The sequence below is a fragment of the Phyllostomus hastatus genome, unplaced genomic scaffold (genome assembly GCF_019186645.2).
Source record: "Phyllostomus hastatus isolate PE091 unplaced genomic scaffold, TTU_PhHast_1.1 phas_contig_329, whole genome shotgun sequence".
In the NCBI taxonomy this organism is placed as follows: Eukaryota; Metazoa; Chordata; class Mammalia; order Chiroptera; family Phyllostomidae; genus Phyllostomus; species Phyllostomus hastatus.
Window position 1 is genome coordinate 1087692 of NW_025333854.1, and position 104922 is coordinate 1192613.

The 104922-nt window shown below is 62.0% G+C and overlaps 2 protein-coding genes and 1 long non-coding RNA gene across 3 annotated transcripts; 1 reads left to right on the plus strand and 2 right to left on the minus strand.

Moving 5' to 3' along the window:
• Positions 1-15361: 15361 nt before the first annotated feature.
• On the minus strand, positions 15362-58046 carry DDX4 (DEAD-box helicase 4). The gene is made up of 21 exons (XM_045839886.1): positions 57975-58046; positions 49500-49610; positions 47415-47469; positions 44655-44732; positions 42500-42550; positions 41480-41539; positions 35337-35438; positions 34345-34425; positions 33321-33362; positions 32539-32586; positions 32393-32440; positions 32031-32173; positions 31271-31423; positions 29774-29928; positions 27574-27703; positions 26104-26270; positions 23169-23314; positions 17431-17530; positions 16398-16668; positions 16133-16243; positions 15362-15570 (listed from the first exon to the last, which is right to left on the minus strand). The coding sequence occupies exons 1-21, from the start codon at positions 58044-58046 to the stop codon at positions 15484-15486; spliced, it is 2211 nt and encodes a 736-aa protein (XP_045695842.1). The 3' UTR covers positions 15362-15483.
• A 6411-nt stretch (positions 58047-64457) lies between these two features.
• Positions 64458-99341, plus strand: SLC38A9 (solute carrier family 38 member 9). The gene is made up of 15 exons (XM_045839859.1): positions 64458-64613; positions 68905-69071; positions 76560-76692; positions 78722-78843; positions 78991-79054; positions 79524-79617; positions 80889-81059; positions 82748-82807; positions 83905-84096; positions 84766-84873; positions 88369-88475; positions 93301-93414; positions 94808-94956; positions 97248-97337; positions 98516-99341. Exons 2-15 carry the CDS (start codon positions 68968-68970, stop codon positions 98679-98681), a joined length of 1674 nt encoding a protein of 557 aa, XP_045695815.1. The 5' UTR covers positions 64458-64613; positions 68905-68967; the 3' UTR covers positions 98682-99341.
• On the minus strand, positions 71427-100568 carry LOC123819492. The gene is made up of 3 exons (XR_006785817.1): positions 100439-100568; positions 72072-72181; positions 71427-71995 (listed from the first exon to the last, which is right to left on the minus strand). It is a non-coding gene; the product is annotated as an uncharacterized LOC123819492 (long non-coding RNA).
• Between the last annotated feature and the right edge of the window lie 4354 nt (positions 100569-104922).

Genomic DNA, 104922 nt, shown 5'->3' on the forward strand with positions numbered 1-104922 from the left:
GCGCTGCGCCCCGGGCCTCGGGGATCCGAGTTGGGGGGGGGGGGTGGAGAGGCACTGACCCACCTGCAGAGACACACACGCCCAGAGGGGGCCCCGAGCGCCCAAGGGGACGGAGGACCCGGCCAGCGATGCTGAGAGTCTTGGCGTGCTGTCCCTGCCTCCCACGTCCTGTCTCAGGAGGCCGAGGCGCGAGAACGGAGTGCGGCTGTGGTGCTCGCCAGCCAGGCCCGGTCACACCCCCGCCCCCGACCTCCCCGCCCCCCGCGGCTGTCCTTCGAGGTTCAGGAATTCCCACCCAGCACTGCGTCCTGGACGCCAAGGAGTTCCATCTGCCGTCACTTGCACAGAGCCGTGCCACGGGGCGGGGCTCCCCTCGGGCGGGCCCTGCGTTCCCCCACACACGCCGGCGCTCACTGCGCTCCTGTGTGCTGGCGGCCTGTGGGCCGGGAACCAGCCGCCCAGCCGCCCGCGGCTCGCAGACCAGGGGGAGCCGGTCCCGAGCCCCACGCCCGTCGACCCGGCCCAGGGGGCCCGGGTCACACTCTCCTTCAAGGGCAGAGCCGTGACGACGGCAGCGGCCTGCTGTCCGCCGAGCACTTCCATGCCTGCGTGAGCCGCGTCGCCGCCGAGACCAGCGAGGCAGGTTTTCAGGGGACCTCCCGGCGTTGCCGCTCTTACGTGGAGAACAGCCCAGCGCCGGCCAGGTCGGCCCAGGGACGGACGGCCTCGCTCTTTCCGGACGAGGCGGCGGATGGCGTGCCCAGCCCCAGGGGACACTCGGGGCCGTCGCCCAGCGACCAGCGCTACCGAGACCGCGCCGTGTGCCTGACAGCCGCCGAGCGTGGGCCTCAGGAGCCCCCCCCCCCTTAGGAGAAACCCCGGAGCCACGGTGCTGGTCCGTCTGAGACGCACGCGGACCCTGAGGGACTGCGGGGCACTCCCGATGCCGGCAGAACGCTCTGTGGCCAGCACGTCCCAGGCATCTTTAAAAGCCGCCGTCAGCTACGTTCGGTCTCGGAGCCTGTGCCCCTGGGAGGCGCGGGCTGCCCCGCGCGGAGACCGCTGGGAGATGGCCGGCGGCGGGGCCGGCAAAACGCAGTCCCGAGTCTACAGGACGCCAGTGACATCACACAAATCGTTCCTGTCCTTCCAAAAACCCTGAAGTGTTTGTTGGCTCAGCAGTGGTATGTGCAGCCAGTCCAGAAACCATATAGGTTTCACGTGGTGGAGCTGGGATTTGAACCCCTGACTGTCTTATCCCAGAGCCTGGACTCTGCCCACCCAAATCAAGCAGTAGCTGTGAGTGGTTTTCCGCCCCTCAGCCCCCCGACACCAAACTCCAGGACACACGCAGGTTCTCCTCGGACTCTCCTGGGTCTAATTTTCTCCAGCCTCCAGTGTCCAGGCAGAACAAATGCACTTTGTTCATGTGCCCCAGCCCCTCGCCTCTGTCCCCTGTGAGCCCCCAGCCCGACCCCGGCACTTTGAAACACCAGAGCCTGGGTGCCTGGGAGCCTGGCTACCCAAAGCCTGGGTGCCTCGTGGCCGCCCCCACCCGTCTGCCCGGGCCTAGCTCGTGCGGTGAGTTCCCACCCCCGCTCGCCTGCGAGGAGCAGGAAAGACACCCGCGACGTCGGAGGAGGAGGAGAGGCCTCACCCACGGGGTTGCGCCCTCGGACTCCCGTGCGTGGCTGAGTGTGGCGCTCACCTGCTCACCGGCCCCAGGTGTCCCGCCGGTGCCCAGGTGCTGCGTCCCCTACCGCAGGAGCCAGCCCCGGAGGGTCATCTGGAGTCCTGTGCGCGGGCAGACAAGTGTGAGTCTCTCCTCGCCGGCTGCCCCGGGATTTTCCATCGCTTTTAAGCCCAGCCCAGGCCCGACGCCACTGCACCCACTCATGCCGGGAAGTGCAGGGCATTGCGGTCAGCGTGAAAAGCCCGGCGCTGCCCTGGGACCACTCCAGCGCCCGGGGCGAGGCCGCCCGGCAGCGGCGTAAGTGATGGAAGGGAGGCACCCCTTCCGGAAGCCCTCGCAGATGGGGGGCAGGGGGGGCTCGGACAGCGCGTCCCCTCACCTCGAGAAAGGAGCCACGTGATCTCGTGATTGTCTTTACCAAAGGAGAAGCCGAGGAAAGGACTTAATAGCAGCTGACTCAGAAAAGAGCTTTATAATTCTTATTTACGTCCACGGGGAAGCACGCTGCACCCAGAGGCGGGGGCCCCAGCTCAGCCACCGAGGCAGCAGGTTACGCTGACCGTTCACAACAGCGAGGGACGCTGGCAGCCCTTACCGTGAGTCCGGCGGAGCGCTAGGTCCTCGCGATGAGACCATCCGGTCTTCACAGCGGTCCCCCGGGAACACACTTACCTACAGGCGAATAGTTCCCACATCCGCAGGTAACATGTTCATCCCCACTCTACAGACGGGGAAACCGAGGCCACGCCGCGGAGCAAGTCGTCCGCCGCACAGGGAACGGAACCCAGGCGGCCTGGCCCTCGGTTTCGGCTGCGCAAACATCTAAGGCTTCGATCAGACCGTCTCCGGGACGGCTTCGAGCACGGCGGCTCTACGCCCTTCTGTTACTGACGGAGCCACAGTCGAGAGACCGAGGACGAGACTGGGGCAGGAAAGAAACCCAGCCTAACCCTGAGCCTCCCCAGCCTCCTGCGTCTCGTCGGCGACACGGGGCAGCCACTGCAGGAAGGAGCCGCCTCCTCGCGCCAAGGAGACGCGCAAGGAGGACTCGGGAAGGGCCGCGGCCGGGGGTCCGGCGTGGGGAAGTGGGGAAGGGCTGCGGCCGGCTCAGCCCAGGCCAACGCTCGTCTGTCTGCTGCGCCAGAAGAAAGTGCTGGGCCCGACCGACTGGGGTGCCGGGTGTGCTTCTAGCTCTGGGCAGCCGAGTGAGCCAAGAGTCATAACTCAGCGCGCCACATGGCAGGGGCTGCGGGTGCTGACGTGCAGGCAGCCGGAGAATCTCGGGGAACTCTGGCTGCCGAGGCAACCTCCCGGGTCTGGAAACGGGGAGGACTTCCCCCAGCAGGGAGCCGAGTCAGTGCCAGGTGGCGGGGCTGCCCGGGCCAGGGGAGCAGTCTTGCCTGGGGCAAGGCCAAGGCCACACAGGGGACCCTCTGTGGGGGCGCAGTGGGGCCCCCAGCTGTGTCCCTGCACCCCATCCTCAGAAGCCACGGGAAGCCAGGCTGACCCAGCTCCTCTTCCAGGAGGCCCCCCACGACCTGTGCCCCTGGGGGGCGCAGCGGGGCTCCTTAGAAAACAACACACGCCCCACCCGGCCGACTGCTGACCCGCCCTGTCTCCGCGATCTCGGTCCCCAGTCACAGCTGCACTGCCCCCTTCAAAGGCCACCGCCGTGGTCCACCCAGGGGGTCCAGGGGTTCCGGCAGCTTTCCAGGCCCGGCCTGCCTCCTGAGCAGGGCCTGTGCCCAGCTGCCACCGCCTCCGGGAGGACACCGTGATTCCGGGAGGACCTGACCGACTGTGTCCGCCTTGGTGACCTGGCCGCCTGGGCTCCAAGTGAGGCCCCCCGGCGGGTGGCGTCCAGGAGACGACGTTTAAGGGGCGAGTGCGGGACTTTAGGGGCTTTGCCGAGGGCGCGGAGGCCGCAGAAGTCAGCAAGCCCTCCGACGAGACAACGGACGGACGGCTTTCCGGGTGGGGGGGGCAGCGAGAGGGGGCTACCAAGGAGCCCCCAGAGGGGGCGCCCGGGGAACCGACACTCCAGGGCTTGGAACTGGAACGGGGACGCGAGGCTGAGGAAGAGGCGCGAGGAAAGGAAACCGGAAGGCAGGAGAAAGCAGCAGCACCCCAAGAAAATTCAGCGCAGGGTTTCGCAGACGCGTGGGCCGGCCTCGGCCGGGAGCCCAGCCCCGGGAGGTTCCCACACACAGGGAGACACGTCCGCTCCCCACTCACGACGGGGAAGGGGAGCGAGCCACGCCGACCCGCCGGACACGCTCCTCAGAGGGGTGAGGCCCCCGGGGGGGACGAGCCCCGGGCCGGCCCTGGTGGGGGGGGCCTTCCGGAAGGCGACAGCTCCCCGAGTGTGGGGGCCCCCCGAGCCCCTCCCAGCGGGACAGGATGTGGAGGCGGGGACCATGGCCCCGGTGGTCCCCACGACCGGTGGGCCTCGGCTGCTGTGTGCATCTGTGTCTCCGTTTCTAACACAAAGAAGTTTAAAAAGTAAAAAAAAAAAAAAATTACAGAGTAAGAATATAAAGAAAGAAGATACTTTTGTGCAGCTGTCCAAGGTTTTGAGTTTTAAGCCCTGTTACTGCAGGAGACTCAAAGAGCGTCAGTGACTGCACAAAGTAAGAAGCGCATGGGAAGCTGAGGCGGGGGCGTCGCTGAGGGAAGAGGAAGGGGGTCTTCTCTCGGGTGAGTCCCGAGCGGACAGGGTCCCCGGGGTCTGCGTCGTGAGCGGCCCCGTCCTCCGCCCTCGGCCCCTCGGGCCTCAGCCCCGACGCCCCAGAGCCGCCGGCAGCCCCCCGCGAGGGCACACCAGGCCCGTCTTCCCGACCGAGTTCTCGCTGGGAAGAACCTTTTCCCTAAAGGGTTGTATCCCTGTCCATCCAGTGCTAGAGAGGCGGGGAGGGAGGGAGGGAGGGGGAGGGAGGGGAGAGACGTCGGTTGATGCGAGAGAGACACGTCTGCTGGCAGCCTCCCACAGGCACCCCGACGGGGACAGACCAGCCACCCGGGCACCAGACCGGGGACTGGACCTTGGCTCCAGGGGACGACGCCCCACCCCCCCACGAGCCACACCCCTCAGGGCTCCACGGCCCCTTCCCTACGTCCAGACCCACGAACCCTCCCCCGCCCCATGGGGAAGGGGCCCCCAGCGCTGGGCACAGAAGGTGCCTCGGGCGGGGGGGGGGGGCTGCGGCCCGGAGCGACAGGCCGGACCACAGGGCCCGGTGGGGGGCAGGCTGCCCGCCGTGGTCTGCGGCGTTGGCTCAGTGACGAAACTGTCTGCGGGGGCATCTCTCCAGTCGTGCCCCCGCGGGTGACAGCACACTCGAACAGAGCGACACTGAGGCCGGAGGGAAGAGACCCACCAACACAGACGGGAGTCAGGCCTGCGCTCTGCTCTGCGGGAACAGGGCGGGGGCGGCGGGGGCCCGTCCAGGGGGCGTGCGTGCGTGCGGGGCCCGGGGTGTGTGCTGACGGGGAGAGGCGAGCAGAGGCGTCGGGGAACCGGAGGAGCCGCTGGCCCCGCCCTGGGCGGGGACGTGACTAAGACACGTCTCAGCAGGGCACAAGCGCATTGTCCCAGGGAGAGGGGACGACGTTCCTCGTAGAAGCCTGTCAGAGCCCGACACCCCGGGCCTGGCGGCTGGTTGCGCCAGGTCGGACACCGGGGAAGAAAGGAGGGGAACGAGCCAGCGACTGAGCTAAGAACAGCGCAGAGCCGAGGGGACAGTCCACGTGACGGCAGGCAGGTCGGTCCCCACCCCCACCGGTGCCGCGGGGACGAGGGGCCCCTGGTGCGCCCCCCACGGCGGGTGTGTGGACCCCCACGAACGTCTCTCTGCGGCACCCACTGTGGCTGTGGCTGCATCTGCTCCAGGCCACCAAACGGGCCCAGGGCCGACACAGGAGCTCGGGAGGGACCGGTTTCGGGACAATGCGACAGGTGTGAACACAGTGGAAACCACGGACCATGAGTCATCTCTGCGTGTACGCTGACCAGGACACGGGCAGTGACTGCTGGGAAAGTTTGGCAACACAAAGGCTTTCTGGCCCTGGCGGGTGTGGCTCAGTGGGTTGAGTGCGGGCCTGCAAACCACAGGGTCACCAGTTCAATTCCCAGTCAGGGCACAGGCCTGGGTCGCGGGCCAGGCCCCCAGTAGGGGGCGTGCGAGAGGCAGCCACACATGGCTGTTTCTCTCCCTCTTTCTATCTCCCTCTCCTTCTCTAAAAAATAAAATAAATAAAATCTTTAAAAAACAAACAAAAAAGCTTTCAGAATAAAAAGCAAACCATGTTCTTTTACCATCGAGCATGTCGAGGGTTTCAGCCCCGGGTGGTTTTCCAGTCGTGGGAGGGAACGGAAACGGAGAGAGTGGGGGGCGGTGGAGACAGGATGGCCCCGCCCCCTGAGCGCCCCCGGGGGCGGGGCCGGTCTCGGGGTCCCACATGCCCGCTCGGCGGGACCCCTGCGGTCTCTGCGCATCCGCAGCGCCCCCTCCGTGCCGGCATGGCGAGAGGCCCTGCGCTGTGACCGTGACGGTGACCGTGACCGTGGCGGTCTCGGTCGTGCCGGCTCTGGGCTCACCGCGGGGCGGATGGAGAAGTGGACCGCCACGCCCCCAGGAGACACGCGGGAGGGAGGGCCGCAGGGGCGCCGCCCCGCGCCCAGGACCTCGGGAGACGGCTGCACGCGGCGGGAGCACGCAGAGTTGCCGCCGCCGCCGCAGCAGCAGCAGCAGCAGCGCCGTCCCACGCCCCCAGCCCAGCCCCCACTCCCTTCCAGCCCGCGGGGCCCAGGTATCTGCAGGCGCCTTGTGCTCAGGGCTCCCTCCAGCTCCACGGGGAGACACCCCCACCTGGGGTGACCACTGACCCCGCAGCAGGTGGCCCATTCCTGGGGGCGGGGAGGGGGCAGCGTCTCTGGGGAGCTCGGCTCGGACTCCGCACAGTCCACGGTGGCAGCCGGCGAGGGAAGGCCCCACCGCCGCCCCCACCCGGCCGCCCTGCCGCCAACAGGGGGCGCCCGGCCGAGCTGCTGCGCGGACTCACACCCCACCAGGCCGTCTGCACTCGCCCGGGGACGCGGGGCGTCTGAGCAGTGCGTCCGCGGGCCCTCCCACGCGCGTGCTGGGGGGGGGGGGCGGGGGCAGCGGAGGCAGCGCCGGCTGCTCCGCACTGAGCCCTGTGGGGGGGCCTCGCCAGCCCCGGGGACGGCGCAGCGCACCGACCGCTCAGCGCACCGCAACCCCGCGTCGGCTGGGGACACGCGGGGCCCCAACGAGAAAGGGTTCGGGGGAGGAGGCCCCGGGCGGCCCCGGGGCTGCGGAAGGCTTTGTGCCCGGGCCTGCCCTGACCTGGCAACGCCCCCGGGTGGTGAGCGGAGAACGTTCCCGTTCTGGGGGGGAGGGGGGACCAGGGGTCCTTGTCCCGCACCGAGAACTTTCTGCAGGTGACGGTTTTGGTAAGCCAGGTGTGAGTGCCCCTGCAGCAGCAAAGTGCTTCCTCTTCAGAGAGACCTGCACTGGGATGCAGGGTTTGTCCGTGACTGCGACCTTGATTGCGTTCACTTCAGTTTGTTCCATCAGATCCAAACCCACGGATTCCGGAAAGGGCGGCCTGAACACAACAAAGGTTTCACTCTGCCCAGCTGTTCACTTGAACCAGCTCATTTATGAACCTCTCCCCCAACTCTGCACCCTTGAAAATGGGCGGGCTGCGCTGAGGCCCTCCTTGTTTCTTGAGCGTTTTCAGGGGGCTGGGGCGGAAGTCCCTGCCCTCCTCCGGGGACTTGACCACCCACCACAGCGCCCACTCGCCTCCCCTGCCCGTCAGCAGCCTCGGCCCCTGCGGCCACTGGGCCGGTGACACGCGGCCAGTGCACCTGAGCACCTTGGTTTGTTATTTCATGCAATTTCACCCGTCCAAACTTAAATGCAGAAGCTGAGCCTTGATCCAGCCATCGGAAAGCTTCCAAGCGAGTTCAGAACAGCCTGGGCATGGGGATGTCCCCCGGGGGTGTGAGCCGTAACTGGGGACACTCGCGTCTGTTTTGTACGCTGTAAACACCGACCCAGTGTCTCCAACGACAACGGCATCCTGTCCGAGACGCGAGGGGACTGTGAAACGGGCATGGGACCCTGAAGACCTGGCACAAGACCTGAGCGTGTTCTCACCCTGCATCCACGCTGAGGTGACATTCAGGACTCGCTGGTGACAGGTGGGCCGCACTCGGGCCGCAGGGATGCCTGCTCCCGCAGGGACCCCGGGGCTCCGCCCCTCAGCTCACAGCGCCCACCCGTCCTTCCCTCGTCCTGGCACCCCAGGGCGGACACCGCTCTGGGCCTCCTCTCTCTTGCTGCTTGAGGGTCTGGGCGTGACAAGTCCATTATCTCGGGAGTGTCTCCTCCGTAGCTACAGGGAAAAGGTGGGGGGGAAACAGCTTTGCATTTCCCCACGGGCTGGGCCGTCGTAGAGGTCATTTCCTGATAAATCACTAAAAACTACTTATGCACTTTTTTAAGTTTTAAAGTCACAAAGTCCTGAAATATTAATGAAAGGCAAAGTGGCCTTATTACCTTTTCCCAAATTTCATTTATTTCACAAATACCCGCTCTTGGACAAAGCCATGCTGGGAAAAGCTTCCATGGAGCACTTTGAGCGGTGGCAGGGCGGGCCTGCACCGTCGTCACTGCCGGCACCTCCAGGGTCACTCTCCGAACCCCGGGGTGTGGCGCTGTCACGGGGAAGACGTCCTAGGACCCTCTGGGCGTGTCCCACGGACTGCGGGCTACTGGCGGGTGAGGACACGACCCTCAGCGTAACGAGGAAGCCCCCGGCCGGCCCTGGGAGGCCCGCTCCATCGCAGTGGCAGGGGCTGACCCCGGGGGCAGGGGCTGCAGCTTCTGGGGACCGTGGGGCCGCATATGACGGAGTCGCCCACAGTGGTGCGGGGCCCGTAGACGTCCCCACGGCCTCTCCTGCTCCCCCGCCCCCTTCCCTCCCTCTGTCCTGACGAAGAGAAGCGCAGAGACTTCGTGAGCCACGCGCCAGACTGCAGGGCCCCGCGCAGGAGAAGCCTGGAGTCCTGTGTCCTCCCGACCCGAGAGGCCGCCCGCCCACCAGCAACCCCCTCCCTGGACAGTCAGGCGAGCGAAAGACACGCTCCTAGCTCGCTGCTCAGCCACCGACGTGTGAAAGCGGCCGGTGCCACCCCGATAAGTAGAATCGGGGACCCAAAGGACTGTAATCTCACCCGAGGACAAACCCTTACATAACACTTGGTGTCGAGCTGTCCCCCCATTCCCCTGCTCTCCCTCTGGTCACCCCCCCCCCCACGGGCACTGTTTGCCAGACTGAGGCTGGGCAGATGTGGGAACAGGCTGAGAAAGAGAGAAACGGCCAATGGGCACGCAGAAAGACACGGGTTCAAAACACGGGTGATGAGGATGCTCTGAGGACTCGCTGGGCGCGGCAACAACACACAGGAGGACATGAAGGTCACGCTGAGAGAAACAAAGAAGAGTCTACAGGGAACCAGCAGTGGTGAAGATAAAGCCAAGATTCAAGTCAATGATTCGGAACACAAGGAAGGGAAAAGCATTCAGTCAGAACAGCAGGGAGAAAAAAGAATTTTTTTAAAAACGAGGAGAGGCTTAGGAACCCCTGGGACAACTTTAAATGTGCCAACATCCTAATCATAGGGGGGCCAGATGGAGAAGAGGAAGAGGAAGAGATTGAAAACTTAATTGAAAAAAATAATGAAAGAAATTTCCCTAATTTGGTGATGAAAATGGACATACAAGTCCAGGAAGCACAGAGAGTCCCAAACAAGTTGGACCCAAAGAGGACCACACTAACATACATCATAATTAATATGCTAAAGGTCAAAGATAAAGAGAATCTTAAAAGCAGCAAGAGAAAAGGAGACAGTCACCTACAAAAGAGTTCCCATAGGACTCTCAGCTGATTTCTCAAAAGAGACCTTGCAGGCAAGAAGGGGCTGGAAAGAAGTATTCCAGGTCATGGAAGGCAAGGACCTACATCCAAGATTGCTCTATCCAGCAAAGCTGTCATTTAGAAAGGGAGAGCAGATAAAGTGCTTCTCAGATAAGGTCAAGTTAAAGGGGTTCATCATCACCAAGCCCTGATTATGTGAAATGTTAAAGGGACTTACTAAGAAAAAGAAAATAAAAACTATGAACATTAAAAAGGCAATAAATTCACAACTATCAACAACTGACTCTAAAAAACAAACTAAGCAGACAACTAGGACAGGAACAGAATCACAGAAACACAGATCACACGGAGGGTTATCAGCAGGGGAGGGAATTGAATGGGGGGAGAGGTACAGGAAATAAGCAGCATAGATGGTAGGTGCAAAACAGACAGGGGAGGGTAAGAACAGTGTAGGAAACAGAGAAGCCAAAGAACTTATATGTACAACCCATGGGCGTGAACTAAAGAGGGTACGGCTGGAGAAGGCGGGTACTGGGCAGAGGGGGCAAAGAGGGAAAAATTGGGACAACTGCAATAGCACGATCAATAAAATATATTTTTAAAGAGCAATACGCAGCCCTGGCTGGTGTGGCTCAGTTGGTTGAGTGCTGGCCTGTGAACCGAAAGGGCACAGGTTCGATTCCCGGTCAGGGCACACGCCTGGGTTGCAGACTCTCTCCCGGGCTGGGGGCGTGCGAGAGGCAACCAATCGATGTTTCTCTCCCACATCAATGTTTCTTCCCCTCTCCTTCTCCTTCCCTCCCCTCTCCCTAAAAAGCAAAATCTTGAAAAGGAAAGCCACACAGGAAGGAGGGCCTGCCCTAGGACCCCGAGGACACAGAGCTCTGGCGCGGGCACGTGGCAGCGACCTGCGGCGGCACAACCTGGACTGTGGGCACTCTCGGAGCACGGGGGGCCGGCTGGGGAGCGGACGCGGAGGTCACAGACCTGGTGGTGGTGAGGGGTGCCCGCAGGTGAACTTGCTAAAGGGATCCCTTAAGGTCTGAGCCTTTCATTGGGGGCAAGTTTTATTTTAAAGGGGAAAATCGCACCGTCGGCCCTCCCAGAGCACAGCGCGAGGAAGAGGTGGGGCCGGGACCCCCGCGTAGGCCGGCCGAGCCTTCCCACCGCAGCAGAGCACGTCCGCCTCCTGGACACGCCCCCGCACCCCCCACCCCCCGAGAGGTCTCTCTGTTCCTGCCGGCTCACCCACACGCACTCCCCCTGCGTGTCATGCACGCCCCCCACGCCGCGATAAACCGCCACCGTTCCGGCCCCGAGCCACCCACGGCCCTGCTGCCCACGCCGGCGCCCACGCTGAGGCGCTGCAGCAGGGCCCGGCTGTTCCCAGGACGGACACGCAGCCGGGGAGGCACGCTGCCCGCCGCCGCCCGAGGCACTGGCCGCCCAGCGGACGTGGAGCTGGGGGGGGCCCATGGGCCCCCTCCCGGGCAGAGCGGGGCTGGGCAGCGCGGCCTCGGAACCGTGAGACCGCTGGACGCGGAGCCCAGTCAGACGCCGACGCGGTCAACACTCACAAGTGGTGACGACGACGCACGTGACGACCCCGCCGTGCGAGTGCCACCTCCGACGTGCTTCTCCGCCCGACGGCCGCGGGGAGAAAGCTCCACTCGGGCGACACCGGCCAGCGAGCCGGCGCCCAGCACTGCACGCGTGACACCTGCCCCGGTTGCGGGCGGACACGGGGAAAACCCGGTGGTCGTCTCCGGGGTTGGAGGTGAGCGGAGAGATCGCCGCCAGTCTGGCACCCCCCACGCCGACAGCGCAGCCCCTGCTGGGGGGGCGCACCGCCCGCCGCTCACGGAAAGGACCCCCCTCCTTACTCAGGGGCGTCTCCGCCTGCCCGCAGGGGCTCTTGAGCATTGTGGAGCGTGGTGGCTGCTGTAGGGTTTTAGTCTCCCCCCCCCCCGCCCAGGGAACCGCTTCCCGACCCTAAGACAAAGGTCACATTAAAACAGATACGTCCACCCCTTCGGGGTGAGTAGTGAGTTCATACACTCAGAAAGGGAAAAAAGGTGCTTTGTTCTGCATGGCGAAAGAGAGTCTCAAGGACAGGAGACTCCCAAGACCACCCCAGCGGGCGGAGGCGGATCTTCCCAGGAATTCTCGCTTGCAAAACCCCCATGGAGAGGGGGGGTGCCAGTACCTGCTCTGAAGGGGTGACAGTCTCCCCAGATGGCAGCGGAAGGGCAGGGACCCCCCCCCAGAGAGAGGATGGAGGCACTCACCTGGCCCCCTAGCCCCAGACCCAGTCCCCAGCGTGCCGGGGTCTGGGGCGCCGGTCTGCTTCCGCGTCCTCTCCGGCCAGACTCCAGGAGACCCAACCTTCTGCAGAGCTGGCTCCGTGGTCCGGGCTGGGCGGTGGGTCCGGGCTGGGGTCCAGAGATGCTGGTAAGTCCCGGGGGCTCTAGGTGAGCTGGAGTCTGTGACCGGTGGGACCCGAAGGGGGCAGGCACTGAGATTCTGACGGGGAGCCCAGGGCAGCCGGGTGCCTCACCTGGACGCCACCCACCTGGACGCCAACTGCGCAGCCCCAGCGGGCAGGGTCCTGGCCCCGGTCCCGGCTCCTGGCCGGCCAACCTCCCACCCGGTAGGGAGGGCTCCGCCGGGGCCCTGGTGGCTGTCGCTCAGCTGCAGCGGCTGCAACACGCGGTGGCAGGCGGGTCGGGGCGCGGGAACCAGCGGGCAGGGCCAGAAGCCGCCTCGGCGAGCCTCTCCCAGTGCTGGCGGCTCCCCGGGCACGGCCTGCGGCCAGCTGGCGCCCTCCTCGCTCCCTCCTGGCTGGCTGGGGAGAGGCGCTCGGGAGGAGGTTCCAGGCTGACTCCGAGGTGGCGGCGCTGGGCGGGGACCCGCCGCTCCCGTGCGCTCAGCTGCTGGCCGTGGTTCGCAGCCTCACGCTCGGGCCGGGGCTGACCTCCTCAACACGGGGCCCTCGACAGGTGCCCTCGACGGGTGCCCCTTGTGAGGAGCGCACAGCCGGTCTGCTCTGAGGCTGGGGAGCAGTGGACACGTCTGTGCGGGCAGGGCAGCGGGGAGGCTGAGGGATGGGCCCCGTGTGCGCGTCAGGGCCCGCCCCCACACCAGTCCCCCGCACACGCTCTGCCCCGCGTGGGACTCACGCTGGGCAACACGCAAGAGGAGCTCCCTCCTTCAACCCAGGCCAGGGCCTTTGACTCACTGGAATGTGAGGAATTTGGGGAAAGAACGCCCAGTTTTATTAGTCACTTCTCAGCCTGGGACTGCTTCTCGGGGGCAGGCCCCGGCGACCTTGGGGAGGGCAGCAGGAGCCGGGGCAGAGGGCACAGAAAGGGGACGGCCATTCAAGCTGGACTTGACCGCAGCCAGAGCCGGGCGCACACAGCACTTGCGTATCGAAGGCTGAGGCTTCCGACGCCACGCGGTGTGAACGAGTGGTTGCACAGGTTAAGTTCCAGGGACTAAATACAGTACCAGCGAAGCAGAAGACGCGCTATTAAGCAACCTTGAGGAAAAGAGGAAATAAGGCCAGTGTAAGCGCTAAAGACAGTAGGCGTGGGAGGTAAAAGTCCTACCAGAACACAAGCAAAGAGGCGGAAACAGAGGAACCGACGATGCAGACTGACTCTGCGGTTCTGCCACCTCACTGACAGTGGGGGGCCGAGACACCCGCTCAGGATGAAGCCTCAGACCTCTGCCGCCACCTGTGGGGACGAGGCTTCCGGGGCGCCCACCTGGAACCTGCGTGGGCCCCGCGGTGAAAAGGGCAGGTCTCCCCCTGGCGAGGAGAAAGGGCAGACGGGGCAGACAGACCCCAGGAAACACACTGCTCAGGAGGAGGACGGCCCGAGTGACACCGTCATCCCCCCCGGGAGCCGGGGGCGAGGCCGCGGCCTGGGGAGCGCGGTGAGGAAGGGGCGCTGGAGCGCCCGCCGGCCCCCCGGAGGGTCTCCGGGCTGGACGGGACCGTGGGCAGCACCGGCGGCCGCGGGCTCTGGGAGGGAGCGCACACGTGACCTCCGGGAACGGAGACGGGCCGCTGACAGCGTCGCAGTGACAGGACAGAAACCGGGGGAGGGTGGGGTGGGGTGGGGTGGGGTGGCTGTGGGCTCCCCTCCCCGCGCACACGCCCAACCGTGTCCTTGGACGCGACCAGTTGTCTCCAGGGCCTTGTCTTCCTCCCCGTCTGTGACCGTGCAGGGCGGCGGGCGCTGGCCGAGTCCACCGCAGGGACCACCCCAGGCTCACGCTGAGCGCCGCCCACTCCCACCGCGGACGTGTGTCGGCTACGTCTCCGTGAAGCCGGGGGGACGGAGCTCTCCGCCAGCCGGTGTGCGTTCTACCACCCGAGCCTCCCCTCGGGCGGTCCGTCCGCCCGTCCCCGTGCGCGTGTCTGTCGGTGCCCCCGCACGCCCGCACGCGTGAGCGGCACGCCGGCGCCCACGGTGGGCAGAGGCTGTGTGCGGTGTCTGCCGTCGACGCCTCGCTCTGTGAGACGACCACCCTTTCGTGACAGAACGACAAACCTGCTGTTTCCTTCGTGATTTCTGTCCTTTCAAGTTCACAAGCAGCTCTCACTCCCGGTTCACGGGTTCGACACGTAACCGTATTTTCTGCAGTTCCGTTTCACCTTATTGTAACCGGCACGGGGTTGCCTCTGACTGGGGTGCGAGGCAGGCGTCTAACCGGTCACCCAACAGCGTCTCCTGCGCACCCCACTGTCCGTGGGCGGCCGCCCCTCCCTGACCAGCCCCCGCGACGAGATGCGTCCGGGGGGCTTGCCGCTTTGGGTTTCCTTCTCAGCGAACAAGGACACGAACTCAGAACCGGCCGTTTCCGTCTCCCCAAGGCTCGCACCGCGCTGCTGCTGCTGCTGCGTCTGCGTCTGCAGGCCTGGGGTCACTGACCGAGCGGTCCACGGGCTCCACACGTCCCAGACGCGGTGAGTGTGAGACACAGACCGGTACGTGAGGGGGGCGCTGTCCTCACGCACCCCGGAAGGTGGGACGACGGACGGGGCACAGGGGGCGACGCTGCTCTCTGGGGGCGTGGCTGAGCGCAGAGACCAGTGTCCACCGTTCCGTGTGCGCACCGACGCGTGTTACTCACTACCCTCTGGTTCTCGCGAGACCGGTGCCCGCGCCGGTTCCGCAAACGGAACTCCAGGACGGACGGCTGGCCACTGGACGTGGAGCGGAGACGGCGAGCGGGCTGCGGCAGCGTGTGGGGGCGGGGCCCCCCCTCCAGGTGCGAGGGGAGCGGCGCCGGGTCAACGCAAACCTGCGTCGGCCGCCGAGTTCCGAGCCCCCGCTGCAGGCGCCGGCCACAGCCACCGCACGTCTGAGGGTCCGAAGCCGTGTCACCTGAGCGGCGAGCCTCCCGCGGTCCGCCTCAGGAGACCCCGCCCTCACGTCTCAGCGACCCGCCGCCACCTCGGGACCCTCCTCTCGAGTGCAAACGCGCCCACCCCGCCGCCCGCCCGCCCGCCGGAGGGCCGACACACACCGCACGCAGCATGGCCATGGCCGCGGCCGTGCCCGGAGCACGCAGTGGACACGTGGACACGAGACGCTTGGAAGGCTTTAATCCGCTCGGTCACCGCCGTCAGCACGGCGACCGCAACGCTGCAAGGTCGGCGTTTCACACAGCCGGTGGGCGGGGTCTGCACGGGTGGGGGTGGGAGCGGGACGCGGGGAGACGCGAGGCCGCAGGCTTCCCCTGGAACTCGGGGTCAGAGCCGCTTCCTCCTCCGTCGCCGAAGCTGCAGCGCCGGGCGGGCGTCCACGTCAGTCCCAGGACTCCTCCTCGGCCGGCGCGGGGGCTTGCGGGGGCGAGAAGCCCGCTGCGCCCAGGCCGCTCCTGCCCTGGTAACTCTGCGGGGGGCGGGGGGGGTGTAGGGAGAGAGGCCTTCGGTCAGCACCGACCGCCTGGAGCAAGGCCCAGAGCGGCCGGCAGAGTCCCAACAGCACAAAACATGCCCCAAAACCCACTTAGGCCACCAGTTCTGGCACACGGAGACGCGTCAAGCCCTGCGTGCCCACGGACGCGCACACGGGTGACTCGTGTGCTCGCGGTCCCCGCTCCCCGCACGCTGACGGCACAGGAGACAGACGTGCCGCTCGTCTCGCTGGTCCCCGGCCTCCGGCAGCAGTGCGGGCCGGAGGCCAAAACCAAGAACCCCTCCCGAGAGGGCAGAGGTTCCCGGGACAGGACTCCAAGTGGCAGCACGGAGGGGAAGAGAGGTCGTCTCAGCACTAATCCTGACGTTCACTCCTCCCCTTCACGGCCGAGAACAGGTGTGCACAGAGTGAAGTCACCTCCCAGGTGTGAAAGGACAGGCTCAGGTCAATGCTGAGGTTCCAGTTCCTCCCCAGTGCCGGGCGCACTCCCAAAGGGTGGCCAGCAGCCGAGTCCGGGACAGCCCGCCCCACCGACCTTTCTCGTGTCCACGGACGCGAACAGGCTTCCCCTGGGGCTCCCGCTGAAGCCGGGCACACAGCTGCTGTAGGCGATCTCCTCCAGCCACGCGGGGACGTCCTGCTGCGCCTGGGGACAGAGGGACGTCGGGTCGACCGCGCCGGACGGCCGCCCCGCCGGGACAGAGCGCTCTCCGGAACGCCCTCACGCGGGGCGCGTCCGCCTTCCGGGTGAAGAGCACCCCCCTTCGGTGGCACACACGCACGGACACGCGCCCACTCACGTCGGACAGCACTTTCACCAGCGGCTGCGCCAGGAGCCGGTCGGCCTCGGGGTCGAAGAAGGAGAGCGCCCGGCCGGTGTTGCCGCAGCGGCCGGTGCGCCCGATGCGGTGCACGTACTCGTCGATGGCCGACGGCAGGTCGAAGTTGATGACGTGCTGGACGTTCTCGATGTCCAGCCCCCGGGCGGCCACCGAAGTGGCGACGAGAACCGGGCACTTGCCGCAGCGGAAGTCTCCGAGCGCCTGCTCCCGCTCCCTCTGCTCCCGGTCCCTGCGCGGCGGGAGACTCGGGGTCGAGGACGCTCTTCGGGACCGTGAGGAGAAGCTCCGCGGCTCGACACGGACGTGCGATGACGCCGGCAAAAACAGCCACGGTTCGCACCAACGTCACCCTCCCAGACCGTGCAGGACACCAGTCCCCTGCAAGCCATCGTTGTATGTGACCCTCGGGACATGCTGAGCCGGAACCGCTGTCCCCGCTGGCACCTGAGGTGGCAGCCGACACACGCAGCCAATACACGAACTCAAGAGTGACAGGTGCCCCAGCTCACCTGTTAATGATCCGTGCAGTTCTGAGAAACACGACTGCTGGATTAGAAGGCTTTCTTAAACATACAGGTTTTTTTAAAGTATAATCTCTGAATTCTACATATTCACTGGTTAATATTTTGTATCTACTTAGGAAAGTACCAACAAAGTTGGGTTAACTGGATGCTTCTGAGCGCCCCAATGAAGTAGCTCCAGTCATCACAGAGGTCGGATTCGGCAAAGGAAAACCTCCGGCCCGAGGACCGGAGAACCCTCGGGGGGCTCGGCCGAGACGCCGGCCCTGCTCACGAGGAGGAGGAGGAGTTCGGGGCAGCACTTTGACTCGCCCGCCCCTGAGACACTGGTGGAGAACAGCAGTCTAGACGCTGAGAGCCCCGAGTTCCAATCCCAGGACGGCGTCGCGTCAGTCACACACGCCCGGGCTTCTGAACCAACGACAAGGAGGGGTCGCCGCTCTGCCGGAAAGTGAGAGGGGTCCACTCACCCGTGGATACTTGTCGTTGGTATTTTTTCTTGGCAAAGAAAAGTGGCAATGAAATCTGCTTTCTTCTTAGTTTCAACAAAGACCATCGTTCTCTCGTCGCCTGCGGGACAACGGAACGGCAATGAGCACTGGCACTGGAGCCAGAGGAGGGAGCAGTGGCGCAGGGGCAGGAGAGCGGCCCCACCCCCCGCACGCGGCCGGGCCGGCAGCTCTGGGGGCTCCCGCACTAGCTCCCCGGCGGAGGGGTGCCGGCCTTACAGAACAGAGAGAACCACTGGCTCCGTGCTCGAGGGGGTCAGGACACCAGCTCGCCCCTCGCCCGCGCCAGGCCCACACGGACGGGGGGACTCGGGGAAGCTAAGGGGCACCGCCTGCCCCTGCCCCCGCCCCCACAGTTCCAGACCGGCCTCGGGGTCCCTGCCCGCCCCCACCCCCCCCCCGTCTGTACATAAACCCCTCCTTGCTCTGCCTCCCCAGCTGGTCCGTTTGTTCACTCTGACCGGGCCGCCCGGGGCGTCTGTAACAGCAGCATCCGACCCAGGGCCCACGAACTCTGGGACGACAACTCTGGGGCACCTCCTAGTCCCGCTTTGTCTTAATTCACACCCTGTGTCCCCAGAGCACCTTACAGAGGGGGCAACGAGAGTTAAGTGGTGGCTGGTGGCCTCCTCCCGGACTCCTACTTAACGTGCTAACGATTATCTACTTGCTGACTGCAAAGCGTTCAGCTGGCGGCACCTCACGCAAGAGCCGGAGTGTCCCACGGGGGGGGGGGTGGGGGACACGCCCTGCAGAACGCTGAGAGGGGCAGTCATGGGCCCAGCGCAGGAGGCAGGGGACCCCGCTCCCCACCCACCCCCACCGCCCTGTCGTCGGCTTCCTCTACTCAGCAAACACGGGGGGGGGGGGGGAGGGCGGCGATCCCGTCCCAGGGGCGGGAAGTCCAGTGACGGTGCCAGGCCCCTGCCGGCCCTCCCGCGGGCACCCGGTCCTGCACCGGACAAGGGCAGCGGGGGGGGGGTCCCGGAGGGCCACTGGGGGCTGCGCAGGGACAGCAGCAGGAAGACCCGACAGCGAATCGCTCAGATGATGCCCGGGCGGAGGTCGTCTGCCAAGGCCCCAAGAGGCGGCGGGTGGGAAACTGCAGGGGCCCCGTGGGGCTCCCCCGCTCTGGGAGGGGGCGGGAGGGGGCGAGCAAGTGCGTCGGCTGCCGCAAGGCAGGGGCGGGCCTGGCGTGCGGGGACGGTGGCAGCACGGTGCGGCGGGAGCGGGGCGGGTGGGCACGGCGCGAGAGCGAGGCCAGGCCGGGGCCGGCGGCCACACTGCGTGCCATCGGCGCGGGCTCCGTCCCCCACTGCGTGTGGCCACTACGTTGGCACCCCCTGCAGACGACGAACAGACTAAATTATCAAGTGTCTTAAATTAAAGGGCTCAATTCTGACTACTTTGCAGAGATAAAACGGAGAAATAACTTACTGAGATACATACTCCTAAAATTCCAAGAAAATAAAGAAACTAAACACTTTGTACTAAAGTTATTTAAAAAATCCTTCCTACAGGAACTCAATTAGAAACATGTAAGGGTCCCAAGTCCACGTAACTTATTTTTAATCCTCGCCCGAGGACGCACGCACCGACATGCGAGACAGAGCGGCACACGTGCCGACCAGCTGCCTCCCGCACGTGCCCCAGCCGGGGGCTGAGCGCACAGCGCAGGCACACGCCCTGACCGGGCACCGAACCCGCGACCTTTCGGTGCAGGGACGACGCTCCAGCCCACCCAGCCGCCACCGCCAGGGCCCGAGTCCACGGAGTGGGTGAAACCTGATGAACAGGCTCGCTGAACGGCTTCGGCCGAGGAAACCCTGTGTCTCTTCTGCAGCCCGTCAGCGTTCAGTGCTCTACAAACACGTGCCCTGTTTCACTCGGGCTGGCTTTTCTCGACACATGGCAGCACGCCAGCCGGCAAGCCCGTGTTCCCCGTGACGCCTCAGGCCGCGAAAACGCCCCTCTGCCCGACAGATCTGCTCGCTGTGCAGCCGTGTTTCTCAGGACGGCGTCTGGCTGATTCCCGAGACCTTCAGCGAGCTCCAGCAATGTGACGCCGCTGACCGCCGGAGCTCATCAGCGGGCAGGGGCGACCGCGTGCGGGACGGGGCCCACGGACACTGGTGACCGAACACAGGCCTGCCCTGGGCGGCCTGCCCTGGGTTTCCCGCCCTGGGCTTCCCGCCCTGGGCTTCCCGTTCCCCACACCCTGCCGGGAGGCGGCTCACAAGGCACGTTCGTCAGACGTCACTTGTGCCACGCGAGCCGTGTGACGCGGGAACGTGGGCGCAGGAGGCCGTGTGGGAAGCCCACGCGCCTGGCGCCACGGGGTGTGCGGCGCCTCCCAACTGTCCGCCCGGCCTCCCGTTTCCGCCGCGAAGTATGAGTCACGATGCTCAAAAGTTATAATTAACGTCAGCGGCTGAGGTTGTGCCAAGGTTAGTAATGACAGAGAAATGGAAATGCTTTTGCTTTTCAAGAAAAAAATGGCCGTTTTCCCTAAACCGGTGCCTCTCAGTCCCCTGGCCTGCGGCCTGTCCGAAGTCTCCCAGAGATCGCCGGCAACCCCGCAGGGCCGACGGCGATCAGGGTCAGGACCGCTGGCGCTGGCCCGCCGAGTCGCGGCCGAGGCCGAGGCCCAGGAAGACGTGCCGCCCTGAGCAGGCACACCCCTTCGTGCACCTGGGGCACCCGCTGTCACCCCGCCCCGCCCGCAGGGCCCACCCGCCCCGGGTGTGGGGAGCGCAAGGAGGGTCGGCACTTAGAAACCGGACTTTCCTTGGGGTCACTTGTGATGTGCGAGTCTCCAAAGAAGCCATGAGACAGATGTGCCAAAAGTTCAGCAAAATGCCATCGTTCGGGATGGAAGCGTTCCTTGGTTTACTGTTCAACGCCTCTGTTTCCAGTGAGGAAGGTTATTCTGCGTGTGCATATGCGTGTGTGTGCGTGTGCGCGTGCGTGATCAGCCTACGTTGCACAGACTCTGTTGACGTCTCTGACGACTGGAAGAAGAGGAAGAGCCGCCGTCGCCCCTCACAATCACACCACGGCCCACGCTCACAATCACACCACGGCCCACGCTCACCCCAATGCTCTCTCGTCACCAGCGCGGTGACCAGGCGTCACCTCGCCGACACCGGCCGCAGTAATGGATGCTTGACTCTCCCCTGACAGCCTCCTGATTTTTGCCTTTTTAAGACTAGAAAATAATTTTTACCTAAACTACCTTCGAGACTTGCTAATGTTAATATGCTTGGAGAACGTGTACTTTGGGGAAATGCCTGGAAACGGGGCCATTTCCTCGCTGTCCACAGAGTGCTTTCATCTTTGGGAGGAACACTGACCCCCCGGAAGTCCAGCCCCGGCCTGGCCCCACACTTGGTTGCTACGACACCGCTGACCGTGTCCCCCGTGCTGTCCCTCCCTCCCTCTGCCTGTGCTGCGACCTCCAGCCCGCACCCCTCAACCCCTCCACGGTTTTCGGGGCGCCACTCGGCACGTCACGTCACTGTCTGAAACTAAGGTAAAGTAAGACTGAATGTCAACTGTAGCTGCAAAGCCCCACGATGCCTGTGTCCGTGGAGAACGCACGTTTCAGGGCAGAGCGCAGCTCCCCCGTGCCTGTCCGAGGTCTGGGGACCCAGCGGACACAGCAGTGCGCCGTCATCCGGCGCGGCTGCACTCGCGGCTGCAGGAGCTCACAGGCTCCCTTCCTCCGTGAGCTGCAGCCAGCATCGGCTGGGCTGCGCTCTTACCCGGGGACGCACCCTGGACAAACACACGGAGCCCCGCAAACACGAGCCACGCCTCCCGGTCTGCCTGCACGGACCCACGCCCTCGAGACCCTCGGTCCAGAGTCTGTGCCCACCCGCGGCGGCGGAGGTTCACGCTGGCACACACAGATTCGAGACCGGCCCCGTCGCCCTCGGAGCGCCCCGCCTGCCGTCTGGGGCAACGGCTCTGCCACCCCTGCTATGCGGCCACGGGAACCACCAGTCTCCCTGCGTGGGAGCACCACTCCCAGGAAGCCCCCCCTCAGCCTCCCACCCGTCACGGTGTCAGTGGTGAAGTGGCCGCAGCACCCAGGGCTGCTCTTCCGAGGCCTGCCCGGAGCCCTGCCTCGGGCTTTGGGGCGTCCGTCTCCCAGGAGGACGGGCCGACCCCGAGCTCGGGGGGGGGGGGGGCAGAGCCGGAGCGGCCGCAGCCAGCCACCGCGCTGCCACTGCAGGGACCGTCCCGGGGCCGAGGCCCTGAGCTGAGACGGCCGGCACCGTCGGTGACCGGCCCTGCTGCACGTGCACGGACGAGCCCCATCTGGTGAGGCCAGCAGCCTCCCTGGCGCTCGGGAGCGGCCTCTGCGCTCACGAGGGGCGAGCGGACCGTGGGGAGAAGCGTCCCGCCCGAGCGAGAGGGCGTGCTCTGGCGCCCCCTCCAGGGCTGTGTGCGCCGTCCAAGGCCTGTGTCTGCCCCTCCTGCCGGCTGCGGCTGCCAGCAGGCCCAGGGCCGGAGCAGCAGGGGTGCACACACGCCCCTCGCGTGCAACCGCTGCTGTGCACACACCAGCCAGTTTGTAAATTCGCTCCAGCCCTCCTGACACGCGTGTTCTTTCAATTCCCCATGGAGTGGCTGTAACATCTCACTGGTGCCCTGGGCAACTAAACTCACAGTCTTTGACCTTTATTTAAAATTAAAATTATGAAAAAGACAGCTATACCGCCATGAAATAAACTGAATTTCAAAGGTAGAAGGGGAAAATCTAGCAGATTTTAAGTTAAAAATAGAACAGGACGTAAACTGCATGAACAAAAACACGTGGGATTGGAGGGTGTGCTGGATGGGCATTCTCTCTCTCCCTCCCTCCCCTCTCTAAAAATAAATAAAATCTTTAGAAAAAAATTTTAAAAAGCTTTTTAATATAAAGACTAGAAACCTTCAGTACTTTCTAAATGCACTTTCCGTCTTTCCTTCTTTTGCTCGTTTTTGGAAATGAGATGGTTTCCAGCCTTCTCGTCCCCCACTCCCCAACCTCGAACTGATGGACCCAGAATCACTGCCGTGGGGGGGGGGGGTATGTGAGGAGCGGCCAGCCTGCAACGCACTCGGCCCGGGAGGTGACGAGAAGTCACCGCAAGGGCCCTCGTCAGAACCTGTGCTTCTGGGTTCAAACCACGGCCACCTCGGTCAAAGAAATGGATGAATCTCCGTAAAAACTGGTTTTCAGGGGGAGGGGGGCTAGATTTCTCACTGGGGCTGTGAAGAATCAGAATTAGATCCTTGCAGTCCCCTCCAGCTTGAAAATGCTTTGAATCTACTCACACAGGAGGCCTTCGAAAGCAAAAACTGGGAACTACACACACAGCAAAAACTCACTTTTGGTGGAGTAGCGTTTGATGTAAAGATACATTATTAAGCCTTTCTATCTTCTAAAACAAAAAAAAAAAACCCTGCTGAAACCTTTTTAGTAAAATACTATCAAGCGAAGTCTCAGATCCTCCCTATTTCTAAACTTTGTGAAGGAGAAAGGACTGTACTACTGCACCGCTTACGGAGAAAACGGAATCACAAAAACAGCTCTACGAGAGGAGGAAAGGATGAGAACAGACTTATTAAATAAACCCACACCCAACCACCGCCGCGGCAATCTCCGCAGACAAATTCGCCGGCAGCCGCGCCGACGCCAGCGGGGGTACCTGTGCTGCGCAGAACCTCGACGAGCTTCTCCCTCTTCGCGTACTGGCCCACCTGCAGGACCGTCTGCTGCACGTCTGTACAGGCGCCGCCCACTTGTCCGACGGCCACGAACAGGTAGTTCGGCTTCAGAAACTCCCCGGCGAGCCTCGAGAGACAGAGATTCTTCCTTAGCTCACCCGCTCCCGTCGGTGCCCGGGACGTCTGCTGACCCCTGCCAGCGCCACTGCAGGGCCCATCGGGCAGGTGCCGGCGCCACTGCAGGGCCAACCGGACAGGCGTGACACCCACAACACGGCAGGCGGGGCGCCAGCTGAGCACTACGCCCCACGATCAGAGCAGACGCCCCGTTTCTGCAAGACACGCGATCACCAGTGAAAAAGCTTGTGTCGAGCAGCGGGCACAGCAGTGCCGGCTGGATGCGCTGACCATGCACAGCTGCACATGATGTGGACACGAGAGTGGCAAGTTTGCACAACAGCATACAATGGTGTAACGACGTAAGTATGCACAACCACATCAAGTGTGCGTACGACAACGATAAAAACCACGCTGAACCATCTACAGTGTATATATATAACCAAAAATAAGAAGTTGGCTGAACTAAAGTGAATCTCGGACTACAACAAGCAGGACTGTTCACTGGAGACCAAAACGCAAGTTCACGGGAGAAATTCCGCTCCTCACTCCGGCGTTTCCAAGGGGCAGAGCGGTCTGCCGGTCACTGAACCGCCAGGGGACCATCGTGAGCGAACCAGACCTCCGCGTGGCGCCCCTCCTGCCGCAGCGCAGACAGAAACCCGCGTTCGAGGAGCAGAACTGGGCCAGAGGGAGAGCCAGGAAGCGAAGGGCCCAGAGGCAGGGAGGCTCGGGCGGGCTGTGGGCGCTCCCCCCGTGGCTGGGGGTGTCTGTATCCGGACACGCACAAGGTCACCCAGAGCCCTGGAGAGGGAGAAGGGGGGCTGCCCGCTACAACGCTGAGTTTGGAGGGCCAAAGGGCAGACCCAAGTACACCCTGGGCCTCCGCTCTCCTGTGCAGCTATGTCCCCTGTTTGCGGGCTGCCTCCCAGGGCAGCAGGAGGCCAGGGCGCACGCGGCACGCCCGGAGTGGTCACAAACCACTGCTCTCTCTCTCTCCCCTCGCCTCTTCCCCCCGCAGGGAAAACAGAACAAATCCCTTCCCACCTGCCTTCCTCCCGAGTCCGGCCGCCCTCCCCGGGCACACGCCCTGCAGTCGTCCTCGACGCTTCACTCCCATCACCCCTTGCGCTCGCCAAGCAGCTGGCGAGGGCCCCGCATCGGGCACCCACAGCGCAAGGTGCTGGGGGGCAAAGGTGCACGGACGGCCGTTGCCCCTGGGGGCGCACTTCAAGCAGGAAGTGTGTACACACTTGTACCAAAATGCTCACTACACTTCTCGAAACACAGCTGAACGGCTGTGTGCTTTGATTATGTGCTAAAGACTTTGATGTTTAATAGTGTTACTGTGAACTCTGGGGTCACAACAGGTAGCATCTCCTGAACACTCAGGTGTTCCCACAAACAGTGTACACTGAGGTCTGTGGAGAAGGGTCTTCGAGGGTGAAGCTGACCTAGGCGGCAGCGGGTCAGAGTGCGGGGCGGGAGGGGCGGGAGGGGCGGGAGGGGCGGCAGAGGCACCCCGCGCACCAGCGGAGCGGGAGCAGGAGCGAGAGCGAGGAACCAGCAACGAGGAGGGACCGGATCGGCCCTGCCCAGCCCGCAGGAAGCCGTCTGTCTCTGAACCCTCGCCAAGGACACGGTTACTGGTTTCGGACGGCGGGGCACACGGCCATCTGGGCTGGCGGTGGCCCCGATCCTTTCCTGTTTCAGGGCGAACCGGAGGGCAGACGGGCAGCCCGAACACGACTCACTAGTTAAGGGGTCATCAGTGATCGCAGCAGTCCCCAGGGACGGGGGTGCAGATGTGGGCACGCCACTCCAGGCTCGGGGTGCCGTCGAAGGGTGAGAGCCCCTGCTCTGTGTAACACTGAGAAACAAGCGCTGCCAGCCCACCGGAGGCTCCCGCAGGCGCCCCAGGCCCCCCCAGCACGGGGCTCCAGCTCCACGCGCCGACTTCCGAGCCCGCGGCGGCTACAGTGCACCTCGGCCAGCTCTGAGCTCGGGGCCTGGTGCCCGCGGCCCCACACAGCTCCCCGTGGGACTGGGGCCACCTCAGAGCGACGTGGTCGGGGCCGCGCCGCGCCGCCACCCCCGGAAGCTGGAACCTCCCCACGGAAGCTGGAACTGCCCACTGAACAGGCAGCTCGCGGCCAGCCTGAAGCGCCCCTCCGTGAGGCTGGCCCGTCGTCCGACTGACAGGCACGGGAGCCCTGCGACTCGAGCAAGCATCCCCCAGTCCGCACTCCCCGCCCCCCCGCGGCGCCCAGTCCCGCGACCCGGCCTGGAGGCCTGGGCTCCCGAACAGAGAACCACCCCGCCTCTGCCGCGGTCTGTGCCCCTCAGGCTCCTCGCGGCCGCGGACCGGGGGGCAGCAGGAAGAGTGACCGCACCCGCAGAGATGGGATGTGGCCCCCGCCCTCAGAGCACACCAGACCACACGGGTCAGGGCTGGTGTGCCAGCCCCACACCGGGGGCCCAGTGCGCCCCAGCTCTGTCATTTCCATGTGAAGGAAAAACAGTTACAACAGTGCCTTCCTTCAGTGAGCCCTCAGTAAACCCTAGCTAGAGGCTGAGCCACAACACACACGTGCACATTTTATTAAAATGTGACGCTGATGCAAGGCCCGGAACAAAGGCAGGAAACAACGCAAAGCGTGGTAAACTTGTTAGGAACACACCCACTTTTCAAACTATTTTAAAATCTTAAAAAACCGTCAGCTCTCCCAAACCCAGGCCAGCCCACTGCGCCCGAGTGGGCGCTCACGCGCACGCCCCACGCCCCGCGGAGGAAACTACCTCTGGATCTCCTCCGGGAAGGTGGCGCTGAACATGAGGGTCTGGCGCTGCTCCTTGGGCGGCATCCCCGGGCAGGAGATCAGCTTCTTCATCTCCGGCCCGAAGCCCATGTCCAGCATGCGGTCGGCTTCATCCAGGACGAGGTATCTGACTTGCCGAAGACCGATCTTGAGGGCAGTTTGAAAGGTCAGACGGCACACGACAGTTAACATCAGAACACTCTGCACAGTTCCAGCTACGAGCACGTCCGTGAGGATGAAGGTGAGAGACAGTGTGTGGGACGAGAGCTGCCCTGCCCGGTGGTGACACTGTCACTGCTCCTGCCGGCTCTCCCCTCTCTGCGCGTGTGACCCATTCTGCCCGTGAGGACCGCAGGGCACAGAACCCTCCGGATCAACCCCGCAGCAGATACCAGCAGATACCAGATGGAGTTCTGGATTACTCAGAACTCCGGCACCTTCACGGACTCCCCTGCCAGCTGCCGGCTGCTGGCCCCCAGCCCACGCAGCTCTTAAGCACTGGCCGTGGGCCGGCGCGCCTGGGAGCCTTCCGGTCTCCGGCCTGTTCTGAGGCGGAGGAGCCACACGGGGCCGGCGAGCGCTGCCTGGACGGCCGGGTCTGGACCGAGCCCTCTGACCAGGTCAGACTCCTCAAGCAGCGAGAACCCTTGAGTGGACGTCAGATGCAAACGGCTCACAGAACGCAGATCTGTTCTGACCGCTCCGCAGTCTCGCTAACGCCTCCCCTCTCCCCTCTCTCCTCTCTCGGGAACGGCGGGGACGTGCCGCCCATCCCCTGAGAGCGGGCACCGCCGTGGGAAGCAGCGCAGGCCCGCGGCGAGGGAGGCGTGCCCGTGGCGCGAGCACAGGGAACACTGAGAGGGGGCGGGGGGTCCCCTCAGGGAGTGTCCAGCGGCAGCGCCCGGGCGCACGGGCAGCTGTGAGCGGCCCCGTTACAGGAGAACTGCAGACAGCGTATCTCGTTCACGCAAGGGAACTTAAAGTATGACTTAAAGTCTTAAAAAATTAACAATCCTGGTTCGGATCACTCCCACACTCAAAAAGGAGGCAAAATGACTGGTGTCAAAGGCTTTCCTCCAGGAGAAAAGAAGATTCATCGAGACAGACACGGAACTAGACGAAAGCACTCGCTGCCTTTCCCTCCCACTGTGGCTGGGAGTCATGCGGATTCTGGAATCAGGTCCAGGTTCGAATCCAGCCCCGCTGCTGACCAAGTTAACTGGGGGACTTTTTAAAGATAAATTGCACAGTCACCCCGAGTCTGTGTTTCCCGAGCATGAACCGAGACGACTGTGCACCTCCTGCTGAAATCACCGAGAATCACACGAGAACGCGACGGGGCCTGGCGCCCGGACGCCCAGGGCGGCACCGGGACAGAGGCCCTGCCCCGACCCCACTGCCCCGTTCCCCATCTGCCAGCCTCACGCGCCCTCGGCGGCCCCGGGCCCACCTTCTCTTTGCTGATGACGTCCATCAGCCTCCCCGGCGTGGCGCACAGCACGTTGCAGCCCTGGACGATCTGCCGGACCGAGTGCCCGAACTGGGTGCCCCCGTATATAACCACGGCTCTCACGCAGGTGCTGCGGCCAGAAAGACGGAGGTCACTTGCTAGTCACTCCAAAATTACGTATTTGTTTCTAGCAAGATGTAAAACCAAATCCATAAAGAAAAAAAATGGATACATTCAACAATCTTTAAATAAATTCTTCCCAGGAAGAAGTTGATAAACAAATGAAAACCTATGAGAAAAATGCTTTGTTACTTATCTGATGACGGGCTCTTCAGAAACAAGGACGGACACCCCCACCCCACGAAGACAGGACAGAGACAGGACAGAGACGTGAGCGGGGGGCTTGTTAAGCGCACACACGGCGTCCAGACGTTTTTACGCTGGACGGTGCTCTGAGCAGGGAGAGGACAGCACCGGCTGACCGGCAGGACATCCGCCCTCAAGCGCGAGGACCCCTGGGAGCAGGGCAGGGGAGGGGCGCTGGTGGGGGGGGCCTCTGACGTCCGCCCCAGCAGAGTCACACGTGGGGTCCGCCCTTCGGCTCCATGCCCACATCGGGCAAAGGTCACGGAGAGCACAACTCACTGCCAACGTTGTTTCTAGTATCGGGAGTCTGAAAACCATCTACGTGTCTAACAGCAGAAGACTTAAAATTACAGTCTCATTTCAAACAAACTGATCTACACAAAATAGAAGGCTAACAGCTCCCACACCGGAAATTCTGAAAACATCGAGAAGAAAAACACTAAGATCCCAGCAGATAAACTGGTTAGATAACAGATGGATAATTCCCACAAGAAAATGATCAAGCGTTTAAAAGAGCAGTTCCACCTCCTCACTACTAAACGAAGTGCAAAAACGAAGATGCCTGCGGTGGTTTGAAGCATGCACCCAAGTCCTTCAATGTGCCTTCTTCCTGTCCAATGTGGGCCCCGCGCCCCTCCCCCACGGCTGCAAGGCGGGCTTCGCAGGCGGCCGGCCGGCGCGGGCACAGCGGGGCCCCAGCCTAGAGGGGCCCGAGCTCCGGCTGAGGCTCTGCCCCTCGCCGCCCTGGCCCTGGCCCTGGCCCTGGTCCAGTCGGCGGGGGTTCTGAACGAAGAGCCCGCGTCTGCACTGGGCCCGCGAGCCGCACAGCCGGTCGGAGCAGGGACTGGGGCTCGGTGACCTCGCAGTGACACACAGAACGTGGCGAACGGGGCTGCGACCGTCCTACAGCACAGCCGCCTGTTCAGTCCCCCCTGCTCCTCCTCTGCGCTGGCCCTCCGTCTGCGGGAGCCCCGCCCCGTGCCCGGGACGCGCGAGTGTCCGTCCGCCCGCAGGGGCCCGGCCGAGCCTCCGGAGGGCCGCAGTCCCGGGCCACCTCGTGTCTGCGGCCTCCCAGGAGGCCCGGGCCAGAAGCACCCGGCTGGGCTGCGCCCGGCGCCCGGCCCCAGCACCTGCGAGGTCGCAGCAGCTGCCGCTGGAGCAGCCCGGTTCTGGGGAGCGTGCGAAGGCGCACATCACCCACACGGCACCAAGCGCCGGCGAGGTGTGCGGGGAAACGAGCGTCCCCAACCTGCTGGTGGAGGTGCGTGCCGGCGCAAGCTCTGGAGTGAGTTCGTGCCCTCCAACGTTCAACTTATCAGCACACGCTGTAAGGACACACTTAACACGGAAGGTGGAAAAGCACCGGGCAGCTGTTCATCACACGGTTCTTCACAGCAGCCCAAGCTAGAAACAATGTAAATGCCCCAAAGTAGGGAAATAAAGTATACACACACGGACAACCTTAAAGCCATTACAAATTAGGTCTGATTATGACATAAGCAGCTTTCCAAATTTATGTGTGAAAACACCACGTTTTTATTAGGAACGCCCAAGGTCATTTTGTAAGTTGAGATCCACCAGATGATACGCCAACATGTTCACTACTTTCTTACCATCTCCCTCTGTCATCTAACTTTTTAACAAGCACGCTTGTCTTCACGGTTAAAATAAGCAGGGGCTCCGTAAGCACGAGGATGAAAAAGAACATTTCGACCAAGTGGCACCGAGTCCACGGTCGCCCCTTCACTGAGCTGTTCCCTCCGAGCGGGGACAGCCGGCGCAGTGGCCCCGGCGCGGGCACGGCCCCCCCTGCCCCTGGCCGGCAGGCACTCACCCGAAGGAGAACTTCCGGGCCTCGAGGAAGATCTGGTTGACCAGCTCCCGGGTGGGCGCCACCACCAGGCACTGGGGCTCCTGCAGCTCCCGGAAGCGGCTGGCGGTCACGCCGTCCCGCATCATGTGCGCCAGGATGGGCAGGAGGAAAGCTGCCTGCGGGCGAAACGGCACGGCCCCCGCTGGTGAGGCGCCGCCCGCCCGCCCGCCCGCGCCTGCAGGGACCTGCCTCCCTCAGGGCCTGCCCCCGTCTCGCTGGTCAACTTAGACGAGGGAGGAAACCGATCCATTCCCATGAGGCTTTAACACCGAGGTCTTTGCGCTCATACCACCCAATGTGAAACGTCTGGTAACGTCACCCCGCCCTGCCAAAGCATTTCCAGCTCTCTTCCAGAAGCAGAGCACGGATCCCACCCCGTCAAGGAACCGTCGCTCACTCGCGGGGGGGCACAGGTGTGACTTGGGGGAACGGCCTCGTTTGGCAGCTGCTCTGAGTCCTCTGGGGCAGCGGTGACACTGCCGCCAGAATGCGGGGCGCAAGCAGCCCACAAGCGGAGCGAAGCCTGGGGAATCACACATCTGGGCCCCCACACGCGTCACCCTCGGGGGTGGGGGGGGAGAGCAAAGCGGCGATGGAAGGGGCTGGACCTGGGGTGGGGAGCACGCAAGACGGCGTGCAGGTGGCGTGCTGCAGAACCGGACACGCGAGACCTGAACAACCTCACCAACCACTGTCGCCTCGACGACAAATCCAGCAAAACTACAGACAAAATGAACAGCACCACTACAGAAACTGCATCCGGCAAAACAAACTTTTTTTATTGCTATAGTGCTTCCACTGAGCAGAGGAGACACCAAAATCCACCCCCGGAACCACGCCGGGGCCCCGCCTGGGCTGCTCCGCCACTCGCCTCCCCCGCCCCCTCCGACCCCGCCGCCTCGGCCGGGACTCACGCACCGTGACCCGGGACCGGGGTCCTGGGAGTGACCGTCTCAGACTCACGCCTCACGGGACGGCTTCCTCAGCCAAGGCCACAGCGAGCCCCGAGGCCGGGGCAGCCGCACCAGCGCTCCCCGAGTCAGCACAGCCTGCGGTCGCTTCCCAGGACGCACGAGGCTATTTCCCACGCTCTCGACCCCCAGGCTGCTTGGGCGCGACACACACACGGCCCCGGTCCCTCCCGCCCCACCGTTTGCTTCAGGGACTGCCCCGTTCTAGAGGGAGCTGAACACACCTAGAAAAACTAAACGTCTACTAACGGCAACCTGCTCTAAAAACAGCCCGGAGTCCCTTCTTCGGAAGCATGAGACCCAGCAGAACTGGGAGTCAGAAGCAAACGTAAATGTTGGTGACAGTTCCCTGAATCACCTTCGAACCCTCGACCCAGCAAGGGAGACCCAAGCTGCTCGGGAGAACCGACGCTCGGGACCACGGTGACAACGGGCGCACGGGTGGGAGCTGTGCGCGCGGGGGCGGGGACGCGCGGGGGCCACTCACGGTCTTCCCGGACCCCGTCTGGGCGCAGGCCATCAGGTCCCGCCCCGCGAGGACGATGGGGATGCTGTGCTTCTGCACGGGCGTCAGCTTGGTGTAGCCGGCCTTGGCGATGTTGCTGGTCAGGGTCTGGCAGAGGTTGGCTTCCTCGAAAGTCTGAGGAGGGGCGGCGGCTCAGCCCGCGCACCAGGGCAGACCACCCCGCGCACGAGGCTGCCCCCGACCTGGACCCGTGTCAGCCCCGCACGTGTGCAGAAAGAAAGCCCCGCTCCCAGGGGCGGCGGACCCGTGGGCAGCACCGACAGGACAGACGGACGCGTCCCTGCGGACGGCGGTTCCAAAGACACCTCTCTGCCCGTTCAAGCCTCTCCGCAGCGCCAGGAGCGCCCCCCGATCCCCCGGGACCGTGAGCCGCTCCCACCCGACGCCCTAGAAACCTTCTCCCCTGAGACACTCTGTCTCGCATATGGGGGGGCCAGCATCTCGAACCTCCAGAGAAAGGGCCCTTTTCAGTGGATCCAAGTGAAGCTCTCACCGGGTGGGGAGGGGTGGCGTGGGGCAGGGCAGCCTCTCCGCCGCCACAGCGGTCCACTCTGCTGTGCGTGGCGGACGGGGCTGACCGTCCGGCCCTCACCCCAGGCACCACAGACGGGGGGTCTGGGTTCTCCGACACCCACCCACAGGAACGCACCCTGTACTACGAAACCCAGGTCGGCCCCACGGCCGCCACGGGAGGGACGCGAGGCAGGGACCCGACACTGACCAAGATCGCCGGGGGCGCGCTGTGCCCGGACACCTCCACCAGGATGCTGTCGTACTTGTCGAAGTTGATGCCCGTCTGGTAGTGGGCGAAGATGGAGCCCTCGTCCTCGGGCGGCGGCGGGGGGATGTAGGTCACCTTGGGGCCTGGGGTGTGAACGGTCAACAGAGTCTGCCTTACGGGCCCAGAAGAACCGCAAGAAGGAAACAGACAGGACTGACACCACCAACCGGGAACCCCGCAGCGTCCCCGATGTTCACCGTTCGAGCCGCCACCTCACACACTCGCACACTCGCACACTCACACACGTGCGGGCGTGCTGAGCGCCGGCCCGCGTGCTGGGAGCCGCCCAGGGCTGCACATACCTGGGGTGTCGCCGCCATCCGCTCCCTCCGCTGCCGACTTCCAGGGACCTTGAGGGGTCAGACCCAGAGAGGGGGCGGCTTCAAAAACTGGGGGCAACGGAACTCTCACGGCAAGAACCGAATGCTTCGTCTGAAGCGGGACTTACTCTTTCCCGAGCTCGTTACCACCTCCTCGTTCAAACCCTTGTATCCACCTACGAAAGACCACAGCCGACCATCAGCCGCGACCCAGGCTGGGCACCCCTGGGCACCCCTCCGTTTTCGCCGTGCCCCGCAGAGAGAACCAGCCCCAGAGACGGACGGACGGACGGACGGACGGCTCTCAGGTCCGTGTGCACAGACGACACCCGAGACGACTCAGGGGAGCAAACCCCGAACACCTGAGGTTTCCCGAGCACTCAGAACGCCGACCCGACGCAGCGGGCTGTTACGCAGCCACTGATTCCTTCGTGAGCCGTTACGTTCATACCCTGACTCCCGTGTCCCTCAGCAGAGGAGCTCACCTGCTTGAAGGAACAGGACATCCGTCCGTCCGTCCGTCTGTGGGGCGGCGCTCCCACAGCCCCGGGGGCCCACGGGGCGGACTCATCGCAGGGAGGCACGGGGGAGGCAGCCAGGCCCACGCTGCCAGGTCCCCGCCCACGGGTGTCGCCCAGGGACAGCCCCGTGCACCCTCCCCCCCGGTGTGTCACACGACTCCCCAGAGCAGGCCGTGCACACGTGCGCCCCTCAGAGCACACAGGGGTGGCACCAGCGACCTTTGTCCGAGTGTGGAAATGAAGCCTGGCTCGCACTCACGCTGACTGCCCTCGGGCGGCTGACCAGTCACAGGCGGCTGACCAGTCACAGGCAGCTGACCAGTCACAGGCGGCTGACCGCCCTCGGGCGGCTGACCGCTCGCTCTCAGGGGAGCCAAGTGAAAACCCACCTCGTCCGCTTCCACCTCGGCTTTGGAAGACGTCGCCACTGCCTGCAAGACATCGACGGGCAGAACGTCCAGAGGGATCTCGGCGTCCGCTCCAGTGCGTGAGCCACGGAGTGGCTTCCGTGCAGACACCGAGCTCTGTGCTCGGGATACCCAGTCCCTCAGTCCACCCACCTCCTCAATCCACACGTCACTTAACCCTTTTTCTCATGTGAACGTTCCGTTTGGAGACTTCGCATCTCGGAGCAGTTCCGGGCTCGCAGCCAAGCTGCGGGGCAGACACGAAGGTCTCCTCCCCCGCCCTCGGCACCCCGCCGGGGGCACCTGTCACCGCTGACCCACCCACACGACGCGTCTCCCCCAGATCCCCCAGTTTGCACGAGCTTCGTGCGTCCAGGGTGCCGGGCGTGCTAAGTGACACCCCTCTGGGAGCCGTGCAGAGGTGGGCCCCCGCCCCCCAGTTCCTCGGCGTCCCACCTCCCCACCCCCCCGCCGGCCCAGGAGACCGTGGCCCTCCGGGCCTCCTCCTGCCGCTGCCCTCTGAGCACGTCCGAGCTGGAGGTGGACGGTGTGGCGCCCCCCGGCCGGCTTCTCTCCCTCAGCAGTGCGCACGCGAGGCCCCCCGCCCCGCACCTCCCCGGAGCCCGGCAGCGCCTCCCTGGCCAGTGCTGCCCGACCCCCCGCCTGGGTGCCCCAGCTCACCCACCCCCACTTGACCCCCTTCACCACGACCGCGCCCCTGGCTCGTTCTCTCCTCCGAGCCCCGGCTCGGAGCCCCTCCTCTGAGGTGTGCGTCTGGCCAACCTCACTCTCCTCCCTCCCACCGAGAGCACACGGCACACCCCGCACTCCCGGGCAGGCAAGGGGCAGCTCAGCGCCCCGAGTCCGTAAGGCAGACGATGCTGGCTGTGCCGCGGTTCTGCCCGCAGCCCTCGAGAGCAGAGGAAGGCCGGGGCCGGGGCCGCGGGCCTAGGGCTCGGGGCCGCGAGGACGACGGGGCTCCTCGGCCGCGGGGTCTGCTCCTCACCTGCGCCGCTCAACGCCGGTCGCCTGGACCCAAAAAGGCCGCCCGTGCGCTGCGTCCCCTCGTCCTGATCGTACTCACTGTCTAGGTGTGTGGAGGACAGAACCGGAGTGTTACTTTGCAGACGTTTTTAAGTCCGGAGTAAAAAGGAAAAATCAAGCTACAGTGGCAGAAGCTACAAGACGTGGCGTCAGTTCACGTTTCACAGGGATCGTGCGCGTTTCCACACACCACGCGCCGGGTTTCTCACAGTCGCGGTGACTTGCTCAGACTTCACTCACTGAAGTCGCTCTACGAGAGAAGTCCAGGCCCACGCACGCCACGACGCGGCACGGTGTGTCTGGAGGTGCTGGGGCGCCCCCAGAGGCAGCGCTGCGTCGGCCCCCGAGCTGCCCTGCGGCAGCGGCTTCTCTGGGCAGCCCCCTGCGCTCCCGCCGCTGCCCCCCCCCGCCCAGGGCAGCCCCCCCAGGCCCTGCACCTGGTAAAAAGTGACGGCTCACTGGTCTGCCGCACGGCCAGTGGGTCGTCATTGCAAACTTGTGTCTTCAGCTCCCACAACCGCCGGTCCGCCCCCACGGTCAGGAGAGACGTGCAGCCCGAGAGTGTGAAGGCGGCGCCTCAGCCCCACGGGGTGGTGGCTGGAAGCCTTTCGGGGGCGGCCTCACTGGCCAACGCAGGCCCACGGGGGCAGAGCCGCAGGGAAGGCCGTGTACGAGGTCAGCCCCACCAGCCAGGCCCAGCGACACTCGGCAGCACGGCGCAGCGGAGCGCTGCCTCCCGCCACCTGCTGAAGGGTCCCCGACTCCGCCTTACGCAGGACGCGTGGACCACGTCTGAATGACACGTGTCCAACACGGGTGCCCGTGTGTCTGCACCCCGTGTGTCCATGCCGTGCTGAGCTGTCCGCACGTGACCCTCCCAACGACCCCATGTGACAGGCATCGCTTTGTGTCACCTCCCCCGCACTGACCGCGCCGCCTGTGGCCGCCACTCACTTGGACTTCCGGGGCCGAACGCTGCCCGGCAGCCTCGGAAGCTCCCTCTTCCGCCTCTCCTGGACGGGCCCGGGGCGTCCAGGTCGTTCCCGTCCGGACAGCCTGGAGCAGCGACACACACACGGGCCACAGGGAACAAAGACATTTTGGGGACACGGTGGCCCCGTTTAACTTACACTTTGATAATTCAGTTACTTACATAAATAGTTTAAGGCATTAACAAGTAATCACCAAAAAGAAACGCCACATTTGACTACACATATTTAACTTTACTACTATAGACAGACATAGCTACAATAAAAAAAAACTGCTTGCTCTGGGAATCAAAACTAAAAACGACTAGAAGGAAAAGTTGCCACAAAACACTGAAAGTTGCCACAATTGCATCGTTAACAGGATTTCCGCAGACCCCAGGGGGGCTGAATACATCTGGGCACAGATTAAACACACCCAGTGGCTCCGTGGCCCCGCGCCGCCTGCCCCAGGCCACTCGGCTGGCGGGCGCGGAGCGGGGGCGCGGAGCGGGGACGCAGCCTGGAGCCCGGATCCCCGGGAGCACTGCACTGCACAGGTTCCCGGCGCCGTTCCCGACAGAGGCGGCACAGAACCACCAGACCCTGCAGAAAGCGGTGAACTTATCAGACTCAAAATGCAGACAGGCAGGCACACACGAAGTCCGGTTTCCTGGTATGAACAACACACTTTCAACTCAACTGAACACCGACAAAATCGGTGCACACGGTTCAAGTGAAACAGGGTCCCACCTACGGCAGAACAAGATGAATTCCAGGCTGAGATGCCAACTTAGTGGAAATCGTAAGTTTGAGATTCACTTTATGAACCCGGAACTATCCGCACCCAGAGAAGCTGATCAGTAGCGATTCTACGGAAGACACGTCTCGACTGGGCCGCGTGTGTCTTAAAGCCTGTGCACAGAGGGGGGCGGGACCAACTCGGAGCAGCTCCCGAGCTCCGCGCCCACGACCTGAGCCCCCCGGGGCGCCCCCAGCCGAGCCACAGTTTAGCAGGGCTCCCGCCCACGCCACTCTCCTCAACTGTCTGCGCCCCTTGGTCTTCCACGGAACCCCGTCCGAATCTCTCTCCCCACAAAACCTCTCTGATCTGCGAGTCTTCTTCAGGCCTAAGTTAGTGTCTGGTTTGTGTGCATGGACAGAAGCACACACAAAACACACGCACACTTAAAACACAATAAAGTAAACACCAGCCCCACCTCGCAGTTTGGGACTAAAACGTCCCCGACACCTCCCCCCTCCCCCGCCCCCGTGTGTCTTCGCCCGGGGAGCCCCCGCCCACCCAGTGTCCGAGTTGCTCTGCACGTCCCTGCCTCACCTGAAGCTCACGGGTCACGTGCTCGTCCCACTGAGGGCAGCGTGGAGCTCGGCCTCTGAGCCTGAGACGATGATGCCCTCGCACGGACCGTCTCCGCCCCGCGCCCGGCGCCCCGCGCTCGCCGGCTTCTGCCGCGGCGGGACACCGCGCCCCCAGGGACTGCCCCGGGACACTCCCCGCGTGTCCCCGCCTCCCGCACGTCCACTAGCTCTCGAACTTCCTCTAGGGAGCCGTCGTCTTCTCCGAGTCGGACTCTCGTTCCTTTTCCAACGGACGCATTCAAGCCCGCAACCCTTCCCCCAAGAGCTGGCTTGTGGCAGCGACACCCGGCGAGTCCGGACGGACCCCGTGTCAGGCTGGACGGACGCTGTCGTTCCGCTCCAAGTGTCCCCGCGGGAGCTGCTCTTCGTGAGCCGAGAGGTCCAGTCCCCGGCCCCAGGGCGAGGCTTCCGACACTGGTTTCCGCTGTCGCCGCTCTCCAACGAGAGGACGTGGTCTCGACGGAACCTCTGTGGCGCTGGGACACTCCTTCCTGGCCCTCACAGGTGGTCAACCTGCGTGTGCTCTTCCACATACTGGGCAGAGTGCGCAGTTTACATTCCGGGGTGTGTTCTTCCACACAGAAACGTCACACCGAGGCTAGCAGCTGGGACCCGAGTCTTCCACGGTCTCAGTCATCTTCACTCTGCCGTCGTCAGTTTCTTGAGTAAAACGGACTGCAATCTAGAATTAAGGGTTTAACTAGGGTTTGCACATTTTTCTCACGTTCATTTTTGCTTTATGTAAGGAACGTGGTGTCAGAGTCGAGCCCCCTCAGACTGTGACGTCCTCCCAGTGCGTGTGCCTGTGTCACTGATGAGCTGCGCCGTGGCCGGGGCGCCCGCCGCGAGCCCGCTGCCGCGCCTGTGTCCGCGGGGGCTGAGCTTCCTGTGGTCCGGGACGGGCCGGCACGGACTCCCTCTCCGTCCGCGCTGACGTACGTTTACGTGAACCGTGGTTACCGGCACACGGGTTTGGATTTCCTCCATCTCGTTTTGTGTTTTCATCTCACTGTGTTTCTCAATGTTTTCTGTGACCCCTTCTGTCCTGCGGGGCTCCCCCAGCAGCTGTATTTCACTTTACGCTTGTACTGATACCCTTCCGTTTCACCACACATACTTAAGAAATATCTACATTATCTCCGGCCGAGACTCCTCCCTCCAGAGCCCTGCCTGTCCTTCTGCTGGATTCCCCCCCAGTGAGTTCCACAGTTTACGTTATCCTTTTTCTGGTCGCCCTTCCGTTCTGCCGGATTTAAGAAATCGTTAAATTATTTCCAACTTATTCTCCTTGCTTCTGAGCTGGCAAAAAAAAGTAAGTCTTTTCCTTACTGGTATTTTAGTTCTTCCTTGTTTGTAAAACCCCTAAATCCATCATCATTAGTATCAGCTTATACATCCGTCACTCATTTGGGTCCACCGACATGTTCACAACTTTAGAGCTTTTACTCACTTACGAGGCCTACCGCTGCTCTCTACCCCTTTCCCCCATTCGGGCTCCTTCTCACCAGCCTGGGTCACTCAGCACTTCCCCCTCGGGGGCCTGGGGGCACCACCTGCGTCTGAAGGGTGTCATGGCGGCTCCCGGAGCCAGGTCTGCCTCCAGCCTTCCTGCATCTGCCCTCGGGGTCCTGTTAACACCCCCCCCCGGCCCCCGCACCTGCTCCACAGCAGCACCTCCGCTCTGCACCTGCGGCTCCTCCCCTGGCGAAGGTTTGTGTACCTTTGTAACACTGTAATTTCCACACACGCACGGGGTGTGAATGTTTTTATTTAATTTGCTCAAGGTCACATGCCTCTCTGAACTCCCCCCACCCCCCACCCCCCTCGGATGGTCTCCCCCGCCCCGTTCCCCGCTCGGGGCGCAGACACAGGCTGGGACAGCAGGGCTGCCCCCGGGGCTGCCGGCAGCGCTGCCGTCCCCAGCTCAGAGAGCCTCCTCCTCAGGTCTGTTACGCTGGCCAGCCCGCCACCACGGCCTCTTTGCCCTCTGCTCTGCTCTGCAGGCTCAGCGTGGTGCCCTCACACCCGCCTTCTCCGCTGAGCCCACGACCGTCCGCTGCGCACTGACCGCACGCGCAGCAGAAGCCCCGACACGCACGACGCCGGTCCCACGTCACGCGAGGAGCCTCCTGACCGGGGGTGGGAGGGGCACGGGCGTCTGTGCGACTCCAGTTCCGCGCAGTCCCCCCGTCTGAGGGTGGCGCAAGTGCCACGCGCCCTACGTGGCCTTTGTCTTAAAGATTTTATTTATTTGGGGGGAAGGAGGGAGGAAGAGAGGGAGAGAAACGTCAACGTGTGGCTGCCTCTCATGCGCCCCCTGCTGGGGACCTGGCCCACAGCCCAGGCCTCTGCCCCGACGGGGAGTCCAGCCGGTGACCCTGTGGTTCTCAGGCCGGCGCTCCATCCACTGAGCCACACCCGCCAAGGTTCTACGTGGTCTTAACAATAGTCATTTATGTTAAAATAAACACATTGCAAGATAAAACAAGATAGAAGTCACACTGTATGAACTAGATCTACACTTTCAATACACACATCTTTCCAAATGTTGAAGAAAAAAGTCACTAAAAGGTATAAGACTTTTCTGGAAAGGCGAACACCAATGCCAAGGTGAGCCCCGCGGGAAGGGGGATGTCAGATGCACTGCGGCGTCACTCACGCCGGCCTGCAGGAGCGCCGGGGCCCAGTGCGGGTCCCCTGGGAGGCAGACGAGCGAAGCGTGACGCACGCACAGCGGGCTGCCGGCCACGCACCAGCAGAAGGCGGCCCTGACGCCGACCCCGGCCTGCAGGGCCACGGCCGCCGGGGTGCAACACAGACGGAGCCCGGCACGGAAGGCAGGTGTCGCAGGTCCCACGCAGTGACATGCGCAGGGGAGACGAGCTCCCGGAGCCTGGGGGGAAGGAGGCGCGGGCGCTGCTGCCCGGTGGACGCAGGCCCCTGCGCGGGGACCGAGCGGGTCTGGCGGGCGCGGCGGTCACCGGTGCACAGACAGCGCTGTGAACGGACTGGACGCGGCCGACTCACACGTTGAGAGAGAGAGAGCAAATGGCAAACTGTTTGTTATGGTTATTTTACCACAATAAGGAAAGGAAAATCCCAAGTTTGATGAAAATTATTAGTCTGCACCTGCAACGAGCTTCCATTCCAAGCAGAACAGGCGTGCGGAGACGTACGCCTGCCTGCACACGCCAGCACACAGCACGGGCGAGTGGCGCTGAGACGGCTGGAGCTCCGCAGGCGGGAGGATCGGGGGGCCCGCCCCCCACCGCAGGCCCGAACAAACTGGAAGGGGTCAGAGACCTCGATGTCAGAGCAAAACCAGTGGAGTTCTTCGGGGGAAACATGGAAACCGCATGACCTGGAGCAGGCACCGGCGCTCTGGACGCGACCCCAGAGGCACAAGCAGCGGTGGAGGAAACAGACGAGCCGGATCGGACTGCGCCGGACGACGACCTCTGCTCTGAGAAGGGCCCATCGGGGCAGCGGAGACGCCCGCGAAAGGCGGGCGGTGCTCGTGTCCCCAGGGCACGAGGACCCGTCGCTCAGCTGGAGGACGACCCCGCTTGTGGAACGGCCTGAGCAGACAGTCCCCCGAAGACACGCACGGCCAACAGACACCCCGGGAAGCACGGCTCGACCACCCAGCGACAGGCAGGTGCCGACCACCACCACCACCACCACCACCACCACCCGGACGGCGGCCGGGGCAAGGACGGGCCAGGCTGCTGCCCGCGAGTGTCCCCGTGCGGAGAGCAGGCCTCGGGAGGCCCGGCCAGTCCTCCCTGCGGCCCGCGAGCCGGAACCCAGTGGAGAGCCGCAGCCGGCTTCGGGCACCCTCACTCACACATGAACTAAACTGACCGAACAAAAACATCATGGTGAGGAGGAAGGATACTCACTGCTCTGCAAAAAACAACTAAAATGTGTCAAATAAAAGCCATGCTTTACAAACATCAAGAGTCAAAACCTGCTTGTTGGGGGGAGGAGAGAAACGCTGAGTCCCCTGCACCTTCCTCCCCGCATGCACAACGGCCCCCCACTGTGTGACACTGACAGCCGTCCCCCGCGCACGGCTCCAAGGCTCCAAGGAAACCCACGGCACCTCCGGCCTGGCCAGGCCGCCCGGCTGACCGGCTGCTGAGCGAGGGGGACGGAGGTCCTGCAGCTGCAGCAACCACACCGGTGCAGGTGCACCTGACCACCTGTACCCGACTGCCAGGCGGTCCCAAACAACAGACTCCTTCGTTAGACGCAGCTCTGCTGCGTGGCTGCAGCCACGCTAACGTGTCTGCTTGCGGCAACCAAGAACCCAGAACCACAGTCTTCACGCCGTCCCACGTCGGGTTAGTGACAGGCAGGCTCAGTAGGCTCAGCAGGCCAGGGTGGAGCCCCGCCAGACAGGGACGAACAGGAGTTTGCCTGTGCCCCCTCCCCCACGGCTCCGGGGGCCCCGCCCGGAGGCAGAGGCTGGGGCTGAGGGGCTCGCACGGCCCCTCCCGCCGAGGTCCCGTGCTGGGGCGCTGGGGGGGGGGGGGCAGTGGCAGCAGGGAGCAGGAAGAGGGACGCCCCCAGACGTCCACCCCCCCACCCACGTGCTGACAGCACAGCCCCCACGCCGCAGGGCTCCTCTTCAGAGGTCTCCCCACGAGAGCGCCCCTCTCCTCCTCCCCCCAGAACCGGCGCTGCACCCGCAGGACGCGCACACACACACACACACACACACACACACGGCCCCAGAGCCGGCCTCACCTCCTCTCCTGGGGAACCCCCTGCTCCGTGCCTGGCCGCCTTCCCCGTCGCTGCTGGGCTCTGGAACGGAAACGGGGCGTGTGGGTAGGATCTGAACCACTAGCTTCAGAGACAGAGCACAACCATCGGCACTGCCGTCGCAGCAGCACACGCCTGAAATTACTGGGAGACTGTATGCGTCTGCCGTGGTGAAACAATGAGTTGTGTGTAAATTACCTGGAAACAAATTTAAAAGTACCACTGTCACAAGGTAGATTAGTAAGAAAACATTTTCATAAGTTAAAATATGAACAATTCTTGAAATAATTTCAACAACAGAAACATAAGAACATCATTCAGTCAATCCCCTACACAGATCACCGAATACACCTAAATATCTAATGGTAAGCGTGTCACTGAGAATCCGCTGTTTGCCAAGTGCTGGGCACACGCCAAAAATTAAGACTTTCGTAAACGTCAATTTTACCAAAAATGTTGGCCGGCTCTCGACACCCCCCCCCACCTCGACCGGGTCAGGTTTGCCCCCGAAAGTGCGGCCCAGCCCGGAGGGCCGCTCTGGACCCAGGACGCCCGCCATCCCCTGCGCCCCCCCAGGCCCGGGGCAGCGCCTCGGGCGGAGCTGCCGTGGGCTTCAGCAGCGTCTGCCCGCCCCCACCCCCCCCCCGCCCCTTTCCAACTGCTGAGACTTCCTGGGATTCGGAACAGGCGCCCGCGTGCCCCAAACTGCTTATGCTCGGAGATGCAGTCTCCACTCGTGACCTGCTGTCTCCGATGCCCCCCCTTCTCTCACGGCGGCACGGCACTCCCCAGGTGCCCGCTGCAGGCCGGCCGAGGCACGCGGCGGCAGGCCCCACCGGGAGCCCCGAGCTCTTGGTTGAGGCTCCGGCGACAGGCAGCAGCTTCCCAACCTGGTTTGGGGAAACTGGAGTGGGGACAGACTAACACGCTGAGCCTTAGCTGCGCTTCAGCGCGCCCTGCAGACAGGCAACCTCACAGTCCCCGCGCGGCCCGCCGCCTCACCTCTCCAGAAGCCGCAGCTGTCGCCTTCCTCCAGCCGGCTACTTGAGAAACCTGCACAGAACAGAGAGTTAGGCTGGCCAAGTTTCTGGACACGACCCTTGCCTTACCTCTGCGGCATAAAGCACAGGGCGTCCAGGGGCCCCTGTTACACCGCCCCTCTAAAGCAGGGTGAGCCGCACACAGCTCTCCGCTCGCACCCCAGGTGAGAGCTCACGCAGGCTGTGCTACAGCCGCCACCTCGTGTCAGTCTGCGAAGGCCACGAGGCCACGCCGCCTCTGAGGCCACACCCCCCACACACGTGCGCGGGCAGAGCAAGGGGGTGTGCCAGTATCACCATCACGTGCTTTCTGTTCAAAGTACCACAGCTTTTAACATCTTACCAATTAACTCGTAATTTCTTCATCTGTCAGAGAACAGTGTGACTAAATTCTAATCCAATTTTCAGTAATTTTTCCCTTCTCAGTAACAAGAAAATTCTGCCAACTTACGTTTTATTTAAAAAAAAAAAAAAAAGTTTGAAGCCCTGGCCGGGTGGCTCAGTTGGTTGCAGTGCTGACCCAGACAATGGGTTCGACCCCCCATCAGGGCACACACCCAGGCTGCGAGTTCGATCCCCGGGAGGGCCGTATGGGAGGCAACGATCCATGTTTCCATCCCACATGGCTGCTTCTTTCTCTCCCCCGCCCCCCTGCTCTCTTTCTGTCTCCCAAATCAATAAAAACATGTCCCCAGGTAAGGATTAAGTAAAATGATTTTTACAAAATTTTAATCTTTCACCAAGTTCTGCTTTAAATTTTCTTATTTAATAAAAACCTGTGTCTAGATTTATGCATCTGTGGAGCATACAGACATGTTTCTAAAATTCAGTTTAAAAACATCCATCAGTAATAGTTTTTTAACACTTTTAAATGTTGAACGTTAAGAATCTTTAGCGCAAAGGTATTCAAGAAATAATATGCTTTAAAATTGTCGAGATAATGCCTACCAGTGAGTATGTAACCTGAATTACAAAACACTGCAGTCCCTGTAATTCGGAGACTAATCAACGACTGTTGCACAGATGTTCAACGTATATGGAAAACGTACACATGTCAAGTCACTGAGCGTCTCAGGTTCAACCAGAATCTACATCCCCTCCAGCACCAGACTCCACGGAAAGTAAACACACAGTTACCACACAGAGCTAAGTACCCTAGAGCAGGGGTCCCCCAACGCCTAGCCCTCCTACCTGCCCCGCCCCCACCCTCCGGCCCCCAACACCAGGGCCAGGACTGACCTCAGCCCACGGCCGGTGGGGAGGAGCCAGGATGCACAGCAGGAGGCGAGTGACAGGCCACCGGGGAAGCTTCATTGGAACTACCTCGAGCTCCGCCTCCTGCCCCGCCTCCTGCCCCGCCTCCTGCCCCATCCAAGGAAAACTGTCTTCCACACACACACAAAAAAACGGTCCCTGGGGCCTGGGAACCACTGCCCTACAGCCTTGCTATGTGGCTGGGTGACAAACAAGTTTCTCCTTGGCCAGACACGTCATTTCAGAACAAAGACGGCCCCTCCAGAAGGAGTACGTCCCCACAAACCTCGGTTCCCAGATACTCACGCACCGAGCCCGGCAATCTCGAAGCTGCTTCCGAAAAGGACTGCCTGCTCCTGCCCTTTGCCACGCCCCTTCCCTCCCTCTCCCACCCCGGAAGACTCGTGCGCTGGGCTGCCAAAGTGCCTGGGAAAGGCGTCCACCTACACCTTACTGGCCTTGAACTTAACTCCACTTCTGACCTACGGTTTTTAAGGGTTGTAGGGGAAATGCTTAATTTCAAAACTCCAAATGGGTCTTTGCTCAACTCAGGATAGGGATGGAGACAAGTTCACCGTGGAAGCTAACAGGGTCTCCTGTGTGGTAGGGGCAGGGTCTCGAGGACAGGACAGAGGGACAGAACGGGGTTTGCCTGCGGGGAGGCGGCGCGGAGAGAGGCCGCGCAAAGCTCCACAGAGCGGCAGGCACGCCGCGGCGGCAGGGACTGCCACTCTGACACCGCCAGCCAAGCCAGGTGTGCGGGACCCCACGAGACCGAGCGTGTCTCGAAGGGGATACAGGGAGTCCATGGCAGAGAAGGGGTGGCCGCCCGAGTTCATGGTGAGACACCGCACGCAGGTTACCTCTGCTCCCGAAGCCCTTTCCAACGGCAAAGCCGCCCGCTGCGGAGGGCGTCTCCCGCCTGCCGCTCTCGCCAGCATCTGGAAAGGTTCAGACAGAGTTAGCGCTCCTCGACACGGAGCGCGACGCATGTCACACACCAGGGGCTGGAAGACTCTCGGGGACGTCCGAGGGCAGGGAGAGAGCAGCACAGGAATGCACAAAGCAGCCGTTGTCACGCCCAGCTCCTCCTCTTAAAGAAGCCCGGAGCCCCGGCAGCACGGGGGGGCTGGCAGGGGGGGCGGCGACCGCTGAAGGAAGCTCGGCCTCAGCCAAGCCGCCGTCCCCCTGCGCCGCCACAACACCCGCTCTGGGTTTCCGCGCGCGCCTCGCCTGAGCGCAGTCCACACGCCTCCGAGGGCAGGCCATCGCCCCAACGAGCACCCCCCCCCCGCCCACTGTCCCTCATGCTGCCTTCCAGCGCTGGCGTCCTCGCCTCTCTCTGCCTCTGACCTGAACCAGGGTGGCCCGTGGGCTGCGGAGAGGAGCTGAGAGCCACTGCCCCTCGAGTGCCCTCCGGCCGCGCGCGTCCCCACAGTGGCCTTGCTCGCTCCGCCCCCACCAGGCCCAACACCCCTGTCCCACGGCGCGGGCTCCTGTACTTGCGGCCCTTCCGCGCTGCCTCCCCCAGGCGGGCCCCACGTCCTGCGTCTCCCCCACTGCCCCCCACACCCCCACAGCCGCACCCAGAGGCCCCTCTGCTGGGGAGTCTCCGGGGTCCCCCGTCGCGAGCGACCCCTCCCCGCACTCCCAGCACTCCGTCCGCAGCCCCCTCCAATAACGCTCCTTCCCACGTGGTTCCGCCCCACCGCACTACGAGTTCGGAGGGCAGACCGCTCTGGCAACTAGCAGGGTCGTTTGAAACAAAACATGGTAGCAGCAGATGTCCAAACCGGCGACGGGACACATTCGAGCCCTGCCCTGCGCCCTCGTGGCCTGCCCTGGCTGTCTCTGGGACACCCCGACACAGGGCAGAGGCTCCATGGGACCCTCTGGAGGTGCGTGGGGGGGGTGGGGACCGGAAGCGAGGCCGGCTGGCCGCCATCCTTCCCCGGGCGGCAGGCTGCTCTGGGGTGTGCCTGAAGCGGTGACGGGTCGGTTTCAAAACCACGGTGCTGGCCACGCGAGCTCAGGGAGAGAGAGAACACCGCGGAGACCGACACCAGCCAAAACGTCCGACGGCCGGTGAGGGGGAGCGGCACTCACGGGCCTGGGCACCCCCAGACCTACGTGCACGTGCAGCGTGAGGACGGCGGTCCCAGCGTCAACGCCCCCCAGAGCACTCCTGCCAGACACGCACTGTGTGCTTCCCCCGAAACACGCGGGCCCGGCCACCCGCGGTCCGGCCCGCCTCAGCTTCCGCCTTCCCACTGAAAACGGCTTTATTCAACAACGTTCACAACTCACCATCCAAACACCATGTAACCTGTTCTAAAACAGAAGTTTAAAGTATACCTAAATATTAAATATTCCCCCAAGTGTGGCATTAAGATATTATTTCTAATGTTATTAACAGCAAACAGAACCCACACCTGAACTTCTTTGCAGAATTACATGGCCCAAATCATCAATGCCCCTTACTAAACGTACAAGCTGAGAAAACAGAATATGTATGTATATACTCAAAGAATAAATGATTTCCATTAGTAGCAGGAACATGTCAAAACATAAAATTCACATTTGTGTTAATTGTATCTAAACAAAGTTTTCCAACTATCAAATGAAATATCACACACATCAACCTTTAGTTTCCAGTGAATGAAACCGTCCAGAAATAGCAATAGTTGTTCAAAGGACAGTGTAAGATACACTCAACAGTAAGTGTTATGTGTTGGCCCTAGCTCGTGACAGTCCGTAGAAAATAAACGGTCATCTGCATGTTTAAATGCATCGAACCCGAGGGTCTGACAACCGCGCAGCAAGGACAGCGCGGTAAAACGGCGCGGGGTGTCTCCCGCGTTCTGCGGCCCGGTCCAAAGACGGCCGGCCGGAGCGTCTCTGGCGGCATCCTCCTCTGCCGGAGCAAGCGGCGGCTGCTCTGGCGGCAACGACGCGGAACCCCAGGCCCGGAGAAGCGGCCCCCCGGCCCGACACGGATGAGACCACAGCAGTGGTTCCCACGCGCCCTCCCCTGGGAGACGCCAACCCCAGCCCCGCGGCTCCGGGCCCCTCCCGCGCCCCCTGCTGGACGTCGGTGGTCGCAGCACACGCCGCAGGCCGCAGCCGCGGCCGTCCCGGTCCTGAACCGGCTGTCCGAGCAGTTCAGTTCGGTTCGGTTCAGCCCGGCGGCGCCCGCTGTGCTGTCCCCCAAAAGGACGACGGCAGCAGGACAAGGGCACTCGAAAAAAGGGCGAGCTGATGACCCCAAGGAAACCTACGGCGCACCGAGTTCCGGCAGACCCGGCCCACCCCCCACCCCACCCCCCGCGGCGTGAGCGCCTCTCCCCACCCCCACCCCAGCCCACCCCCCGCGGCGTGAGCGCCTCTCCCCACCCCCACCCCAGCCCACCTCGCCCCACCCCCCCACCCCACCCCCGCGGCGTGAGCGCCTCTCCCCACCCCCACCCCAGCCCACCTCGCCCCACCCCCCCCCCACCCCCCACCCCCCCCCCGCGGCGTGAGCACCTCTCCCCACCCCCCACCCCCCCCACCCCCCCACCCCCCCCACCCCCCACCCGCCCCCACGGCCGCGAGGCCTGCGCACAGGCGGCGGCGCTCCTTACCTCGGTTTCCCCAGCTCCTCCCAGGGGCGAGTCCCCGCGTCACGAAACGGTCTCGCTGGGAAGGCCCCGCGTCTGAGTCTAAAGCGAACGACACGACACGGGCAGCGAGTCAGGCTCGCCGGCGCCGTGGCAGGCGGACCGCGTCGCTCCTCCCGGTGTGTGGACCGCGCAGCGGGGGCTGCGTCCGGCAGCCAGGAGGGCGGGCGCACCGAAGATCGGGTCGTCCCCCAGGCAGAACGGACCGGGGGCGACGTGTCACCCCCACGCAAAGAAACCGGACGTCGGGAGGAGGCGGAGTGCGCCCGCGCGGAACGCAGTCCAGGGAGACCAGCAAACGCCGGCCGGCCGGAGCCGCGAACTCCCCACGTGGTGCGGATTAGAAACCCGTGTCTGAGAGCGCGCTGGCTGGCGTGGACTGCCCCCCGCACGCACGGACACCGAGCTCACACACACGGAGACGTCTTTGCACGCACCGGGCGTGCTGGCCACAGCGAGCAAAGCGGCTGGAAGGAGCCTGGACGTGCGAGCGAGCGAGAGCCGCCCCGCCCCCCGCAGCAGGGGGCGTGCTCCCGAGCACCGACCGTGCCCACCGCGCGCTCGGGGAGGCGCTGCTGCACAGAACCAAGCTTGCTTAAAATCCCCTCACGCTTGGAAAGGTAGTTTTAAAACACGTCTATGTGGCCCAGCTCACAGAAAAAACTGATGATGGAACCTTAAAACTACTTAGAACTGTACGATAAAAACGTTACTTATCAGTACCTAAGTTTTTATGCTCCAAAATAAGAAGTCAAAATTAATGAGCTAAACAGCCATCTCAACTAGAACGTTCGAAAAAAACAAAACCGCACAAAACGAGAGAAAAGGCGCAGCAATCAATAAAACAGGCAACAGACAACAGAGTGGTTCCCCAAGGCCAAAGCCAGGTTCTTCGGAGAGACCTCCGGAACCCTGCCGGAGTGACCGAGCCCAGAAGGCTGCTGGGGGCGCAGGGGCGGAGGGGGGACAAGGCTGCTGGGGGGCCGGGGCGGAGGGGGACACAGACGAGTAGTGACGTGATGCCACGGAGGTGGCGAGGGCCTCGCAAACAGCGGGGCTGCTGTTCCAGGGGGACGCGGCTCCTGCCACGCCGGACGGGAAGCTCCAGGGCCCACGGCCGGCGCCGCGCCCCCACCCGACACCGACACGGCCCTGCACGCTCGGGCGCTCCTTAGGAGGACACACCCCACGTGACGTGCTTTGCAGCACAAACAATTTACAGGGAATCAACACTAGAGTGGATGAAGTCAAGAATCAAAACAGTGATTTGGAACATAAGGAAGCAAAAAACTACCAATCAGAAGAGCACGAGAAAAAAGCAGCCAAAAAAATTAGGATAATGTAAGAAGTCTCTGGGACAATTTCAAGCATGGAAATTTCAAGCATGGAAATTTGCATCATGAGGGTGCCAGAGGAGAAGAGAGAAAGCAAGGAATTGGAAACCTATTTGAAAAAATAATGAAAGAAAACGTCCCTAATTTGGTGAAGGAAATAGACAAGTCCAGGGAGCGCAGAGAGTCCCAAACAAGATGGATGCAAAGAGGCCCACCCCAAGACACATAATTAAAATGCCAAAGGTTAAAGGTAAAGAGAGAATCTTAAAAGCAGCAAGAGAAAAGCAGTTAATCACCTACAGGGGAGTTCCCATAAGACTGTCAGCTGACTTCTCAAAAGGAACTTTGCAGGCCAGAAGGGATGGGCAAGAAGTATTCAAAGTGATGAAAAACAGGGACCTACAGCCAAGACGACTCTACCCAGCAAAGCCATCATTTAGAATGGAAGGGCAGATGAAGAGCTTCTCAGTTGATCATCACCAAGCCCTTACCATATGAAATCCTTACCATATGAAATGTTAAGGGGTCTTATTTTACGAAGACCAGAACTATGAACAGTAAAATGACAATAGGTATCTATCAATAATTGAATCTAAAAAACAAAACAAACAAGCAGAACAGAAACGGAAGCACGGATACAGAGAACACTCTGACGGCCGCCAGATGGGAGGGGGGCTGGGGGACGGGTAAAAAAGGGGAAGGGGCCAGGAGGTACGAACTGGTAGCTGCAGAACAGCCGTGGGGATGTCAGGTCCAGCACAGGGAACAGAGCAGCCCAGGGGCACACGCGCATGACCATGGACACGGACACCGGTGTGGGGAGGGCCTGCGGGAGTGGGGGGGTGAGTGGAGGGGGCGAAGGAAGAAAAACTGGACAACTGTAATAGCACAGTCAATAAAGTGTAACTTTCCTAAAAAACAAGGCTGAATAACAAGGGAAATGTAACCGCCACACATTGACGGCATGGCCCACAGGGGACGGCAAGCACACAGACTTGCAGGCACGCGGAGTGGTAACTGACAGAGCGGGGGAGGAAGGGCGTGGGCCTGCTGGGGCAGGGGGGGAGGCAGGCATCACGCTGCACCCCGGAGGCCGAGTGAGGGCGGCCGGGGCCAGACGGCATCCCTGACAAGCGGCCACGTCAGCACTTCACGTCTGAGACCCAGAGAACGGGGGCTTTCTGGCTGAACCGGGACAGAGCCGGAGTACACCCCGATGACTCAGACAGCTCCTGACTGTCGCCACGGAGTGTCACAGCGCTGCCTGTCTGTGAGAGCAGCGGTGCAGAGGAGGACGCCTGAAGGCCACTCTGAGGCCACGAGAAGGGTGTGGGGGGTGGGGGGTGAGAGCCGGCGAGCGAGGGAAACGCAGGGCTCTGCGCGCGGGGCCCGTGCGGAGACCCAAACCGTCGGCGTCGGCACGCTGTCCGCGGGGGCCCAGCTGAGGGCCAGGACCTCAGATTCTCTCATTTCTTTTCACCTCTGTACTTCTAAGTTTGGGGGTTTTTTGGTTTTGGGGAGGTTGCAAGAGGATATTTAGGTACTGGTTCAGCATACAGTCATTGGCCTAGTGCGTATCCCTGTGATTAAGAAAACGTGGTTGATGAACGGAGCTACGCAAGTGGCCGCTCTCAGGAGAAGGCAAGCGGGGAGTCCGCCTGACTCGGCGGCGGCGGCCGCAACGCCGGAGACACAATGCCGCAACAGGTCCTGGGTCTTGGTTGGGGGCTCTCCCAGTCTAGCTTCTTGAAGATCCCACACAAAACAATGCTACGCTCTGATATTCAGAAGAAGTAAACCTTCACCCCCCACAAAACCTGGCTTCTCTCCGGCACCTGGAGAACGAGCTTCCTCCCGCCCGCACCGCGGCCGCTGCGGACGGACGTGCTGTGACACGCACCGGCCGCCTCTGCCCACCTGCCCTTTGACCGCTGCGAGCGCACACACGCACGCACAGCTCGTACGGCGGAGGCAGTCAGCCTCTCTCGGCAGCGACCCCACGGAACGCTCCCCACGGAGCACGGCACTGGACGCCGATGATGAGCGGTGGGTGCGGCCTGACAGCAGCCGAGGGGACTCCACGGCACTGCGCCGCTCGTGAGAACGGCTCTCCGCTTCCCGCGACCACGGGACGACGTCCGCTCTAACCCTCCGGCCCCCAGCACCCCCCAGACTTCCCCACTGGGGGGCGGGCTGCCCGGCCCTGCTCCCCTGGCTGTGAGGGTCTCAGTGGGCCCTCCCACCTCTGATGGCGCCCCCAGCCCTCGCCCTTGCTGCGGTTGGTGACTCCGGTTCACAGAAGGCAGCCGCGGGCCGCCAGGGGCCAGCGTTTCGTGGGCATGAAGCGTCAGCGTGGGGAGATGAGACGCTTCCAGAGGTGAATGGCGGTGACCGCCGCCCAGCAGCGGGGGCGTGTGCATCCCCAGCGAGGCTGGGAGTCCCAGATGCGCACGGCGGACCGCGCACACTGCTCCGCGCTGTTCCACGTGAGGGCCCTGAGCGCCCACGGACTCTGACCACGCGGGGTCAGTGCCCCCATCTCCCGCCTCGCTTAAGAGTCAGCTGGACTTAATGCCACTGGCTTGTACTCTTTAAAAAATGGTTGAAATGGCCAATTTCATGTTACAATTTTTTAATGCAGCAGAAATAGCATTTCAGCCTGCTTTGGACTTCAGCAAAATGCAAGGCCACCAGCACAGGGGTGGCCTCGCAGGAACCTTCTGAGCTGAGCCCTGCCGCTCCCACCCATCCCGCCGTCTGTGTCGACACCACGCACACCCAGGTCAGCCAGCAGAGCCAGTGGCGGGGGGGGGACCGCAGCTGCCTCCCCGATTGCGTGTCTCTTCCTCTCTCAGACCTTCCCCCCACGCAGGGTCAGGTGCCAGAGACACCGCTGGCACCAAGCAGGAGCAGCAGGTCCGGCAGAGACAGCGGCTGCCCGGTCGCCACCACTGCGTCGGCCCCCTCCAGCGCACCCCCCCCCCCCGCAGTCCAAAGGCCTGCCCTCTCGCCAGGGCCCCGCGGCCTGCCAGCCGAACGCATGGTGTCCAGGCTGGGCCAAGGCCTTAGGCCAACCCTCCCGGCCAAACAGAACCACCCACAGCGCTGGACGCCCTCCTCTCTCCCTTCTCTGGCCGGGAGTGGCCCCCACCCCGTGCTCTCCGAGGAAGACGGACTCCCCCAGGACGTTTTAAAGATGCCCTCCGAGATGCCCGCAAGGCAGCTCTCGCTCGTGCAACAACACCCTCCACCTGCAAGGGCCCCGCCTCCCGCCTCGACACCCACCTGCCGACGAGCCCGGGCTCCTGTGGAAAGTGTCTCCGTTCGCTCCCGAAGCACACCTGTCCTGTGAGGAGGGAGAGAAGACGGGTTTTCTACCTGGAATGACGAGAATGCGTCGACTGCTCCACAGACACTAGCAAACCTTAATCGGTGGGCTTTGCTCAGAACAAGACGATGGCGGACTAATCCGCCTGGGTCACTGGGTGCTCCCTTATCAGCTGCCCCCAAATCTTCACACCAACTTGGGTGGAGAGCGTATTAACACACCCCTCAGCACCGAGGTGGGCACACTGCAGCCGGGAGCCGGGGCTGGAGGCCCCACCCTCCTCCCTCTGGGCGTGTCTGCGGCTGCTTCCGCTGGGCTCACAGAGCTGTGACCGGGCTGGACGGTCTGCAGAGCCCACAGTACTCGCCGCCCAGCTTTTTCGGGAAAGGGTTTGCTGACCACTGAAGTGGAGGCCTGGCCACCCGTGAACTTGAGAAGTATAACCAAACACTGTGCTGTAAGCGAACGCTGGCCAAGGGACACGTGGACAAAGTGACGCCCGCCAACGCGCAGCCCAGCTTAGGGAGGTGGCGCGCGCACCCAGTCGTTGGCGGGGGCGGGGAGCAGTGCGGAGCAGCTTCTACCTGTGAGACTCCCCTCGCGTTCCCGCGTGCTCCAGCCCGCAGAAAGGAACCCACGCCCGAGGAAACTCCTCCCGTCTGCCCCCGGGAGCCCCCTCGTGAATCCAGTCCGTGGCTTCCTCTCACAGGAGCTTCCCCAGGGAGCCATGCTCTGAAACTCCCCCATGCAGCAGCAGCCGGAATCAGCGTGGCCACACGGGGGGGCCTGCAGGGCCTGCCTCCACAGCACCCCCTCCAGCACAGACCCAGAGCTGCCGCCGGGAGGGAGGGAGGGCACCACGTCAGGTGGCCCCAGGCGATTTTCTAAAGGGTCTTTCCCAAGAGACCCTGAATGGCTTTCATGAGGCTTGAGTGTCTTCCAGTCACTTTCCCTAGGAGCCTCCGGTATTCGGGGGTGCAGGGCACCGCAGAGAGCTGCAATGTCTGCCGTCACCGACATCAGAGCCAACCGGGGACCCCCTTTCCCTTCTCAAGGGGGACCCCTAGAGGCCTTTTTCCTCCTCAGGGGCCAGCGCAGGACGGGGCGGGGAGAGCACCAGAACGGGCTGGTTGGGCAGCAGCTGCAGAGCCGGCAGAAGGCAGGGAGAGACTCCGGCACAAAGACCTGGACGCCTGTTACCAGATGATCTTCAGGCCTGGAGTTCAATATCCCACATACATGGAACTTACCAATCTCAAGGCAAGTTTTGAAACATCAAAAAATGTGTTCGATATAATCAGTTCAGCATAAAATTCTCAACCCTTTTCATCACCCTAGAAAGAACGGACGTCTAGTCCCCTCCAGCTACCGCCCCCTTCCCCAGCCCCCCCGCCCCCCAAGTGGAGCCCCCGCCCTTCCTCTGCGGGGAAAGGTGGGCGACCCGGAAAGGAGGAATGGGGTTGCTGCGGGCAGTGCGTCCTGCAAGGGAGGGGGGGTTGGAACCCCACTTGGTCTCCGGAGCACACTCCATCCGGTCCCGCCCACCCCTGGCTGCTGCCCGCTCTGCCCGCCCCTCGGGCCCCTCGCTGGGCCCTGACACTGGGCTGCCCCAGGGCCCACGGCTCAGCCATCCCAGTGTCCCTCTGCCCAGCTCTGCTTCACCCAGTCTCAGGCCTCCGAGTCCCACTGATGCACAGAACACGCCCCCACGACCCCTCCCCTGAGCAGCAGCCCCACGGCCCGACCGACGAGCACCCTCCCCGACGCGGGGCCACACCAGCATCACACCCTGACCACCACACGCGGAGAGCCCTCACCACCCTCCCCCACCCGTCCTCTCCCGTGGAGTCCCTCCCTCCCAGGGCGCGGCCGGCACCCGTCTGGTGGCTGGAACCGAAAGGCCAAGCCAGCACCCTGGGGTCCTCTTCCTCCCACGACCAGCCCGGCCGCTCAACTCTGCCCGCAGCTCCGCCGCCAGGACCCGCCCCCGCTCCCTTTTCCTCCCTCTTCCACCTGCCCGGCCTCCTGGGCGTTGGCCAGGCCGGCGGGGGAGGCTGAGCGAGGGCCCCCCAGAGACCAAGCCCTCTCTGCGGAAAGGGCTCGCCCGCGGAATTCCGGACGGCGGGTTTCCTGGGTGGGCCTCCCCGACCTCACAAGTGACCTGGTGAGAGAAAGGCGGAGGCCGTCCGCGAGGACGCAGAGGGGACCGCAGGAAGATGCAGCCACAGAAGCGAGGGGCAGCTGCCGCCCCCGAGCTGCGGGGTCACGGACTGGCTCCGGGCGCCTCCAGGAGGACCGCAGCCCTGCGCGCGCCTGCGCAGTGGACGGCGGGCCCGCACGCCCTCCCTCCCCCCGCCCCCCAGGACCCACCTCTGCTGCCGCGAGCCGCCCACTCTGCGGGCACTCGCCACAGCAGCCCCGGGACACCGCTCCTCCTGCGGCCCTGGGCCCCGAGTCTGCGCCCTCCCCGGGGCCTCGGCACCGGGTGCTCTGTTGTCCCAGGGAGGCGAACCCTCGCCACCCGACCTCAGTTCGGCCACCTCTGTCCGTCTGCCTGTGCGTGCCTCTGTCACACACACACACACACACCTCTCTCTCGCACACACACTTTCCCCAATTTTTTCCATGGCACTGCTCACTGTTGATAGTTACTTGGCTCTCGAATGCACCTGTCCTGCCCCCGCCCGGAGGACACGGGGTCCGTGAGAGCGAGCCCCTCGCCCGCTGCGCTCAGCGCCGCCCCCGCCCCCGGCGGGCCCCAGGCCTTCTCATCAGCTCACCCGTAAGAGCATATGCAACGACAAGCACTCCTCACACGCAGCTGCAAATCATCTACTTGTTACGATAAACAAATTTCTTCTCCCTTGTAAGCACCCTCATTATCTTCCATTACGGAACATCATGCTGTTGTAAGTCTTTTGTCTTTTCCAAGCAAATGAGTGCTTCCATTCACAAGCTGAGTTGTTTTTCTTTCTAAACACAGGGGTCTGCTACTCAAACGAACTTCCAGCAGGACGACGTGTTAGCCTTGAAGACACCCTCCCCCGCCCCCCTGAAGGTCCAGCCCCCACGGCTCTGTGTTTTCCGGCCCAGCCCCGCAAGGGCCTCTGCAGACACCCCTCGCACTTTAGGCCCAGAACCCCCTGGAAGGCATCGGGGCCGCACAGCAGCTTGTGCCGAACACCAGGATCTCACCTCCTGCTCCAGGCCCCGCACCAAAGAGAGCTCAGGAAGGCTGCCCACATACCCTGGACAGACGGGCCACACCCGCCGGCATGCCCCACACGTGTAAACTCTGAACAAACAGTGAGTGCAGCTCTCCTCCCTCCGTCTCGCACACGCTAAAGCCCCACGGTGTGGACACTGCCGCCCTCCACCCCTTCTTCTGACCCGTCAGTGCAGGCAGGGCAGCACAGCCCATTCAGGCCCCAGGTGAGGTCCAGCCCCTCCCCCCGCCCCTCCGTCAGCTGCCGGTGCTGTTAACGCCACTCCTCTGGCCCGGGCAGAGCCGGGCCTCGCCGAGTCTCAGGTGTCGCTCGCAGACCTGAAGTTCCAGGGGGCTATCCGGTCACACAGGAAAGAGCAAAGCACCTCGAAATTTAGAAGTAACCACCAAGGCCCAGAAATACATGTGATTGTTGCAAGAGCTTATAATCCAGGCCCTCATTTCTGCGTGGAAGCATTTTCCAAGTAATAGCCATTTCCCCAGACAAAAACGTGCAGCAATCAAAAACCTCACGCTGAGGCCATCCACTCCAGGCTGCAGCGGCAGAACCTACTGCAAGCACCGGCAGGGGCAGGCCGAGAGGAGGGGCAAGGACCAGCGGCTCAGCACCCCCTGCTCCCGGGGGCCAGCCGGACCCACCTCCAACCAGACTCTGCGGCCTGGTTTCTGCCCGTCCTCCTCCAAAAACGTCCACTTTTCACGGTCTCTGGACCAGCTCCACCAGCCTCTCCACCACCTCTTCAGCCTCCTCGGGCCCTGTGGCCCTCTGCCCTTGCCACCCTCCTCTAAGACTCAAGGAGGAGCACCCTGTCCATCCCCCACAGCTGGCCCTACTCGGCACGCGTGATCTTCCGTGCCCTCCATGAAGAGAGACACTATTCTCCCGCACCCCGGTGATGACTAGACTCAGAAACTGCTAGAAATCTTCCCCAGGCGCCGGCACTTCAACTCCCTTAGGCCTGCCAACTCAACGATGTCCAAGGACCACATTTTTTTCTGCTGCTTCAGTAGTGTTGTGCACGGAGAAGATGCAAACTTGCTTATCTCAATGATTATTACAAACTTTGCTTGTGGACGGACCAATTCTTTCAAGCTGTTTCCACTTTAATCGTTAGAATACGTGCCTGCTGAGACGTGCCACGGGAAGCCCCTGAGGTCAGAGAGAAGTGACCCCTGCGAGGTCTCAGAACAGGAGGCACCGCGGCCAGGAAGCAGGCCCCACCCTGCCCAGCTGGCCACGCCCTCGAGCACACCCCCCCCCCACACACACTCACCCCAGCAAGCTCCCGGGCGGCGGGCCAACCCCTGCGTGCTCAGTCGTCCGCACTGAACACCTGTTAGGTTGTCAGGTGTGTCCCCACCTCACACCTTTCGCTGCTGACCACCCTCAGGCGGCACACTCGCCTCGAAACCTAGAACCGGCACAGGCTAACCGCCACCAGAAGAACAGTGTCCAATTGCTCAAAATGATACAGTCATGTGTCCACATTAGATCTCCAGGTGAAACCCTGAGGAGCACTCGGAAAAGGCCGATCACAGACATGAAGGTGAAGTCAATCCAAGGCGGTCTCAGAGCTGCTGCAAGTTTAACGAAACGGAACACATTCAGGAAAAAAAAAAAATCAAAACTGTGCCTCTGAAAGACACTAGCTGAATAAAACTGGGCTCAGATTTCCCCTCCATATAAATGTCATTTAAAAAAGTTGCAGACCCTTCCCTAGCTTTGGCCCTTTATATTCAGCCAGGGCAGGCAAAAAGGCTGTTAACTGCGCCATGTTCCTCCAAGTCAAACAGGCCAAATAGCTACCGCAAAACCCAGCACCAGGCGTCATGTCTGCAGACATGGAGAAATCCGCTACAAATCAGACCCACACACGTATGTATAAAGAATCATAAGGTAGATTTGTTAACAGAAGTTATATTCAAGTGAGTATTCCCAGTATCATGAAACGAGGTAGGTTAGTGAATAGCACTGAAAGTTCTAAAAAGGTACATCTGAGAGATGTGAGTCAGCCGTACAGAATTTCAGACACCTTATGCAACAAACACACACGACACGCTACAGTGCAGTGCGTTGTCTGGAGAACACTTGACGAAGACAAAATCTTAGACAAAGAAAAAATAAACATCAGACAGCTGCCTACTGAAGTCCACTGGAGAAAGTGTACCTGTAAATTAAACTTTATATTATAACAACTCCATTGAGAACCAAGAGAAAATAGAACCGTAAAATATTCTTTGATCAAGTCATTCCATTTTTTAAAAAGCTCCCAGATTAAAACAAATAAGCCATAGATATTTGTGACACTATTACAGTGAAAAGCTAACGACATCCAAATTCACACCACCAGCAAATCAATTATATTATGGCAGAGCCTTTCCATGAAATGTTAAATAACCACAAGAAATTGTTTTTAGGAAACCAATATGGAATGGTGAAAAACGAAAAGGCTAGAATCAAAAATTGCAACTGTAATTTTCCTATCATTACCACCTATATAAAAACATGTTTGGAAAAAACAGAAGGAAATTAACTAAAACTAATAAGAGTTCACCCAAAACCTTCCCACCACATGATTTTTCCACTTTGATCAAATCCGTGGCATTTACGAACTGTAAACTTTAAATTGTACTACCTTCTCAAACACGGGAACGTAGGAAGACAGGTGGGGCGTGATGATTTCTGCTTCCCAGTCTTCGTCTCCCATGGTGGATTTCTGTTCTGTTTTCGTGAAAACACAGACACATTTGGCCTCAGTTACACCAGCACCGTGTCTCCAGAAGCATCAGCGATCATCGCCTCGCAGACACGTGAAACTTCTCAGCTAGGGGGTCATCTCCCCGCCAGTGTTTTTGGAAAAAAGGGGACTAAGTTTGGTTTCTTACGGGGAGGTGGCATGTAGAGCCACCCTTGTCGTCTTTGCAAGTCGGTTCGACCACTTGTGTAACCAATGACCCGGGCAACCCCCCTGACGCTCCGGAAGCTCCAGCTACGCCCCAAAAGCTGGTCGCCAGGTTTACCTCCTCCTGCGACGGGGCCCCAAGCGACGGGGAGGGGACGACTTCAGGTCCCTTAAAAGGTAGATAAGGCGCTGGGCTCGGGATTTTGACAACTGTCTTAGGGAAGCAGGCCTAGAGACCAACGAACGCCTTGGAGTTGGTGGGCAAGGCGACGAGGGTCCCGAAGGAAGGCCTAGGCCCCAACAGAGGTCCGAGGGTTCCGAAGCTGCTTCTGCGCAGACCGGACCGCCCCGCCCCTCGGCCTCCCCACGACGGGGCTCGCCCCGCAGGCGGCCGCTGGAACCCCGGGCAGGAGGTGCCCCCCGCAGGCGTCCACCTCCCGTCTCACCAGCCCGCGCCACGGGCCACGGCCGCCGCTCACCCCTTGGCTGCGACCTCGTCCCCGGTCCTCGCAGAAAACCCCTAAACGGCCGCACGTGCAGGACGCCGAGCCTGCGTCAGCTGCGTGCGGCAGCCATAAATGGCCCCGACGGCTCGCGCCGTCAACCAATCAGCGCCCCAACGGCGCGAGGCCCCGCCCACCTACTCTGCCCCCACCTCCACCATGGCCCCGCCCACCAGCGGCTGGGAAGTCCCAGACTCTGCGGCCCGTTAGGCCTAAGGGGGCAGGGCTGGGCTGTGGCCACTCGTCCCTCCAGCCTTGGGGAGGAGGGTCCTCGGTGTGCAGAGCCCCTGTATTTCCCTGTGCGAGCGCCACCGGACACACACGCGCCCCCCACCCTTTTCCTAGCACTGAACGCGACAGGGGACAGGGCCCGAGCTCGCTCCTACCCTGTCGCGGGCCCAGCACCACCCCACCCCCACCCCCACCCCCGCCACAGCGCGGCAGTTGGCCCCTCGGGTGATGGCTCCTGTCTCTTCTCCGGGGACCCCAGGGTCTGGTGGCAGGGTGACACTGCCCGCCGATGTGCCAGGAGGCTTCGTCCTACCAAGCCAGGGACCACGTCTTGGCAAAGGAGCTGCCCTCGGACGCAGAGGAAGTTGTGCTGCGTGGGTGGCTCATCCAGGCTTGGACGAGTGACCCCCCCTGACCCCAGGGGCACAGGTCGAACCAGAGTGGCCGGGGGCCCTGCCGAGCCTCCTGCTCCCATCGGTCACGTCGTGTGTAAGTGACGTCCAGCAGCTTTGGCCATCGTTCCAGGAAGCGTGGTGCTGGGGACATAGCTAAGGGAGGAAGTCAGCGGAGCCGGGGTTCAGTACACCAGCGGGCTCGGGGATGCGGCGCCTCTGGAGCTCTTCCAGCGACAGCTAAGGCGACAGTTACCAAAGGGGGTACGCATGCCACTGATTTTAGCAATCCATGGACAATTTTCACTTTGATAGTTATTTTTAGTGTTTACACTTAATATTTAACGTGTATGAGAAAACTATAGCCCGTCAAAACTGTGATTTCAGAAAATAATTGCTCCTTATGAAGCTAAAATAAATATTTTTTAATTAATTAAATAAAAGCTTCATCGCATTCATTGATCCAGGGATGGCAAAAAGCACGAAGGCTGTGTTGAAAAGACTGCAGTGTGGTGGCCATGGGTGTGGAGGGGAGAGACTCAGGTCTGGGGACGGTCGCTGGAGCCAGCAGCGGTCAGGCGGAGCCGTGTCCTCTGCACCTCTCCTGATGGCACGCTCACTCAGCCCCTTCCTGGTTAGCACCGCTCAGCTCCCCTGGGGCACTCTGACGGTGAGAAAGCAGACCCGGCAGACAAGACTCATTTGCTCCCCACTGAGAACTAACACATCGAGGTTCTGGGTTAGGAAGTAGTCCGGCTGGAATTGAACTGGTGTTCCTGGAGACCCCGCTTGTAGTCAGCCGGGCCTCCTAACTGACACCCCTCCAGTGGTCCCTAAGCACTCCTACAAGACTATTTGTGAGAGCTTGAAACGAGTGCAGGGTAAAAGGTCAAATGCTGGGTTAGGGCGCCTCGGACGATCCTTTCCTCAGGGGAATTCTCGGCCCTTGGCGGCACAAGTGTTTCGTCAGTGAGTTCTGGAGTTGGTTGAACGGTCACTAGGAAAGCGTAGCATCCCGAGGTCTAGCCCTGTCCATTCCCACTACATGTTGGCCATTCCTAAGAAAGGTAGCTGGCTTTTCTGTACCGCCCGGCAAAGGAGGAGGGATTTGTGAAGGTCGTCACCTTCAGTCAGGGTACGGAAAGAGGACGAATTCGCCCTGAGAAGCAGGGACCAGGCCCCATCAAGGAACAGCGAGGTATCTCTTCTCGTCCCCGTCTCCGAAGATGGAAGAGTCGGGGCTGCCAGACAGGGATGGAGGAAGCAACCACCAGCAGCCGGCTGGAAAGCTGGCCCTGGTTGTCCACTCGTTAACCACATGAACCTGGGCAGGCTACCTGGACAGCAAGGCCACCAGACACGGTTCTGGGTGTCAGGCCCTGCTCCGGGCCGAAAGACATCGCCCATGGTGTTGCAGGGTAAAACAACGTTCCTTTGCTCTAGGTTGTCTGACTGAGATAAGAGAACTAAATTGACATAAGACAGATTAACAGGAGAGAAACTGAACTTTGTACGTGCAGGAGCCCCATACAAGTATGAGACTTAAAAAGTGACCAAAGCAGGACATTTTTAAATGTTTTACATAGAGAAACCATAAATTCATGAAGAATTGACAAAACAAAAGGGTTCCGTCTTGAGTTGCTACAGTGGTGAAGAAGTAGCAATGTCTGTCCATACAGCCTTCTGAGCCCTGAATCCCCTGTCTGGTGACCAGGATGCCTGCCACCCTCTCGGTATCGGGGGCAGGGTGGGGGCTACCGCTCACACGGGAGACTTGCCTCATGATTTCCGGGGGACAGAGGAGGGGGTCCTTGCACCGGCCGTTTCTCAAGCACCTTTAATTCCCACACTGTGCCGGAGTGGCTTGGGCTACTCCCCTTCGGCTTCCGGAGCAGCTGTGCAAAGGCGCGAGGACTGTCTCAGGTGCTGGTCTGGGGCGAGCACGAGGAATCGGTGCTGGGAAACAGGTGCAGAGTCGCATGTCCAGTACTCTAGCTCACATTTGCTTATTACGTATTTTTAAATAGAAGGATAACCCAATGTGTATACAACGCCCATCTGGGAGAAAGGAAAGCGGGAACAGGCTGAGATGGGGAAGAACGTGCACCAGACTCCTCTGAGTGAGTGGATTTGATTGTAAACCCACGTGATTGTTACGCAAAATCACCAAACAAAATGAAATCAAAATCTAAAAAGCAACCTTAAAATTTAAAGCAAAAAATAAAGACACATCGGTAAATATGTATTAAATTCATGGATTAACCACACAGAGAAGAGTTATTTCAAGTGATTTAAAATACAGCATTTTGACCATAGGTTCCCAGTGGGATATATCATAAAAAGAACTACAAAAAATAAATGAATTGTATTGTTAGCAATAAAATAGTATATAGTTAATGCTTTTGTGAGAGAAAAGAGATTGAAACAGAAAATCAAAGAGGTCAAGAAACAACCCTATATTCCTAAATTTGAATTGGAAACATCAATATGACTAATGACGTATTGCCTTCAAAAAAAACACAAGAGGGTTCCCCAACTGTGCCCACTGAGGAAAGCCTAGGAACAAGGACCCACCCATAGGCGATGGGCACGCCGGCACCCAGACTGGGGTCTCCGAACCCCATCTGCCACTACGAGAAACCAGCGCTCTTGGGGGGAAGACAGATGCCATGCGGTCGGGGGCCAGGAATACACAGGACCAGCCCGAAACATCAGCTCGTATAAAATAAGCAAGAAAGCTTCCAAAAATGATCGAAGCACCAAGGAACCAACTGGATGGGCTGCTCCTAGCCAATCGGGGACACTTTAAACATCAAAGTAAACGATGATACTAACGGATTATAACCCATTGAATAAAATAGAACCCATGTAGCAGTGGGCATTGGAACAGTGGGGAACTGTCACCCGCCCCACCACTCCTTTGGCGTGGTTTCTGGGAGCGAGGACCTGCCGAACATCATGGCTGAGCCTGGCCTGCCTCACACGTGTTCAGAACGCCTACGGTAACCCATGGGTGGGCAAACCCAGCTAACAGGATGGGTGTGCTGTAGCGTATTGGTGGTTCACCCCCGTGGTTGCATTGTGGCATGGGAGTGTACTGCACCCCGTGTCCTTAGCCTGGAAAAGATCAAAATTCAAAATGCAAAGTATAGTTTCCACTGAAAGTGTATCACTTTCATATCAGTGCAAAGTCAAAAAGTCGTAGCTCAAACCATGGGAAGTCTGGACCGTTTGCATTCCTTATGAGGCAGGAGAATGGGAAGCTGGGGAGGTTCCTGGGCGAGGGGAACAGGGAGACTGAGACGGGAACGGGAAACACGGCCAAACCGCTCGCACGGCTCAGGGCCACTGGTGAACCGCAGACCTCCCCGCCCCTCACCCTCTGACCCCCTGACCCCTGACCCCCCGACCGAGGGCACTGGAGAGCAGGTGCTTTACCCCCTCCTCCCCGACCAGAGAGCACTCAGCCTCCCCGGCCGTGACCCACAGGTGCCGAGAGGGGAGGGGGTGCTGAGGCAAACAGAGATTCTCGACACAGAACAAAGGGGGCGAGCTGGGGGAGGGGCTGCAGCGTCCCCTGTCAGCCCCCTCCCCCTCCCCCCAAGAGAAACAGCAGGTCCTTGCTCCCCCAGGAAACCCCCTCCCAAACCCCACCTTTCCCCAATGTAAACTTGCCTCTGAGAGCTCAGGGGAAGGTGGGTGTCGGGGTTTGAACCTGCCACCTTCTCAGACTGCCGTCCTCTGACAGTAATAAAAGCGCAGTTACAGTCCGATCCCTGTCTCTGCTCCGCGGCTGAGCGGTGACCGGCAGCACGAGCCCCAGACTCGGTGGCCCTCCGTTTCCATTGTACCACTGGCCACGCGTCCGCCACGCCTTCGGTCACTGTGGCAATGTCAAGCGTTGCTGGACAGCACGACTTCGGACCTCAGTTTGAATTCCAGCTCACCGGCCTCCTACTAGCTGTTTGGCCTCGGGGCAAATCACTTAAAGTCTCCAGGACTGTTTCCTCCTCTGCGAAACAGGGGTAAAAGACGCTTCTAGAATCACGGTGAAGACTAAATGATGTATATAAAACGCTTGGCACTCAACATTAGCTGCTTCATTTGGACGTGTTGGCTCGAGTTCTTTATCACACTACAGGATATTGTCGGGGTTTTTCTGGTGGTTTTGTTAAAAAACAAAACAAAACAAAAAAAGGACCACCGGCATCCTATGGACGATGGACGTGGGTAAGCTTCCATGCGCTCTTCACAGGACCCACCTTGAGCTGACTTTTTATGACAAGCACGCTGATCTTACTTCGATTGTGTGTCTATCTGAGGTAGCTTTGTAGAAATGCCTGGGGTTGGGAGGAGGTGCCCAAACCCTCCCGAACGCCTCTTTCAGCCTAGAGCGGAGATTTTTCAACCCTCCTGCCGTGCCACAAGCATTTTTAAAACACGCAATACCGAGCTATTTGGCCAGGGGACACTGACTTTCCCCTTACATTGTCAGATAAAAAATGCCAACAGCTAACACAACTACAGCCTGTTGGGTGTGAATGAATCAAAATTATACCTATTTTTTCTGTCGGATGGACCTAAAATATATTTTTGGCGTGCTGCAGAATTTTAGAAGTTTACGCGTGCCATGAGATAGAAAAGGTTGAACGTGTCCGGTGTAGAGATGAAGTTGGCCATGCATTTAAAGGGGGAAAAAGGACACAGCGTCTGGCGGGGAGGAGTGCTGACCTAACACTTTTCTGCAAACCGGCTTTCCTCCCGTGCAGAGTTCAAGCGGAACGTGCCGGAGCCCAGAATGTCACCCGGAATGCTTGGGCCACACAGCACGGGAGTCACGTGGCCTGCGGGCTGTAAGGACTGCCGGCGCTGGCGTCCTTCCTTCGAGAAGCCTTGGAGCCCCAGGGGCAGGAATGTGACAAGCGACACGGGGGCGGGGGGGGCGGGACAGTGCGCGGCTGACGCCGAGACCCGCGAGCACCGGTCCCGCGGTCCCGGCCGGAACCGGGGGCGGGGGCTCCGCGGCCGGGGGCGTGCTGCCGTCGCAGGGTCTTCTGGGAGTTGTAGTCCGCAGCGGGGCCCGGCACTCTCCTACTTTGATCCCCCGACGGCCCCCGCGGCCGGGCCGTGGCCACTTCCTGCTCGCGGGACGCGAAGCCGGGCTCCCCCCACCCCGGTTCCCAGGACCTGGGAGGGGTTCCCAACCTCCTGCCTCGCTCTGGAGGCTGAGGGCTTGGCCCGATCAGGTACAGCATATTCCCCGGTGTTGCAACCCGCGTCTCGGGAGGGAGCGCGGCGGGGGGGGCGGCGGAAGAGCGGAGCCGGCGGAACGGCAGGGCGGGCGGAACCGCTGAGCCGGTAGGGCCGCCGGCTGTCACGGGGAAGTTCTGGGGACGCGCGTGGAACATTGGCTTCTTGGGGGAGCGATGAGGCCAGAGCCGGGCGGAGATCGCTGCGGAGGGGGGCGCGCGCGCGGCTCCCGGAGCGCGGGTGCGAGCACGTCTGGGAGACGCAGTGCGAGTGGGTGTCCGCCAGAGTCTCGGGGAGGGCGGGGTTACCTTAGCTGCACACCTGGCCGAGACGGGGTGCTGCAGGAGATCTGGGGTGCGGGAGTAGGAGCGTCCTTCTCTGTCCCAGCAGAGTGGGAAGGGAGGAAGCTCCTTGGGGCCCGAGCTAGGGCTGCAGGTGGGCTGAGGCCAGACGAGTACGCCCACCCCAGGCTTGGCTGGACTCGGGGCCGGGGAGACCGAGTGTCCCCATAGGTGGGCGGCTTGGCCTCTTCGCCTGAGAATGCCGGCAGACCCTGGGGTCCCGAGGAAGACCACCGCGGTAAAGCGGGCCGCTTGACTTCTTTGGTTTCCCTGTGCGTAGTTATGTCGACGCCATTCTGTAGCCTACTGAGTGTGTTGTGGCCTTACGTCTAACAGTGGACGGATCCTCGTTGAAGATGCTTTAGTGCTAAAAGTTGCTAACCGTCCTCTGAGCCCTCAGCGGATGATGTCTTTTTGCTTCCACGCTGACAGCTCTGGGTAGTGGTGGCTCCAGGTGGGGGTGGCTGTGACACTTCTTAAAACAACACCTGTGTTTGCCACACAGATTGACTGCTTTCACACACAATAAAAAACTTCTCTGTAGTATGCGATGCTGTTGTTTTTGGTTTTGTTTTGTTTTAAGCATTTTACCCACAATAGAACTTCTTTGATCATTGGAGCCAGCCTTGTCAGACTCTGCTGCGGCTTCCTGGGCTGAGTGCACGTGACATCCTAAGTCCTTCGTTGTCATCTCAACAGTCTTCACAGCGTCATCACCAGGAGCAGATTCCATCTCGAGAAACCACTGTCTCTGCCCCTCCATACAAAGCAGCTCCTCCCCCATTAACGTTTTGTCGGGAGCCTGCTGCCGTTGGTCCCGGCTTCAGGCCCCCCTGACTCTGGGTCTCTTTGCCCTCCCCACCGCGTCTGCAGCTGCCCCTTCCGGTGAGGTCGCGCGCCCCTCGGAGAGAATCCTTCCCGAGCGCCGGAATCCCCGTCTCCCAAACTCCTGTTCGCGCTGATCTTTTCACCTCTTCCCAGGGATCACAGATGTTGCTCGTGGCGTGTGGGACGGTGAATTCTTTCTAGAAGGTTCCGATTTACTCTGCCTGGGTCCATCAGAGGCGTCACGGCCTAGAGCCTTTGTAAGGCTCTAGCCCTTACAAAACGTGTTTCTCGAATAGTAAGACTTGGAAGTGGGAATTGCGCCTTGACCCTCGGGCTGCGGAATGGATGCTGTGTCAGCGTGAAAACGGCGCTGGTCTGCTTGCCCGTCTCCGCCAGGGCTCTCGGGTGACCAGGCGCCTCACCGACCAACAGTCGTTCTGAAAGGACCCTTTCTTTCTGAGTAGGAGGTCTCAGGAGTGGGCTTGAAATATTCAGTACACTGTGCCGCGAACTGACGTGCTGTCGGCACGCCTTGCTGTTCCATTCGTAAAGCACAGGCAGAGCCGACCGGGCATGTTGTTCAGGGCCCAGGGGCTTTTAGAATGGAAAGTGAGTGCTGGCTTCATGAACGTCGACGTCAGCAGCTGCGTGAGCCCCTCGCAGGAGAGTCTGCCTGCTTGTCTTCCGAAGCTTTGAGGCCAGGCCCTGCCTCTCCTCTGTGGCCAGAAGGTCCCGGAGGGTAACTTCCTCCAGCAGAAGGCTGAAGCATCCACACAGAAAGTCTGCTGTGTAGCCACCTCCGTGGGCCGTCATCTCAGCTGGATCTCCTGCAGGACCTGCTGCTGCGTCTGCGTCAGCACCTGCCGCTTCGCCTTGTGCTCCTGTGTTAGGGAGACGGCTCGTGTCCCTAAACCTCGTGAACCCACCTCCGCCAGCCTCAGGCCTTTCTCCGGCAGCGCCCTCACCTCTCTCAGCCTTCACAGAATCGAGTAGGGCCAGGGCCCCGCTCTGGGTTAGGCTCTGGCTTAAGGGAATGCTGGGGCTGGTTTGGTTCTGTCCAGAGCGCTGAAACTCCCTCTGTAGCAGCAAATGCGGTGGGTAGAGGACCAGGACAGAGCTGTGGGACTCTGCCATTACAAGAAGTCTGGGAGACAAGGCGCAAAGAGCGAGAGAGACAGAGGAGGAGGAGGAGGAGGGACCAGAGAGGTGTGGAGACGGCCCGGAGCCCTGGTGAATCCAGTCTGTTGAGGAGGGGAGTGATCCACTGTGGCAGGTGTTTCCGATCGGGCCAGTACGTTAAAGCAGGAGCACCGGCCCGGCCCGGGTGCCGGGGGCTCGCCCATCTGGAGGCCGCTGGAGACCCCGCAAGAGCAGCCTCTGTGGGTGCCGAGGAAGGCAGCCCGATCAGCCGGCCTAGGAAAGAATGGAGGGTCTCACCTGTTCTGTGCTTTCCGTTTGATGTCCTACCTCTGTTACCTTTTCTTTCTCTCCTTTCTTGCCCCTTTTTAGGCCAGTTAATTTTTACCATTCTCCTTTCCCCCGGCTAGACTTTCCGTCATCGGCTGTTTTCTTCGGTGGTGGTGGTGGTGGCCTTTAGAACCGCAGCCACATGCTGCTATCGTTTGGACAACACCAGGACCCCGGACACCTTCATATTCAAGGGCCTGCACGTCCCTGCTTTTCTCTCTGGTCGGGAATTTTAATTCCTCTCCCCCCAACCCTATAACGTATTGCTCATTAATTCCGCGTGGACTCATTGAGTCTGCAGATTATCTTTCACGAGTTCTAGAAATTTCTCAGCCGCTATCTCCCCCAGCATCGCCTCCGCTGGCTGCTCTCCGGTTCTCCGGTCATGTGCACGTCAGACCCTCTCACCGCGTCCCCACGTCTCCCAGCCGCTGCCACGCTCGCTGCCCCCCCCCCCCACTCCTGGATCGTTCCTTCTGATGTGATCTTGCAGGTCCCTTCGCTTTCTGGTCGACCTTTAAAACCACGTGTTGCTGAGCTTTACATTCTGGCTGTGTCCTTTTCTAAATCTTGGCCTCACGATTCCCCCGGGTCCCTTTCCAACACGCCAAGTTACTTTGTGGAAGTGCCCCCGTTTTGTCTGTTTGTTTAGCCACGGCAGGCGTGTCGTTCTATAGTTCTGCTCTGAGGACCCCACAGCCCCGGCCCTCGGGGGTCACTCTCCGCGCTGTCGTTCCTTCCCGGTCTCGCCGGCGGGACCTGTTTCTCTGCGTTACTGCTGACTGTGCGTGCTGACTGTGCGCTGCTCGCTGTCCTTGAGGGTGGTCCGCCAGTCTTCTCTGGGCCTGGGTGGAGGTGTGTCCTCCCAGAAGGGGCTCACGTTCTGCCGGTCACCTAGAAGCCTCCAGGTGTCCTTTGGGCACCTGCGCACACACTCGGAGCACAGTTCCCAGCGTGTACTGCCCCCCGCCACGTGTGCGCAGGCCGTGCCCGCTCACGCACACGCTGCACGCTGTGCTCTGTGTCAGGGAAGCGTGTCTGCGGGTCCCTCGTGGGGAAGAGAAGCAGCGTGTCTTCTCGTCGGCCCCCGTGGGACGACGAAGCTGGACGAGGGCGTGTGGCGGCCCAGCCCCGTCATGGCGGGGACGGCGAGGGGGCGACTTCCCGCCGCAGTCACGCCTCCCTCCGAGCGCGTCCGGGCTCTGCCTCGAGCCTCCTCGTGCGCACGAGGCCTGGAGACCTCAGCCCCGTTACCCCCGGGACAGCAGACACCCCCGTCCCCCAGCAGGAGCCGCCCCCTAAGCTGTGCACCCACCTGGGCCCCTTGACCTGTCCTGCAATCGGCCCGATTGTTCTCGCTGGTTTTGACGCTTCCCCAAAAAAATGTTTTTAGTATTGTACCCAGTATTTGGGGGTTTTTATCCTGCAGAAAAAGGGGTCCAAATGGCCTTGTCTGTTTTCCTGCTGGAAATGGATTGGCCCACTTTTTTGTTGAGGTGAAAATAAGCAGTGACTTTGTTTCAACTTATGAGTTTCTGGTGAAGTAAGGGTTTGGGGCACAGGCTGCGTGGAGGTATCTTCAGCGAATCCCTGTATTTTCCCAGTGTCTCACGCGCGTGGATGTATCCTCTGTCTCCTCCGACTCACACAGGACCGGCGGCGGCGGCGGCGGCGGCGGCGGCGGCGGCGCCCGAGTGTGAGCAGCGTGCCGGGCATGGAAGGCGACGCCGCGCACCTCCTCGGCCCCGAGGCCGACCTGGAAGTGAACCCCGGACCCGGGAACATCCAGTTCGACTCGGCGGATCTGAGGTCCAAAAGGCGAGTTTAAAACAGAACGCTTGTTTCCTAATTAGGGTTTTTCATTACTAAAGGAGAACTAATTTTAACCAAACATGTATAGCTTTAATTATAAAATATCCAGTTTCCTATGGGATCTGTGTGTTTGTAGTGGGAGGGGATAAATACGAATACTGTTTCCTCATTTGTATTTGACTTTTTCGACGAAACCGAACATCTCTGTTGGGGGGGGTTAGTTTTATGAAGTCGGATGCATTTGTATAGTTCGTGTAACAAATATGTACTGATCACCGGCCTCATGCAAGGTGATGTGCTCGATGCTGAGGATGGAACAGTGAAAGTAATACCTAGTCCCGACCTGCGTGGAGCTCAAATGCCAGCACACAGCTTAAGATCTGAGTGTAAAATTCGCCTCATTGCATACGTGGAAAACCCAAAAGCATCCACTGAAAAATTGTTGTCAATAGTCAGAAAATTCAGTAGGGTGACTATTTACAAAACAGGCAAAAATAAGTAGCATCCCGGTGAGAAAGTATAGTGAAGGACAGAAAAAACTCAGAGGGTGGCCTTCAGGATGTGCCAACTCTGTACGAGAGAAGCTCTGAAATACCCCTGAGGGGCCTGACGTGAGGTTGGAGCGTGTCCTCAAACCCGAGACGCCGCCCGTGAGTGCCGCTGCACGCAGACGCCGCTCTCGGGGAGCCTGCCCCCAGGGCGGCCGATGCCGTGTTCTCTCGGGCTCAGTTTTCTGCTGTTAGTTTTTTGTTTACTGAGGAACTCTTGGACGGACTCGGCGTTTTATTCCGTGTCGTTTATCTCTTGTGCAAGTCTAAAAGTGGAAATAGAAACAGTGTATCAGTGGAGATATTAATTACTACTGTGATTCTTCCGAATCACTTTTCGGGGTCATGAAAATCCGTGTTTTTCCGTCATACAGAATTGCCCTTTGTCCCATGAAGAGCACTGATAATGTAGCATTTCTGGAAAGAATTTTCTTCCAAGTCACTGATGCTTTTGGAGTGTCGATGCTTGCACTTTCCCGGTCCCACCAGAAGGTGTCACCGGAGGCCACCTAACGACACCGCGGCTCCTCTTTCTCTCCCAAACGGTCAGCCAGTGTCCTGACCCCAGACTGGAGCAGGGGTGGCGTTTCCCCGCTGCCCCGCCGCCCCGCCCCCGGGAGTGGTCCCCTGCTCCCAGGGGTGAGAAGGTGTCCAGGGCCGTGTGATGCGTCCGTCTCTGAGAGGTGTTCCGGATGTGTGCACGGTGCCAGAGTTAGTAACATGTGAGTGTGGCAAAAAGGCGTGTTCTGCTCGCAGTGGGGCGGCGAGAGCAAAGCGCCTGTTGTTTGGTGGGACCCCCCCCCCCACGTGCCTGCAGCCAGCTCCGGAGTTCAGGCGGCCCAGCAGTCTCTCTCCAGAGCGTCAACCCCAGTGTCAAACAGTGCACGTGCAGGCTGTCGAACGCAGTGTTTTTAATACTAGAAAAGGTCGGAAGAACTGTCTTTCCCCACAGGACTAGGTAAGCAAAGCATGGCCTGTGGCTACAGTGGGGCGGGGCAGTCTCACCCACTGCAGAGCAGGGAGCGGCTGTAACGCACATCGGAGTGGAACAAGAGTCTTCAGTGTCCGTTGCTCAGCGGGAAAGCCAAGGGCGGGGAAAGACCCGCAGACTCAGTGCGGGGGGGGCAGGGGCAGAGGGTCCACGGGAGCGAGCGGGAGCCTGCGGGAGTGGCGGCCCCTCAGGGAGAAGCCTCAGGCCCCGGTGGCAGGGGCAGGGACCCTGCAGGCAGGTAAATGCCGGCAGGCAGTCAGAAAACCCCCCATTCCTGGCCCCAGAGCCCCGACTCCGTTAAGGGCCGCGGGCAGCCCCGTCTGGGAGGTGAAGGGGGACTGGGTGAAGCCGGTTTCAAGGGCCCTCTTTCCGTTTCCCAGACACAGGCAGGCGTCGCTGACTGATGGGGCCGCCTGCCAAGAAGCCCGTCGCCAGGTGTCCCCTCAGTGCAGATGTGCCAGGTGCCCATACCCAGACCTCGGCCCCCCAGCCTCCTGCTCCCCCTGCCCCATCCCCGGGCTGGATGGCCCGGCCTGTCCCCCCCAGACCGGCCGCCTGTGCAGCGTGCCGCTCCGCACCACGGGGCGGTGGCCACCGGGCTGTGCTGGGGGACAGGAATCATTTGGCGGCGTCATGGTCCCTCGGGACCACCGTCGTACGGGTGGTCGGTCGGGCACCCGAATGTAGCCGCGCGGCGCTGACTGTGCCCCAGTCTCAGTCTCCCACGCAGCCGGGGTGGCCGTGCGCAGTTCGTCACAGGCAGGGGGGGGGGGGGGAATCTGCCATCGTCCTGCACGGTGGCCGTGCGAACGACCACCTGTGTGCTCCAACCCCGCGACCCCGCGAGCTGGTGAAGGCCGACGGGCGCTCAGGGTTTCTGGGCAGCCTCTGGGTTCCATGATAAATAGTCGGCCCCGGTGACAGCGGAACCGAGGCCGGCGCGGGGCATTCCACTGCGGGCGGGCGGCAGGAGCTCGGACGGTGCTCGGAGAGCTCGTCAGACCGCGGAGAGAGAGCGGAGACACGTTTCACACGATGAAACTTGTCGAAAGGAGCGGGGATCGGCCGTTTGCAGCCGCGGGGTAACAGCCCGGGTAAGGCATCTGGAAGGAGACAGATGCTCGTACAGGCTCAGCAGGTGTCCAGTGCTGGTTTGTCTGTGAAGTAGTTCATGCCGAGAACAGAAACTGTTACTTGGTAAGGGAAAAAGGAGCATCCGAAACATTCTTACCTCTGGTGAAATTGGAGTTACTTCCCTTTGCATGTGTGAGTCAAGGCCAGACACACTGGGGAGAGTTTGTCTGCGCTGGAAGCACCAGCTGAGAGGAAAACTCCGGTTGCTTCAGAGTGACCCTGTGACTTTGGTGACAGCCCTCAGCTGCCTGTAAAATCTACATTTTAATGTGTTTTAGTTACTGACTTTTAGAAATCCGGGTTAATGGAGCCTCATCCCCCCCTCGTTCGTACCTGGGTCTCAGGTCCCCGCCCCGGTCTCAGCGTGGCTGCTGGCAGGCACGTCTGTCCAGGGCCCTGTGTCAGGGGGGCCGTCCTTGACCAGCTGGTGGCTCCTTCTGGCTCTGGGAGAGGCAGAGGAGGGAGGCAAAGCGAGTTTGTTGTTAGTGTGGGAGGGGACTCGGGCCCCCTGGAGCGACTGGAAGAGCCTGCCAGGCCTTGTGGTGTCGTGCCTGGGACTCAGGGGTCCGCGGCAGAGACAGGAGGGTCCTTTCTCCAGGGGCCAGTTCCAGAGCGGCAAGGGTCGCATTTTGAGGAACTTGTTGTCCGTGTCAGGTGGAAGGGCCGAGGGCCTTGACCGTGATCCGTGCCCTGGGGCTGCCGGCCCCCTGCGCCCCTCCCTCTCCTCCTGCTCCCCCTCTTCAGGCCTCTGCTCTCGCCTCTCCGCTCCCCACTTTCCACTGGTGCTTTTCCCGGTGTGACCCTTATTCTAAACACGCGAAGAAGCCAGCCCCAGCCCCGGAGTTGCAGACGCCGTGAACCGTGTGCAGCTCACGTCTGGGTGCCCGCGCCAGGGTGGGTCTGACTCCCGGTCCCGGCAGGACCCTGCACGACCCCTGCACGACCCCTGCACTCTCTCCAGGTCGCAGTCCTTGCGTGGATTCCTCCTCGCTCTCTCCCCAGGCGCCTGGTTGCCCCCCCTCACCCCCCCGGTCCTCTCGTACTGGGTCTGCCGGCCTGCTGCCTGTGTTCTGTCTTCGGTTCCGTCGTCGTCTGCCGCTTGTTCCTGTAGCCTGCGCTCCGGCTGTGCCTTATTTTCGTCCCTCCCTCCCTCCCTCCCTCTGAAGACATAGGGGCCCCAGTGAATCTGTGGGCGCTCCTCAGGGCCGAGTCGGAGCCTGTTTTGCCGGAGGAAGAGCTGTGAGGAGTCCGCTGTGGCGGGCGGGGGAGCAGGGGAGAACCTCCCTCTCACCCTTCTAGTTCCCGCCGGCCGACCCGGTAAGTGAGTCTGCACCGGAGAGACTGACCGGAGCAAATGAGCGAACTTAATTACACACGTATGTACGGGAACTCCCGCGTACCTGGGAGTGTCGCAGCCCCACACACGTGACGCAGAACGGTGAAATGAGGTCCACGGGACGTCCGGAGCGAGGGCCGAGCTCAGGGCCCTGGGGCGTCGGGCGGGAGGAGGGCCGTTCCCAGGATGACGAGGACGGCAGGTGTTCCGTGATCAGCTGTTTTCTGGGCGGTGAAAAGGGAGCTCTGGCACTGGCTGAGGGGCCAGGCCCCTCATTTGAATCCTTCTGGGTCGCTCCGGGGACAGGAGTTTCCCTGCAGCCCGGCAGGGTCTCCGCTACCGTCAGCCCCAGGCAGTGCAGGTGCCGAAGCAGCGCACCTGCGAGGCCTGCCCCGAGCCCTGCCCTGAGCTCTTTCGGGAGCCCGGAGCGCTGCCGGAGGACAGAGGAGGGTGAGGAGATCGCACACACATCCCTAGTCTCCGTTGACTGACCCTCGGCCTGTCCCATCGGGGCGGCTTTTCCTGGCGAGGTGACAGCTGTGGGGAGGTGGTGGGGGACCGTTTCTGTCGACCCAGGGAAAAACTGCGGGCCTGTTAGTTCCTGTTTGCGGAAGGTGCTTCTGGAATCTCAGTCCAGGGAACTGTCCCTGGTGTTCCCATGATGCTTTTAGTAGAAACGAAACAACTGCTGCATTTCTTGCATTTCTGTCGCTGGTCCTTCTGTAGCCGTAAAGGTGGAGATGATTTGTTTTCGTGACGGTAGCATTAAAACAATTTACAGATTTTTTTTTTTCAAAACAAAATTTGAAAGCATGAATTGCATTAAAAGAATTTGAAATTCGTTCTTAGCAAAAATCTGTGTTTAATTAAGATATATGGGCCTGAGAATTAACACTCACGTCAAGTTCTTTGTCCATGTGTTGTTGGTGAAGGTGCTTATTAGCAACTGAGGAACAGCTCAGCGCTGTGCCACGAGAACCCGGAGTCCTGAACCAGGTGTTCGTGGGCACTCACTGTTCCCGTCGGCCGCTCTTACCAGTTAAAAATAATAGTAGCAGTCTTGAAGTCCTGCGCCCACGTGTGTGTGTGGGTATGTATTTGCACATTATGTCCACGACCTTCTGTACTTCTGTGCAGTATAAGACACGAAATGGGAATTTTAGAATTACAGGATGCAAAATCAATCTTGATAAAATTACCTTTGACTTACTAGTTGTACATTACAACTTCCGCTTTCACTTTATAATGCTGTCGGTGACAATTGCACATGCTTTGTTTATTTTTTAAAATCGTGCAGCAGCTTGCCACACAGTAATCCAAACTGCTTTGGATCACGTCGGTCTCATGCAACAATTGGGGCAGAGTTTGTGTTGGGACTGCCTGGTAAATTTCCACCTCCCTGGTGCCCCTCAGCCCTCACGGTTAGTGACTGCAGTGCAGGTTTAGTGACTGCAGTGCAGGCGCGTGTATTCGGGTGCCCACCCTGTGCTGGTTCGAAAGCACAGAACCCTGGCGTTTTTGTCTAATGCTGCAGACTTGGAAATGACCAGTAGCATTGTTCACCTTTCATTCTCCTCCTCTGCGTTCCTGTCATCTTCCTAGACTGACCTCACTGCCCAGTTCCAGCGGTTACTCTGGCGGGAGGGTGGGCACACCCCCCAACCCCCCCCCCCCCCCGAAGGAAAGCTCCAGCACTGGTTCGGAGAGCACCTTCGGAAGGTGGCTGACCTCTCTGCTGGGGGAGGGGAGGGGTCCGGGGATAGCACCGCCCTGCCTTCCGCCCTGCCTTCCCGGTTACCTGGGTTAACTGGGCAACAAGTCACGGCAGCTCTGGGAGAGCTGCCCTGGCGGGGGAGGGGGGCCACCAGCGTTTCCCCAAGGGGCAAGGCCTTGCTAACTGCCCCTCTTCCTGGCCCAGTCCCTTCAGAGGGGCCCGTCAGCAGGGTCCCCTGGGCAGAAGGATGCGTGGGCGGGGCAGGGGGGAGCATTACAGGTAGTCATACCTAGTAATTTACATTAGAATTACAACCTTTATGTTTGTACAAATTAATGTTTCATTTGATGCTATGTAATGCTTGCAGATTTCCATATTTGAAATACGTGGAATGTTTAATTTCACTGATCGTGAAACATTTTTTACAGAAAATACTGCGATTAGTCCTTGTGTTACATGGAATGAACAGCAGGACACTAGTGTTGTCATGTGCTCAGTATTGCAGTGATTACTTTGGCTGTTTTATGTTTAACAACAGGCCTCAAGGCCATTGTTTACATTCTACGTTTGCAAGTTCTCCTGTGGCAGGGAAATTTTAATCCACGTGTATCAGATTGCAGATGAGCTTTCGTTAAGGACAGATGTCACTTTCAGCCGTCAAATTGTGTCCCAGCGGAAACGCTTCTCAGCCTCCTCCCTCTCTCCCTCTCTCCCCTTCTCCCTCGATTGGAACTGCGCCTCCAGCAGATTAGACTCCTGCCCTCATCCCGTGTTTAGGGCCGCGCTTCCTCCCTGGCTGGTGCCCAGGGGATCTGAGTGCTCCTGGAGCCTAAGGACCCCCGAGGGGAGGAGGGGGGCCTGGGCCGGGCGGTCCGCAGGCCGGGAGTCCCATGCCGAGAGGGTGTGCTGTGGATATCGGGCGGGGGCCCAGAGCCGGGCTGTGAGGCTGGGTCACCGGTGGGTGGTTCTCCTGCAGCGAGCAGAGTCCGGTGCGATGGCTCGGCTACCTTCTCCTCCGGCGTCCGTGCTGAACGCCACCGCAGGCGCGCACCGCGCTCCCTCCGGAGTGGGCACCGTCAGGCACAGCGGGTTCGTTCATGTGAATGGTCGCTCGCGTGACATTTTCCGAGTGCCCGATTCCCTTCTCATTCTTTTGTTTTTAACGAACTGCCCAGTCTGGCGGGTGTCTGGGCGCCTTGGCCCTCGGGTGTGTCAAGAGGAGAGCAGGTCTGAGCCGAGGGTCTTCGTGCGGGCGTGAGCCCTCGTGAGCTGAGCGCGGGGAGCTGTACTGAGCTTCAGAGCAGACGGGCGCAGCTGGGCTGGGGGGGCGGGGACAGACGGGAGGGCCAGGAACGTGGAGGGATTCACGCAGTGGGACCTAGGGACGGCTTTGGGTGGGAGTAAGGTTTCCTTGTTTATAAGCACGCTCACTGAAAATACGGGGTTTTTGAATCACGTTTTAAAGCATTTTAAAAATTTTGCTGAACGTTAAAAGTGTTTTCTCTGCAGCGTGCCCGTACACCTTTACACTGTGAGACAAACAGAACTCCTCCACGAAGGGCTGTGCTTGATTGTCAGTGCGGCGGGGGGGGGGGGTGGCCACGCATCGCCGGGCAGCCCTTTTCTTTCCCGCGTGCGTGCGGGGTGGGTGTTGTCTCCCGTGGGCGTCCGTCTGGCGGGGGGGACAAGGGGTGCCTTTCCTCGGCGGCTGACCCCAGCACTCCCGGCCGAGTGTCCTGGGTCAAGCGTGTGTCCCCCCCGCCCCCCCCAGGCCCTTCTGCATCGAGCCCACGAACATCGTCCGTGCGGATGACGTCACCCCGAGGGTCAGCGACGAGGCCTCCGCCATGAACAAGAGGATCCAGTACTACAGCCGGCTCACCGCCCCCGCAGACAAGGCTCTGGTGAGGGGACGGGCACCGCCCGTGGTCTGGGGCTCTGGGGCTCGGTCGACAGGGCAGCGGAGGACAGAGGCCGGGGCCCCTCCCAGGGGCCAGGGGTGGGACTTCCGCTGGTCCCGCTCTCCCCCCACCCCGCCCCGCTGGAGGGCATCGGGGAAGGTCGGAGACAGTGATGAGCCAGTGCGCGTCCCACAGCCGAGGCCAGCTCGAGCCCGCGCAGCCTGGTGTCGGGAACGGCCCTAAGGTGTGGACGCCGCCCGGGAGGACGGCGGGGTTGACTTCCCCTGACCCCCGATGCCGGACGGTGGGAGGGGGGCGGCTGCCCCTGAAGTAGTTCAGTGGCTGGTTCGTGTCAACGATGAAAGGGTCTGGTTAGCCTGCACAACCCTCACGTGTGAAGCCGCAGGGAGAGGTGCCTGCAGAGGCCTCCCCCAGGAGGGGGCGCTGAAATGTGTCCCCGTGTGTGTGTGTGTGTGTGACGCCCTCCCAGACGAGAACCCGGGTCAGGGGGCAGACGCCAGGCGTCCCGGGCTCTGCGGGCCACACGCCGCCACGCGTGCGCAGTCCTGCTCCCGTCGTCACACGTGCGAGCACCGGGCTCAGCAAGGGGCTGTGAGAAGGTCAGGCGAAGGCCAGATCCACGGGCCGGAGTGCGTCAACCCTTGGTCTTCAAAAGTCTGTGTTACTGTTTTAGGGTCAAAAGCATTTACCATAGTTAATCTGGTTGCTCATAGGAAGTACCACTGTGAGGCATTCAAATGGAAACATTCTGTGAGAAGAGAGAATGGCTCTCTCAGAGGTCAGGATAACAAGGGGGAAGGGGGCAAGGGTCGGGCCAGTCACCTGGTCTCTAGTGTCTCCCAGTCCGAGCACCGTGCAGCAGTCGGAGCCCCTCTTGTGCATGCAGCCAGACGGGGACCCCCCAGTACTCTGGATGGGGTGGCGCCTCCCCAGTGCTCCCACCCTCTCCCCCCTGGGCCTGTGCATTGGCAGTTGTGGTGAGGCCCTCGCTCCATCCCAGAGTTGGCTGAGCCCTCTGGGGAGCAGGGAGTAATCCGGCACCTCCAGATCCGGCCCAGCCCCCCACGGCCTGCGCTCACCCCGGAGCTCATCTGCACCACGCCGGCTGGGCCGGATGGCGCGGCGAGTGCCTGAGAGCTCAGCCCCCGTGGGCAGCGAGCGGAGCCCCCTCTGTGAGCGGGCCGGGAGGTGACACCACAGCTGCAGGCGGGGACCTGCCCAGCCCTGTGCCCTGGCCCAGTTCCGGGACACGTGTGCATGTCCCCACCATTCCTGGGAGCCCCAGGCTTTCAAAAGCCTTCTCTGAGGGAGGCGGCAGAATTCCGGCAGGAAGCTGCTTTCCCCCCACCCAAAGCGGGAAGGCGGAGCCGGAGCCTGAGATGCGCGCCAGCCCCCCCCTCCCCCTCCCGTGTCTGTGCCTCTCTGTCCGCTCCTCCCCCAGTCTCCGTCCTCCGTGTCCCCCGTCCCTCTCTGGGACCCCTGCACTGCCTCTTCCTCACGTCCCTGCAGCTCGCCTGTGCCCGCAGCTGCTGAAGCGTCTGAGCGGCCTCCCTGCCCTTCTCCTGCCCTCCCTCGGTCGGCCGCTCCTTCCTGCCCGGCCGGCCGCCTGCACCGGCCCGCCCACGGTGGTCCAGTGACCCAGGGGCCGCTGGGTCCTGGAACTGGCCCTCGGCCGAGGCCCAGGCCTCTCCACCCGGGACCCCCGGCCCGTCTTCGCCGGCCCTCCTGCCTCCTCCCCCTGAACCTGGAGGGGAAACTGACCCGACAGACGCACATTCCGGGCGTGTGTTCTCACTTCGCAGGAGCGGTCCCTCGCACAGGGCCCTCACAGTCTTGCTCCTCAGGCCTCTGCCACGTTTAGCGGGGGCTGCGTTCGTGTCTCAGGGACGCGGGCTGTTGTTCGCTCGTGACGTTCAGACGTGTGTCTGCCGCCAGGGGCCCCGGGGCGCAGACGACACCCCGTCGTGCGTGCGCCGCCCCGGCCCTCACGCTCCTGTCTCTGTCCCGCCAGCTCGCGCCGGACCATGTGGTCCCGGGCCCGGAGGAGTGCTACGTGTACAGCCCCCTGGGCTCCGCCTACAGACTGCAGAGCTACACGGAGGGGCACGGGAAGAACACCAGTGTGGTGACCATGTGAGTGGGTCGCTGGGGGGCGGGGGGGGCGCAGCTTCACCTCGCGCGCGTGGAAGTCCCCGACCGTTTTAACTCGCGTCGCGACGAGGCCGCGCGAGGAGCGAGCCCCCGCGACCCGCTGCCGGGACGCTGTGTTTTCATTTTCAGCTTCATGATCTGGAACACCATGCTGGGCACGTCCATCCTGAGCGTCCCGTGGGGCATCAAGCAGGTAAGGAAGCGGTTCCGCACGCCGCGACCCTGAGTCTCTTCCCCTTTGTGTTGCGAGGTTTACAACAGAGGCGGGTTTTCGGTGCCTTCGAAGTCAGTCTGTTTTCAGGGGCACCCAGTGTCCCGGGGTGGCCTGGGTTCAGAGAGAGGGTCGCGTGGGTTTCGAGCGGGCCTTTCCGTGATAGGAGGTCTGTGTGCTGCCCTGCGGGCCCGCCCCCCGAATTCAGACCTCCGATGCCACTCCCGCGTGGGGTGTAAAGCTGACACCCGTGGGCACACGCATCGCACAGCAGAGGCGTTAGAGTAAACCCACCTACCTTTTTAAATAAAGAGAACAGACGACCGTGTCTGATTCCACACGGAATGCAATGGTGCCCCCGTGACTGCGTGTCAGGCCGCACCGCAGGACGGCGCCGGTGTGCTGCGCCGCACCGACCCGTGCCGTCCCGTGTCCGACCCCCCCCCCCCAGGCCGGATTCACCACGGGCGTGTGCGTCATCCTGCTCATGGGCCTCCTGACGCTGTACTGCTGCTACCGCGTGGTGGAGTCGCGCGCCCTGATCGGTGAGCTGGCCGCGGGCACGCGCTCGGGGCCGCCCCCCGCGCGGGGGCGGGGGCGGGGGCGGGGCGCCGTGGGGCGCCTGATGCGCATGCGCCGGCTGTTCCCTGCCCCGGGACGTGCTGCCCGGTCCCCAGCGCCGCGCTGGCCGGATCGGGCCGCCCGAACGTCCCGGGAGGCTGGAGTGCTTTGCGGAATGCACTCCCTCTCCTGCGCACCGCCTTATAAGAACACTTTAAAAGTCATGTTTTAAAAACAAGTTCTCTGCCAGAGCTAAGTTAAGAAGTCTGTGATTCTCGGTCAGTTAACGGTGATTGTTCGACCCCCCCCCCACTGAGAGGCCTCAACGCTGGACCCTCCTACATGTAGAAGTCGCACCGAGAGGAACAGGACAGTGGGGGCGATAGTCCCTGGTAGCGAGGTCTCGGAGTTGCACCAGCACAGTTCCCCCGCTCGCCTCTGGCAGTCCTGGGGCAGGGGCCGCCCTCTCCGGTGGCTTTAAAGGACCCTGGGGCCTACACGGACGGGCGTTAGTGAGTGGATGCTCAGCCAGTGGGAGTCCCCAGACCAGGCTGTGTCCCCCCAGTTCCTGCTGTCCCCCCAGCCCCGGTCAGTCCCTGGTGCCCCCGCGGGTCTGTCTGCTGAGCTCTCCGTGCAGCTCTCGGGGTGAGCCCCTGTCCGCCGGCCCTGGTCGGGGCTCCCCGTTGGGCGTGTGAGCGGCCGCTGTGTGGCGCGAGCTTGCTCGTCTGCGCCCGCCCCTGCCCTGCCGCTGTGATCGGCCAGTGGGGGGCGGATGGACGCTCAGGTTCTGTTCCTGCAGGCTTCCACCCCTCCCGCTCCCTGGTTTGTAAGCCCGGCTGCGGGAAGCCTGCACCGGCATGTATGGTGGCCAGTGTCACTCGGGAAAACTGCTCCCGTGTCGTTAGCCAATGTCCCCAGGCGTTCTCGGGGCCCAGCTTCTGGCCCTCCGCGGGCATCTCGCCCGGCCTGGGCTCCCCGCCGGCTCCCGCCGGCTGCCACGCTGTACTGTACTGCCCTGGGGTCCGTTTCTCGGGCGCTCTGTCCTCCTCCGCTGACCTGCATGTCTTCTCACGCGTGTGTGTGTGTGTGTGTGTGTGTGTGTGCTCTGTCGGGTCTTCGCTTCCCTTGTCTCGTCACACGGTCTCATGCCTGTTGGCGGGGCACCGCCCTCTCGGACCGAGTTCGGGTCACTCTGGGGAGGGCGAACTGCGGCAGCGGAGTGTGTGACCGACGTCTAATCCGACTCTCCCCCCAGCGTCGGTGGACACGGCGGCCTGGGAGTACCCCGACGTCTGCCGGCACTACTTCGGCTCCTTCGGCCAGTGGTCCAGCCTGCTCTTCTCCCTGGTGTCCCTCGTCGGAGCCATGGTCGTGTACTGGGTCCTCATGTCCAACTTCCTCTTCAACACCGGGGAGTTCGTCTTCAGTGAGTGTCCGCGTCGGGCGGTGCTGCGCGGGTGCGTCCGGGCACAGCCGCCGCTGCGGTGGTGGTGGTGGTGTCTCCGTTCCGGCTCCCATTCCGGCGTGGGAGGAGCGCAGCTAAAAGTACCGGTGGCGATTCTGAAAGAGACGCCTGATTCCGTTTGTTTTCTACGGTTCCAATCTCAGGTTTATGGGTGTGTTTACTTCCAAAAATTTCATTTCATCCCCCAAATTTAATTTGGGATTAAGTAACATTCCTTCAACTTCTCTAATTCATAGAAAACATTTCTACGTTCCAGCAGATATCTTAAGCATTGTTTCGACCGTAACCACAACATTTTAGTGTAACGGAGCTCACGGGGGTCACTGGCGTTTGTCACTGGAGACTTTGCTGCGCTGGCCTCGCCTTCCCCTTCCTCGCACTGTCCTGGCTGAGCCCCGCGGAGCCAGGCACCCGCTCGGCCCGTCACAGGGGAACGGCTCCCTCCCCCGGTCCGGAGACCAGACGTGCAAAGTGGAAGTGACCGGGGGCTCTGCTCCCCGAGAAGCCTCTTCCGGCGCCGGTGGCCAGCGCTGGCGGGGCCGTCCTTGGCCGTCGGCTCCGTCTTCGCGGGACCATCTTCCCTCCACACGTCGGTGTCCAAACTCCCGAGTCCTCTCCGAGGACGCCGGGCACTGAGCTCGGGGCCCGCCCTCACCCAGTCCGACCCCGTCCCACCTGGGCGGTACCTGCGGAGCCTCTGCTTCCAAATGAGGTCACAGTCTAGGCCCCCCGTGGACGCGGACCTGGGGAGGCCTGTTTGACCTAGCGCACGTGACGCCCGGACGTTCCCGTTTGCCGGCCTGAGGCAAGTCCTGGCATCAGGAGCTGCAGAATGATTCCGAGCTTCTGACCGTACACCACCAGTAGCCGCTGGAGACGCCGTGAGAACCGGAGCCTGAACCACTTCTCCCCTCTGGCCTGACCAGCGCACCCTGGGGAGGAGGTTCACCCGTTCACCGATGTATGACCTCACAGTCTAGCCCGCCGTCTTCACGTCTCGTCTGGGTTTCCATCGGACACTGTTACTGATTGTCACCAAGGTCGTGAAGGGCAAGGTCGAACAGAGTGAAGGGGGGCGCTCTCAGGCCGCAGGAGATACGTCCTTCACCCGCCCTCCCTCGCCGGCGAACCGTCCATGTCCCGGCGTCCCCCGGGCCGCTCTCTCTCTGCCTCTTGCGGAGCCACTGAGTGTGCACGCCTCGGTCTGCAGAAGCGTCACTCTGCTTTGTACAAACTTCAGTGACTTTCCAGCTAAATTCGGCCGTCGCCGGTGTTGGTTTCCCCCTTTACAGACTCAGAAGTTGGTCTGAGGTGTGACTGTACTGATGTAAATCAGTGAGAGTGTAGGGGGAAATGCACACAACATCTTTATTCTGGTGCTTTGAACTAAATTCCGTCTCTGCGCAGGTTTTAAAAATCCCCGCCGGGCCCGAATGCCCAGAGTGGGGGGCGCAGCTGATGGCTGCGCCCCCGTGAGTGCAGGGGGCTGCCGCGGGGGAACCGCACTAACGGGGGCGGAGTCTGGGCTCGGGCCCACGCCGACGATGCCCCACGTGACCTGAAACTGTTGTCACAGACGAAACGCTGCGGCAGTGGCCAGTGTGGCACCTCCCGTTCAGTGTTAACCTGTGTTTCCCCTTGATTTTCAGACTTCGTCCATCACATCAACGACACGGATGCCGCTCTGAGCACCAATGACAGCAGCCCCCGTGAGTAGTTGGGAGTTCAAGGTTCCACCTGTGTCTCACTCCCCACCTTGCCTCAGAAGGGGTGTAAGGTAGGGCCCCTGACTTTGTTTTAGGTCAGCGGTCAGCACAAAATCGTTATCGCCACGTTCCCCGGGCCGCGATGAAATGGTTGGTAATCAGTGCCTTTAAAAAAAATAAAAGAAAAAGAACAACTCCACCAAAGGCTGCACTGACGTGAGCGAGACAATATTTAGTTCACGTTAGACGGTCACCGCGGTGGCCCACGTCGGTGAGAAGCTCGCTCACCTGGGAATAGTCCGCCCACGTTCCAGGAGCCTCCGCCGCTGCAGGGTGTTTCGGCCCAGAAGCAGAGCCCTCGGTCTCAGACACTCACTGTTTTCGTTGCCAGGGTGTGCGGGACACACACATCCGTATCCTCGGGATAATTAGTGTCCTAGTAACGAACAGACGTCAATAAATGTGGACAAACAAGTTGAAGATTTGGCAGAAAGAATCTTAACTTTCTAGGAAAGTCTCTGTAACGACTAAACATGAGCGTCAGTGGCGCAGGGGTCTGCCCAGCGAGGCAGGCGCGGGGAGAGGGCGTGAGGGGTCACTGCGACCCCGTTCCGGCCGGGCCGGCGGGGGAAGCTCCGCTCAGCAACTCGGTTTCCGCGATGCCGTGGCCGCTGCGTCCGCTCCACATTCCAGGGCCAGAGGCTCAGTTTGTCGTTTCACGAAGCCTGCTCTTTGGCCGTGGTGCGGGTTGTCATCCCAGCGAGCGGCGATCCTCACGTCACCGTGGACGGCCGGGCGATCCCGGCCGGCCCCGTGTGTTTCCTCTCCGGCGAGGGAGCCGGAGGGCCTGGTGGTGGGGTGGTGTGACAGTTTCCGTAGAAATGAAGGGTGTGCCTCGGGGTTTTCTAACGCTCTTCCCCCCTAAGTGGCTGTCGGTGAGAGATTCCCGATGCATCTGACTGTGAGCCTCAGTTCTTCCCAGAACGGACAGGCCGAGGGTCCGGGCTGAAGGCTGGGGTCGGGGAGCGGGCGTCCGGGAGCTGCTCACTCGTGTCCCCGTCCCCTGCCCCCTGCCCTGACCGGACGGTCTCCCGTTGCAGTGATCTGCCCAGGGCGGGGGAGCGGCCGCCCGGACAACGGCTCGGGGGCCGTCCACGCCAACAGCACGGAGCTGCAGCTGTTCGACACGTGGTGGGACAAGTCCAGGACGGTGCCCTTCTACCTGGTGGGGCTGCTGCTGCCGCTGCTCAACTTCCGGTCGCCCTCCTTCTTCTCCAAGTTCAACGTCCTAGGTGAGCCCGGCCACGGGTCCGAGGTGCGGCCGGCGGCGGGGAGGGCCGGGGCGGGGAAGGCTCGTGGACCACCGGGACGCTCAGCACGCCCCCTCTGCCCTGCGCACTGTGCCCGAGAGCGGAGCCTGGGATCCGCCCGCCCAGCAGGTGCCCCGGCGGCCAGAACCTCGCCCACGCGAGAGCAGACGGCTCCGGGCCGTCGGGCTCACCGCCTTCTCCGACGGGCCTGCCACCCGCACCCACGACCTGACTTTCTGCCTGTCGCGCACCACGCGTCCTGACGGGCTCTTCCAGCCTGCCGGCCCCCTCCGAGGCTCCCGTGCAAATAGTGGTCGGTTTCACGTCGTCTGTGTTCTCCCACGTAACGGCGCCGCCGTGGGGGCCTCGGCGCGCACCCTCCGCTGAGCTCGGCCACTCGGGGGGGCCTCAGCTTCTGGCCGCACTCGAGCTGCCTTCCCCTGGGCCCGTGGGGCCTGCCCCATGGTCTCTGCTGTGTTTCCCAGTGACGCAAGGAGCCTGTCTCCGTCCTCGGATCCCGCCTGGGTCACCGTGGGCGTCACCAGCGACAGGACCGGGTTCCGGGCTTGCCGGAGAGGCAGGAGCAGAGGCGGACCTTAAACGGCCTGTAAAGATGAGAAGGTGACAATGGTCTCTGCCTCTCCCCCACAGGCACAGTGTCGGTCCTCTACCTGGTGTTCCTCGTCACCCTGAAGGCGGCTCATCTGGGGTTCCACCTGGAATTTCACTGGTTCACGCCGACAGAGTTTTTTGTGCCAGGTGAGCTGCTTTAGCCCAATAAACAGTTAGGAAATGGCAACAATGTGACCTTTAAGTTGGCTACCTTTGACTGCTGGGATTCTAAATCCAGCGAGGGCAGAGAGCATTCTTCGTGATGGGGATTTTTATTAATGCCGTTTGGCTGAAACCAGAGTCCAGCTGAAATCGCTCTGGTCGCCTTGCCGTCGGGGGTGGCAGCCCCTTGTCATTTCTGCCTGGGGGCAGGAGTTCATGCGAGTCACAAGTGCCCCTGAGATACCAGGAACGCATCTTCGACGCCGGGGTGTCCAGCCCGCGGCCCAGGGTGGCTGTGCGTGCGGCCCGACACGGAATTGCAAACCTGCCTGAAACACGATGAGCTGTTTTTGTGATGGCCTGTCGCAGTGCACTGAACGCGGGGCCTGAACCCTTCTCCCCAGCATGGCCCAGCCATGCCCCAAGGCTGGACGCCCCCGGTGACTTTCCGAGCAGACGTGCCCCGGGGTTCCAGAGGCTGAGCCCGGTCGGCGATTGGTGCGGGCGGGCAGGCTTGCCCCCCAAGGCTGTTGCTGCCCTTTGGGTTTTCCTTTAAAATCGCCATTTTTCGGGCTAATGGCGATTACTACATGTTCCCTCCCGTCTTATTTTCTCACGGTTGTGACTTGGCAATTCCTCAAGTTTCCTCCGAGTCTAGAGGACTCGCACACGCTGAGAGCCCGAGAAAGAGTGAGTGGACGGTGCTGACCGAGCAGCCGGGTCAGAGAAAGGAGGTGGCCGTCCCCCCGGTGTTGGGGACGTGAGCAGGGGATGGTGGCACGAGGTTCCCGCGCTGGTTCAGAAGGCAGCTGTGTTTTCGTCTTCACCCATGGGTGCAGGCCGTGTGGGGTCTGTGGTCGTCACCGTCCGGTGGGGACCGGGGTCACCCTCCAACGACAGCAGTCCCGTCGCCTGCCACCCTCTGCGCTTGCGGCGGCGGCGTCCCTGCGGGTTCCCGGCGGACTGACCGGTGCTCACAGGAAGGAGGTGCTCGTGTCAGTTGCCGTGGCTGCCCGTGTCCACGGCGCCCAGCTGCGTCAGCTTTGCTTTTGCTGGGGGTTTTGTGTATTCTTTCTATTGGCAGCCTGCAAAGACTAAAATAAAAGTCCGTGCAGATTGAGGACAAAGGAGGCGCCGGGGCTCCATCCCCCCTCCCCCCACAGCGCGCTGCGCGCTGGGTGCGGGCGAGCGTGGAGACTCGGAGCTGGTTCTTCCGCCGCCGGTTAAAAATAGTCTTGGGCGTCCCTTCTAAACTTGGGTCCGCGCTGGTTTATTCTTGGAGGCTCAGTGATAAAAGTTTCTGCTGATGGTGGGACACGGGAGGTCAACACGAGGGGGAGGGGAGCATAAACAGTTCCTCGGGAGATGGAAGAGCCTGTTTAACTAGTTGCCAGGCCGTTCGCTTCGCTGCACTTCTGAGTGACAGGAAGGGCAGGACCGTGAGGGCTGGAGGTTGTGTCAGTGCCCTCGCGAGGTCACCACGTCCTTGTCACAGGGGCCGCTCAGGAGTGGAGGCTGGCTGAGACCCGGGGAGCTCTGGGGGTGCCCGTCCTCACCGCCCTGACGAGGGGTTCGCGTCACCTCCTGGTGCCGACGGAGTCTCTGTTGCTGTTCTCGTTCCTAGAAATCTCCCTCCCGGTGGTGCTGTGGGCCGTGTGGCCCCGCAGGGAGCTGGGGAACGAGGAGAGTGTGCGTCCCCACGTCCTCGTGGGCAGCAGCCCAGGAGCGGGTTTGCTGGGCCCGAGGAGGGTGTGCGTGTCTCTGCCGCATGAGAATGGCAAGAAGGGCGGGGCCGGCCCCGCCCCTGCAGCAGCGTCCCAGCGTCCTGCGGACAGGCCTTCGCCACACCGGTCTGCCCTGTCTCCGCCCTCCAGCCTGGCCGCTGGGCCGGGGGCGGGGGGGCGTGTGGTTCCCACCTGCACTGTGTGTTCACCCCCAGTTTGGATGGCCTCCTTTGTCCAGTGCCTCCTCAAGTCTCTTGCCCAATTTTCTACTTTTTAAGTTGATTTCCAGGCATTCTTTATACGATCTACACACGCGTTCTTTGTCAGACCCAAGTACCACAACGGTCTCCCCGCTCCCCCACCCACGCCTCCCTCTTCCTCGGCGTGCCCGCTGAAGGGCCTGGGGGGCGGCTGGGAACCGGCGCAGGCGGGGGCTCCTCGAAGACCCCAGTGTCGAGGGGTCCGAGTGCCCCCGCTCCCTGCGCCCTGGGGCGTCGGCCTCCACGGGTGTGGACGGTCCCACCCTCACGCCCGCTCCCGCGGCCCTGGTCGGCGGTGGCTAGCAGGGCCCCGTTTGGGGCCTCTCCTTCTTTGCTGTTTTGTTTTTCTCAGTTCGGCCGCTCCGTGTCCGTTGTGCAGAGAACTTAGTCTGTGTACCTTTGAACCGATCCTTGGTAGGTACGGACTCGTCCTTGACTTCTGGTGGTCTCGTGCCACATTCCTCTCTTTCCATTTGTGATCTGATGACTTTGAGTTCTTACGGAAGAGTCTTTCCGTCGCTTCTCTAAAAAGAATGTCTGCGAGTCGTGTCCCATGCGAACAGTAACTTCGCCGTCTGTCCAAAGCCGGTGCCTGTATCGTGATTCTGGGAGTGTGACGCTGACCCCTAGACGCCGCCGCCTTTACTGCTCGCGTGTCACAGCGACTCCGCGCCTATCGCAGCTCGCGGAGAGACTGCAGGTGCGGGGATGCCGGGAAAGGAGCGCCGTGAGCCGGGGAGCCGACCCTTCGACCCCTCGCCCCCCTGTCTCCCCTGCGCACTCGCGGTTTGTGCGCCGGATCGCGGGTTCTCACGCCCCGCCCTCCCCGAGCGGCCCCGCCCACCGCCGCTTCCCTCCCTGCGGAGGACGGGAGCTTCCAGCGCCCCCCCGCGGTGCTCTTGGCCTCGGCGGCTGAAAATGTCACGTGACCGACGCTTCCCGCCCTGAGTCCTGCCCTAAAGGCGCTTTCCCGGCAGGTTCGAGTATTGGGAGAGGAGGCTCTGCAGAGCCCCACGGGCCCTGGACCTGAGCGCTGCCGCGCCGCTGTGCGCCGGCTCGGGGCCGCGGACGGGGGCCCTGGGGGGGCAGAAGCAGTCCCGCTGTTGGTGGGGAAGCCGCTGCGGTGGTTCGTACAGGACGACTCGGGAACGGACTCCGTGCCCCGCGAACTCACCGCTGCGATGTGAGCGCTGCGGCGCCGCGCGCCGGCTCAGGGGCTGTGCGGGGACGGGCGTGACCGCAGACCGGCGCGACCGCTGCCAAGCCCCCCCCCGCCCCCCCCCAGGCGCAGAGAGGCTGCTTCCTGGCTCCTCCCCGCCCCGTCCCCACCCGCTGTGGCTGAGCGGCGCGCTGGCCGTGCGCAGCTGCGGGAGATGCGCCGGTGTTCTTGTCCCTGGACAGACAGACGCCCGGCGTCGAGCGGTCAGCTGTGGCGGCGTGTGCTCGAGTTCTGGCTGCCGGTGTTAATGTGGTTTCCCCTTCTCTTTCTCTCCTAGAGATAAGATTTGAGTTCCCACAGTTGACCGGAATACTCACCCTTGCTTTCTTTATTCATAACTGTGTTATCACACTCTTAAAGAACAACAAGAACCAAGAGAACAATGTGAGTAACCACGCGAGGAACTGATCTTTGTTACTGCAACTTAACTTGTCAACCTCAGCCACAGGGCAGTGGCCGGCACACCTTTTCTGGAAAGGTCCGGACGGTGCACTTTGGAGCCTCGCGGGACACGCGGTCCCCGGGACAGCGGCCCGGCCCCCGCGGCAGCACTCTGCAGCCGCAGACAACGGGCAGACACGCGGGGGGGTGGCTGTGTTTCCAGAGAATTCTATTCCCCGCAACGAAGAGTGGGCCAGGTTTCACCAGTGGGCCATGGTCCCCAACTCCCACTCGAGCGATCACTGAGAAATGGCGGGGGGGGTGGCCAGTCGCCCACCGGGGTGACAAAGTCTTCAGAAATGCCCCCGAGACCTCAAAGACAGGAAGAGGAAACCAGGTGTAGACGGGACAGACAGGAAACAAACGGTAAGACGGTCGATTTAGGCCAAACGAGTGTTGATAATCACCTTAGATAAAATGGTCCAAACACTGAAATTAAAAGACACAGATTGTCAGGCTGAGTTAGAGAGCGAACCCTAACTGCCACACGCGCCGTCTGCAGCAAACCCACCGCGAGTGCAGAGCTGTCCGTGAGGGCACTGGGCAGAGGGGGGCGGGGTGGCCGTTCTAACGCCGAGGTCGGCCTCAGAGTGAGGAGTGCTGCCGAGGCGGAGGGGCACGCTCCAGCTCATGGTCTCTCGGGACCGGTTCATGAGGAAGACACGCTGATCCTGGATTTGTGTGCGCCCAGCGAAAGGGTTTCCAAATCCCTGTCAGAACCGAAAGGGGGAGTAGACAAACCCACCATCATAATCGGAGATCGCGATCCCTCCCCTAGTAACGGATAGGACAAACAGGACATGAGAACGGACACAGAAAATGTGAAAACACGACCAACCCGCTTCACCTGGTTGGCATTTGTAAAAGTCTTCCCTCCAACACCCGCTGCGGGAGGGACGTTTGTTTCAGACGCACAGAAACACCCACCAGGATCAACCACGTGCTGGACCCTATACATCTCAATACATTCACAAGGTTTGAATCCGTATCACGTATTTCTTTTACCGCAGTGAGTTAAACATCAATAAGAGAAAGAAATTTTGGAACTTGACACATATGTGGGAATTAATCAATGTATTCTTAAATAGCTAATGGGGAAAGAAGAAATTACAAGGGAAAAAAAGGAAATACTTTGAGATTATTAGAAATGAAGACCAAGCACATCAGGATGTGTAGGGTACAGCTAAAGCAGTGCTTAGAGGGAAATTCACGGCTGTAAACACCCACATCGAGAAAGGTTCAGATCAATGCCCTTCCACCTTACGACAGTGGGGAAGGAGGAGCAAACTAACCCTAACCCCGAGCAGGCCGACATCCCCCGCTCCCTGGGGCCTGTGTGCAGGTGTCGGCCTTCATCTGACAGTTGACAGCCGCGCAGGCGAAGGCCGCAGTGAAGCTCTCACCGAGAGGCCTGCCGGGGTCGGTGACGCGCTGGGCACGGAAAGGCCTGGTGCGCGGGGGACGCCGGGGGTTTCCTGTGACATGCGGCAGAGCCACTGAGAAGGCGAAACAAATCTTACCAGGTAGCAGGAAGCTAGCTCTCACCTTAGGCCACAGAGGTACGTCGTGTCTCGCACCTGGTGACATCTGTATGGCCAGTCACCTCTGAGTGGAGCTGGAGCTGAGCAGATCTGGGTCTCCCAAATTCCCTGACTGGGTGACCTTCACATTTCATTCTCTTCCCGTGACGCCGTCAGGCTCAGAACCTTCGGCCCGAGCACTGGTTCTCCCGGTGCCTCCAGGGGCGGGTCCTTTCTCTGGGGAGACGAGCTGAGCCCGTGGGCTCTGTGACTCTGGTCACGTCAGCACGCAGCGGCAGGCGCGAACAGCCGGTGGTGGCGGGGGCAGAGCCCGAGCCGAGCTCCACGCAGCTGCGGCCACAGCTTCCTCGGGGGTCCCGGCGCCGTCACTGTCCCATAGTCCGGCCACCACGCGGAGAAGACCGCTCGCCCCCAAAGTTCTGAAACGGAACCCCTTTTCTGGCAGGAGGGGAGCCGGGTCGGACCCACCCCGAGGCAGAAGCAGTAGCAGAAGCTGCTCGGTGCCTGTTTTGCTCTGTTCTCCGTTTAGCCTCAGAGCCCGTTTGTTCCTGAGAAGCACGTTGCAGAGCCTCACGCCGTGCCTGTCCTGGCTGCTTCTCGCCGAGCAGCTGTGCAGCTCGGGTCCCCGCCCATCGTGTCTGGGGTGGGTCAGGGCGGTCGGCCGCCTCGCTGCTGCGAGTCCGGTGTCTGCCGGGGAGCGTTTCCACTGTGGCTGGGAGGCGGGGACGTGGGGCAGACGAGAACCCACAGCCGAGACGCGGGACGCGCCCCGACCCTGTGCGCCGGTGGCTCTGAGCGGACGCTCCTGCCGCTCTCCGGGACCAGCCCCGCGGGCCCGCGGCGCTCACGCCAGACGCGGGGCACAGACCCGCACAGCGGGGCTCTCGGCGCATCCCTCTCCAGACTGTCGCTGTGCCTCTTCTCAAGTACGTGTTTCTACTTGGAGCCTCGAGTTCTAAAACACAGCCTTTCCCACCGTTTTCCACGACGAGGGGCTTTGCAGAGGCTGCACGCCCTGGCCGGGCACAGGGCCGGCTGGCGGTCCGGCCGGAGAGCAGCCAAGTGTGCGTGTGCGTGTGTGTGCGTGTGCGTGTGGGCGGTGCATGGCCCGGGCCCTCCCCCGGGAAACGAGGGACGCCGCCGCCCCCACAGGCGGCGGGTAACGCATGCAGCGAGTGTGCTCACGAGCGCGGAGCCGAGCGCCTGGACGCGCCTCAGACCGCAGCCGACGCGGTTTGGTGGTGGTTTACCGACACCCGCCCTACTGTGGTGAGCGAGCCCCTGCTGTGCGCCAGAGTCCCGGAGACGTGATGGTGGGGAGGCACAGCGGGTCCCGCCGCCAGGGTCTCCCGGCCTGGTGGTGCGGCCCAGCTCGAGGCCGGGGGGATGGAGATGGGACGCGGCCTGAGGACCGCCGTGACCCCGGCTGCTTGGTGGACGTCGGGGGCGTTCTCTTTCCTCTGGAGACGCATCACGTGAGCGTGCGTCACCTGGACAGTGAAGGCGACTGACCGGTCACCGTCCCTGTGCCGTAGCTGAGACGGGTGCACAGCACTGCGAGAACGGGGAGCAGGGGAGAGCCCCCCGCTGGGCAGCCTCGCACACCCGCCTTCCTGTGCATCAGCCGCCCCCCAGGTTCGCTGTGGGGGGGGAGGGGTGTGCCTCGGCAGGAAGCCTGGCCCAGACCGTGCGGTGACCGGGGCGCACGGGGCAGGGACCGCCCGTCGGGCGGCAGCAGTGCTCCCCTCTCTGCGGAGCTCGCTCTGGCGCAGCCGCGTGGCCCCGGGGTCTGCGCACTAGGAGACCGCCCTGGTGCACGGTCTGGCGCAGAGCAGGCGGCGGGGGGCGGGGGCAGGGGGTGGGGGGGTGACTTCGAAGCCTCGTGATCTGAGGACGGGAGAAGGAGAGTCGTGCGGTTCCTCTCTGTGTGTCCACACAAGCCCTCGAGGCAAAGTCGGGGTGGGTGGGCAAAGTCTGTCGGCGGTGATGACCCCAGAGCTTCGCGAGTATGGAGCCCCTGGGGGCGGGGGCGGCCTCTCCTTCCTCAGCCCCGAGTGACTGGAAGCTCTCGGAGGAGACTGTACCCCCCCCCCGCCTAACCCGGGCTCCCAGGGCGCCCCACTAGGGCCGCATCATCTGATCCGGAGGGACCCCTGGTTCGTGGCCCAGCTGGATGGCAGCTCAGGCCTGACCGTGGGCCTTCTCCCAGCGTGTCCCTTGGTCTTGAACTGCTTCACCAGCACCCAAGTGGGCAACTCTCTGCTGCTGCTTTAGCTCGTTTAAGGGGGGAAGTCGTCCAACAGTCGCCAACACTCGTCCAGGCACCGCGTTACTGAACCCAAGTAAAACCGTGTGCAGTTTCTCCCGTCTGTTTCCTTAGCGGGCAAAGCAGTCTGTGTTTGCGCTGAGGACGTTCAGCAGTTCAGCCGTGCTGCCCTGTGTGGCCACCACTTGAGCTCGGGGAGCTGCGGGCCTGCCGGGCGGGGCCCCGACAGCCGGCCGGCCGCCCTCAGTATCTCGGAGCTTTGGACTTCACTTGGGAGCGGGAGGCCGGGAGGGCGGAGCTGACCCCGGGCGGGGGGCAGGGGGAGGTGGCCGGCTGCCCCGGACGCCTGCCCACGCTCGCTGCCCCGGCTGCGGGCAGCTGTCCTCTTGCCCCCTTCTGTGCGCTGCTCGCTCCTGACGCGAGTCTTCAGTGCCTGCACCCCCCCCCCCGCCCCCGTCTGCTCCGCAGCCGGCCGTTCTTTATTTGCTACCTTTCATTGGGTAGCCGTTTCTTTCGGTCCGGGCGTGCTTTGAAGAGTTAACTCACTAAAAGAAAAAAATGTAATGCCACAGGTCACAGGGGGCTTAGCCTTGCTTCCTTGTTGTCCCTCAGCTCTACTGTTTTAGTAAATATTTTGTGATTCGGTAAATAAACCAGGTCTTGGCGCGAAGCCAGCGTTGCTGTCTCGGGAAGCCGCTGCGTGTGCTGCTAGCTCTCGGAGTCGGGCAGGAGGCAGGCGGGCCGCTCCAGGGCAGCGGACACACGGTCAGGCTGGCTGGCTCGCGGGCCGTGAGGTTGTTTCCATGGGGCCCCGAGAGCAGTGGGCCCCAGAAGGTCTGTGTGCCCTCGGCACGCACGCGGCCAGAGAGGAGTGTCGTGGGTGTCCACCCCCCCATCGCCCTGCTCGGACAGACCCACTGCAGGGGTCCCCGTGCCGTGAGCTGCCGCTCTCTCCCCCCAGGTGAGGGACCTGTCCATCGCCTACCTGCTGGTGACGCTCACCTACCTCTACATCGGAGTCCTGGTTTTCGCCTCGTTTCCTTCGCCGCCGCTCCCCAAAGACTGCATCGAACAGGTGAGCTCTGCCCTCCGCGTGGCCGCCCGGGCGACGCCACCACAGGGCTGCCCTCGCTGCCGCCCCCTCACCCGGGGGCTCCCAGCCCCGCCCCGGCCTCTCTGAGCTTCCCTGTGCTCTCCCGCGGAGCGCGGGCACGCCCGTGCCAGAGGTTCTCCGGTGGGCCATCTGAGGAGGCCCTGTCCTGCCGGCACCTGTGGCCCAGATAAATGGCCTTGATCTTTCTGGGAAAGGTCACAGCAGCGGTCGAGGGCTCACAGCACCTCCACCGCGAGCACGTCCAGCTCCCGCGGGCTCGGAGCCCAGGCCCCAGGATGCCCCGGGTGAGCCGGCCCGGAGGTCAGCGTGTCCTGCTGACGGGCAGCAGAACAGACAGAGGGACAGACAGACAGAGCCCAGGAGACATGTTTTTACTAAGAGGCTGCCACAAGTGAGATTTTGTCCGGCTTGGCCCTCCGTGGACTTAGGTGTGGTGTCGTCTGGAGTTTAACGTGACGGTAGAACTTCCCACAAAAACCCAGCAGCCTCCCACGGGGGCCCGACTCCCGGTCAGAAGGGGGCTCGTCTGGGGGAGCGTGGTGCAGGGGACGGCGTGCCTGGCCCCGGAGGAGCGGCACTGGGCGCCGGGCTCTGGCTCGGGCTCTGGCTCTGCGGGGAGGCCGGTGAGCGCTCCGGCTGCCATGACGGCCTGGGGTGGCCACCCCCGCCTCCCGGCCTCCAGACGCGCTCGGCAGCCGCGCATGTGCCGACCGCCCCCCCCCAGATGGGAGCCGACCGCCCCCCCCAGATGGGAGCCGCCACGCCAGGCCAAGGCCCCCTTGGGGGTGGGAATAGCTGCGGGGTTTCGGCTCGAAAGGGAGAGTGAGCGCTGAGCCGGTTTCCCAGATGCCAAGCCCAAGTGGAGAACAGAGCCCTGAGAGGGAGCAGACACAAACCCCTTTCCCCTCGGGGACGGACGGTAAGAGGTGCTGTTCCTGGAGATGGAGGCGCTCTGTGGCCTCGACTCCAGAAGGCTCCGGGGTGCAGAGCCCCTGCGGGCCCAGCGGGCAGCCGGGCGAGCACACGGCACGTTGCGGCGGGCTGTCGCCGGGCCCGCCACACAGAGCTGCTCCGCTGTCCCCGGCGGAGGACGAGGCCTTTGCCGCGTGACTGCCCGATCAGCTGCAGCCTGGCTCTTCCCCCGCACGGACCAGAAGAAAAACGTGCCAACATCGCCCGTCTGGAGACGTCGCGAAACCCCGTCGGCCTCTGAACTCCGCACCCCGAAGGGGCCGCCCGGCCGCAGCTCAGCGACCTGGGCCCCGGGCTCCCGCCGGGCAGCGGCAGCCCCTCCCCCCCGTGTGCAGGCACGGAATCCGAGCGTTCACGCGACTCCGTTTCTCTCCCGGGCCAGAACTTCTTGGACAACTTCCCCAGCAGCGACATCCTGTCGTTCATCGCGAGGATCTTCCTGCTGTTCCAGATGATGACCGTGTACCCGCTCCTGGGCTACCTGGCGCGCGTCCAGCTGCTGGGCCACGTGTTCGGGGACGTTTACCCCAGGTAAGGGCTCCTGTCTGGGCCAGCAGGTGTGCCGCGCCGCCAGCAACGGCGCACACGGGTCGTCCGGAAACGTGACTCGTCCTTTCGCTGTAAAAACCGGCCTCGCGAACGTGGTTACGAGGGTAGGTCGTTGCTGTCGTTTCCCCTGAAGACTTTAAAAATAGGAGACGCTTCCTTGTCCAGAGTCATTCACAGTTCATCCGGTCGAGTTGTGTTAGGTCTGATGCCAGTTACATCTGCCTTACGATTTGGTTGCTGTTAACCTACACATCGCCAATAAGCTAATGATACAAAGAACCTGCGTTCACTGATGAGAAGCAGCAGCTCTTTAACTGGAACTAGTGGCGATTTGACTGATTGGTTACCAGTGTGTTCATGAACATCCGTCCGTTTTCACGTAAATGAGAGTCGATCACGGAAGGTGGGATGGGTAACGGGAGTCAAGTCTCCGCCTTTGTGACCCCGGCTGCGATGCCCTGCCCCTTCCTGGCGACGGCGGAGTCGTGAGTCCCCCTCCTCCAGGAGAGGTGTCCACCTGCCCGGCCGGGCTCCCCGGGACTCCCCTGGGCGGCCCTGACCGACTCCGACTCTCGCCACTGGTTTCATCCGAGATTCATCCGAGTGGGAAGTGCCTACCCCTCACCTGTTTCACTGGGAATACGTGATCACAGGCGAAGAAAACTTGGATAAAGTTTGAAGAAAACGTTACATTTACAGTAACCAACGCACACACGGTCTTAACCAGCACCTCCTGGAGGGAACAGGTGTGGTCTGTCCCCCGTTAGATGAATCATGAGCTACAGAGGTGTCGGCTCAGAAGCCGTGAGCCGTTCAAAGGAGGGTCCAGAGTCACCAGGCCCCGAGCGCTGAGCGCAGCAGCAGCCCCGGTGCTGCCGACACTCGGCTGGAAGGCCAGACGTGGGCGAACAGCTCGCATGTCTGCGCCTGTGCTGCGCCCTCACTTGGCAAGGCCGGGCCGCAAGCGGCGAGTGCACGGACGAGAGCTCACAGTCAAGACCAGAGCGCACAGACACAGGCGAGAGCACACAGACCAGAGCGCACAGGCAAGAGCGCACAGGCGAGAGCACAGACAGGCGAGAGCGCACGGACCAGAGCGTGCTGGGAGGAGGCGTGGCTCCTGCTGTCTGCCCTGGTTTGCACAATGGGGGCTGCTGGGGCGTTTCTTCTTCCGGGAGAACCTGGACTCTCCCCGGCCACCAAGAGCACACCACCGCCCCCCTCCCGCCACAAGCCGCCCACAGGCTGTGCCCGTCGGGCGCCCTGTTTGGTCGTGGGCCCCGTTTCGCTCTCAGAGCCTTTTCAGGGCCCCAGGAACCTCGGTTTATATCTGTCGCCGTCTAACGTAGAAGTGTTAGCACCGTGAATTTTAAAAATGTTAATTTTTTAAAGGGCAGTGATGAAACCATTACTTATTAGCATAAATCACATTTATGAATAACTATTTCCAAAATAACATGTTTTATATTTTCAGAACTCGTTAATGTCTGATTTACGATAATTGGATCCTTTTATGTTGTGCAATCAAACTGCTGTAATACGTTGTTTTCCTTTAATGTATGAACAAAACCCCTTCTCACGGACGCCCACGGGGCAAGGGAGCACCAGAGTAGCCCTTGCAGATCGCCGTGGGTTTCCCCTGTGCGACTCGGCCGAACGCTGTCTGGCCCTGGTTCCCCTGAGAACCAGCTGACTCTGAAACGCAGTCACATTGACGCCCACTGGTCTGTCCCACACTCGGGATTCCCCCACCCCCCACGCCTGCTTTTGCAACGCCGTGTTTGGTCATCGGGGGCCCACTGGCCGCCGGTCCTGAGACCCTCCCAGATGCCGACACGCCTCACCGTGCGGGGCCAATCACGCGGATGTCCACGTCCCGTCGGTTTCGTCGTGTCTCTGAGTGTCGGGAAACCGCCAGGCTCAGGGCAGCAGTTACACGGTCTCCGAAATTCTCTCCGAAAGCCCCAGTCTCACCACTGGCCACATGCACCACCATTTGTTTTCCCTGGGAAAGCAGGTGTCTCCCATGTTCTGGGACAGGCCACGGGGCGGACCCCACAAAGCAGCCCGTGTGCGGCAGCACCCAGAGGGCCGAGTGCCCGTCCCCAGCCCTGGCCGGGGTCGCCTTCTCTCTCTGCTGTAGTGTCACTGTCAAGTGGAAGACTTTCTGGTGTTAAAGGTGTTCACAAAGAATTGCGTCTTCATGTCGAGGGTTGTCATTTGCCCGCATTCACATTTTTTTCTTTCCTCCAAACTCTCTCGTCACCTTCCAGCGTCTTCCACGTGCTGGTTCTTAACCTGCTGATCGTCGGAGCCGGAGTGCTCACGGCCTGCTTCTACCCCAACATCGGCGGCATCATCAGGTACGCCGGCCGCGGGGGAGGGCCCCGCCCCCACAGGCCCCTGGTGCTTTTCCCACTGCTGCTGCGGCTGCGGCTGTGCGTTGACCGGGCGCTGGCCGGCGTCCGGGGCTGGTGACGCGCGGGCGTGGTTCCCCGGCGTGGGCGATGGTGGCTCGCTGGCCGCCGCTTCTGCGCGGTTCCAGCTGGGACCGCCATGCCCCTTCGCTTGGGGCCCCCGCTCCTCTCTTTGCCCCGTTTCCTCATTATTTTCTACGTATTCCCGTCTTCCTTCCCAAAATAAAGGCTTAGCGTTTAACAAATACTACAGAGCCTCTTGGGGTACCTGGGAAGTCTCTCCCCCGTCACGGCTGCCTCCTCCTCTCCCTCATGTGTTTCTACTCAGCAGTGAGCTTCAGCGTCGGCTGTGGTCACGGAGGGAGAGTTTGGGGAGGATTCAGATCCCAGATGGCTCTTCCCTCAATACCTTTCTTCTGGAAACTGGAAGAACATTCTGTCCTCCGAACACTAGTTTGGAGGAGGCCAGGAGCAGGTCGGGAGTGGGGTCTGACCTCAGGGTCTCCAGGAACTCCAGGGTTGCCATGAGCTTCTCTGCGATCCCCCGGGGAGCAGCGCAGAGCTGCCACCGCCGGAGCGCCAGCCTCGCCCGAGACGGCAGCCGGAGCCCAGGCCCCGGGGGCTCGGGGGCTCGCGGGTCCCCAGCAGGCCATGCCCGGGAAAGCGGGGAGGGGACGGTGGGGACAGTGCGGGGCTTGGGTTCAGGTGTTTTCGGGGCTGGCTTCGGTGTTCAGGCTGCGTGCCCGGGAGGGGCGCCGGCCCTCACTCTGCAGCAGATGCTCAGAGCGGGTGATCCGCTCAGGAAACGTTGGGGACGGAAAGCCGCCCTCCAGATGTTTCTGGGGAAGTGGCCCCGGTCACAGAGACGCAGAGGCACGGCGGAGACCTGAGAGACGCATGAACGTCTCTGCGGAGCAGATGCCCCAAGATGAGCAGGAAATGATGCTCTGTGTTAACCTAGCGAGCAGAACGAGTTGCTTTCCTTATGCCAGCAAGAAAGGGCTCACGTGATTCCGTTCTCTGGGGCCGAGGAGGGTTTGGACCGTCCTGCACGCGTCTCGCTGGTGAACGGGCAGAGGCCGGACGCGGGATGGGTGCATGCTCAGAACGCCCTTCCCTTGCAGGTACTCGGGCGCGGCCTGCGGCCTGGCCTTCGTCTTCGTCTACCCGGCGCTCACCTACATCCTCGCCCTCCGCCAGGACGGCCAGCTGACCTGGCCCAGGCTCCTGGCGCACGTGGCCATCATCGTGCTGGGCCTGGCCAACCTGATCGTCCAGTTCTTCCTGTGACGCGCTCACTGGCCCCGAGAGGCCCCCACGGTGCTCCGCACTCCGGCAGCAGCCCCACGCCGCCTCGCTCGCTCGGGAACGCTGCCGTGGCCGCAGCTCCGACACGCCCCCCGGGGAGCCCGGAACAGGGGAACCTCGACCCGCCCGCTCCTGAGTGGCCGTGGTCAGAGCAGGAGAGGGGCGATGCGAGCCGCCCTGGCCCCCGTCCTTCCCGTGGTCCCTGGTCCCTCGCCGCTGCGCCCCCCCCCCCCCAGCATTGCTCCCACTGTCTGCTCCGCGCGGGGCGTCGCCCCCGGAAGAGCGAGCCGTGCTTTGCTCCTTGATCTGAGGTGGGCGGCCTGTTTGCTGCAGTCAAGATCCTCAGGGTGTCTCACGGCGGCGCTTCGCCAGGTCCTGCTTCGGTTCCCGTCTCCGTGGGTGTGCGCCCCCACTGCGCCACTCGCTGCGCCGCCGTTCTGCCGCAGCTCCCCCAGCCCCCGCTGTCCGGGGCGGTGAACCAAATACCTCGTTTCTAGAGAGCCATCCCCCTGACGTGGGTGCGATAGAGTGAGTTTTTTCTAACCATGGCCCCCATCTCCCTCTGGGACAGGGAAGGGAAGGGGTCACTGCAGGCCCCACGGTTGTGGGAATTACGCAGAATAAATGGACTCGTGGAGTTTGCTGCTGTCTGACCTTTCTTCTGTTTCCGGCCCCGGACCAGAGACTTGGGTCCGAGTTCTAGTTCCCCAGCCATGTTCTGCATGGGCCAGGCACGCTTGCCCCCACAGGTGCAGGCTGCGTCTGGGTGTGGGGAGGCAGGGCCCGTGGGGACGGGTGTGGGGCCCCGGGAAGACGGGAGTGGAGGGGGGGCCGGGCAAGGGCCCCTTCCCGGTGCAGCCTCCAGGGAAATGGTCCGTCAGGACAGGGAAGGGGCGGTTCTGCGCGAGGTGCGACCTCCAGAATCGGCAGGGGGAGGGCAGGTCCCCCAGAGAAGACTCCGTGGGTCTGACACGAGGATTGGGGGATCTGAATTCCTGGAACTGACGCTCTCCTCTTTTCCACGCAAACTAGAACTGACCCGGAGCCGAAGCCCATGTCTTCCGTATGATAAAGCCCCCTTGTTCCACTGAAGGGTGCAGATTTCTTTAATTTTAGGCTGACGTTAAAAACTGCTCTGTGTCAATACACATCCCACACCCCAGGACGGTGCATAACCTGTGTCCTTCCCCCTCGGAGGAGGACGGGTGCAGTCGCTTGTTGAACCAGTGAGGAGCCCCACACCCGAGGCCCCTCCATGAGGCGTCCAGCCCAGCCCAGCCCAGCCCACGGTGCAGACGCACACTGACGAACATACTTCCTCAGCTCTTGTAAAAAGTCTCCCGTGGCAATTCCAAGCACACACAAAAGCAGAGAAAATAATATGCTCATTTACAATTCAGAAAAATGATGATGATGATGATGATAGGCGAACACCCCCATGAGGCCCAGCCCCGAGATTCCGTCCCGATTAGACTGCCCCCTGCCTCTCTCTCCCACCGAAGTATTTACAGCCGGTCTCGGGTGAGACGTCATTCCTTCCCGACGCACCCTGGCGTGCACGACACGGCCTGAGCACATCCTGCCGCTCAGTGATGGAGACAGTCTGCGGAGTGTGTGTCCGCTGGACCTGCTGGCAGAAGCTGGCCTCACGAGCAACTGCCCCTGCTGACCACGCTCCTGCCGCCCCTGCTAGCCTCCCGGGACTGTGGGGCCTTCCCACGGGGCCCGGGCCCACGTACCTGCTTGCGTTTCGGCACGTTCCGTCTGAGATGAGCTTTACGAGACGCGTCTCACTGCCCCCGTACCCTGCGCTTTGTTCTGTCTCTGCATTGCGCACACGGCATTGCTGCGCCCGTGACTCCGGCCCTCGGAGAGCGAGTGGTTAATGGGGGAAACAGTGACGCCCCGGGCGGGACTAAAGGGAAAGACGCCGTCAAATTCTCTGCAAGGACTCGGTGAAAGGCCAGCGTTCAAGCGCCGAGCGTGTGAGCTCCGTGGGAAGAGCCAAAACTGGCTTCTTCACGGGGCACTGACCTCCTGCTTTCCAGAACCGGGTGCCGGCTGGTTTTCTCAGCCCGGGCCAAGTGTCCAAGCTGAGTGGACACCCAAACACTGGAGCGTGACCCCGGCCTGTGATCCCAAGTGGGAAGCGCCAGCAGCCCGCAGGGCCCCCGGGGACTCGCTATGGATCCAGTAAACATGCATTGCAAAACCGCTCTGACGGGAACCTCAAAACCTAAACAGAGCTCTCCGAAATGTAACTTGTTGTTTTTTTAATATAAAAGAGATTAAATCAAAACGATGTTTAGGGAAAACAACTCAGGGACTTTGTTGAGCTGTGTCTTGCCAGGAAACGCCGTGGCCCGGCCCCCCGGGCCCCGAGCAGAGGGACGCCGGCGCTCCCCTCCCACGGAGTCCGACGCCTCCCACCCAGCCACTCGCATGACTGCCGCCCCGCCGAGCCGGGCCCCGCGGAGCCCCGCGTGTCCGATCCCGAGGATGCGCCGGGCCGGCCGCAGTGCCCCGGACCTAGAGGGGTCCACCATCTTGGACGGCACTCAGCACTCTGCTGGGCCTCGCCCCGGAGGGGCCTCTCCCTGGAGGGTCGGGTCCCTTGGTGTGCGGGGAGCCCGCTGCTGGCCGAGGGCATGGGACTGCCACCATCTGGGGCCCATGACGGCAGCAAAGATGCGCCCTCTGCCCCCCTCAGTCTGGTTCCTCATGCCCGGGTCACTTTTCTGTGTCTCCCTCTCCCCCTTCTGCAGTGATCAGATGAGGCTCCTTCTGCTGGGCGAGAAGCTGCCCCTCCTCCTCCTCCTCGCTGTCTCCGAGGAAAGCCGGGCCGAGGCACCCCCCGCCCTGTGGATGCCTCCTCCCCCGGCCCGCCCTTGACCCCGGGTGGACATTCCCGTTTGGTCACAGTGGGCACTTAACTCTTGTTTACTCAATCAATTCTTGGATGAGGCGGGGTTCCACGTTAATGGGAAACATCAAGTTCACTGCATTTTTTAAAAGATTATATTTATTTTTAGAGAGGGAAGGGAGGGAGAGAGAGAGAGGGAGAAACATCAATGTGCGGTTGCTGGGGGCCTGGGGCCTGCAACTGAGGCATGTGCCCTGGCTGGGAATCGAACCTGTGACACTTTGGTTCCGCAGCCCGCGCTCAATCCACTGAGCTACGCCAGCCAGGGCAAGTTCACTGCATTTTAAAAGATTTCACTCCACGTCTCCAAAAAGGAATGGGTTCGGTCGGGGTCAGGATGCGTCCCTCAGTCCGCATGTGAGTGCCCTCGGGCCGGTCCCTGGGCCGGGGACACAGAGCCAGAGCCCCCAGCCCGGCCCTGCGCCGCCGCTGTGACGGCGCTGCGTCCAGGAGAGAGCGGTGATGAACACGACTCTGGGGTGAGCCGAGTTTCTGAGGACGCAACTTGTTAAAGCCACAGGCCACGTACAGTGACATAGAATTGGCGGGGTGGGGGGGGGCCTGCGTCCGGAGCCCGGGAGGAAGGGCCACAGAGAATGAGCACAGGGACCCGGTGACTGTGTTCTTCACGCGACAGACTTCCTGAAAGCCTGTCTGGGACAAACCGGGGAGGCGGCGGCGGCGCGCAGGAGTGAGTGTGCACTCGGCCCGCGGAGTGTGGCCCGAGCACCCGAGCACGAAGAGCCTCCGCCCGGGTGAGAGAGACCGCTGACCCCAGGGGCCGGCCGGGCCTCGGGGGCCTGGAGGTCGGTAGTGTGATCCAGAATGCCCTCCCAAAGGAGAGCCGGCAGGACTGGGAAGGCGCCCGTGCACGCGGGGAGCCCCGACTGCGGCTCCAGGGGTTGCGGGGCTCAGGGGGCGGAAGGAGCTGTTGGGGCGCTCTGCTCGCCCAGCGCTGCGCCCCTCCCTCCGCCCTCCCACCAGGTCCGAGCTTTTCCTGCCGCCAGAGTCGGGCTGGACGCAGCAAAGTGCCGCAGCGCGGAGTGTGCTGACTCGGTAGCGGTTACTTGGGGATCAAAACAGGACGTCGTCCCTGTTTTAGACGAGAAGTTTTCCCTGAGGATGGATCTGGCAGCATTTTTCTTTCTTCCTTTTAATCTGCACGGAGACGGTGAGGAGCCCAGAGAACACTGTCGAGGTGCCCAAGAGCCCGCGGTCAACTTCCTTCCAGGGACGACGGGCCGGGGGAGGGCCTCCTCTGCAGGGGCCGCGGACGCGGCCGCCCCGCCGCCCAGCGCGGCTCCGGAGACGGGCAACGCCGCTCGTCCGCTCACCGCGGAAAGGTGCCGCTTCCACACAGTAAAAGGAAACCAGCTTCGAAGGCTTAGCTTTACAACTTTCAGGGACTACATCGGAAACCCACGGCCCTCGGGAAACCCGGCTGGTTCCGACAGCGACCCCGCAGTGCGGGGTCCCGGCCGTGGGCTGTGTGTAGGCGAAGGGAGCTGCCCCACGCAGGGAGCTGCCGCTCTCGCGTGGCCCCGGGCTGGGAAGTGCAGGAAGGGAGTCTTCCTCCCAGTGCTGCCGGGGCTCTGCCTGCAGTGTGACACGGCTGGGTCCCTGGTGACAGTGACGGTGACGCCCTCCAGGGCCCCGGCATGGAGGCCGACAGGGGCCCGTGGGGCGGCCAGAGCTCCACTGGCAGCAGCGGGTAAGCCCGAAGGGAAGCGAGTTCGGGTGGAACCCCCGACGCAGGCTGGAGGCCCGCCTGCAGCGCGTCCCGTGAGAGAGACAGCCGGTGGCGCGGCTCCACTCACAGCACACGACTCCCGCGGGTGCACACACGCAGGGCAGGCAGCAGAGCTGGCGGCCCCAGGCGGGCGCACTGCAGGTGGGCGTGAGGGCACTTTCCAGGGCGGCGGGGGTGCTCCAGAGGCGGGCGGTGGCGGCGGTGGCACCGCTGTGGGGTCGCCAAGGTCCTGGGGTTGTCCCCTGACACTGGCTGAGTGTTCCGGTGTGTGAGGCACCCGCGACGGCCGGTTTGGAACGTGCGGCCTCCCCAGCAGAAAGCGCAAAGGGCTTTCTATTTCCAAACACTGACATGTCGGCGGCACGAGCGCCTGCCGGAGGGCGGACGGGGACCCTCCCCGGCGAGTGTCGGTGTGGCCGTGGCCGCGGGCTCTCTGAAGGCAGCCTGGCCGGGCGAGCCCTGGTCCCCCGCAGGAGGCAGGCCCCGACGCCAGAGTGTGAGCACACGCGCGGACTGCAGTGTTTGTCGTGGAAAACTGAGGGACCTAAGCGCCCGACGGGACATAGAGCACGGAGTGTCCCTCTGCAGAGCACTGCGCAGCTGCAGCTGCTTTACCTGAGGGTGCAGGTGTGGGTAGGTGGCGTCAAAAAGATGTTTGTAAACCCAAGTGAACAAACTTCCGGCCAAGACGGAGGCGTAGGTAGACACCCTGTGCCTCCTTGCACAACCACAAGAAGGACAACAACAAATTTAAAAACAAAAAACAACTAGAACTTTAGAAAACCAAACTGTGTGGAAGCCCGACAACCAAGGAGTTAAAGAAGAAACACTCACCCAGACCGGCAGGAGGGGCGGAGACGGGCAGCCGGGCGGACAGGACTCGCGGTGAGGCGGCGGCTGGTGGAACAGGTGGTCCCACGTTCACGAGCAGATAAACCGGGAGGAACAACTGGGGAGCGAGACAGACCCACAACCCAGGGCCCCAGCGGGGAAATAAAGCCTCAAACCTCTGACTGAAAACACCTGTGGGGGTTGAGGCGGCAGCGGGAGAGACTCCCAGCCTCACAGGAGAGTTCAAGGAGAGACCCACAGGGTCCTAGAATGTGCACAAACCCACCCACCCGGGAATCAGCACCAGGAGGGCCCACTTTGCTTGGGGGAAGCAGGGGAGTGACTGAAAGCTGACGGACAGCGGAACAAGCGCCATTGCTCCCTCCTAGACCCTCCCCCACGTACAGCGTCACAGTGCAGCGACGTGGGTTGCCCCGCCCTGGTCAGCACCTAAGGCTCCACCCCTTACTACCTAACAGGCGCGACGAGACAAAATGGCCCAAAGGAAAGAACAGATCAAAGCTCCAGAAAAAATACAACTAAGCCACAAAGAGAGCCAACCTATCAGATGCACAGTTCCAAACACTGGTGATCAGGATGCTCCAGGAACTCACTGGGTACTTCCACAGCATAAAAAAGGCCCAGGCAGTGAAGGTTTCATTACGTGAAATAAAGGAAAATGTACAGTGAACCGACAGTGAAGGGAAGGAAACTGGGAC

Excerpts from the sequence above, each read along its gene's own strand:
- SLC38A9 (XM_045839859.1), top strand. The coding sequence starts at position 68,968 with ATGGAAGGCGACGCCGCGCACCTCCTCGGCCCCGAGGCCGACCTGGAA. Across the intron at positions 84,874-88,368 it reads GACAGAGTTTTTTGTGCCAG|AGATAAGATTTGAGTTCCCA; the intron begins GTGAGCTGCTTT and ends TTTCTCTCCTAG. Across the intron at positions 94,957-97,247 it reads TTCGGGGACGTTTACCCCAG|CGTCTTCCACGTGCTGGTTC; the intron begins GTAAGGGCTCCT and ends GTCACCTTCCAG.
- DDX4 (XM_045839886.1), bottom strand. The coding sequence starts at position 58,046 with ATGGGAGACGAAGACTGGGAAGCAGAAATCATCACGCCCCACCTGTCT. Across the intron at positions 32,441-32,538 it reads GGTAACGAGCTCGGGAAAGA|GTCCCTGGAAGTCGGCAGCG; the intron begins GTAAGTCCCGCT and ends TGACCCCTCAAG. Across the intron at positions 26,271-27,573 it reads ACGTCATCAGCAAAGAGAAG|ATCGGTCTTCGGCAAGTCAG; the intron begins GTGGGCCCGGGG and ends ACTGCCCTCAAG.